The sequence below is a fragment of the Amblyomma mixtum genome, chromosome 2 (assembly GCF_055824585.1).
Source record: "Amblyomma mixtum isolate Tamu chromosome 2, ASM5582458v1, whole genome shotgun sequence".
NCBI classification, from domain to species: domain Eukaryota; kingdom Metazoa; phylum Arthropoda; class Arachnida; order Ixodida; family Ixodidae; genus Amblyomma; species Amblyomma mixtum.
In genome coordinates this window covers 34,267,045-34,391,193 of record NC_143013.1, presented here as the reverse complement: position 1 = coordinate 34,391,193, position 124,149 = coordinate 34,267,045, and the positions used below count along the sequence as shown (strand labels likewise).

At 48.5% G+C, this 124,149-nt stretch overlaps 4 protein-coding genes and 2 long non-coding RNA genes across 8 annotated transcripts in view; 3 read left to right on the top strand and 3 right to left on the bottom strand.

Annotated features, from left to right (window-relative positions):
* The first annotated feature begins 23,536 nt into the window (after nucleotides 1–23,536).
* MED24 (mediator complex subunit 24) lies at nucleotides 23,537–26,847 on the top strand. Its single transcript, XM_089571105.1, has one exon. The coding sequence runs from the start codon at nucleotides 23,786–23,788 to the stop codon at nucleotides 26,792–26,794; it is 3,009 nt and encodes a 1,002-aa protein (XP_089427231.1). The 5' UTR covers nucleotides 23,537–23,785; the 3' UTR covers nucleotides 26,795–26,847.
* A 22-nt stretch (nucleotides 26,848–26,869) lies between these two features.
* LOC149358923 (uncharacterized) lies at nucleotides 26,870–29,041 on the top strand. Its single transcript, XR_016288742.1, has 2 exons — nucleotides 26,870–27,158; nucleotides 27,279–29,041. It is a non-coding gene; the product is annotated as an uncharacterized LOC149358923 (long non-coding RNA).
* A 7,448-nt stretch (nucleotides 29,042–36,489) lies between these two features.
* On the top strand, nucleotides 36,490–89,435 carry LOC149358920 (uncharacterized). Its single transcript, XR_016288741.1, has 2 exons — nucleotides 36,490–37,073; nucleotides 88,144–89,435. It is a non-coding gene; the product is annotated as an uncharacterized LOC149358920 (long non-coding RNA).
* Nucleotides 40,575–54,437, bottom strand: LOC149358922 (uncharacterized). Its single transcript, XM_089575279.1, has 3 exons — nucleotides 54,373–54,437; nucleotides 49,776–51,785; nucleotides 40,575–42,160 (listed from the first exon to the last, which is right to left on the bottom strand). Exons 1-3 carry the CDS (start codon nucleotides 54,435–54,437, stop codon nucleotides 41,974–41,976), a joined length of 2,262 nt encoding a protein of 753 aa, XP_089431405.1. The 3' UTR covers nucleotides 40,575–41,973.
* LOC149358921 (protein argonaute-2-like) lies at nucleotides 59,902–77,468 on the bottom strand. 3 transcript variants are annotated; one of them, XM_089571103.1, is made up of 4 exons: nucleotides 77,313–77,468; nucleotides 70,281–70,533; nucleotides 70,172–70,217; nucleotides 59,902–63,379 (listed from the first exon to the last, which is right to left on the bottom strand). In XM_089571103.1, exons 2-4 carry the CDS (start codon nucleotides 70,524–70,526, stop codon nucleotides 60,669–60,671), a joined length of 3,003 nt encoding a protein of 1,000 aa, XP_089427229.1. In that variant the 5' UTR covers nucleotides 70,527–70,533; nucleotides 77,313–77,468; the 3' UTR covers nucleotides 59,902–60,668. The 3 variants fall into 3 exon arrangements, with proteins under 3 accessions (XP_089427229.1, XP_089427227.1, XP_089427228.1); XM_089571101.1 differs by having other exon boundaries at nucleotides 70,172–70,533; XM_089571102.1 differs by lacking the exon at nucleotides 77,313–77,468 and adding an exon at nucleotides 77,160–77,247 and having other exon boundaries at nucleotides 70,172–70,533.
* Nucleotides 89,436–115,003: 25,568 nt separating the features above from the next.
* Nucleotides 115,004–124,149, bottom strand: part of LOC149358918 (suppressor of lurcher protein 1-like) — a 351,348-nt gene continuing 342,202 nt past the window's right edge. Inside the window, exons 11-14 of the mRNA XM_089571104.1 lie at nucleotides 121,969–122,137; nucleotides 119,447–119,646; nucleotides 118,388–118,435; nucleotides 115,004–117,385 (exon numbers count right to left, since the gene is read on the bottom strand). Of these exons, the coding sequence (XP_089427230.1) occupies nucleotides 117,315–117,385; nucleotides 118,388–118,435; nucleotides 119,447–119,646; nucleotides 121,969–122,137 (488 nt within the window). The 3' untranslated portion in view covers nucleotides 115,004–117,314. The remainder of the gene's footprint in view (nucleotides 117,386–118,387; nucleotides 118,436–119,446; nucleotides 119,647–121,968; nucleotides 122,138–124,149) is intronic.

Genomic DNA, 124,149 nt, shown 5'->3' with positions numbered 1-124,149 from the left:
CCGGCCGCGGCGGCTGGAATTTCTTTGGAGGAGAAATTCTAGAGGCCCGTGTACTGTGCGATGTCAGTGCACGTTAAAGAACCCCAGGTGGTCGAAATTTCCGGAGCCCTTCACTACGGCGTCTCTCATAGCCTCAGTCGCTTTGGGACGTTAAACCCCATAAACCAAACCAAACCATCTTTCGCGTTGAAAAATGACACCGAAGCGGGCGTATTGTTTCCTATATATATATATATATATATATATATATATATATATATATATATATATATATATATATATATATATATATATATATATATATATATATATATATATATATATATATATATATATATATATATATATATATATATATATATATATATATATATATTGCCTTCAATGTCAACGGTTAACATGTTCGATGGCTGTGCAGGAGGAATTGAGAGGGCGGCGTGTGGTGCAGTTTTACCTCCGGAAACTGCACAATTTAGTTTTCCGTGTGGCCAGTTGTCTGGGAGGATGGTGGACGTAGAGGCGACGACGAGCGGCGGAAAGGCGATGGGGAGCGGCGGCGCGACGGCCTGTCGGTCGAGGAGCGGTCCGGAGAGGTAGAGGGATAGGAGGGACGATAATTGGTATGGTCAGCAAACGGTGGGCGGTAAGCGTACGACGAGTGCGGAGCGTCTTGGGAGAAGTCCGCGTACGATGGGCGACGAGGAGTACTGGAGGCAAACGCCGGACGGTAAGCAGGCGACGAGTACGTAGCTCCGTTGCGAAAGTCTGGATACCACTCGCGCTCGTCGCGTTGACGCCGACGGCACACACGGGCAACATGCCCTCGAATTCCGCAGTAGTGACACACCGGCCGACGTGCAGGCGGACTCCAAACAGGACACATAGCGGGGCTCGGGGACACAGAGACCGGAGTTTGCTGGACGGGCTGTGGATGCGACGGGTAAACAGCAGCAGGAGGCGTCGCAGCAACCTGGGCATAGGTAGGCACAAAACGCGGTACAGGTGGTTCCGCAGCCAAGGGGCGAGTGACCGAAGCGAGCTCGTCTTTGATGAGATCACGCAAAGGCGAGGACGGCGGGGCTGGAGGCGGGTGGGAATCAACTGGCGGTAAGGTGGAGCCGTGCAGTTCCTCCCGGATAATGGAGCGAATCAGGGAGCGTAAGTCCACGTCGGGGGAAACTGGGGTGTCCCAGGTGTCTTTCAATCGAAGCGACTGAAGGTCGTCAAGACGATGGCAAGTTGTTCGGATGTCTTGGACTGACGTTGGATTCTGAGCAGCAAGCGTGTTGAAGGCAAATGACCCAAGCCCTTTCAGAAGATGACGTACCCGATCGTTCTCTGACATAGCGCTGTTGACACGTCGACACAGCGAAAGCACGTCTTCAATGTAGGATGTGTAGGACTCACCGGGTAGCTGAACGCGCGTATCTAGCTTTTTTTTGTAGACAGCGGGGCTTGCACCAGATGTGCCAAAGATTTGTCGTATCTGTGCCGAGAAGTGAGCCCAGTCCGGGATGGCATCTTTGTGGTTGACGAACCAAGTCTTGGCCACGGCAGTGAGGTAGAACGACACGTTTACAAGTTTCAGCGCTGAGTCCCAACGATTATAGGCACTGACCTGGTTATATTGGTCGAGCCAGTCCTCGACATCGTCCCCACGAAGACCAGCAAAAATGGGAGGCTCGCGCTGGAGTGTGGTGATGGTCCAAGTGGGGTGTCCAGAAGATTGGGAAGGACCGGGTTGGCTCATCATGGCTGGCTCCAGACGGTTCGAATCGAGAGGAAGAAGAACGGGGGGCCCATCGGGAGTACGAGTGGTGTTGTCGCTGGCAGTATCCATCGGTGCGGATGGTACGAGCAGGTGGCGACCGGAACGTAGCTGCAGTCTGGCGGCGGAGAGGACGCAGGGATCGAGAGCACACTCCACCACTTGTGAGACAGGAGACAGAGCGCAGGATGGAGCGAGCTTTAATGGCACCCGCAAGTATGGCGACCAACCCTTCGAAGAAGAAGATGATCGATGATGATGGATATGTACAGATGAAGACGAAGATCGCATGTTGTGCTGTGAGCGATGATGATGGATATGTACAGATGAAGACGAAGGTCGCATGTTGTGCTTACAATATATATATATATATATATATATATAGCGAAATATAGGCTTCGTTAAAGGAAACATATTTATTCAACTCGACGTTTTGATCGGAAGACCGATCTTCTTCAGGAAGAATATCGGTCTTCCGATCGAAACGTCGAGTTGAATAAATACTTTTCCTTTAACGAAGCGTATACTTCGCTATATATTCTTATAAGCAGTCTATTACCTCACGCTTTCGCAACCTATATATATATATATATATATATATATGTGTGTGTGTGTGTGTGTGTGTGTGTGTGTGTGTGTGTGTGTGTGTGTGTGTGTGTGTGTGTGTGTGTGTGTGTGTGCGTGTGTGTGTGTGTGTGTGTTTGCAAGCAGGAAGCGATATTTTACCATATATATATAGAACATCAACTGCATGCAGACAGAGCACACTTAACGCTGATATATTTGTCGATGCTAGAAGCGTGTCCCACCAGGCATCGGATCCAGGATCACCGCCGTAGTGCCGAAGGAGGAAGGAAACGTGGGCCGGAGACGGGGAGTAGGGGAAGTGAAGGAAAAACTGTATTCACATATTTACATTATTTACATAGAGCGGGACTGAGAATGGCTCTCAGTGGAAGGGGAACGTCTTCGTCAACCGTAGTCGACTGGAGCTAGCAGGCTTCTCTCGGCCACACTCACGGCCGAGTTAAATATCGTTCGGTTTCCCCAGATCCCTGGCTGGGGAATAATGGTCGACGAGCACTGTCCAATCGGATGGACCGAAGGGGACGTTCTTGTTACCGCCCACGGCTGGGCAGGTGCGGGTTTTTTCACTCTCTCGCAGCTGGTTGATGAGAGGAGGAGATACTGACCCATCCAGCGCTGCGGGATAGGAATCTCCCGAAGTCCTCCCGCAGGTGAATAAACTTGCTTCCCCGCCGATTGCCCAGAACGCGAGTCGGGGCCACGGAATTCTTCAATTATCCGCCAGCGTGACCGGCGCCGGCTCGTCGCCTTGGTGTAGTCGCTCGAACAATACCTCCTGCATTCCTGCTACACTAATCCGCTGAGGCTCGGAGGGGCATTCCAAGCATCCCACTTCCCACCGCCGTCGCGGGGTTGTCGGCCTCGATGAATGTTCACGGTAGCTGCATGATCGGGCCCACGTGGTCCGAGTGGACACAGGTGTGACGGGAACACACAAAGAGAGTTAAGGGGGGGGGGGGGTAGAAACACAACAGCACGTCCGCCGCCCGAAGAGGTCTCGTAGTGGTTGCAGCCAACGCTGCTGCGCGCAGAGACCTGGAGTTGTGTCCGTTCGGCTTTTGGTCACAGCTGGGCCCAAAGGTTCTTCTTGCTTCGTTGACAACTGTAACGGTCTCAACCAGCAAGGTACACAGCCCAACAAGCAGAAAGCGCCAAACCGACTTCAAGAACTGCCAAGCTGTGTTCGGTCGACAAAGTCTGTTTACAGAAAAAAAAGATGTCGCGTGAAATTTACGTCCTCCTCCGAAAGTTGACATGTTTGACCAAACCAGAATACACAGAGCTTGTTTAGCCAAAAGGGAGGAAAATTTCCTAAAATTTTGGGGGGTGCCGTAGCACGGTGTATGTTACAGAAAGCCACCGCCCGTGAGAGCACAAAGGGAAGGTGGAGCTGCTGAACACACAAAACAGACAAAAATGATTCCCGCTAAAGCAAAAAACAAAATACAAATTTGCATAGCGGAATAACGTCTGGGGAGTCAGGAAAGGGCATTACACGGGAAAGCTTCGGCTGAGGCCATCAGCGTTTCCATTACCTCGCACTTTACTGCAACGCATGTAAACTGAGTCCGGCAATGCCAATCTCCAAATTTTCGCTCTCATTTCGCATAGGAGAGTGATATGAACAAAAGACAAAAAACAAGCATTAAACTCAATATGAGATTATGCGTCATATCTGCCCCTTGCGCGGCCGCGGTCCGACAGCTGCTTTAGCAGATGAGACATTGCATAACGCTAGGAATTTCAGCTTGCATTTCTGTACAGGAGAGTTAAATGAACAAAAAGAAACAAGCATTCAACTCAAGAACGGATTATTCCTCGAATCTGCCCGCAAACAGCGGTGCGACTCAGGGAATTTACTGGTTCCTATTTTTCAGCCGCCCCCTGCGCGGCCGCGGTCCGATAGCTGCTCTAGCAGGTGCAACAGGACACAAGGTTAGGAATTTCAGCTTGGGACCCTTAACTGTTCCTCGTCCAAGTCTCGCGGTTCTGAAGTTTGGCTGACGCTCAGAAAGCAGAATGCGAGAAGGGAACGGACGAGTGCGAATGCCGTGCCAGCGTATCCGTCTCTCTCGGATCGGGTTCGCGCGTTGCGTTCCCTTGGCTTGTGTTCCCACGGGGCGGGTGCGAACTCTTGAGCACCGAGGTGCCAAATTGGGGCGGCTACGCGGTTCGGATTTCAGTCGAGTAGTCAACAAGAGCCGCACTTTCCCTTTAATTACCTCTTCCCGTTTGGCCACCTGTATACGCTTCCGCTCCGTGGAAACCCTCGCTGTTGGTTTGCGGGGCGCGTCACTAGCCATCGCGGAACCGTCACAGGTTAAGTCGTCGGCGTTCGCCTCATTGTCAGTTTGTGATCCAGCCTGCTCTGGCTCACTACCGTGAGAGTTTATCACGCTTACTGGGTCATGTTTGCCCTCGTTAACCACGTGCTCTGCTGGCGCTGCGAATTCTGGAGCCTTCGAAATGGTAAGGACCTGCGCAGCATTATCTCCAAAACAAAGGCCTTTTTCTTTGGGCAGCATATCCAAGCGATTTGAGAAAATCGAGGGATACTGCAAAGGCAGGTTTTGGGAGACGGCTGCCTTGGTCAGACGCAGCTCGAGCGGGCTCTCGATCGCGACGCGGGCAGTAAGTTGGTCGTGTTGGATACCTTTCCTATCCTTATACTGGCGGTACAGCAGGCCAGAACGGAGCTGGAAAGGTATGTTCTTCCGTGACACACCTATGTCACTTTGGTGACTCAAGTTTCGTAGAGTCTGGTCTTTCTCTTGCTCAGCGGTGAACGTTTCTCTGTCCACACGAAGGAGTTCGAGAAAGCCATCCGAGTGGGGTAACACAAGATTGGAATTGAATTCCTCACCTAGCTCCAGGTCATCACTTGCGCCTGATTCGGAAGACTCACTATAGCTTGCACTACTTTCGGTGCTCTTAACCCCTGTGCTAGAAGTGAGTAAGTCCTGGGCTGGCTCGCCGTTAGGTAACGCGGAGCCGTCACAGTTTAAGTCGCCGGCGTCCGTTTCATCGCCAGTCTTTACTAGAGCCGGCTCTGGCTCACCACTGTGTGAATTTATAGGCTTCGGGCTTACAGGTTCAGGTTTGCCCTCTTCAACCACGTGCTCTGCTGGCGCCGCGACCTCACGAGCCTTCGAAATGGTAAGGACCTTCGCAGCGTTATCTCCAAAACAAAGGCCTTTTTCTTGGGGCAGCATATCCAAGCGATTAGGGAAAATCGAGGGATGCTGCTTAGGCAGGTTTTGGGAGACGGCTGCCTCGGTCAGACGCACCTCGAGCGGGCTCTCGATCGCGACGCGGGCAATGGACAAAGACACGCTCGTTTCAGTGGAGCATGACTCATTTTCGGGTGTTTGGTCGCGAGCGGCTGTCGTTCCCTCATCGTTGAACTGAGCGTTGTTTCGAGGCAGCGCTGAGGCGCATTCCTGGCTTACAATAGAACTTGCAGTTGCCTCCTTCAGCGCGCGACTGCTTTCTGGAGGATGACATTTTTGCGCTGCGCCTAAGTCTTTCTGGGTTGAAAGGGAAATCTGCGCGGCATCGCGCTTTTCAGCTAACGCCGCGCTCTGGCTTGGAGCGCCATAGTCGCTGTCAGGTGACTGACAACGACGCTCCGTGCCGCAGATTATCACATCAGCTTCCCGACTGCCACTGTTCTTCTGAGCAACTACCATGTGCGTAGCTGACCAAGCGGGGCTCTTGGGCTGGTCGCTGACGCACTGATGTGAACGCTGCCCGCTGCTATCACTTCGGCTTTTAGATTCGGTCTGTACGCGAATTCCGAAGTATCGGAAGAGGGCACTTTTGGCTTTGTCGTAGTTTCTGGCATCCTCATCGGACAGTCGCGCTAATACGGCGCTGACATCGCAAGGAAGGATGGCCAGCAACATCATTGACCATTCGCCCTGATCTAGTTCCTCCTCCGCACATACCTGTTCAAAATTCGCGAGGAACGTTCTGAAGCTCTCGCCTCTCTGAAAAGTCCGCAACCGATCTCGGGCCCTTCGCTGTCTGAGAAACTTAGTAGTACGTATGAGCTCCTGCTGTTCTCGTTTTCGTAGTTCCTCGAGCTCAGCGAGTCTCTTACGGCATTGCTCCTGCCATTCTTTTTCAACCCTGTCGGCCTTCTCCTTGCGTTCCTTTTCAACCCTGTCGGCCTCCTTTTTAGCGGCTTCCTTGCGGTAAAGGCGTTCTTTTTCAACCCTGACGGCCTCCTCCTTGCGTTCTTTTTCAATCCTGTCAGCCTCCTTCTTAGCGGCTTCCTTGCGGTAAAGGCGTTCTTTTTCAATCCTGTCGGCCTCCTCCTTGCGTTCCTTTTCAACCCTGTCGGCCTCCTCCTTAGCGTTCCTGATTCCCTCCTGAATGACTTCCCAGGTCTCCCAAATTTTGTCACCCTCCTCCTTAGCACCACATTCCTTAATAGCCTCAATCAGCTGCGGCTTTCTGTGACTCTTCCTGGCCTCAATACCCAGCTTTTCACACAGCAACATCAACTCTGGCTTCTTTAGCTTGCTCAAATCCATGGCAATTCCCGAACGAGGACTTTCAAAAATAAGCTGCTACGTGAAATGCTTAAGCGAGCACGTGCAGAAAAACAATCTACAGGTAGTGATAAATTTCCAGAGTTATCAAGCCTGGCAGATTCTTAAAGAAAGTCAAGCGCTCACCACTGCTGAAGCCAGGACCAAGCGTGGACGATCCCGCCGCTGCCAACCAGTTGATATATTTGTCGATGCTAGAAGCGTGTCCCACCAGGCATCGGATCCAGGATCACCGCCGTAGTGCCGAAGGAGGAAGGAAACGTGGGCCGGAGACGGGGAGTAGGGGAAGTGAAGGAAAAACTGTATTCACATATTTACATTATTTACATAGAGCGGGACTGAGAATGGCTCTCAGTGGAAGGGGAACGTCTTCGTCAACCGTAGTCGACTGGAGCTAGCAGGCTTCTCTCGGCCACACTCACGGCCGAGTTAAATATCGTTCGGTTTCCCCAGATCCCTGGCTGGGGAATAATGGTCGACGAGCACTGTCCAATCGGATGGACCGAAGGGGACGTTCTTGTTACCGCCCACGGCTGGGCAGGTGCGGGTTTTTTCACTCTCTCGCAGCTGGTTGATGAGAGGAGGAGATACTGACCCATCCAGCGCTGCGGGATAGGAATCTCCCGAAGTCCTCCCGCAGGTGAATAAACTTGCTTCCCCGCCGATTGCCCAGAACGCGAGTCGGGGCCACGGAATTCTTCAATTATCCGCCAGCGTGACCGGCGCCGGCTCGTCGCCTTGGTGTAGTCGCTCGAACAATACCTCCTGCATTCCTGCTACACTAATCCGCTGAGGCTCGGAGGGGCATTCCAAGCATCCCACTTCCCACCGCCGTCGCGGGGTTGTCGGCCTCGATGAATGTTCACGGTAGCTGCATGATCGGGCCCACGTGGTCCGAGTGGACACAGGTGTGACGGGAACACACAAAGAGAGTTAAGGGGGGGGGGGGGTAGAAACACAACAACGCGGATAAAAGTTAAAAATGGACTGCAACATGCCGCTGCTTTCATCTGTTTGCAAGAATATGGATGTGTATAGTGGACGCTCGTTAGTTTTAACACGCTTAATTGGAACATCCGGTTAATTTGAACTGTCGATTTGACCAATTCAATGTCAGTTGACTCTGCTTAATTCAAAGTCTGCACAATGCAAACAAAATCTCAGTCGCCTTCAAGTTGGAATCATTCAAAGTCGACTGCATAACACTGCAGGGAGGTATGGCCGGTTGGCATGTGGTCTTAACCTATAGCGGAAGACTTAGATTTTTTTTCCCTGCAAATACATAGAAATGTAAGTGTTTCGACATGGTAATAGTATTCAGGATTGAGTAAACAGCACTGATTGGCAGTTTCTGCCTTACACTCCTTATCTATGCTTTCACACTCAGTAATTGAATAATTCTGAAACACAGTGTGCTGTCACGTCAAGATAAATGCGTGAATTCTGCCACGTTGCAGTTAGGGTCCCCATATTGTGCAGTAAAGACAGAGCAGTCATCGCGGGTAACTAGCGCATGCCGTGTTGACAGATGCGGGTTGACAAACATTTTAGTCTAGCCTGTATTTATGACCACCAGCATCTATTCGTCTCATAATCAACTAGAGCCACCACGGTGGCTCAGTGGTTATGGTGCTCGGCTGCTGACCCGAAAGACGCGGGTTCGATCTCGGCCGCGGCGGTGGCATTCCGATGGAGGCGGAATGCTAAAGGCCCGTGCGATGTCGGTGCACGCTAAAGAACCCCAGGCGGTTGAAATTATCTGCAGCCCTCCACTAAGGCGTCCCTCATAGCCTGAGTCGCTTTGAGGCAAACTCCATAAAACAAAACCTGTCACAATAGACTTTGCAATGTTTGTAACGCTGTGGTGAGGAAGTCATTGAGATAACACCAACTGACGTAATTATATCATTAAAGGCGTTCCACACTAATGGCCCATATGTGGGAATGTGCCGTGAATTGAGCACAGATGTTCCTAGCCGGTACCTAATTTAATATCGGACACATCTACAATTAATGCAGAATCAAATATATCGATAATGGCAAAACGCTGCATTCAAACAAGACATTTACACGCGAGGAAAATTTGCATCCCATATGAAAGCTAGGAATTGTTTTTGTGCCATTTCCAGCTCTCGGGAAAATTTCATAGGTGTAAGCTCTTAAGTACAAATAATAACGGAACGAAGTAGATAAAAAAAGCTATGATTTCTCCCTGAACTACAGCCTGAGAGACCGTGTAAAATTCTCTGGCACTCAAATTCTTTGATTTATTTATTTTGTTTGGTTTATTGGGGTTTAACGTCCCCACTTTATCGCTTTATCGTTTCGAGCAACGAAGAGCATTCGCAAGGCGTGTTATTCAGTTCTATGTCACCAGACAACAGCAAAAGGGCGCGCATGGAACAAGCACAGCAAACAACAAGCAGGAATTTTACAAAGGATTTGCGCGCAATGTCGCCTGTGTCAAAGGGGCATGGCACCGCGAACAAGCAGCGGTTTGAACATTTACAGCAAAAGTAATTGTTCAAGTAACCCGCCCGGGTTAAAAGTAGCGATGAGTGCGGTGTCGAGCCCCAATCTGACGGTCTTCGATAAGCGTTTAAATATAGTCGTCCGTCAGCGTTCCTTGTTGTCTCGATGTCGTGTCCAGATGCAGCGCAGACAGGCGAAAAAGCCACGCATTTTCCACTGACTTGCTATCGTTGACGGGTTCCGTGGTCAAAGGGACTGTGATGGCATCGTTGCGTCCCGTTCCGCCAGGATACGGGCAGAGCGTCCATGCAGAAGTGCGCCTTAGTTAAAAATAACGATGAGTGCATTGTCGGTGCGGTGTCGAGCCCCAGTCGAGAATATGTAACCCAGAGAGCTAAGAACTTCATGGGTTCATCTGACCTCATGCACATGTGAACGACCGGGTGCCTCCTAATAGCTGTGCAAACAACCGCGCCTGTGGTCAGGCGCGCACTTGTGAATGTTTGCTGGGTGTGGAAGATAAGCAGCTTTTAGTGCCCTTCCGGGGTGCGGCCAAAGATAAAACTGCTGTGTGTACACACACACACGTGTCCGATACGGTACTCTGAAGCGTGCCGACAAACAGGTCCTATACCGTGTACACAGTCCTATGCCCAGATTCGATATCGGCTAACTCGATCGTTTAATCGCTTAGTTTGACGGTGTTCAAAAATCTCGACTAGCGCTCATGTTGTTGTTTTTTCCTGCAGAGAAGAAAAACTTATTTCGTACTGCAGGCAATTGCAAAGCGGCAACTTCAAGGTAGCGGTAGCGCTGAAAGCGCTGTAGCAGATCAAGTTTTCGCATAGAAGCTGCGAGGTCTGTTTCCGTTTCTTGGGTGCGCTCCAAGCACGCCGGCTTGTGCCACTTATAGGGCCCTTAAAGCAAGTCTTCTCTATCTCCTGTTACCCGCAGACACTTACCACCAACGATGACAAAGAAAAAAGCGTGAAAACATTAAAAATATATATACAGACTGTTGACTATGGGGGGGAGTTGGGGCTTCTATCCCACCGCTGCCACCAGTTGTTGACGCTGCCACCAGTTGTTGGCGAAGATGGGTCGGTTCGGCGTCGTTGCTAGCTCGCTGCTGCTGCTGCTCGCTTGACGGAACCGTGGTCAAGCTTCGACACCCGTTCCCACCACCACCAGGACAGGAGTGCCGCCATGTCAAAGAGTTAAGTGATGGGAGGAAGATTACAAGAGGGTTTATTTACATCTTTTTACAACATGGTTAGAGACTGAAGTGAGGCTCCAAAAGAGGGTTGAAGTGAGCTCAAAATGAGGCGAACTGAGCTGCTCTGCCGCATTCGTTCTCGACATTTATACTGTTCGCCTTCCCTAAATTCCCTAGGTTGAGGACGCCCACGCCGGGGTGGGAGGGGCCCAGATCACAAACAACACAAACTTGTGCGCACAAACACACCACTGCACTTAGGGCCACGCCCCCGTCACATGTGGAGTCTGAGGGAAAGAAGGTTGTCGAGGTAGCGCTGACTGCGGTAGGTGATGGCCTCCGGCCAGTCGAAGGTTTCTGCGGGTCACCGACATCTGCCGATAATCAGACACCCGCCGCTCGAGGCCGGACGCGAGGTCACGAAAACGCCGTAAGTGGTTCCTCGTGCTTGGGTCGGAGATGATGCCCGCCAGCTTGTCGCGGTGCTTGGCACACCAAAGAGCAACCGTAGACGAGGCCCTTTGTTCCCTGGCACGGTCACGGCAAATGGGGAAGATAACGTTCGTCTCCCCGAGGCGGCGGCGGCGTTCTACACTTGCAGGCACTTTGTGAAGGGGGTCTGGTTTTGATCCTGTACTCCAACCGGGCAAACTCCGTAATTGAAGTCAGCTGGCACCTGGCTCCTCTCCGTGCGTGCGGTCCAAGGCGGCAGGCCCGAAAGTAATCACGCTGAAGTTGCTCACAGCTATGCATAGCAGAAACAGGTGTGCTGGCGGCCACCCGGCGAGACTTGTTGACGTCGATCTTATAAGACGCTCAGATTGTCTGATGCACTGAACTGCGTAAGCAGAATGCGCTTTAAGGATGGTACTTTTCCATTTTGCCGCATCCCATTTCCTTAAAGTTGCGGAAATGAATTCCGCATAACTTTGGCTTCCTTCTGTGGCTCGTAAATGATTTTGTTTTACATTTGCTACATTTATACTCCGCTTCACTTTGACTGCGTTTATGGCTGACGGTTTATTTTTAATGTTTTTACAGCTGTTGCATTATACACATTTTGCCTTACTTTGAGCGCCGCGTTGTATAAGCCGGTGTCGCGCGCTCGCTTTCGGTCCTCTTTCCGTACTCGCCTTTTGTTTGGGGGCCTTCCAGCGTCCGCCTTTAACACCTTTCCGCCTCAGCCGATGTGGATTCATCCTTGCCTCTCGCCGGGTAGGGGGGCTCTCGCGCTTGGCTCGCCGCAGGCACTGGAGGCTTCACTTGGCGGCCGCGCAGAGACACACGCCGGCATTTTCGCCCAAGGGTACTCAAACTACTTACGCGGTAAAAGAAAAGGGGAAACAGAAAGTAATGGCTGCGCCATCGAGCTCACACATGAGAGGAGCTGCCGATAGCTGCCTGGCTATACAGTCAGGCCGGTGCATCCACCCTGATGCACTTACTATAGTTCTTTTGTGCAAGTAGCTTCCTGATCTCGGTTCCTGATCACCTGACGCAAGCACTGTATGCAATGGAGTATTGTTAATTCGAAGTTCTGGTTCATTCAAATTGGCGCTTTGGTCCCGTCAACGTGACATGAATCATATTAAGTAAACCTGGTCAGATTACCCTTAATCTGACCATAAGTCAAATAAATTTTTGATCCCTTTCCAGTTCTAACTATCGAGACTAAACTGCAAGTTCCGTTACCGTGATAAACTTTATTGAGACAACAGTGATTATGACTATGGCGACCAAATATGTCCAGGCTCGCGACCGACATGTTAGAGTGGAAGATGCGTTCTGATAGATGCAACGGTTCGCGTTCAGCGACAGTGCCGAACAGCAACAACAGCCGAGCCCACTTTTAGCGAGCCTGACAGTGCGCGGATTGCGTTCATTGTACCCGTAGTTCGTCGTAAATGGACTTGCTGTGTTACAACCAAACCAACAAAATCAGCCAAAAGTGCCGTTCATTTCTTTAAGAAGTCCGTTACGCGCATCTGCTTCTTGAAAGCAGACTCTATAACAGGGCTCAAGCTCTCCAGAATGGGGATGTGCTCCTCGCTGCCATGAATCATCTCTACGAACCCGACTGTTGTTGTAGTGTTCACGGCGTCTGATGGCAGTTCGGCTTCGTCATCGCCGTCATAAGATTCCTGACAGTTGGGAAATGATTGTGCTATTGTGGTAAAAAGTAACTGACCCCCCTCTAAGTTTTGAACCGCGCCATACTGCAATTCGGGCGCTACATGACGGTACACTCGTGTTGTCGAGAATGCCGCACTGCGCCGGTCTCTGCACCAAGAGTGCATAGTCACGAAGGCACCCACATGTCACGTTTCGCAACTTGGAGGGGGGTCTCTCACTTTTTACCCCGATAGCACTTTGCGCAGAATGGTCTTGTCAGTGCAAGACTCTTACATGTGAGCGTCATTATCCGCACCAACCGGAAACAAAAAAATCATCCCAGGTTACACTAGTAGGTCCGGTCCGGACAGCTGCGCCACAAATCCACACGCGTCAGATCACGTAAATGTTCGACAGCGTCGTCCGTCGTTCCTCGGCCCAAAAACCACTCCCCGCAGTGGCAATTCATGTTGTCTCCTCACTCAGTTGCATACACGTGATCTTAATGATATCCAACGATGGCGAATAATGAGATTCCAACCAGGACATTGTCTGTGAAATGCTGTCAGCATGCTCTGGATGACGCCGCGCCAACAGGACATCTTAAGCACATGAATGATGCCCATGTCCAGTTTATGAATCTTGCACGTAACATTCAGTGGTATGAAGAGTATGGCCACCACAGTCAGAACTGGCAGCACGTTGTCGAGGTCTGATGTGTTGCCTCTGGTTGCAATCACGACGCACATACACAGATGGAACAGACTCAAGGCAGCACCCGCGAACTCCACCTGCGGGGCTCCACTCTGCCTGCTCATAGCGACTCCCGCTCGCGCTTCATCATCCCTTCTCATCGTCTTCGAGGCTTCAGCAACAGTCGCCACTCAACTCATAGAACTGACCTCGAACAGCTGAGCAGTATAAAAGCACTGGCGGCTAAGAAATTAGTCGTGCTTGTAGTCAGATTTGTGCAGCTCACGCTGCGGGGCCTCTTCAAATTCGTGTCGAGGTGCTTTGCCGTTGTCGCTCATTTGTTTTCGGCACTGCCGGTTTAATAGATCACTGAGCAATAACTGCCACGCACCAAAGGAAGCAATCAACGTTGGTCGTCGGGCTTCCTGTCTTTGTTCTGCGCGATGACGCCGGCGGTGCTGATCGATATGTGAGCAATATCACAGTAAGCTGTGGTATGTGTCGGAGCCGGATCCCATCTATACCGACTACAACGAAGGTTGCAAGAGACAGGCACGGAGTGGTCACTCCATCTTTGTGTTATCTGCCCAATCGTTTTTGCTGACCATACTGACCTGCTCCCCACTCTCACCACACCTCTCCCAGCAATCAGAGCTCTCTTCCTCGCCATCCGATACATCTCATCCAATCTCCAGGATGAAGACGTGCAAATTTTGATTATCGTCACTGGCTCTCAAGCCGCTTGCCGAGTCTGCGCATCTGACCTGTTGTCTCTCAAAGCACAAAAGATTCTGTGCCAATGCCGAGACACGGCCAACGCACTCCCCCTTGTTCACATTCTCTGGGCCACGCCTTGCGTGTCTGTTTCTGGCAACGGGCGCGCACTCGCGCTCGCCCGTGAGGTAACCATCTGGGCACCAGGAGGAGATGAAGGCGCCACCACCAACGCATCACCGTCACCCTCCACAGAATCACTGACACAGATTCACCGTCGAGTAGTACAGGCAGCACGACCCAAACCACAAGGCTGCCCACCCGTTCCCCACATCACTTTCTCACTTTCTCCTCTTGGGAAGCTGCTCCGTCCAGTTCAGACATGCAAGACCAGCAATAGCTGCTGATCGAGAGGGCGGGGGGAGAGGGGGGGGGGGGGGGGGGGTCGCTGCGGCTGCCGCGACATCCTGGACTGAGGACACGTGCCCGAAGAGAAGCCGGCAGGCTCCTCACCATTTCCAAAATATTGGGTTTCAGTAAATGTTTTTGTCTTCATCTCCCTCCCTCCAACACTCTCATTTCCATTACCTCCTCCTCTGCTTACCTTCTCGTTCTCTTACGGTTAGTGTTGCTTAATGGCTGCTCTCAGAACGATGCGGCTTGCGGGACTTCCGATAAAGGGCAGCTTCCGGTCTCTGTCGTCCCATGCTGCTGCACAGGACGGTAACGCGGAGCTTGCTGTGCTTTCCAGCAGCGCAGGTGTCGCCTTTGAAAGCGGTCACTTTAGACGGCAGCGTCTGGTAAAACAGTGCCGTTTTATCTGAATTGTTTACGTCCCAGTTTTTATTCCTGTTTTTTTTTAAGTCGCCACGTTCTTCGCACGAAAAGGACGCGAGTTTTGCTACTGCGAGAAAGAGTTTACGGCGCCTCCTCGTTCGCTCTAACAGAGCGGTACGGCCACAATTTCTCTTATCTTAGACACAATTCCATTTCCCATTTAATAGATGTGTTGACGGTAGCACCGCTCTCGTTCGTAATAAGCGAGCGTTCGTTATTACTGGCCTTTAAATGTGGGCTCGACTATGGCGGGATCACAACTATATATATGTCTAGCTAGGCAGTGAAAGTTCACTATGGGCGCGAGTATGTACAGACTGTTATCGCAAATAAAAATTGAATTCGTTGCCACTATATCCGTGGCAACGAATTCCGATAAGTCTCTCTGTTTCACTCTCTCTCAGCGTCCACGTACGCACATGTATTTATTGAAGAAGCCAGCGCATCCATGTTCTTTCTTTCTTTCTTTCTTTCTTTCTTTCTTTCTTTCTTTCTTTCTTTCTTTCTTTCTTTCTTTCTTTCTTTCTTTCTTTCTTTCTTTCTTTCTTTCTTTCTTTCTTTCTTTCTTTCTTTCTTTCTTTCTTCCTTTCTTTCTCTCTTTCTTTCTTTCTTTCTTTCTTTCTTTCTTGCTTTCTTTATTTATTTAATTATTCCTTTCTTTCCTTCTTTCTTTATTTCTTTCTTTGCCAGGCTAGTGGCGGAGCTGCCTGTTGTGCGCTTCATATTCTATAACGAGCACAGGATCAACAAACGAATAAAATGTAATTGGTGTTCATTCGACACATTTATTTTTCGGCGAAGATAATATCAATGTTGCTTTCAAATAGCACCGCTCAAAACATGCGAAAACTTTCACCGGTACGTTCTGCCGGCCACCGCCCATGCGCGCAGCAATCCTCTCAGCCGTCACTGACGACTGGCAAACATTTTCGCTCTCAGGTCGCCTCAGCCCAGTTCAGGGCGACAGACGTTCAGTATAACTTGTCGCAGTGAAGCGCTCCTGGGCGTCACGCCAACGCGTCATGCCATTGGCTTTCCGCCACCAGAAACGGAGCTGTTTCATAAGTTGTTTTCGGGTGGATTGTTCAGTGTTCGTCCCTAGTGCAATCCTGTCGCTACTCTCACAGGCAAGTTCTCTGCCCACTGCTCTCTCCCTCCCCCCTTTCAAAAATAAAAGAAATGACAAGAGGGGAAACAGGACTGCTCGCATGAGCCGCGAAAGCAAAATGTTTCGATGTCTGGTCGCCTTTTACTGGGACCGCATATGCTGCCAGGGCAGCAGCTCATACCGTAGAAATATATTAGACTTGGTGAAGTATGGTCATTCACGCCCTTTTGGTATAAGGCTTTCGACACGATCAACCGTTACGAAATTACAGGTATTGAAAAGCAGCTGTTTTCGTCAGTGATTTTGCTGCAGACGGTTTCGGTCATCACATAATCTTAATTGCATTTTTTCTCCGGTTTACCACTCCCATTCTTTCAGAGAGCAGCTATTAGGCTTCCGTTCCTGCATTCCACATCGTTGACGGCGTCATTGTCGGCGTCGTCGGTGTAACCGATTGTCCAAGTATCAGTGCGAAACGCCACCTTGAAGGTGCCCGCACGAGAAAATCCTTGTGGCCAGCAGCGTAACACGCCATCCGCCAGCGATGGCAGGTGACGTGTGAAGAGTTGCGCTCAAATCTCGCATTACCGATCATTGTAATCGTCTGTCAGTTTTTCTTTCAATTCTTCACGGATTGGTTTGTACTTCATGCAGCATTTGCGCAAACCAGCCCACGTTCTAAGGGCGCTTTTTTTTCCGGCCAGCTAAAACGTTCTAGAAAAGCACGTTCAAAGTGCTACACCAGGTGTGCTCCAAAAATCCAAATTTGTTCTCTTATGCGGTAGCTCGCTGCTGTACACACCTGTGGAAGCCAGCATAACCGACAGCTCCAGAAACCTGACTTTTTTTTTCTGTTTTATGTTTATAATAATTCTTCGCGCGTTGTGCCCCTTGTACATTTTTACGTTTTTTGGGGTTTTTGCATTATGACAGCTTTTCGTTGATCAGCTTGTATTTGTATTTTTCCAGTGGCATACGTTTTATATATATTTACTTGTATTAGGTGATATATTCAACTGTCACTTTATAACTATCCCATTAGTTACTGTGGGTGTGTTTGCGGTTGTTACTTTTTGCTGTGCACCTTTCCTTGTGTATATAGTGCCCTCACCAAAGGGTCTTCGAGACATTTTGAATAAATTGAAATGGGGTATATTTGCACAACACTACAGAACGTCCATAACAGTCAGCGTTCGTCCAGCCAAACGGGAAGCGCGCGCACTCGGCTATGGCACTGCGTCTGACTCCCATATATACATACATCGACCCATCGTCGTCATTGGACCAAAAATAAACAAATTTAATAACGCTGGGCATATATTGCGGAAAATGATATATCGCGAATAAGCGACCAGAAATGACCTCAGATTATACGCATGCAGGTGCTTCCATTATCGACGTCTTGGGAAATGCTATGAGATGAAAAAATCTTCATGCGCTATTGTAGCCTTCTTGCACCTTGCCCGGATATGGCATGCACCGAACCGGGAATACTTTATAACGGAGCATTCAAATCTCTTCCATTCCCATTTCTAGAAACCGGCTATACGGACAGGGAGCTGCTTGAAAAGGCTTTTAAAGTGGCTCGATTGGTTTCCGAGATACTGACAACGTCTGCCGCACGCAATCAAGGTGAGCGACCGCGCGCGCGTCAAGGTTCCGCGGCGGCGACGGCGGCTGAAGCTGATTGAAGCGGCACACGGTCCAAGAACCGTTTTTCCGTTGTTGATACGTCGGACGTACGCTCGCCGCCACCGCTGAATGGCGGCCGATGAATCATGCATGGAGAGATATGTAGAGGGAGGCTGCTGAGCCCTTTCTTGGCGCGGACGTTCTATGCAAAAGAAGCGTGGTCTTTCCTGCGCCCCTTTCTAATTTTGTGCACAGCTACAGAAGCGGAGAGCTTTTCCGAGACCCGCCTGACGATACCCGCGCGATAACGTTGTCTAGCACTGATGTTGCTTCGCACAAGCGAGGTGGCTTTCGTACAAATTCGGCTGTTAAATATAAATGAGACGATTAAAGACGCGGTAAAATCATCCGGACGCCACACAGAACAGCGGTACGCCCTTGGTATCAGACGAGGCGCACGTGTGCAGCATTCGTAACGGTGCACCTAACTAGAAGCGCAAGACGACCTGCGCGCCCTCTCTCGGAAGCAGCAGCAGCAACGGCGGATCGTGTAGAATCTCTTGCTTGCTCTCGCTGCTTTGGATAGCGCGGCGCAGGCGCGGCTGCCCACGCTCTAGCGTCGAGATTCGAGACGGCTTCACGGTCGGACGCCGGTTGACCGAGTGGAGTGGTAGTGGCGGTTCCGCCGCCGAGTCGTGGCCGCAGGATCCCCCTCCCTTTTGCTCTCTCGTAGGCGGCGTGCAGCGTTATCGAGAAAGAAGAAGAGGCCCCTGCCCCGGTTGTTGACTTCTTTGCCGGCGGCGGCGCGGTCACCCGGCCCGCGACGGCGGTCCTGCCGGCGCACCGTCGCCGTCTCGCTGAGATGCGCGGGGCCGCTTCGGAGGGTTGCTGCTGTTGCTGCAGGCGGTGCCGAGGCCGTTCGTCCGCTTAGCAGTTCAACTGCCCCGTTCCATTCACCCCCTCCTCCGCCTCTGTGAACTGCATGCCCTTCTTAATGCGCGAACTCCTCCGGTAATGAAAGGACGCGCATGCTCTACGTGCGCCTCTGAGCTACGCGATTACGGATAAAGGTGTAGTGCGTACGTGAACTGCACGTACACGCACGGCTTCCTTTTTTTTATTTCTTGCCTCTGTATACACTTGGGCGGCCCCGTTGCTTCTTTCTAGTTTATTTTCCCTTTTTTTTATTATTCGGCCGAACCGCACGACCTCGTGTGCGCAGTCTTCATACACGGGCCGCGAGGTTCCTCCACCTTAATCCCTGTTCAGCGTTAACACCACCAAGACAGCTGAAAATGAAGAAGCGTCTGACTTCAGAAAAGGGCACTGGTCAGAGGTACCCACTCCAGCTGCAAAAGCACTTTCTCAGTTGCATTTCCAGCAGCTGCACTCCCACTCGAAGTGGAAGAGATTCCAGCTGTAGCTGAGGTGGAAACTTTCCAGCTGGCAGTAAGAACCGTTCCAGCGGGACACGATTTCCTGTTAATGATCAAGCTGGAAAGGACATTTTCTAGCTGGAGACAGACGTTATTCATCCAGCTAGGATTTAATGGCTTCCAGCTGGCAAGGCATGGTTTCCAGTTCAATAATCCAGCTGAAAATGGGAGCGTTTTTCATTGTGACGTTCCAGCCGTCTTGGCTTATGAAAACTGTAGCAATGGTTAAGTGGCTGCATGTTGCGTTCCGCTGCAGCTCCCAAGCCCCATGGTCTTAGGATCGAATCCCTAGACCACGGCGGCCGTTTTTCAATTGGGCTGAAATGTGGAACCGTCCGTGTACCGTGCAGTATGCGAGCCCGGGCGGCCGGTATCAATTCCATGTCTCTCTATGGCCCACATATACTGTTGCTGAACATTAAACCGGTCATATATACCATACCTTTCTGGCCAAAGAACAGCGACATTGCTATAGTTAGTAGGCGACCTCCATGCTTTACGTTTACAAAGAGAGAATAAAATTTATTGAACTTTTAGCCCCACGTCCATGGCTTTTCAGTACAGTGGTCGTCTACCAGTCCTCGCCAAGCACGTTACGGATGGGCTGGACAAGAACCTGAATAATGGGGATATAGGGTTTAGTTTGGGGAGTGAGTCAGGCACTGAGGAATGTAGCATGAAGGGCTGGATGTATTGCGCTGAGCGTATTTGTACGGGACTCCAATTACGCTGTGGGGCATTCCCACATATGTATGTGAAAGATGAGAACTCCCGCTGTGGGAAGAGGTATAGGAGGTCTGGAGTCACTAAAGTGGTAAATTTTCAGTAGGGTTACAAGGGAATGGGTCTATGCTTGCCTAGTATACAGGATTCTTCGCTAATCATGTCCCATGAGGGTGGCGGTAGTGCTGTTTTGTTGCCTGCGAATTTTGTAGCATAGCGTGTCTTTCCTCAGCACATGTGCCCTTCGTGCCGTCCTCGTATCATGGGAGTCCGGTCATATGCATGAAGGACCCGGATAATTGCAGTCGCGGGTGAGACTGTGGGCTGTATACAGTTCTCCGGTACGCCTTCGGGGCCAGAAATCCACTGAATGAGGATTTGAAAATGTTGGTTCTGTTGTATATGTTGATGGAGAATGTCGATCGTATGAAGAGGTATACATGTGCCCTTGCTAGAAGTGCATGCGTCATGACAGTCTGTCCGTACTGGAAGTTGCCATGTTGGTGTAATGGGAATATAATGTCTTCCATGAAGGTTTGTATTAGAGGAAACGTCCAGATGTAGACTCGTGTTGTGCCAGTGCGTTTCGAGGGTGTCCGGAAAAAGCGGACGTGCGCCAAGCAAGGCGTCGACTTTCCGGACCCAGTCGAGTGACAGTTATGCACACACCGAGTTCGTATACACAGCGGGGGCAGGCAAACAAAGCGAAAGCGTCATGCAAGTAAATAACGGAACATGTTCGACGGGGACTTTGCACTCACTTTTGTCTCTTGTTGTCAACGTTTGTTCAGCGGAAAACGCACTGCGACAGAATGATATAGTCTGGGTAAGATGGTTGTTCATTTTTAAATGATGTAAAAGCAACGCTATAATAAGGACGGTCACGAAGACATATCCAAATAAGGCCTCAGCACCGGCGGCGTCTTCTATTCTTACGTTTCTCCATGTTTTGATCGTGTTTATTTGTGCTGCTTTTTACGCAGGAGCGAATTTTAACGAAAGCGGAGGGGAGATGAAAGCGGGTGGCGGTGGACAGTCGACCGCCTATCTACGAAGTTCCGCCCCCAGGAGAGAATTTTTTGCGGAAGTCGCATCGGGTCCATTTTTTTTACTAGAATAAAAAAAGCGCGTTGTGTAACAATAAGACTCCTTCTTTCCCTCAACCACCATCTTAAAGAGTTGCCTCTGAATTCGTCCTGCATGCTTTTACTTCTCCCTGCTCTGCTCCACATTCTGTGGCATTGCCTTCTTTGTGACGTGACGCGAACGGTTTCAATTCTTGCCCAAACAAAAGGCTCATGGGACTTTCGGAAAGTGGTTTAGGCCCATAAGCGCCATGTTTATTAGCGATCACATCATTTCGCCGAAACAAATTAAGGAATACGAGTTTACCTTCACCTCCACCATTATGGTCGCGATAAGGCTGCTAGTAACAGAGCCAACGGCTTCGTTTGCTGCTCACGCGTCCTAGAGACTTTTGTTCCCGACTGTACGCATTCCATGCAGCCCCGTCAGTACTCAAGTTTCCAACACCAACCGGCCGACATACTTGCGCAAATGCGCAGAGAGGCACTGGCGTGGCCACCCGCGTTGGTCGTGCTGCGGTTCGGAACCGTGATGAGCGTCAACGACGCGCGGCTTGCCTAAACGCGTTTCCTAAGCAAGTCGCCTAGACAATTTGGTACGCGAAGAGTGGCGACACGGGTTGAATTGACACATGCGCCGCCTGGCTCTTTCTTTTACTCGCCAGCAGGACTGGTCGCGCGACTGTTCTAGTTTTCGTTTTTCTCCGACGGCTCCTAGCGCGACGAAGATCGAGCAGGTCGCGCGCGTCTGAAGCACCGTTCTGTACGAGGCCGTGTGCTGTGCTTTGTAAAGATTATTTTCCCGACTTCAACATGGGGTTTTTTCCGAAGGGCTTGCCAAGCCGTCGCGGTGGCTCAGTGGTTATGGTGCTCGGCTGCTGACCCAAAAGACGCGGACTCGATCCCGGCCGACATTTTCGATCCTGCTCGGTCGACAAACGACATTTTACAGGACAACATTATGAAAACGCATCAAAGAAAACAACACCACAGGAAAGGCACAGTAGAGAAAGGAAAATAAATCAGGAAGCGCGTCTGGCGATATGAAGTTGACGTGATAGACCAAGTAAGAAGGAGGATATATGATGTTTTTGGCCAAACATATAAAATATTCAAAATGAACGTAATACAATCCACTTGCACATTACTACATGACATATGCGCTGCAATATACCGGGTGTCCCAGATAAATGTAACCTTGGAAGTTTTTTTTTTTTTTTTTAAAGGCAGAGTGTCTATAGGAGAGTGAAACCAAGAAAGTCCTGTGGCCTAGTCTGCACCATATTTTTCATTGCAAAAAAAAAAAAAACTGTCTTTTTAGAAGCTGTGGATCGTCTTGAATAACAGCACAATGAAGTCGACGATATGCTTACAACAAGATACAATTTACATATATTTTTCACCGGCCTAAAAAGGAAGCCAGCCAACGGGTTTGCAGTATAGTTGACGCATATCTTGCGGCCACTGCAAATGAGAAGACGCGTCTGGGACAGCGCTCCGGCGATGAACGGACTTTGTTTCAGACAGCGCGTCTTGGGGCTCTAGAGCATAAACGCCATCACGTGGAAGTTTTTGTATTCCTCGGAATTTCATTCTGGGCCGGTAAAAAGAGCTACGCAAATAGTACCTTGTTGCAAATATTTTGGTTTGTTGCTTTTCTGTACGACCTAGAACTTCCGAATATTTTTGTTTTTTTTTTTGCTCGGAGCCAATATTTGAAAATTTAGCTAATTAGTTTTTACTGAATAACTCACTTTGCAGAACACACAGAAATGCTGCAGACTAGGCCGACTGGGCCACACGGCTCTCATCTGTACTCACTTCATCTTTTTAAAAACTTCTTTACATTTAACTCAATATCATACACATTTCTTTGGAGGAGAAATTCTAGAGGCCCGAAATTTCCGGAGCCCTCCATTACGGCGTCTCTCATAGCCTGAGTCGCTTGGGGACGTTAAACCCCATAAACCAAACCAAACCAAACCAAACACAAATCGCAATTAACTGCTTTGAATTTGAACCAAATCATAAGGCAGCAAGTACCAATCTTTCATTGTCCATAGGAAGAACGAGTACTCAGTTATATTTTACTCGTAAGAGATATTAACATTTGCTAATGTATGTCTTATTATTAATAACTTGATGAAAGAATTCAGCGTTATGCGTTCTCATGACTCACAGAGGCTCCCATCTCAGCACGAATGGGTCGTAGTTATCTGCTCTCGTTGTTCGTTGATTTTAGAAAAAAGTGCACTGCATTTCGACGTCGCGCTCACTGTGAAGAAGCATTTTGACTCTTTTAGCAGCTTATGATGTCTTATTCCTTTTAATTGTCTAAAAAAGTTGCTGTAAACGCGATTCGAGTTACTGGAACTTTTTGTCGATTCTAAACTGCCGCCGCCGTCTATCACCATCATTGATCTCAGTAAACCAAAAAGAATGTTTGCCTTATGCAGCAAAATTTCGTCTAAAACAAAACCTAACAAATTTAAAAGCTTAGTAAATGGCACTATAGCAAGTTATTGGCACTATTGTTCAGCGAGATATTAAAGCACTTGCTACTTGGCAAATGGCTCAGACTCCGGTACGTCTTGCAACAAGGCGCATGGCGGCGCACGTTGCTCTGCTTTTCTGCTTTGGTCGCTTTGGTTTTGTTGCTGGCTTGCAGTGCTGTGAAACATTGGTGCTGTACCTCGAAAGCCTCGCGCACAGCAAAATTGTGTAAATGGTGTTGAATATAGCAAGTGTAACTTTATCTCATGCGGTCATATTTACTTACTGAAACCCCTTTTCGGCGGGAACGGTAGCGTGTGTGTTATAGGTGGTGATACCGGCATTATCCGTCATGGACACTAGCAAGACGAGCAGCATCAAGTCGCTTCTCCTTCAAGCCTGGAGGGAAAGGTGGACTGATGTTAGATGGGGCATCAACATCAAGAACGTTCTCCCCCGCGGTGTAAGCGGCGACGTGTACGACCTCGCCGACTGCATTTTGCAGGAAGCATTAGTTGGACCTGGACCTAACAACCTCTTTCTGTCCTACCTGACGCACTGCTTAAGCGCGCAGGTGGTTTCCTACGGAGCGGTGCTGTCGAGTATCGGCCGATTTCAGTCGTTCTTCAAGCCACCGTGTATACTGAGCTTGCTGCAGTTGCTGTACAGTATACAAGCCAAAATCACTTGCCATGGCAACGAAGAAGAGTGCATAGCTCTCTGTAAGGCTATTGTGGGCGTCACTCACTGGTTGTATCTGTGCATGTGCCACTCCATCAGCAAGATCGAGCTCAAGCAGAACACGGAACACGGGCTCATTTTGGAGAAGGCCTGTGAGTCGCTCTCTTTCTTCAGTGAATCAACGTTCCTCAAGTCGCTCCTCTACATAGGCAAGCACGAAGAGCCCGCCGTCTACTCTCAGCTCATTCAAAAGCAGCAGGAGCTAGAAACCAAGCTGAGCCAGTCGCAAGGCTTCAGCATTCCCAAGGACACCCTGGAAGGAGCCCTGAACTTGGTCCGTCTCGTAGATGACATGCCCAAGATATCGTTGGCCTCTTGCGTCAGCGGCCGTGTGCCCAAGCAGCCTCTCGTGTGCAGCCTCAACGCCAACGTAGCGATCGAGGCGGTGCTAAACCCAGCGAGTGATATTCAAGGCACCGTAGACCACCTGTTGCTCATGAAAAAGCTCCTGAATCTCTCCTCGGCTGAGCTCTACTGTGAGATAATCAGAGCCTGCTTCATGGGCCTGGCTAATGGAAGCAATGAGGACCTCAAATGGGCTGCTTTCACCTTCCTCAAGGTTCCACAGTTGCTGCTGAAAATACACAGTGCTCGGAAGGACGATCGGCAGTGGGAAGAGGAGCTAGAAGCTGGATTAGTGCAGTTGCTTAATTACACTCCATTGCTCGATCTTACTGACTCCAAATGTCACTGCGATTGCCTCCAGTATCTCTTGAATGAGCTGCAAAAGGTTGAGCTGTTGTCTGAGACACAGGCAAAGGCACTGATGCATCGTAGACAGTCCAACACACAGAAACAGAACCTACCGCGGCCAGATCAGCAGACATCGCAAGCAGGGGCCACGCTTATTCTTCGAGCTGAGCCTACTGTCACAAGCATCCTGAAGACGCTAGACTCTGATTATTCAAAGAACCAAGACGGTCTCTTGGGGATCCTGTGTCACATCATAACCGGAAAGAGCTTTGAGCTCATCCTGTCTGCTGCTGCAGCTACTGGCAAGCTGAACAGCTTTGTGAAGAAGCTCATCAAGTTTAATGAATATAATAAGCAGATTAGCGGGGAAGCTACCAAGAATGCGCAGACGAGAGCACTTTTGTTCGACATCACTTTCTTGATGCTGTGTCATATTGCACAGCACTATGGGATACATTCCATGATCTTCAATGAGGAAACAAAGGACTCCTTCTTTGCTGCTTGGGTGCCAGAATGCCTTGCTGAAGGTGGGAGGTACAACTGTCCAGAAAAGATGCTCTCTGGTTGCGATCCGGCCAAAGTTGACCTGCTGCTGGAGCAGTTCATGAGCAACAGCCCAGATTTCAAAAGCAACCAAGCCAAGTGGCACGAAGTGTGTGTGAATGTGCCTATGGCGATCAAAGAGATTTTAATAGCATGGGAGCATGGTGCGATCTCCACAGACACTGTCAAGATGGTCTTAGACAATGTCAAAAGCCGCATGTGCTGCCTTCCTGTATGCATATCTGCCTGGTTGTGCAGCTACATTAATGTCTTGCATCATGAGGAACGGCTGAAGCCGATGAACATGCTTCAACAGTTCATGACTCCACTCACTACTGATACTGTGGTGAGCACAGAAGCAGGCGGCGACCGTCCGAATGCTCAAGAGCAAAACCCTTCATATAAGGAGCGCTCCACACTAATGGCAAACATCATTAAAAAGATGATGTACGACCTGCACCCACCACAACACATTCAAGTGATATCTCACGGACTGACAGCAAAGACTCCCCTGTGGGAAGCCATGGATAAGGTTTTCAGTGTCGCCCATTCAAGGGGCTGGATTGATTTGCGTGCGATCCAGAGCTTGGACACGCTCATGTGTGTTGGTGGCCCCCAGTGGTTCAGTGACACACTAGTAAGGCAGGCTTTAAAGCACGACCATCTTGAAGACCTTCATAGGGCCGTTGACCTTTCTTTTGGCCTTTTCCACATTGACATTGAACAGTGTGCACTCGCCCTGCTGACTCAGGTTCTCCCAAACTACCTCCTGTGGGAGACTCGACAGGACTTTCTCACCGAGCCTCGCGGTTCCGCTCTGGCAAGGCTTGTGGTTCTCAGCACGTTTGCTGCACTGCAGGTGCGGACAAACTCGCCCACCCTGGGCATGCAGAGAGGAGGCCGCAAGCGGCCGTACTGGGACATGGAGCTTGAAGAAGCCATGGACGAGTCCAAACGAATGCGGCCCAGCAAAATACGGCGAGGCCTTAATGACTCGGAGCTGTTGGATGACACACCCTTTGCGCTGCAGTGCCACTCGGAGGAGAACTACCGGTCCCTGGATCCCCTGAGCAAGGCAGTAGCAGACACAATGAGGCTGCTCATGGCCATTGCCTCGGACTCGGTGATCAGCCAGCGGTCGGTGTTCCCGCTTCTGTTGTTTGAGCAGATTGTGCTCTGTGCGGGCGAGGAGGCACACCGTGTTCTCCAGTTTGCACCGCTGGGTCTAGTGCCGCAGCTGGTGCGTAGCATGCCCCTCCTGATGTCCCACCAGCTGATTCTGGCCCTGAGCAGCCTGCAGACATCCAGGGCACGCAAGGTGACTGCCAGGGCCACCTGCCAGTTGCAGATCGCACGCTCGCTGAGCAGCACTCACCTCACATAGTGAGAAGTCAGACCTGCTGAACTGTGCTCTCTCTCTACATATTGGAGGGGGGGGGGGGGGGGGGGGGGAGGAACTGAAGAACAGCTTGTGTGCTACCTCTTTTCCCTCCTGGTTAACGTAAGCATGAATTGTCGCACTTTCTAAAAAAGCCCAGTTAAACAGTGCTGGTAAATAAGAGTCTTCAGCTATCCCATGAGAGTGTGAATTTTTTTTTCTGATATTTGGCTCCATGCAAGTAATGGCAGTGGTTGTACCATATGCATCATGTGCAGCCTTTGTCAAAGATACGTGGACAAAGGGATTTGCTTCTGAGGTGTATAGTGGGCCTTGTGTTGCACCTATGAAGGTCCTAAGCATGGGACTGGTGAGGACGAGAATTCCTCTTGCGCTTAAAAGATTTGAAATGCTGGTGGCACGTGAGCCACGCTGTATGGCCCAGAAGCAAACCCAGTGGGCTGTATAATTTTGTATAGCTATACATGAGGTTTTCATGCAAATGTAAGAAAAAGCAAACTGTGTTATGATTTGGGCTGTATGATTGGCTGCGGTGCAGTAGTATATACTTAGTGTCCTTCCTTTTCGGGTAAACCCGTTGTTTCCTGATTCTTGCACCTTGAACACATTTCTTAAATATCGTATAAAACCAAATTTCTTCACAGAAATGAGCCTTCTTGGTAATGTTAATTTTCGAGTTTACAAAGCTGAAGACATTTGTGCATATCTAGTGCTTATTTCAGAGGGGTGTCCTCGGTCAATTAGGTATCTTATACCTCTTTTAACACACGTTTCTAGACGTGGATGAATTTGAGGATAAGTTCAAAAAGGCGGTTTAGAACCGAGAGGCCAAAACATGCCTACTGACAAGACGTCTTATCGGAGTCACTGTGTGAAACGCTAATTACCTGATCTGAGGACCTTGAGCATTTAAAATCGTCGCTGTGATGTTGAATGTTTTCTCACCATACAAAAAAGGCAGGCCACTCTTGCTCAGACGCATGAGTGCTGTGTAGGAGATTGGTAATGTACATGATTAAATATTTGTTATATATTAGAAAAAAATTCTTAATTGTTGAACAGTTTTTTAGTGTAGCCAGCGATTTCCATGTTTTTACCGAAAAAAATGATCGAACTGTAGGGCATTTTTTGTATAGCAGAAAAGTGAACTGTTATGGTAAACTGTATTGTGCTGAAAAAAATTACTCAGAAAAACCGAAAGTCCTGAAATATTTTCTAAATAACGAGTTTTCACTGAGTTCGAAAAATATTTCCTGCTTTTTACCATTCGAACTGTGCAAAAATAAAGCATGAAAACAAAGAGCCCTATACATACTGAAGTTACATTTGCGTGGGGTGAACCAGGACTCGTATATTGATTCAAGGAGGCAAGTTTTTATACACGTATGCCAGTCTGCTATACTCATAGTGCCAGCTCTGTGGACTTCATGAAGATGTCTGCTGGTTGTGATAATCGCCCCTAACAAGCAGGGATATGTTTGCCACCTCAGCTATTGCTGTCCTCTCCCAGGGGATGGTCATCCGACATTACCACATTGGCTCACAAAAAGGAGATGCTGTAAATGTGTCATGCACACTGCCCATGTTTAAGTTCACAGTTTCTTCCTCATCTGAAAGCCATTGATTACATGTTTGCACTTTTTCATTTGTATATAGAAAATATCATTGACATGAGGCTCTGGCTGTTTCATTCTTATCTGCTCGTAATGAATTTGCACACTTTATTCCTGTGATCATGAAAATGGAAGGTCAACTTGCCCCTTGTTCCCCCGATTCCTGCAGTGAAATTCCAGTGCAAAAAAAGATAATAAAGTAATGACATTCACGAAAGTTGGAATTACACACTCTTGTTTGCTTCATTTTTGCATAAAGTGTAAGAGCCTGGAGGAAAGCATGAAGACGAGCACAGGCTCTTTGGTATGTTGGAAATTAGTTTTTGATGATGTTTGATGGGTAATGTGAAAAGAGCTGTATTTTTATTCTTCAGCCATATATTTATGTACTAGAGCACAGGTGTCTTGCCCCTATGCGAGGAATTGCAATGGCCACAGCAAGGTGTCTCTTGTAGGGCTGTACGAATATTTGAATTCCTGACTACAAGTTGAATACAGATGGTATGCATTGTAAAGCAAGTCAAATATTCGAAAGCATAATATTTCTAAGCAAATGCTTTGTTATCTTCACTTGTCATGCTTGTTGTGATAAGAATTAAAAGCATGGAGTAAGACATGTCACAAGAGTCCAGATGTTTTCAGGAACAAGAACCAAGTGTTCCTCATGGTTCAGAATGACATGCAACGTCTGAGCAGAAAAAACTTAAGCTTAGAAACTCTCCATTGGTTTCGCTTGTAGTGGCAAGTATCAACAGCTGTTTTTGAGGACAAGTTTTCAGACCACGATTCCAAAAGCAAACCTTAGCGGGCAAACCTTAAAGGTGCAGTAAAGAGGAATCTGAACTCGTCTTTTTGCCACGGGAACTCAACATTCCGAGCATTCTTAGAAACTTCGATTTATTGCCCTGTGTGGCCGATTTCCCTAATTAAATCGAATTAACGTCCGGCTCCCGCCTTTTTTTAAAATTCTCCCCGTACAGTGGGCAGAGTCGACCAACGTGTGGAGTGCCTTTCACCCAGTCCCGTGGCGGCTTGCCGCTCTGCCATCGGAGGAGTAATACGTAGCAATCCAAGAAGCAAATAGTCCGCGCATATTGTTATTTCTGCGGGCTTATTTTGCGGCTATATTTTCTGCGAATGAAACTACTTATTCACGGAAACCTAAAAAAACAAAATAAAGCGAAAGCAAAGCCTCCACGGATCTGGCTGAAAAGCACTCCACATGTTGGTCGACTCTGCCCACCGTACGGGGAGAATTAAAAAAATAAAGGCGGGAGTCGGACGTTAATTGGATTTAATTAGGGAAATCGGCTACACAGGGCAATAAGTCGAGGTTTCTAAGAATGCTAGGAACGCGTAGATCGAGTTCCCGCGGCAAAAAGACGAGTTCAGAGTCCTCTTCAGTGCATCTTTAACACCACCTTCAGTGAGGCCACCTCTGGATATCTGGATATTTTAGTGCGTTTGCACAATAGTCGGATACAACTCAAGAACGAAGCGCTTTTCCCTCTCAAAGAGCTCCCTTCCAGCCAATGGCATCGGCCAATTCTCATGAGCCTGCTAGCATGACAACGCAGGGAGTGGTAGATGAAAGGGGATAGTGCCCTCCCCGCATTGTTACGCTAGTAGGTACATGAAAATTGTCCGATGCCATTGGCTGGAAGGGAGCTCGTTGAGAGGGAAAAGCCGCTTCCTTCTTGAGTTGTATCGTACTATAGATGTTCCATTCCTTAGCCGTTTTCTGTGAGGTCCCTTTGCCCATTGGTTTGTGGGCAGCCTGCCCTAGTTGGCAGGGGGGCCACCCAGGTCACGTGACCTTGTGACTTAATCACAACCTACGCACCAGATTGTGAGCAAACTGCCCACCGTGGCAGGTGGCAATTCATTTCACGATCAGTCGCGAGAGGTTGCTCGGGAAGACCAACCTGTGTCTCGTATGCCCCACCCATGGCAGCACCTGCCATCACGGGGCAGTGACGCATCGCTTGACCACTGTACTACTGTGCCAGGAGCGGTATGAGGACTCCCAGCGATCTATGAATGTTAAGTAGAGAATGACTAATTCCGCACATATGGACATTAATCAATTGACATTTCCTACTTCACTGATCTATTTCTGAAGCCTGCTTGACCTTAAAAGCCGAGCCTCAAACCGAAACCAAAGGTCTAGCGCACCTGATTTGCATTCGGCCTAACCATGCTACACCATATTCCATTTTTTAATTCTTGTTGCATTTTTTAATTGATGCATTTCCTGAACACATTTTACCTAGTCATTGAATTCTCCAGCACCGTCTAGGTTCGCGATAACATCAGCAGCATGAAAGAATGCTTTCTGTGCTCCCACAAATACGTAAGCATCTTTGCATTCTCATGCACAAGGCCCATCGAAACTGCAATCTCAGATGGGAAATTCTGTAGACAAAGCTCCACCGTGAATTTGACCATGAGAAGGCATCAGCTGTAGTCTACTGCCCTTTGCCATGTCCAGCTATGAGCCTGTTTTGTTTGTTCTTATTTTTCTCACATATTCCTTCAACTTCTCTGTGCTGATGAGCTGTCCTTGGAATCTTTAGATGTATATCTTGCATTCTGGGCCAGGCAGTCAGTGAATGGTATTAAAAATGGACATGCAAAAAAGCAGCCTTTTATTGCTGACCGAAGTCCTTATGATTGAGGCATAATCATACTTTTACACCCAGCGTGCTGTCTGCATCTTGCAGTTTGTCTGCAGTTAGTCTGCAGACTAAAGGTAATACTAATTGCCAGCTTCACTCACAGGAATGCAATTTCTGCATGCTTTACGTTTTCAGTGGATACTGGCCTCTTTCTTCCACACGCTCTGTCATGCTTGGCAACATGAATGAGGGAAATGCGAAAGGATGTGCCTTCTGATTGTATGTTTCATGGGAAAAACAGTATCAACACAGCACGAATATTCAGGGTTATAAATTCCGTTCAGTAAATTGGTAGTATTCTTAGATATTTCCAATGTTTAGTGACGTTTAGTCCGGAAGGCCCACTCTAGGATATGTTAACATAACTCGGGGCCCATACCAAAAACACATGATATGTTGAGTTCAGCAACAAGTAGCACATTGAATATTGTATAAGTGAAGCTGGTTCAATATGAGCAATATCAGGTTCAATATCAGGTTCAATATCAGGGCCTGCTTTCAATCACTAGCTCATAACTAAATTATATCCTGTTTTCTTTGCCACACCCATTTCAAACTGTCTGTTTCCTCAAACCTTGGGAAATTAACATTAAAGTGATGGGACAAGACAGCAGCACAAATATATACACTAGTACTTCTTTTCGGCCCACAGGCAGCTGAAAATCTCGGGAAGTAGCAAATTGTACTCTGGTCAAATTTTCTCATGGATCTGTGTCCAAGTGCTGATTTCCTTAGCTTTGCACGACGAATAGTGGCACCTTTTCTTGTAGCTTTCTCTATGCATATTGTGTTGTGCCCATTGAAATTAGACATTTGCACTATCTCTTCTCATGGGTACCACCAGAGCATAGAGTTCATGAACTATGTATTATAATGAGAATGATGCGGGCAGGTTATGCCACTGCTTTAGTCTTGTATATCATGAATCATTATCCTTAATTAATGCACAGCAACATGGGGTGCATTTTGGATTGTGATGCTCAGTTCTATGTGAATGAATCATGGTTGAGCTTTCATTCCATTGTCTGTACTTAATAAATGCACGTTCATACACATAATCATACTATATGGGTATATGGGAAATGAAATTGTTTGCTGTTTCAAGTTAATGTACGAATGTATAGCATTCCTTTTATCCATATATTTTCTTGCTGTGTTGGCGTTCCTTTTTTATTTATTTTTTTAGAAGAACAAAGAACCCTTGACCACTTTTTGAAGTAAATGAAGTGATTGTCAGGCGGTAGCATGCAGAGATTCGTTGCAAGTGAATAAGCTAACTTCTGCAACCGCAGCATGCGCTATTACATCAGCAAGTGGCAATTTTGTTTCTTTGCAAATCGTTTATTTTTTACGTAGAATTTTGAATCAGTATCATGTTCTGTGGTCTCCCTGGGATTGTAGTGCACCTTCAGTTCGTTCATGGAGGAAGGAAATAACTGTATTCGTACTTCTGGTTCTGTAGAAATCTGGAATCGCCGTCGTCTGCTAGCTCCACCCTCAAAAGAGCGCGACGTTGAGCAGTGTCGCCATCTGCCGAGCACAGACAAGACCTGTAGCTAGAAGAAAAGCGACACTGTCTTGAACAACGTTACTAGTAACGTTGGTCTTGAAGACAAGTGGTACGTTCAAAGCACGACCTGGTTCAAAGTAGTCAAAGGCAACTAAAGTTTAATCGGAGAAGTACTGAATCGCCCATCAGTGCTACCCACTTATGAATCACGAAATCCTCCTGGCTGGGTTTTTGAAACAAAAATTGAGAAATACTGGCTCCAATCAATATTTTTCTTTACAGCCCAACGTTCGGGACGAACCCGGTCCCTTCTTCAGGGGTGACTGAAATGCGAGCCAGCAGCAGCAGGGAGCGGCCTTCGCTTTCCCTTTGTTGACACGTGGCGAAGTCCATTAACGTACGTGGTGGGTAGCGTTCCCAGAATCCTATTCACCATCGCCTTTTGAGCCGGATGTGCCATGACTCAACGTGGCGTCTCTTGAACGGATCAGACTCCACGGCCAAGGTGCCCAACACTTCGAAGGAAACTAGCCCGCCAGAAGAAACTTTTGACTTCGAAGGCGATTCTGTGGACGGCGCGTCCATAGTGCTCGGTGAGGGGGTTGCCTGCCGAATTGATTGACTGGAAGTGGTTCTTGTGTTGCCCGATTCGCTGATCTAGGTTTCTTGTTTCGCCGATGTATGAGGCCGGGCACTTGGAGCATGGGATTTTGTAAATGACACCTGATTGTTCTCTGAGGTCGCGGTCTTTGGGTCGTGGTAGAAAGCGGCTGATCGTTGAAACGGGTGGCATGCAGATGTGTTTTCGTAGAATGCGTGCCAGCGCCTCGCTGGCGTCACTCATGTATGGAAGCACAATGCGAGCGCGTTTCTTTGTTTCCGTGTTGGCTTCCCTGTCCTCTGAGCCGTGGAGTCTGATCCGTTCAAGAGGCGCCACGTTGAGTCATGGCACATCCGGCTCACAAAGGTGACATTGAATAGGACTCCGGGAACGCTCCCCTCCGTGTATGGACTTCGCCACGTACGTGTTAACAAAGGGAAAGCGAAGGCCGCTCCCTGCTGCTGCTGGCTCGCATTTCAGTCACCCCTGAAGAGAGGACCGAGTTGGTCCGGAAAATTGGGTTGAAGAGAAAAATATTGATTGGTGTCAGTATTTCTCAACTTTTTTTTTAAAAAGCCCAACCAGGCGGACTTCGTCGAAGACGTTCTCGTTCAAATCAGTTCGTATGTCCTCACGTGTTTCGTCGCCCTCTCCTGGACGCCGAGCGACCGGCGAGACGCTGACGAGACGCCGAAGTAACGTTGCCTTGTGGTTAACGAAGCTGGCCGGTCAAAACCACAGAATTTCTAGCAGAGTTTTGGCGTGAACCTACCAGGGGAAAGTGGTTTTTGTAAACACGGGCACCCGTGTCCTCTTCTCGCTGCGCCGACTGGTCTTCTTGCCTGGAAACCTCCTCACCCAGTGGGCCATTCATCGTCGCTGCTCCCAAGGTCACAAGTTCCTACTTCCCTCCCACGTACACGCCGGTCCCTTCCCATCACTAACCCCCACACCTTCCCAGCGCGGCGCTGCGACCATCACCACCTCATCCACGGCCGGTCTCCACCAACTCTCGACGCGCGCTCTCTCTCGGCCTTTCCTTCAAACAGTGATTACTGCCAGGTGGCTCTAACCACCTAACCCGCACCGCGTCCTCCCTTCCCCTCCATCGTCACCAAGAACCTCGTTTCCAACTCCCTACTTCGCGCAGGGCCGGCGAAGGGCCCCGCGAGTTCCTGGAAACGCGCGTTGCACCGAGTTCTTTCACTCCGCAACCTGCGGGCTCCGTCCCAGCTTCGCTGGCATCGTCTCCTGGCCAACTGTCCGGCACTCATTTCGCTTGCTCCCGGGATCAACGCAATTTCACGCTCGACGAGAGATCCCCAACCCTACCCGGGAGGACTGGGAGGCGGCCCTGCGCGGCTGCTCTGACCTGGCAAGCAAAAAGGCCCTGGTCGGGCGCGCCCGAGCAGCAGCCAATGGGCTCCTGTAATGAGTAGCCCACCTAGCGTTTTTTTTTTTCAATATAAAGTTTTTCAATCAGTGTGCTACGGACAGCACGAAACAGGAACGGAGCGTCTATGACAGCTAGGTGGTGGTGAAAAACTTTAATATGAAAAGAGAGTTTGAGGGTCAAAAAACCCTGCTACATGGTCGGTATCCTTAGTCCGGGACACCGTACGACGAGGCCCCGTCTCGCGTCCGCTTTACTAGAGCCCTTTGAGACTCCAGTGTGGAGCAGTTGAGGAGGGCAGTCTCCCATGCCTCTCGGGTGGGGGTGGGGGAAGGGGGAAGGTGAGGATTCTGAGTACATGCCCACACCATGTGAAAGATATCGCAGATCTCTCCACAGTGCGGGCAGCGCCCGTGCCTCGGTGGACGCTGGCACCGAGACGACGCAGGGGCGATGGGGCACTCTCGGAGGCGGCGGTTTGGTTGCGAGGACAGCACGCGGTTGTCCTATGTCGAATTTCTCGCTTGGGTCCTCCCTCCGCTAGGCTCCGTTAGAGTCACTGTATATGCTACCAAACCTTTGGTAGCAAATACAGTAACTCTAGGCTCTGTAGGCTGGTATGGTGACGTCAGCAGCGACCTTATTACCAGCGCCGCCACACCAGTGCGTTCGCGGCAGCATAGCAGACGCGCGCTGGCAGCGTTGCCAGAATGGCAGCGTGGGCGTCTCGAAGGCTGTTTTTCTGCGGATTTCAACGCATTAGAACCCTTGACGCTACCGCTGCTACATTCAGTTTCAAATGATTTCAGGTTGGGTTGATCATCGAATCCGAGCAGCCATGATTGTGTTGCAGTCCCAACGGCATTGTAACATGTGGCAGCGCAGTTCAAGCTATTAAATTCCTTTACAGTTTGGGAAAGAAGTGTAAAAAATTGCTGAGGCTCAGCTTGGCTAAGCCTGGGGAATGCGAAGCATATTAGTGGCTAGGCTTGGTAATGGCTACAGCGGAACGGCATGGCTACAGCGGAACGCCGACTAACCCCGAGACGCGCGTTGGGTGAGCGCCTGGATTGCCACGGAAGCCGCGTCTGCCTGCCCGGTGGAGCGAGCGTTTCACCTACACCGAGTGTGAACGCGCGTTCGAAATGCGCGGGAATGCGCGGGTGTGACGGCTAGGGCAGAGGGCTAGGGGTCCCACGGCGACGGCGCGAGGTGGAGGCCGGCTCTCTCATCCGATGTCACGTGGTGTGACGTCACGGTGTCACGTGGGGGTCCCACGGCGACGGCGTGAGTGGTAGCTCTAGCAATATGCTTCGCATAAAAAAATTCACGTAACGGAAGGCCAGATTCGAATAGAATTTTGTTGATCAAAGTAGACCAGTATGAGAAGGCACTGCAGAGGAAAGGACGAGACAGTGAAAATAATTTTATTTTTCAGCAATAAATATATGTGGGACTAAATAATAGTAGTATAATCATTTCTCTCTACACATCGAAAAAATCACGAGCCTACAAAAAGATGGTACCCTCGATTATTTGAAAACACGTAAAAGCAAACAAAGGTACAAAAGCGCTCAAGAAATGTAAACCGGATAAATATTTTAGAAAACCTAGGCCGGTGAAGACGCACTACCGAGTGTCAAGTGATCCGTGGCATCATTATCGCACAGCAGACGCAGTTAGTGAAAAAAACTTCTCGGAGCTCTCACTGTAATTGACAATAAAATAGATAGCTCCTAAAATTCTTGCAGCGAATCAGCGACTAACTGACAACTCACACTCTTCGCTTGTTACCTCCCTGTGATGTGCACAACAAACCATCGAGGGATTTTTGGAACGCGGCGTGTCGGCAATGGTGCGTCGGACAGCGGAGCGCCGTGCGTGCGAATGGTGTGCGCGAGGCAGACGCGAGGAGCGGAGGGCTGACGTGTCAGCAAACCGAGGTGTAGAGGAAGACACCGCACCACAAGTCCGGTCATTCAAGAGTGGAAGTGGCAGCTGTCGGACGTTGGGTCCGTGCTGCCGGTGACTTCCCTTGGATCATCGACGCAAGACCATTGAGTCCCATTCAAGCGTGGAGGTGGCAGCCGTCAGACCTCGGGTCTGTGCTGCCGTGGACTTCCCTTGAATCTACGACGCAGGCCTACTGCGTCCCTTTCGAGGTCGGAAGAGGCAGCAGATGGATTAAGGATCCGTGCTGTCAAGGCTTCCTTCGATAGGCTGCATAAGCCTACGGTGTTTTGGAACGCCGTCGACCGGACCTGGCTACGGTTTTCCTGCTGCAGCTGCCCAGTTCTTGGGGGCGGCTGACAGGAGTTCAGCGTCTCCCGTGTCCATCTCCGTTCCTCATCTCCTGGCTCTCTACCACCGCCTCCCTGGACGCAACTCCAGTGACGCATTGCAGCTCGCCAACCCGGGTCTGTGCTACCTGCAAGGCATTCCCGCTCCACCTGGGACGCTTTGTATCCGGTGAACTCTCTCCTTTTTATCTTTAGTGTTTTACGCGTGCCTAGTGTGTGTTTTCCTCGGTGTTTTCGTTTCTTTTATTGGCTCCTTTCCTTTAAAGTATAAACACGGCTTCGTTTTGTTTTGTTTGATTCGTTTCTTCTCTTCTTCGAAACTGCACGCGAAAGCGTTCCCCTCCAACCGTCGGGGACGCGTCACCCAAATTCGCGACACTCCCATGGCTGCCTGCTGGCATCCGTCGTGGAGATTTTTCCTTCTTCATGACCACATCAGTGCCTTCGTTTAAAATTTTGAAAGTTTCTCTTCTGATTTCGTACAAATTCTCGGCTTTCGTCAAGCGGCAACACTTGCTGAAAGAAAGCCACGTTGAGCTGAAGCCCGTGGGCTGCGACGGAGCTGTTTCGTTTCTTTTTATTCCGGATATATACAACGCCGCACAGTGGCGATAACGACGCCAGCAGATATAGTTCCGGCCGCTTGGCTAGCCGCTCTTTCCTTCGAGGTCGGGTACGCTGTAGATGTGTGAGGAAAGCTGCTACTCCGCATCGTAATTTCCTCGATAGATCACCACGGAGCCAGGCAAGCAGAATGTGAAGACTATTATATCCTTCATCGTCTAAACAGGTACGTCTATATAGCTAAATACTCTGTTTGAATGCGACCTCGCCGCGCGTCTGTATGAGGGATGTACTTTCGGTGCTGTGTACTGCCGACGTCGAGTGAAGCGCCAACGCCAGCTGAATGAGATCTTCCAGCGGTGAATATTCGCATTTTTATGTTCGCGTTATGTTTCGTTCGTGTTTCATTCGACCTAAGTAAGCTGTTACGGCTGACGATAGGCAGACCGACTACTCTACTCTGTATTACATGGTCAAGGGCGTCCGCAGAATTTTTTGCAGGGGGGGGGGGCCCATTGGTTGTTGGCGCCGGAGGGGGGGGGGGGGGGGGGCATGTTCGTAGCAAAAAGGCACTATTTGCGGTATGAATTTATTTATTTATATATAAATAAAAAATAAGTGAAATACACACATGAAATAAAAATTACAAACAGCAAATTAAAGTGTGGCTAGGAGAGATACATTGCAGTTTATCAACGAAGAAACAATTAAAATTAATAAAAAATCCAAAAATATACTGTCACTTCGTGGAGAAGAGTGCTCAGTATTGCTGCATACGGGTTCTCGACTCACCCGGATTGATGACCAGCACACAGCACAATATGGTCACAAACATGCAACTACAGTCACTCAGTCAGTCTTCCTTGAACAGCAACTGTAGACTCCACGGATTTTTCTGGGCGAATTGCGTGATTACACGGGTGATAAATTCATTTCTGTGCTTCATTACACGCTCTCGGTGCACACTCGTCACACACATTGATTGGGAAAACGGTTGAACGCGCACGTTGAAAACAAAAGATGTCTATACATACAACGAAAACTTATTTACAAGATAAATGCACGCTCGCAGCTTCATACACCTCGCTCCATCTTGCTCGCGCATCCGCACAGTCGAGCAACCGCACGCACACTGCTCGCCGCTCGTAGTTTTCTCGTCCACTGTCTTGGTTGTTCTCAGCTTCGTTGACAAACGGCCACTAAAAACACCGAAGCACAAATACAGAGGCGCGCACACGTGCAAGGGCTTACTTCCGTGCGACTTCCAAGGGGAAGGGACACTCGCCACTCCGGTAGGAAAATTTTTGTGTGTTTTTATGGGGTTCAGAGCCCCAAAACGACTCAGGTTATGAGGAACGGAGTAGTACAGAGCTCCGGATAATGTCGACCACCTGGGTCTCTTTACTGGGCACTGACCTCGCACAGTACACGGGCGCTGTTGTCATTTGAGGCCCAGCCAGAGGTGACAGGCGAGCCAGGCAGGCGCCATCGGGCTGCGTTGACCAAAGGCGCTGGTTTTCGGAGAAGACGCAAGGGACGCTGGTGTGGGGGCGCCTCTGGAGACTGCGTCGCCGTGAACAAAAGATGCTAATCTCCTTTGCCGAAGATTCTGATAGCGGCGCTTCTACCGCACTGCGCTCTCCCGTGGATCGGAGGCACAGCGAGCGGCGGCGGCGCCAACTGATCGCCCGCTTGCCCATGAGCAGCCCGACAAAGCGGGGGTGGACACGGCTGATTTGTCGTTCCCTCCTGAAGAATTCATCGGTGGCCGGCATAACGAAGGCGAAAACAAGATGCACTGTGCACTGTCTGCCTCCGTGTCGCTATCTGTCTAGAGATCAAAGAAACAGGCACCCATTTCAAGACGGCTTGAAACACATGCTCGCCGGTGCCGCTGTATGTCTGCAACAGGTCGGCCTTCAACAGAGCTAACGATGGCGTGGTTTGAAAACGGCATAAAGACGCGTGCCCGGACGCGGCATTTCGCAGATGTGACCCAAAGCGTGGAAGCGGAGCTGCTTTTACCCTTTTGGCTGAGCCCACCACGGCCCCTGGCGTGCGGCCATCACTCACGGTTCGAGGGAGTGATTTTCCAGGGGGGTGCAGCCGCCCCCCCTTGCCCCCCCCCTCCGGACGCCCATGTACATGGTGTGTGACCCAATACAGAGCGAGATGCGCATATCGGGATTGGTCCGATGCTTACCATCTATGCTGATATGTTCCGTTTTGAAAGCTGCAGGCCTATTTCGGTAAGGGTGGTCCCCAGACTTGCATGCTTTCTTTATTAGTGTGTCTTCCTCCAGATGCTGACGTCATCAGCATAGATCGTGAATCGACCCGCCGTGTCACGTTGAAGGTTCCCTGCTACTCTGCACATGGCCATGTTAAACAGCATGGGCCCCAAGATGGAACCCTGGGGAACTCCCCTACCAAGTAATAGGTGCTTGAGGTACAGTCTTTGTCAAAAGTAACCAGGCTGCATAGTTTGCTTCTAGCTCGTACTGTGTAGCCTTTACAGGTTCCCTGAAGATGAAATGGTCGTTAAAGGTAAGGTACGGGGGTCTTCTTAATTTCCAACAACTTTTGGTCTTTAGGAAAGTCACAAGGGCTTCACTATGCACGCTAGAAGCAAAACCATGCAGCCTGGTTACTTTTGACAAAGACGGTACATCCAGGCGCCATGCCATGTAAACGAACTGGTCGCGCTACGCGACGATGACGCAGTGCTTTAAAGCAATAGCCAGCGAAGCTGATCTGTTCCGGCCTGGGTTCGAAACCCACTTCGGAAGAAAGTTATATTTTTTTAGTGCGAGAGCACTGTTAGTCCCCTGCCCCACAAGATCAAATGGTGGGCGTGCAGCCTCTGAGATAGTCACGAAAGGAAAGGAAAGGCGCATAACTGACTCCCTAGGTCAGTGGGCACCTGATTGTCGTCATCCCGGCCGCGGCGGTTGAATTTGTTTGGAGGAGAAATTCTAGAGGCCCGTGTACTGTGCGATGTCAGTGCACGTTAAAGAACCCCAGGGGGTCGAAATTTCCGGAGCCCTCCACTACGGCGTCTCTCATAGCCTTAGTCGCTTTGGGACGTTAAACCACATAAACCATTATTATCATCAAAAACTTTATTAACCAACTGAGCAGTCTAGAGAAGGTAGGCTTACGGGCCCCCGCACGGCCCCACTGCACTCAAGCGTTTATGTTCCTGCGGTCCATAACGCTGGCAGCCCGGTCAGTAGCGATGGTCTGCAAAAAATCGTGCTTTCGCGCAATATTTCGTGCTTAGCAATGCTAAATCGCCAGCCATTTTTTTTCTACCTTTCCTGATGATGCAGGCACTGCCGATGATGTCATGATGTCACGTGGGGGTGTCAGTCCGTTAGTCGTGGACGGTCGGTCATATAATGCCTTCGCATTAAAATGCACATAACTGTAGCCCATGCACACGGACATACGTACTGGAGCCCCTGCGGTAATCAATTACAATACACAACGGGAAGATAATCTAAAAGGCAGTTCAACCACGTTCTGTTACGTTGCAATACACTGGTGGCCTGTGGGCCCACGAGCTCCTGGAACTGTCTGTGCCGCGAGTCCTAAGGGTACCTGCCTCATCGCAGAAACGGTGCTAAATACCACGAAACGCGTCGCCGAGATGCTGTAAACATCTTCACGAACGTATGATACACGGACGCGGCCGACCATGCCATGGTTCTGGCAGTGACCATATGGTCGTCACGAACGCCCAGTGGGCCCTTCTCAGCGGCTGGATCATCACTGTCAGTACTGAAGATACTGAAGAGAGGGCCATAGCCCTAGCCTTCACCCTATCCAAAGCTACCAATCATTTCGGACTCCAAGCGCGCAGTTCAAAATTACGCCTGGGGCCGCATGTCGAGGTATGCGGCCAGGATCCTCCGAGACCTCACCCCCTTCTCACACAGTCAGCATTGATTGAGCGCCCGATCACTCGTCTCTCCCATACAACGACTGCGCCCATAAGACCGCCTGAGAATTAGCTTACCGGGCAGCGGGAGATAGGGAAAGCGATTTACCTTTCACAGGTATGTATAGACCGTGTATAAAGAAATTACGCAAGCATACCGCCTCGCTCCCAAACTACAGCCCCAAATCCCTAACCATGCAAGGCCCAGGAATATGCCTGGCGCAGGTTGCAGACAAACGCATACCCTCACTCCACAATATGTTCGCATATTTGTCCAGATAGATACAATGACACATGCAAATTCTGTCCTCAGCCAGCCAACCTCACCCAGGTGGCGTTGAGTTGCTCAAATCTCTCAAAAAAGACAGCAATATTGAATACTTTTGGATGCCAAGTCCAAGCTTAGTCGTCCAAGCAGCGGCTTGGAGGGCCCAAGGGGCCCCGTCTGCCTGACCCCATCACCCTTCACCTCTGAATTTATGAATAAAATTTTCAACAACTCCGAATATAGCTACAGGAAACCGTGTATGTTCATCTTCTGTGGTGCCACACGGTCTCGTCATCAATCCTTGTAATCCTTGTGGTTGTAGTCCCAGATGTGTTTTCCGTAGCCTCCTTTACGGTCGGCCCAGACGACAACGGCTTTGACGTGAGGCCCGTCGGCCAGCTCCAGTCTTCCGGTGAAGTGTTGATCGTTGCCTTTCCTGTAGCCGAAGCGGTGGTGTCCAGGTGCGGGAACTTCCGCGAAGCTGCAAGAGCAGTATTAAAACAAAAATGGCTTCCCTCCGTATTGAGATATGTTTCCATGCCACACTTCGACACACATAAAGAAAAACGAAGAAAACATGCGTTTGCAAGCTTGCGATATCCCGAGTTCATGCCTTGATGTCTGTTCTATGCGTGCAGACCGGCGACAGTGGGTCGTTCAAGTTTTAGATATTGCCTTGACGGCCTGTAAACTTTGAACACTGAAGGAATGGCGAAAATACTCGTTTGCCGATGGCTCGCTTGCAAACGGCTTCAATGTAAGCCATCTTGCGGATGCGCTCTTATGCGCTCTTATATAGCGCGTCAGCTGTCGCTTGCATCGTGCCACTGTCACACGCTCCCTGTTAGCGAGAAAGAAGCTTGCTGACACGGAAGAAAAGTAGCGACAAAACACAACAAAAAATGCATAAGCAGACAAAACTAACAAAACAGTAAAAAAGGGGTGATGGATGGGGGGGGGGGGGGGGGGGGGACGAAGGTCATCGGCACGAGGCCAGCCAACCCACGGCTTATGCCGGCTTGCCTGAAAGCGGGGCCGATGGCGCCGCTCGTGGCACCGCGTGTAAAGAAAGCGTTTCTTCGAAAGTATCCAGGCAACGACTGCGACCGCTTGGAAGAGGCCAGATAAGTACCAGCAGGTGGGCACCCTAATCAAAACAGACGACGCTAAACAGTCGTCGCACTGGCGGCCGCGTGGAAGGGCTCTTAGAAGAACGTGGAAAGGAACAAAAAAAAATAAAAATCGGGGGAAAAGGCTATGAGATAAAGGGAGGAAGGGGTGAAGGTCGGCGGGGGTGTGGGGGATTCTTTTTTTTTTTTAAGTTGTAGGATCCGAAGCGGGGAGGGGTGGGGGCTAGTACAACGGACAAAGGCAGGTTTAGAGCAGAAAAGGCAGGGAAAGAAAAAAGAAGTGAGCAGATGGAGAGTGAGTGAGTAGAGTGAGTAGAAACTTTATTGATTTATAAGATTTAGCCTGCGGTGGAGGTCTTCTTCAAGTCTTCTCTTCAAGTCTTGAGGTTGCCTCCTTAGCCTTGGGTGGTCCCCTAGTCCAGGGCTCCACTGAGTCTGGCCACCTCGCTTGCGTGTGCTATGAGTGCCCTTTGGGCCTCTAGCTCGCAGCTGGTGAGCCGGCTCTCCCATTGCTCCGCACTTGGTGTGTCGTGTTTGTGGAACGATATGTTTCTGTCGCATTCCCATGTTATGTGGTATAGTGTTGGCCTCGCTTCGCACCAAGGGCATGTGGCGCGGTATTGTGTCGGGAACATCTTGCTTAGTATATATAAGTTGGGGAAGGAGCCTGTCTGTAGCTTCCGCCATTTTGCGGCTTCTTCCTTGCTTAGCTCTTTGTGTGGTGGGGGGTATTTGTATCTTAGCCCCCTGTATAAACTTAGTGTTTCAGAGTACCCAGCCCCTAGGCTAGTCCAGAGCTCCTCCGGGGCTTGTGACCCCCCAGCTCGGATAGTAAGCCCTCGAGCTAGTTCGTCCGCCCTTTCGTTGCCCCAGACCCCCGCGTGGCCTGGTATCCAAATTATGTTATGTTTCTCTCTCCTCCCCGAGGGTGTCCCCTCGCTGAGGATCCTGAGTGTCGTTTTGCCTACCCTTCCTTTTGTGTAGTTTCGACACGCTTCTTGTGAGTCTGTTAAAATATTCAAGGGTCTCCCCTTTCTATCCCCCTCCCTCATTGCTAGGGCTATCGCTATCTCCTCCGCCTCTGCTACATTTGATGCCCTGACCGTGAGGCTCGTTATGTGTTCTCCCTGGTGGTTGACGACTACCGCCACCATTTTATGTCCTCGTTCACCATAGTACGGGGAAGCGTCGGTGTATACCGTGCTGTCCCTGTGCCCTATTGTTTTTTCATAGTATTCTGCTCTGGCTCTCCTCCTGCTGGCATGGAGGTTTGGGTCCATGTTGCGGGGGATGGGTTGTACGCTTATGTTTCTTCTTAGTGCGTCTGGTATGTTTGCCCTGTTGTTGTGATGGTTCTCCGTCTCCCGACCCAACCTAGTCAGAAGTGCTCGTCCGGTTCTTGTGTCGCTGAGTCTTTGAAGTTGTGCCTTTATTTGGCATTCACTCAGCTCTTCAAAAGTGTTGTTTAGCCCTAGTTGCATTAGCTTCTCGTTGGACGTGTTCCTTGGTAGATGTAAGGCTATCTTGTACGCTTTGCGAAGGATAGCTTCTGCTTGCTCTCTTTCAGCTTTGATGGTTACGTGGTATGGTAGTGAGTATGTTATTCGACTGACTATCAGGCTGTTCACCAGTCTGATTGTGTCTTCTTCCTTCATGCCATGCCTTTTGCTGGCGACTCTATTTATCATTCGGCCTACTTGCTCCGCCTCTTTGCGTAGCAGGCTGAGTGTGTGGCTGCATTTCCTGCTACCTTGCAGCCACATACCGAGTATTCTTATCATTCTTTGTTCCGGTATGTTCTGCCCTTCTAGTTTCACCTCGAGGTTAGCCTCTGTAGGGTGCCTTCCTACTCTGAGAAGTTCGGACTTTTCGGTGGAACACCTTAGTCCCCTCTTCTTCATGTATCCTTCAATGCAGGTGGCTGCCGCTTGTAGACTTTCTTCTTTGCTTCCTAGCGAGCCTTCGCTGGTCCATATGGTGATGTCATCCGCATAAATTGCGTGTCTGATTCCTTGTATCTGGCTGAGCTCTTTGGCTAGGATGATCATTGATATGTTGAAGAGCACTGGTGATATCACTGAGCCCTGTGGAGTTCCCCTGCATGGTGTTTGAAAGACCTCGCTTCGTAGGTCTCCCAAACCCACGGTTGCAGTTCTGTTTGTGAGGAAGCTTCTCACGTAGTCGTGTGTTTTCTTTCCGCAGTTGGTGGCGTTGATGCCTTCCATGATTGCTGCGTGGGATACGTTGTCGAAGGCCCCTTTGATGTCCACGGCCATGACTACGTTTTCCCCTTTGCTTGGCATTGTTTCTAGTACTTCTTCTTTGAGCTGAAGCAGCACGTCTTGGGTCGATAGATGTTCCCTGAAGCCGAACATGGTGTTGGGGTACCATCCTCCGTCTTCTAGGTGTCTTTGTATTCTTTTAGTGATGATTCTTTCGAAAAGCTTGCCCAGACACGATGTTAGCGAGATAGGTCTGAGATTTTCTATCTGCAGTTTTTTGCCTGGTTTGGGTATCATAACGACTTCCGCGTGTTTCCACTCTTTCGGAACCGTTCCCTCTTCCCAGAGTTTGTTTAAGTATTTTGTGAGCTGTTCTACCGCTTCATCGCTGAGATTTCTTGTCAACGAGTTCTGGATCTTGTCCGCCCCCGCTGCCGTGTTCTTTGTCGTTGCCCTTATGGCTTGAATAACTTCTTCTCTTGTTATCGGTTTGTCCATGTCCTGGTTTTCTTTCCCTTGGTATTCTCCTTGGTAGGCTTTCACCTGTTCTTTTCCGTAGCATTTCTCTTTTACTGCTTGGATTAGCTGCTCCTCCGTCCCTTCGTATTGGTGGATCAGTCTTTGTATCGATTTGTTACTTTCTGCTTTGTTCTTCGATGGGTCCATGAGCTTCCTTAGTATTTGCCACGTTCTGGCCGTGCCTAGGGTGCCATTCAGTGTTGTGCTGAATTGTTGCCATCCCTGTCTAGCCAGTTGTGTTGCGTATTCTTCCGCTCGCTGGGTGATTTCTGCTATCTTCTTTTTTAGTTTCCTGTTAAGCTTCTGTTTCTTCCAGCGTTTGGTCAGGCTTTTCCTTGCCTCCCATAGGCCGAGGAGTCGTTTGTCTATCTCTGGTGCCTGTTCTGTGCGGTTAATTTCTTTGGTATATGTATCTCTTATTTGTTTAAGTTGTTGGCTCCATTCTTCTAAAGACGTGATGTCGCCTTTGATGCTTTTGCAGTGGGTGCGGAAAGCGTCCCAGTCTGTCAGTCTTGTCTTGCCTATTTTCCTTCTGATGCTTTCGGCTTCAATGGCCACTCTGATTATAAAGTGGTCGCTGCCTAGGTTCTCCTGTGTGTTTTCCCACTCTGCTTGTTTAGCTCCTCTGACAAAGGTTAGGTCGGGACACGTGTCTACGCTTACGCTGTTGCCTTGCCTTGTGGGTTGGCTCTCATCCGTAAGTAGCTCGCAGCCTGTGTTTTCTGCTGCTGTACATATGCTCCGCCCTTTTATGTCCTCTTTTTTGCTGCCCCATTGCGGGCTTTTCGCGTTGAAGTCTCCTGCTATAACTAGGGTGTTCTGCCCTGCAAGTTTCTTTGCCTCCGCGAAAAGCTTGATGAAGTCTCCCCTGTTTTTTGGTGGGCTATATATGTTTATAACAAAGGTGCTTTTTGCTTTCCTTTTCCTTTTGGGAATTATTTCAGTTATCACGTGTTCTAGCTGTGTGTCTGCTATTTCCCCGTGATTTATTGCTGTTATTTTGTCGCTAATGAGTGTTGCTGTTTTCCCTTTTTCCTGGCATGAGTAGCCTCTTAGGGTTGGGGTACAGTTTGTTTCTTGTAATAAGATTAGGTCTGGTGGGGTTCCCCTAGTGCTAATGAATTGCTGCAGGAGCCCCTGCTTGCGCCTGTAGCCCCTGCAGTTCCATTGCCAAATCTCTAGTTGTTGTCCTCCTGCCATGTTGCTGTGTTGCAGCTACTATTGTTCCCTTGGGTTTCTGTACCGAACCTCCGCTCATTAAAGAGGCGGTCTCTGGCGTCGTTTACTGTTCTCTGTGTTGTTTGATTTTTAACGTAATTACGGAAGCTCTGGTCTTGCAAAGCTATCTTCTGGCTTAGTTGTTGCATTTGTTGTTGCATTTGCAGCATGAGTGTTTTTAGGTCTTCCCCTGCCGTGTTTGTCTCCCCCATGTTTTGTAGGTTCTCTATAGTTTGTGGTGGTGGTGTTGGCGTTCTCACTGGTGAGAAACCTGTTCTCCGTATCTCCTGTAGTTCTGCGATTAAGTCGCTGATCTGCTTTCTTAGCTGCCTATTCTCCTTTCTTATGTTGTTGATTTCTGCTCTTAGGCTTTCGTTTTCTGCCTTTGTGTCTGTTGTGTTGTTTTCCTCGTGCGGAGCAAAAAGTATTTTGGGAGAGCCGCCTCCCCAGCTTACCTTAACTCCGCCGCTTTTCTTCTGCTGCGTTTGCTGCTGGCTGGCCGTGGTCTGGCTCGCCTCGCCTCGTCCCCGGCTCTGGCTCCGGTCCCGGCTGCGGCTGTTGCTGCGTCCCCTGGACTCGCTTCCGTAGTCAGGTTGTTTCTCCTGGTCCTTGTTCCGGAACCAGCGTGGTCGTCGTCCTCCATTTCTGCCTTGGCTGCGGCCGCGTTGCTGCTGACCCCAGGCTCGTAGCTCTCCGAATGATTTTAGTCGCTGTGTGCATTCCCTTGCTCCTGTGACGTGGGAGCCCTTGCACACGAGGCACTTCGGTACGCATTGGTGTTGCGTCTCCGGATTTGCTTGGCCGCATTGCCTGCACGCCTTGCTTTCCGGGTTTGGGCATACATCTGCTCGATGCCCTTGCTGGTAGCAGTTGTAGCATATCTGCCTCGTTGGTCTATATGGGTGGCACCACATCTCTCCCCCGTAGAGCAGGACTTGCTTGGGAAGGATTGGGCCGCTGAAGGTAATGACTGCTGTGCTGGATCTCCCTAGCATTCGTGCCGCCAAAATCTTCACTCCGTGCGTTCTTGTCCTTAGGTTGGCCTTTAATTCTTCTTCTGGGGTTCCCGGGTCTACCCCGTGGATGACTCCCCGTAGCGTTCCCTCCGGCGCCGCCACGTGTGCCGTGACTTGGTAGCTTCTTCCACCGAAGTTGAGCTGCGCTATGTTTCTGACTTGTTTGGCTGTCTCTTCCTTATTCGTGCTGACGATTATGATGTTTGAGCCGTTGCGCAGCCGGATTATAAGGTCTTCTGCCTTGCATCCATGCCCGGTGGCTGCAACCACCGCTCGCGCCACTTGGTGTGTTTGCAGCTCTCGCACTGCTAGTCCCTTTGGCCTCAGGATCACCTTTAAATCTTCTTTCGGTAGGGGAGGGAGTCTCCTCTTCGGCGCTCCTTCCCTCTCGCCTTGCTTGATTGTGCTTTGTTTGTCGTCTATACTTTTCCCTCCGCTTGAGGGGCTCGGATCCCCCGTCACGTGGCCTGCCGTCGCTTCCTGGCTCTTCCGTATTTTCTTGTGCCGCCGTTGCGACATGGCTACTGTCCAGTCTGAGTCCGAATCGTATTTGCGACTCGCCTGCGCTGTTTTTGTTAGGGTGCTGCCTCCCGGGATTTGGGTGTTCACCGTCGGGCCCTGTACGTGGGATCCCCCGGCGGTGGCGTCTCGTTGGTCTTCCTCCATTCTTTCTTGGGTCTCCATAATTCGGTTTGCCAAAAATTCATGTCTGGCATGGATGTCTTGCGTCTGGGCCATCTTTCCGCTGCCTCCGTCGCCTGCCGAGGTCGAGGAGTCCGCGGAAGTTCCCGCCCGTGAAGCCTAGTCGCTAGGCCTAGCGTTGGCTTAGCTCATTCGTCCACGTGGTTGATCTTCAAGACCGGATAAATCCAAAAATATTGGGCCCACCGGTTTGAAAATGGTGTCCTCGTGGTCCGCTTCTCTTCCTGCGTCGCCTCCCACCAAAATTTTGGCAGTTCCGCTGAGTTGACCGGGCCAAAAAGCCCAAAAACTGCGGAGCGCATGTGGCGTACGTCCGCTCGTAGTGAAAGAGTTTCTGCCGATGCTCTCCGAATTTCAGCGTTTGGGAAACAGCTTGGCTTCCCTGAAGGAACCAAGCCGACGTCCGAAACGCTGGGTTTCTCCTCGTGAGGCTTTGGTCGAGCTATCGTTCATTTCTGTCTAGTTTGCTACCCAACTAGGCAGATTTCTGTTAAAATGATCACACTCAAATCTCCGCATTTCATATTTTTCTCGCGTGTTCACGAAGCCGGTCGTTCACACACATGATGGTTAAGAGTTAACCAATATTAATAATTGCGAAGTAACTGACTTCTCGTTGTACACCTCAACCGCGCCGAGGGAAATGGAATGGAGGGGGAATTGAAAAAAGGAAGAAACGTACGCTGTAGTTGAAGGCTGCGGATTAATTTCGACCACGTGGGGTTTTTTAACGTACACTGACATCGCACAAGAAGATTTTGCGCAACTTGAAGGCATATCGTAAATTGCCGTATCGTAAAAGCCTTGTCCGTCGCTTTCATTTAGCGCGCCAATCGTCACTTGGCGATGAATGGTTTATTCGGGTTTAACGTCCCAAAGCAACTCAGGCTATGAGGGACGCCGTAGTGAAGGGCTCCGGATATTTCGACCACCTGGCGTTCTTTAACGTGCACTGACATCGCACAGTACACGGGCCTCTAGAATTTCGCCTCCATCGAAATTCGGCCGCCGCGGCCAGGATCGAACCCGCGTCTTTCGGGTGAGCAGCCGAGCGCCGTAGCCACTAAGCCACCACGGCGGGGCACTTGGCGATGAATACAGCATAGTTTCCCATGCGGTACTCGCTGAGCGGACGCTGTCTTGCTTCGAATGTACCCCGCCGAATTCATACTCTGAGCAAGTGCTGCGCGCTCCTGTATCATGGGCTTCATTACAAAACAGTAAAATACAAACTTCCCGCAGCATTTACTCGGCTCTTTGTGCGCAAACTTTAGGTGAACATGCATTACCTGAAAAATCCGCTGGTTATCCTGCCACCCTTGTCTCGCCGATCACTCGAAGCCTCTTGGACTTCATCAAGGACACTGTCGCTGGCGCGAATCACTTGGACTTCCGGAGACATTGCGGCTAGCTCTGACGCAGCTTCCGGTGTTGGGTCAGTAGGCGGCGACTGTATTTCTCGAGGGCTGCGGTCCGGTTTTTCTTCTGCGGCTGTCGAGTTCGTTGCATTTTGAGTCGGGTCGGTGGTCGAAAGGCTGGTGTCATCATGAATCAAGAGCTTGAAGCCTTCCTCCGAGTCACTCAGCAAATGGGAACGCGTTGCACTTGGGGCGCCCGAGTCTTCTACACCCGGATTGTCGTTAGCGGAAGTAGTGTTAAGACGTACGGCTTCGCCAATAGATTTCTGAGCTTCCATATCGCTTTTCGCTTCTTCTCGAGTGGTGTTGGCATCCGTCTTAGGCAGTCTTTGTCTTTCTGAAGACACGTCTGGTCCTACGGCATCACGATGGTCACGACCCGTTTCACGCGATACCTCGTCGCTGAAGTCTTCTAGGGACTCACCCGAGTAGTAATCATCGTGGTATTCCGGTGAGTAGTCGTAGTAGTCTTCGCGTGATTCGCGGCTCGCCGGGTACGGACGGTGGAGATGGCGGCTACTTCTGGTGGTCGGCTGGCTGAAATGCGAACCCCGCTCATCGCTCCCGGTGCCGGGGTTTAACCCGTAAATTCTCGGCCGAACCACGGATGACTCAGTCATGTGGTCTTCCTGCCGCTGTCGCTGTGAAGGCCGCTCAACGTTGACCGTGGCATTTTCGCACCTCCCACTGAAGCGCCAAACTTCGGCGGAACGGCACTTGCCTGGAGCGCTAGTCCAGTTTTGGACGCTGGCTGGCTGGCGACTTTTCGGTTGGAACAGGTTTAGTTTGGGCCGTTTTTTGCGGCGCCTGAGTCTCTTAGGCTTGGAGCTGTTGGATGATGCCTGTGGCGTCAATGCGGCGTCGTTCTTTGCGTTGTTGACCCGGTCAAGCGAGTGCGTGTTCGTGGGCTCAGTGCTAACTGCTCTTGACCTGAGAAGGTCGACAGGCTGCGGCTGTGTGGGTGGTTTAGTGGTCCTCAGCCTAACGCGGAGACGTCTTCGCTTCTTCGGGGGTGTCACAGCGGGATTTGGTGAAGTGTGCGTGTTCTCTATAACCCTTACGCTGGGCTTTACGGGTGCGGCTTGAGAGCCGTGTGTCTTTGATTGGTTTAGATGTGACGGGCTCGTGAACAGGTTCACAGCACTTTCATTCAAGGTTGACTGACTAGTTAGACCTGAATTGATATCCACGGACGCAGAGCTAGAAGTTGTAAGGCCAGTGTCGTTCGTGAGCACAGCGGCATCTCCTGATTTCCTAATTTTGGATAGTCCACTGCCGACTGGCGGATATGTTCCTTTTTCGCACGACGGCTTGGCTGTAGACGTGGGCTGACGCTCGTGAGGGAAGGAACTGACAGAAGGAGGGCTTGTCGTGCCCTTGCTCTTGCCGAATTTAAGAGTCGTGTCAGGCTTGCGAGGTTTCGTTTTAAGCGCAGCTCTACCTGTGGCATTCGTGGGCTTTAGTTGTTTGTTCAAAGCGTCGACAAACCGATCAGCTTCCGCGAGTAGCGTCTTCCAGGTCGCACTGTCATGGTGCGGAGGTTTGCCGGGCGTAGCCGCCTTACTGCTGCCATGCCATCTCTGTAACGTGGAGCGGTCACCATCATAATTTTCTACACTTTTAGGTTTGTGTCTGACCTTATCGCCAAGGGGCTGCACGTGTAGGTTCCAACCCAGTTTGCTGCTGACGTCGGCCGCTGCAGTTTTTCTAGCTCTTTCAGCGTATTCGTTAACGGACGCCGCTTGCCACTCTTCGAGGGGAAACGACTGTATCGCAGTCAGCACCGTGCAGATCGCAGACAACTGTAAACGATGAACGTGCAGTAAACATAGTGTCACTGGCGAAATTTGTAGTCGTGAGCGATATGGGAGGGAACGAACTCTGCACAAGTTACGAATTTATTGGTTACTCCTCCACTAAATTTCAGACTGAATTTTCTGGATATTACATGCCAAGCGAAAAACTAGTTATAAGACAGATCAAATGGTGCTTGTCACTCATAATTAAGGAGGGAGTCATCAATAAATTAATGCTCAAACATGGTCCCCTCTCATACTACTTGCGGCTCTACAGCTGGTTACAAAAATTTGCCCGGCTCAGTAGCTGCGAAAAAAAATTAATTAATTGGGGAGAGGGGGGAGGGGGTACACCACTTTGCTATGTGAACATGAGAGGAATATGTAGCCCTCTGCAAGTGTAATTGCATGTCCGACAAATATGCATGTTACGTTTTCTTGAACGCCATTCTTGCTTCGCAAGGAGCTGATGGCATATTCCAAGTATGATGTCGCCGTGACGTCATTGCTTATCTCTCATCTAAAATAAAATTATCAGTAGAAAGACGTCGGTGCTATCAGTGCTCACTATAGCAGCTTTAAGAAGTGACAGATGATTACGGTAGTCGGTAATGTGAAATGGAGCACAGCTCTCCACACGCCACCTGCCACCGCTGGCAAGCCTCGAGAAAGCCAGTTAGTTTTGCAATAAGAAACACCAACTGTTATTTTCTACGGACATGGACAGAATTCTCTAGAAAGCGCCACGTTGAGTGAAAATTGCAGCATCGAAATACCAGGATTTGTCATGTAAGCATTCGGGGAATCGGGAATCACATTTCTTTTTTTCATAACATGCGCATGACGATAGTAACACAGAACAAGATATTAGTATTACAGTGAAAAAAAAAAAAAACCTGTCACATGTCCAACGATCTTGGACAAAAATTTTGAATATTGGAAAGCTGCAAGGTACTGGTATAGAAATACTGAAAGTAATGGTCCATTCTTCCGATATGTAGCAAAATCTTTCTTTTATAGCGTTTCGATCGCTCGCATCGAGCAGTTAAGACTGCGATAGAAAACTAACGGGGAACTATTTTGACGATAGCAAACGTTAATAGCAAAAAAATTCAATCCTGCCGACGGCAGATCTGCAGATATATTGATTGTTATAGCGAAATCTTATAATATATGAAAAAATTGCGCTCATAAGCTTTGTCACGTTCAAAATTGCTTTTGTCCAGAATTGTTGGGCATAGACTATGCCGAAGAACATGCTGATAAGTTCAGAGTCATGAGGAATATGATTGCATTCACTAGATGAAAAAAAAAAAAACAATTTGCGATATGAAGTGCCGACTATGTTTGAAACAAAAAAAAACTAAAAAAAACCCACTGAACGTCACACGTATGGAAGATTCTTAGAAGCAGCTGCGAGTTACAAATGCATGCACATAGAGAAAGCGAGCATATGAACTACTAGGCATTTCCAACATACGAACCTTAATGAAGTTTTTTGTTTATTCAATCCGCAAAGTGTAAGAGAGAGAGACATGAATAGCACGTGCTTATAGCGAAGAGGCTGATACCTATAAGCCGCAGTGCGGCTCCCACGTGGCATGGCTTGCACTGTCTTGTTCTATCCAGAGTTCGCCTCGACCCAAAGCATAGCAAGCTGTTGTCTCAGTCACTGAGGCGACTGAGCCGCGCCCGTGCAAAGTAGGCTACAGAGTCTCTGGAAACCCTTTTCAGTGACTCTGGTGAGTGATTCTGTTCCAAATGGTCCCTGACTGCACACGAAGAGAAGGCTATAGAGGCCTCGTAGTCCCGTGGCCTGCAGATAAGTATCAAATGACCCTATCCGTAGCGAAGAATTTGCCACGACCTCTTTTCACTGCTTAAAAGCGGTGAATCCGATCTATAAGGCTAGCTAGAGCTACGAGCTTGCAACGTCTTCCACACTCCATACGTGTGTGGCCACGGCTCGCTAGCGCGTGAGAGCATCACGATAGCTGTGGAATCAATCACGCCGCGTTCGCTACTACTCCAATGCAAGCAGTGATGGACTGTCGAACCTGGCGACTATCACCACGAGATTAAAAAAAAAACAGGAACGTCGTGCGTGTACATACCAGCATGGCGAACACTTGCGGTACCGCGTGACCTGTCCCAGCTATGCACCGACGTGTCCTGTGGTACGGGAGACAGCCTCAGCGTGTCGGCGTCCCCACAGCACGTCTCGGCTGGCCCGTTTCCTCGTCCGACTTGCCAGGAAGCCCAGTGCGCCCGACACACGCTGGCTGGCGTCACCGTTCGCGCCTCTTTTGTCGTGGAGAAGGCGACGCCACCGGTACGTGACGGAGGGATTACTACTGGCCGAGCTGTGTTGGGCTTCGGCCGGTTCTTGGCCTGCCCACCGGTGACAATAGAAATCGGCGGACGGCGGCCACTGACACGTACGCCACTCGAAGAAAAGAGAAACAAGAGGGGCTAGCGGTCATTCTCTGACGCTGTGTGCAGCATGTCCGCGCGACGAACGTAGGGAAACGCTGCGCGGTGTTGTCACCGTTTCCCTCGTTGAGCGGAACTAATTAAAGGCCTGGAAAGTTGCTCCCCTTTTTTTATTGATGCCGAAATGCATTCAAGGGCTCGCACTCCAGATTATCGTGGACCCGGTTTGCATTTCGCACTCGAGCTCATCTGGATTGCGGTCCAGGTTCAAGTTCCTGTGGAATAAGTAAAGTACCAGCCACATCTTTATCACTGTGTACTCATGGCCCCATAGGCAGGAAGATAGGTTACAGATAGATGTCCCATTGGTGAAAACTACAAATAATAATAAAAAATACATCCCCTATGCTCCTTGGTTTCTGTGACTGTTGGCTTCCGTCATGTATCCCATAACGAGCACCTTTTTCCATTCCCCTGCCTGCTGAATAGTTTATGGACAGGTTATGAATACGTTATACACGAGCTTCTTGGGCGTTCAGTTGCGCCCAGTGTTTAGCATTAAAAAAAATATATATTTTGTGCGGAGAGTATTGAACGACGCCACTTTCCGAGCTTGTCTCGCCATCGTGGATAGTGTAATCCTGCCTTTTGATGGGCAGGCGAGCACTGTGGAATCATAGCAACTTTGCTCAATGTATACTGTGTCTTCCACGTTACTGAGGACTGCGCACGCGCACTCCGCGTCAACTGACACTGTGTTGGGAAGTCTGTGACCAAGTTTTCCAAAACGTAGCAATGGCAGACAAAAAAAAAAAACTGCTATACTATATCTATGGAATGTAGGTATGGATCAATAATGTTCCAACTGTTCATACCTTTCATGTTTATTAAACTTCTCGCCAAGGTTACAAAACTGTATTTTTTGTGCAGACTCTGCCTTGGATTTAAAAACACGCTTCGATTCCCTCAACCGAACATGGGTGAACTGATGTCTTTAAACTTGCTCGCAACACATGCAGCTGCTTGCGAACCAGTGCACGAAGATCATAATTGAACCATGGCTTGCCATGAGTTCATCATGACCTTGTAGTATGTATGATTTCGTCAAATTGGCAAAGCACGTACGTTAAGTGTGTATGAAAAAAAAATACTGTTAGGCGAGCCTTGATGGATAGTTTTAATCTGTTAGCAGCCAAACGTTCCTTATATCCGTGGTTGACTCACTAAAGTTCGTTGCAGCCGACGTGTTAGTGGTACACTTAGAATCGTTATATCCGAGGTCAACAACTGCTTGTTATACGAGGTCCAGACGCGAAAGTTTGTTATATCCTAGATGGCATACTTAGGTTCTTTGTGTCCGAGGTAATACACGAAAGCTCGTTATATTCGAGGTGGCATAATGAGTTTCTTTATACCCGAGGTTAACACACGAAATGTGTCCGAGGTGGCATACTAATTAAGGCTCGTTGTATATCCAAGTTAGTTTGTATAGGTCACACACCTTATGTAACGCACATTAGTTCTTAGCGGCCGCCTTTCGATGCCGGCGAAACACAAAATGCACCCGTGTGCTAGCTGATGATTTGTGTTGAATTTCGATATGTTTTAGCTGCCGCTAAGCTAATCGGTAAAGTGGCGATAGATACCTTTGACTAGCTGTTCGAGACACTGATTGAACCGCAAGTCATGCGCTCCGTGTTGGCATTTCTTTTCATCGCGAGAGCAGCTTCACAGTCACCTAATTGATACTCTTATTTCCGTTCTCGGTGTACGCCGTATCGTTATTTTAGCGTGTGCTTTACAAACGGGCTATACTACGCAAGGATAATTTCGTGACACATATACCGGGTTTCAGCGAATTTTAAAAATTCGCGAAAATATTGGGTTCAATATAGCAAAAAATACGTACATTACCACACACTCTGCCCCGGCGGACACAATATGCTGCAAAACCCCTCTAATTATCCAGGTAATTAACAAAAACACACTAATTAACTTTTTAATTATCGTAGCTGGGTGGTAGTCCCAATTGGGAGTTTGATGCCATGAACAAGACAATGTTATATAAGTTTTTGAAACGAAGAAAAACTCAATTTCTAGAGCCCTGCAGCGCGAAGAAATACGACGCTTTTTCCCGCACGCGACCGAAACTGAGCGCACGAGGAGCGCCGGAAGTATGGCGTAAGCGAAGCGTCTGCCGGTGACGTGTCGTAATGAATGCAGCAGCCAATACGAAACGCGTGTGCTAACCTTCCTCGCTAGAGAACCTCGGCGCTCAGCTTGGACCGCGGCCGGCGTTATCTCCGAGCGACGAAACAGTCGGTAACGCCGATTTGGGACATCCGGGTGCATTTAAAAGTGCCTTGTCATTGAACTCGGCGTAGGACAATTTTATATCGTATGCTCGGGCGAGTACTTCGCGCAGACATGGTCACTCGGTTGCAATATCCTGTCTGCTTTGGGGATTGAGGGGGCCAAAGTTCTAGGCGAGCTGGCTCCGAGGCAGTTTTAAAACGTGACACTTGGTCCGGACAACTCTGGTAGCTCGATCTGCAGTTGGGTACGAAGCATAAACGGCTTCTGGACCCCGCTGGACCCCTCAGGAGTGACACAGCAACAACCAACACATCACAGCCAGGGTTGCCGTTGGTGGCTACTTTGCGCCAAACTGGCTACTTTTCGACCCCGTCTGGCGATGAAAATTTGGCTCCTTGGCTACTTTCTGGCTACTTTGAACTTCTATTTTGGCGCATTTACTAGCCATTTTTTTTTTGCAATTGCATATACAATAGCAAGCAAGAACAGAAAAGAATTATTTCCAAGCTTTGCTGTCCTCATCGCTGTCCTGGTCGCCTTGATGCGCGCGCGCGTCCTCGACGCATATATTCCTCCAACGAACTGGAGTCTGAAATACGCCAGCAGCAGAGAATTAGCGGTGCACTTGATCGCGCATCATGTTTGACTTTCCGGCACGCAGCGGCATCGTACAAGGACACTTGCGGTGAATGCCCTTTTCAACACCTGGCGCAAGGAGCACTGAAAATTTTGACCCTTCCAATTTCTAATGCTGATGCAGAGCGCGTGTTCTCTTGCGTGAACTTGACGAAAACAGAGATCCGTAACAAGATGTAGCTGGATTTGCTTATGGCAATTCTGCGAATCAAATTCGGGCTACGACTCCAAGAAAAAGCAGCATCATCGTTTAACGTTCCTGCTGAGTTGTTGAATAGAATGTGGCAAAATTACTCCGGCAAGAACACTATCTACTCTAGATAAACTACGCGGACTGAACTTTTATTTATTTGCAACGTACCTGATACTTGAAGGCCGAGCAAGAGGCCCAAAATTCCGTGCTCTTTATTTACTCCGTGTTTTTGTGTTGATTCAAAATGATATTATTTATTGTTCATTAATAAAAGTGGCTTATAATAATGGTTCTTTTCTACTTGGCTACAAATTTGGCGCCAAGATCAGGTGGCGTGGCTACTTTTGGCTACTTTTAGCTTCAGTTCTGGCTCTTTTTGAAAAATTCCCAACGGCAACCCTGATCACAGCCACTATGTACGTAGGCCACGACGGCTGTCCACGGTAGGGTGCCTTGATAGCCAGCGCGGACATCGTGGCACCCTAGTCCAGGGCATCGGCCGCCATGTACGTTTGCACCACGATCACTGCGGCTGGTCCCAAACAGCGACACAAAAAGCTAGTTCTAGCAAACTTTGTTCGTACACGGTGCCTGACCCAACAAGGAAAACGAGAACCTAGCGTCCCTTGTGATGCGCTCTGGCGGCGCAAAACACCGACAAACACAGCCTGAAACGGCACCTAAAGACGTGCAAACCGCCCAGCCGCGTCCGCCGCTGCGCAAGCGATCGAATGAACACTACTCTGCGGTCGGCGCATGTACTAGAGGGCGAACATGTCCTATGCGCGCTCTCCGCCACGGCGGGTCGTCAGTGTCAACACCTAAAATATGCTTACATCGCGGCCAGCACCAAGGCGCAGTCTGTGAGCGCCGATAGCGCTTCCGCGGTGCGGCATAAGTGAGCATTACACTAAAGTAGTAATAGTAGATTGTTGTAGCAGTCGTCGGTGTAACCTGTGGGTGCGTTACTACGGGAACCGTCCAGAAGGTGGTTACCGTGGAAGGAGCTCGGATGATGTGGCAAGAGCGGAGAAATCGCCAACCAGAGGGTATGAAGGAGGGTATGGCGACAACATTGGAAAGCTTGGCGCAAGGTGGTTGCCGCGGGAACCACCCGGCAAGTAGTTACGCTGGGAGGAGGAGGGCTAGCGTAGAATTCGTAACCAAAATTGCCGTGCGAAGTGAATGTTTTCCTTTCTCTCCATGGGAAGTTTCGCGACTACTAAAGAGTTCTGCTTTTCAGTCATTCAAGCCGGAGCACAACATTCTGTTTCGGTTCGTTCAGCCATCTTTGGAAGCTGACATCGCGCAAAGGCGCAGAAAAAACTGGATTTTGTAGCAGCATGTCGCAGCATTTGTCATTTGGCGCAGCAGTTCCACCACTGCCTTATCCGTCCATCCATGCTAGGCTTTGTATAAAGAAGCCAACAAACCTATCTCGAGAGTTACCACAGACCACACGCTACTATGGAGCTGGCTAGCCACCTGACGCTAGGAGTATTGTTTGGCTCAGTTCATCGATTACGCAGCGACAGAAGAAAGGCACTGTTCTATGCGCATATCAGCCTCCCCCCCACTGCCATTACGATACAAACACAGCTGGCAAGCTCAAGGCACCCGTGCATCAGCCTTTTTTTTTTTGACACAGGACTGCTCATTCTTCAATCGCATGTCGAAGGCACGGAATGTATGCCGGGTACAGCGTGGCCACAATTCAGCATTAAATCTTTCACTTCTTCGGAATGCTGGCGTTCAAGATTGAGTACTGCATTGTTTTTTTCAGGTACAGTCTTCGCCAAAAGTAACCGGGCTGCATGGTTTGCTTCTCATTCGTTTAGTACAGCCCTTACGGCTTCCCTTAAGATCAAAAAGCGAAAAGTTCTTTGAAGGCGAGGAGAGGAGTTCTTACAATACAAAGCTTGAGGGCCAGCAAAGACTGTACATTCGCTTTACTATTTCAACAGCAAAAAAAAAACTTTTGGCCCAGACGAACGTGCACCGCTTAATGTATTTCAACATTTCTTGTGTCCGAAAACCATTGAAGAAGCTCATTGCACCGCTGCTTATGCACTGAAACGGATTTTTTTGCTTGCAGTGCGCTCAACTGAAGATTTTTTTAATGTATGTTTTTTTGAAGTGCCAGCAGGTGTGCGATATGTGCATTGTCCTGGCACAAAACTTGAACGTAACCTAAAATGCCACTGTACGATAGTCTTCAACTGCCTTATACGCAGCGCAAAAATACAGTAATCTGAAAGCGCATGGCGATCCCGTACGTTACATGAAGCACATAAGGAATGAAAGCTTGACCTAGCTTACAGTATTGCAGTAGAATATGCCATCAAAATCATTTCGGGGCCCTTCAAGAAAAATTAGTAGTGCCCTTTCACACGTACTGATAAGTGTGCAGACATTGAAGCAGCCCAGCCTAATTGTGATGATGTAATACAGATGGCTTCATCAGTTTCAGCTGAAAGCACTAAACTGGTGGGCAGCCAAATAACTGTAGCCTGTGCTGCTCTCGTGGCATTAAATCTGCTCTTCATTTTGTTTGCAAAGCTTTACAGAACATCTACCATGCATAAGTTTTCTTCCCCAATCGGAATGCAGCTTAAACAGCCAGCAATTTTTCGGAAAAATTTTATTGTGTACATTTGTTGAGATTACCCATTGTAACAACAGCACAGCAAGTATAGAAGCACTTCGTGCATCAAAATAGGAACATTGCACACTAACAAAGCGCACCAGAAAATACAATTAGCAATCGCAGATTAAGAGCTATACAGCAAAAACATGGCCTGAACCATGGAAATGGGCACTGAACACAATGAATTAAAGCTTAAAATGAATGAGACACTACATGTGCACAGTTAAAAAAAAGACTACAGCTAATGTGGAAGCTGAAAATGGCGTTTCAGCTTGAGTGGCACCAGGGTAAGCACTTTTAACAAAAAAGAATGTCCACAATTGATTGTACCCGTGCTTTCACAAAAACAAGCAATATAAAGCCAACAATGTCTGAACATAAGCTGTCAGTATGACAACAGACCAATGTTCAGTCACTCTCGCATCGCGGCATGTGCTTTCATGTTCTTTAAAGCCAGTTCATACTGCGCAATGGCCTGTCTCCTAAAACAGTTAAAATTTCATTACTACATAGCATTCTATGCAGTGGAACAATGATCAGCCAGAAAAAAAAAAGCCATTTAACTGCACACATGAGAATGCTAAAACAAATAAAAGGATTGAAAGGGGGAAGGGGAAGATGCAATAAGCTGCACCATAGGTGGTGACAAACTACAGATATCACAAACCACAGCGGCCACTCCTACCCTGCTAATGTACCAAATGGCCAAGCGCACATGTTGGGTTGCAATGCAACAAGAGAGCTCAAATAAAGAACATTTTCTCCTCCATCACCTGTGCTACCTTCACAGCATCATCAAGGAGGTACGTTGGCAGCATCGAGTTGTTAGAGCTGCTTCCTGAATCTGAGGAATCTGTGCGAGCATCCACATAGCACTTTGCTCGTTTGGTTGCATGGTGGGCATAGTACACTGGCGTAGGGATGGACACTGAACGGGAACACCGTGCATATGTGTGGCAAAGGCCATACGTCAGCCTCTGCAGAGTGTCCGCCTTGAAGTCATTGTCGTCCCAGAGCACATAGTAGTGGGCAGGGCGGCTGGTGCCCTGGATGCCAAAGTGCGAGCAGAGGAAAAAGTCAAAGTCAACAGGATGCGTGACAGTGGTGTCCACGACGGTGCCTGGAGGCACATTTCCTGCCTTGCCACAACCGTCTCTGCTATTCTGTGGCATAAAACGAGTCTGATGCCTCTTCTGCACAGTGAGGAATGTGATGCCAGGTTCATAACCAGACTCCAGCTCACGGCATGCTGCTCGCAAGGCTCCTAGTTCAAACTGCTGCACTTGGCTGAACTGTCCCTCACTAACTCCATCCCGATAGAAGATTATCTTTTCCGGCTTGACGCCGTTATTGGCTCTGAAGAAACCAAGGAGCAGTTGCTTTGCAATAGCCTTCATGTCCTCAATGATTTCAATGCGTGCTCTTGCAACGGTGTTCTGCTTTTGTATGCGAAAAGCTGCAATGTAGCGGAATGCACAGCGGTCCACACTTGCGACAACAGCTGCAATCGAAGGTTTGTTCATCTCTGTCGGAGCTGGGTGGGTGACGTCGGCACCCATTACCATGACAGGTCTCTGGAAAACGATGGTCTTGACACTTTGTGGAAGAGTGTTGTTGATGCCACCCAGTTTTGCATTCACCTTCTGCAGTATGTTGACAATTGTTGCTGGGTTGCAGCGTTTGGTGATGCTCTGGTCTGTTACGCACTGTGTCACAATGCCAAGATCAGTTTCGGCAGCGTTCTTGAGCGGGCTGTAGAAAGGGGAGTTTTTGCCACTGCCTCCAAGGACAACAAACACCATCTGAAGGTCTTTTAACGCTCGTCTCTCCTCAGTGAGCAGTCTTTTGGGATCATCAGTATGCCTGCAGTTCCTTATGTTTGCTGGCTCTTCCACAATCATGCCCAGCTGTTTTCCGAACTGCCTCAGCATAGCCACGAAGTTCTTGATGGCAGGTTCGCCGCAGAAGCGAGGGTTGCAAGTGTTCAGAATGGTCCAGCAATTTAAATTTGCAGCTTTGTAGAACTTCTTGTTTTGAAGCTCCCAGGCACCATTTCTGGGAATAGCCGTCTGGTCATTCTGGTAGATAACTTCAGGAGCAGGCAGCACTCTAGCCGACAGCCCAACTGGTTTGTCGCTAATACGGATGCCAAAGTGATCCAGATACGGCTTGTTCGAAGCGATGCAACCTCTCACATCATTTTCAATCTTTTTGAACCTGACCTCTGGGGTTACAGCAGCGTGCTTTATGACACAACTTGTCTGGTTCTCATCCAGCTTGCGTTTGCAGTGCTGGCCTGCAATGACTTCGCAGACCTCTACAGGAATGTAGTTTCTCTTAGTGCCCACCTCAATGCAAGGGAGGTTTGGATACCGTAGTGGCTTGTATGTGGTGGCAAAGTATTGGGCAACTGATCGGGGAGGATCTCCAAATTTTAGCTCTGATGCAGACGCTAGAGTCACCTTCTCAATGGTTACTTTGCGGCGGTATGGCATATGAGTCACATGCACCTTCAATTTTTTTAGCTTCTTGTTAAGCTTGACAATCTGCAACTTATCCAGTGCTGGCACTTTAGAAATGTCCAAGTTGCCTCTACGGTCGCCAAGAATTTTGCTTATAAGACCTATCAGTGGTCCAGGCTCAAAAAAGGCAGTCACCATTGTGTTCACATTGACAAACGGCTTCCATTGCCCAGGTCGCAAACTGGTCTGGAAACCATGCCACAGCTCAAGACCACCTCCTAGGGGAAAAGCACCACCTTCTGGTGGCTTAAAAAGTGACCTGCCCACAACTGCAAGATGTGCCGATGGACCATAACGCAGAACAATTTCCAGAGCTTGCACCACTGCTTTAGGAACTTCTGGATTTTTCACTTGGCGGTTGTAAAGCTGTCTCATTAGGCTTAAGTCCAGCTCAGCAGCAAACTGTATAGCCACCTGAAATTGATCAGGCTCTCTACCGTCTTCTCTCAAAGAGACACGGAAGGACTGCTTTTGGAAGCCAAGAGGATACTTTGTGTACATGTTTTTCTGGCCATCGAACACTGGCAAGTTTCCATTGAGTTGCAGGCGATGCTCCTCCACAAGCAGCCTAAAGACTCTACGTTTGCAGTCCTTTGATATCACAGGCTGCACACCTCCTTGTCTGCGGATGCTGCCTATTTCTACATCATAGTGGTACATCTTGCCGTCAGGCAGCTCCACTGCAAAGTGATTAGCGACCACTTGAATGGGTTTCCCATCTCTCCCATAGTCAGGGCGACGAGGGAATGCTGCATTCTGGACAGTCTGTTCAAGGCGCAGGCCAGAAAGTGCCAGCACATCTGCACCAACACTGGTGTGATCACCCCCATCGAGAGACTCTTTTACATGGAAGGCGGTCATCGCAGCAGTGCCACCAGCAGTCTGCGCCACGTTCGGTGGGGTAGGAGGAGGTGTGTCCAGTGCTGAACATCCTGAAAAGAAGATCAAAACGAGGAAAGCCTAAGAAGCATGAAGCACACCAACGGCTGTCGCATCCATACCACATGACGTCCACTTCGTAGAACATGCTTCAAAGAACAATGAAATGGCAAGGTAGATGACACAACACAGGTTCACCCGAAACGAACAGTACAGTAAAACCTCTATAACAATTTTTATAAAAATGTAAAAAAAAAACTGCCGCGTCCGAGAAATTGCATGATCCAAACTGCAGTAATATCAGAAATGAATCTGAATTTGGTACGAAATTTTATTGATAATTTCACTTCAGCGGCATGTCAGTTTATGTCATGTGCCCCCATGTTTGGCCCACTTGTACAGTCAGGGACAAGTCTCCGGACCACGTGTTCCTCTAACGAAGCCGATAGCTCTGCTATTAGTTGGCGGCTGGAGACCGCACTTGTGGAGGTAAAAGTTAAATTTTTGTTCTTTCATCTCCACAAGTGCAGTCTCCAGCCGCAGTCTGATAGTAGAGTTATAAGCTTCGTTTGAGGAACACGTGATCCGGAGACTTTTGTTCCCGACTGTACGTTTGCACAGTTATCCGAGAACATAATAACCAGGAGAAATATAGTTAAACTCTGGGTCATTTTTAATGCCCGGAGAAAGTTTCAATGAGGCTGCACTGTATCTATAAAAAAACTACTTTTCCTCATCAACTGACATACAGCGAGGCACAGTGAAAAGTTTTTACAAGCTCGGAGTGGCAGCAAAAATTACGGAGCACAGGAAGTCACTGGCAGTGCACCTGGCTATAATATGCTTGCAGCACCTGTGAAGCCGCTGTATGCCCACCCATTGCCACCAAGAAAACTAGCGAAAAGTAAGCAGCAACAGTGGAATCCAACATGCTTTCGGAACTCTACTGTGAATTAGACTTCCACAGATGCCCAAGTGCAGTTGAGCCCCATTGTAAGAGACATAGCCATAACGGACAACCTAGGATAAGAAACTTTTAGCACACTTGGTTGGCCACCCCATCTTTTGACTTACACTGGGCAATAGACATTATCCTTGAAATCTGGTCAACCTCACTTCTAAGAGACGTACCGTATTTACTCGCGTATAACCCGCACCAAAATTTGGAAAAACGCGTTTAAAAAGTGGGGGTGTGGGTTATCTGCGAATTTTTTCTTTTGAGGGGGGGTATGAGAAGGTCGGCTTCACGGCACAACTGGATTCATTCCAAGGACACTGCACTGATGCGGTGAAGGCTCACATCGCTGAGACCAGCCGGTGCCAGTCTCAGCGAGCTTTTAACGGCTGAACAAGCCGTTCAAGGCATACGTGAACCGGCTATATGCCCAGTGGATGGCCGACGGCCTTTACGCCCTCACACCGATGGGACGTGTTGAAGGCCTGATATTCCACTGGTGGACGTGTGGAAAGCGATACCGGCCGACTTGGTGCATAAAAGCTTAAAAAAATGTGCCATTAGCAACAGCTTGGATGGTTCCAAAGATGACTAAGTCTTTGAGAGTGGAGATGAGGCCTCTGAAGGCAGCAGCGAGAGCGGCGACGACTGGGAAACATGACCAGTGACGTTGTGGTGCTGGTGTTCGTTTAAGGGGAGACACTGGTCTTAAAATGAAAATTTTTATTATTAGAGATATTGTAATGAAATTAGGTGTGCATATGTATTTCTTCCTCCTGTTTTCAAAAATGTAATTAGTTTCTGCCTATCTCAATTAGTTCTCAACTTATGGGAAAATAACTGAAGCCTAATTAGGTAATTTCTTACGGGTCATTAAGATACTTTCCCTCAATATTTTTTGGTTCTGATTGAAATGTAGCTGTAGCCAAAGATCTGCCATGTGGAGCTATGCTATTTATATTGTTATAAAGGTACATCATCATATAAAAATATTCAATTATGTCGATGCATCACAATTCTGGAATATAATTAGCTGGTATTATTGTCTGCAAAATTTGATATGTTCGACTTAGAAACATAGAAATAGCATAGCTCCACAGTTCAATTCTTTCTGAATTCAACGGTGTAAAATTTATTAAAATTGGACCACAAAAACATAATGAAAAGTTCCGTAAGGCTAGTGACATTGGCAAAAAACGTGAAGCTGAGAAAATCGCATTTGAAGTTTTGACACTGACTACAGAAAATTTTGTGAGGAATCTTCAACAACGGATTTTATTTAGATGTTCCCTATCTATTTCTCTACAAAGCAAAACAAAAAGCGTCTTATTCCATCCAAGGAAACATTAATAAAAAAAATGTCAAAGGTGTAAGCGTGATGAAGTTGTAAAAAAAATTTCTCATGAAGTTATCGGTAGATTTTTTTTAGAGACAATGGAGTGTAGGGCTGCGGTGTTGAGCTCTAAAGACAATATTTTGAACCCTGAAAACTGTTTTTTGAGAGACCCAGCAGTCCGGAGCCAAGGAGATCCGAGCCCCCACCATGGCAAGCAGTTGGGTGGTCCTGAGAAGGACCGTTGGGTGCGACGTTCAGCACGTCTGCTCTGTCTTCGAGAAGAACCACCTGGATGTTAGGCAGCACGCTGTCCTGTGCCTCTGCAGAACGTCTCTATAGCAGTCCAGGACTATAATCTTTAGTTGCTCCTGTTTTGTGCCGCCTTGTCAGAGTCTCTTTCACATCAGTGCTCTTTTGATGAGACCCATTGGCCTTGCGCAAACGCAGGGCGTCTTTCTCTAGGCTTCGCCGAACAAGGCAGCCACCAGCAGTGTAGCCCAGACTTGCAGTGATGGACTGATTGGTTGCCCTCCTTCCTTGGTTATAGATGGCAACAGCCTCAGCAGCGGCCCGCTTCACACTTTTCAATGAAGCATTCCCATTCTTGGAAGCTTGTGTCCAAATGAGAGAGTGTAGGCTTTCACTCGCATTCTGCGTCCTTCCCTCACTGCAGCGTGCCAACAAGTTCTCATCGCTGAGCCTTGCAAACACTGGCTCCAGAGCAGCCCCAACACAAGCCGGGAGGGCACTCTTGTGTGGAGGTGGAAGCTCACCATTGGCCAAGGCTCTATTAAACTTGCACCAAGAGTCAGCACCCTCAGGGCACTTGGAATGGTTTGGGACATCATCTGTAGACATCATGTGTAGGAGTATAGCGTCCACTGCCTTCTTCATGCCTGGAACATCATTGCTGTTGCTCCTCAGGGCATAGCCGTAGTAGTTTGTGATCTTCTTGATCTTGTCCTGTGTCAGCCGGCCTCTTCCACCAAGAGACTCACCTTGAGCCTTCTTTTTGTCAACCAGGTTCCGCAGAGCAGTCCCCATTCGCTTATGGACGTGGTTGATACAATCTTTCTTTTCAACCTTTATGAAGCCATACACTTCTGCTTCTGATAAAGCATGAAAAGTCCGGCTGTCTCCATCAGAGAGGACGGTCGTGTAGCGCAGACCATGCTTAGCCAGAGACCTCTGAAACATGGTCAGCGCAGCCTCCACTTCCATGCGGCCAGAGTTGCAGTCAATGTTTCGCTGGCACTCGTGGGTGGCGAGCCAGTCACAGTACCCATCATCTTGTGGCTGTGGTCCCACGGCACATCCGAGACAAAAGTTTGAATAAACAACGTGGTCGATCACCAGACCAGTGTAGAGCTCAACAATGCAGCCCACACTTATGTGGGAGCTACGACCTCGGGTCATCCAAGAGCCATCAAAAATAACGTCAATATTCCCAACTGGGTTCAAGAAATCTCTATATAGATCCTTGATGACTGCCACACTGGCAGCTTCGCTTGCAGTCGCTGTGCTCTCGCAGGCTTTCACGAAAGTTTTTAGGTGTCCCTGAAAGGTCTTGTGGTGCAGACCTCGGTGCGACAGGTTCATACAGGCGCAAAAGTCGGCAAGGGCAGTCACGCCTTTGCCTATCGTCTGTATGCCCTTCATGGCCCTCATGTTTACTTCGAAGGGAGTAATGTTGGCAGTTCCACTTACTCGTGGGGAAGAAAACTGCTTCTTCTCGAAGTTGCAACTGCCGCAGACGAGCTGGAGCTTTACAGCTAAGCCGTACTCCTTGTCTGATGCCTTGCTCAAAGTCAGACTTGCAGTGCCGCAGGTTCCGCACTTCGATTGCGCGAAAAAGTTGTTCAAAACTTTCATATCCACAATCACAAACTCAGTACCAGCATCACCGGTCTGGCACTCCGCGCTGACACCAAGAAGTTCGAACTTGCGCTGGGTCGCTGACTTTTCCGACAGCGCGGACTTCGCGTGCGCCGATCGCTCAGCAAGCTGCGCCTGCTCCGTCGCTGAGTAGTACGCGGCATCAACACGAACTGTACCGTGATCCGGGATGCAGTTCGTGGTGGAACTTGGTCCCGCGGTGTCATCAGCGAGCAGCGTGGCTGACGTTCCCGGCAGATCGAGCGAGTCCGGCACCGGCTCCAACGCAGGTCCCGACGGCGCACATGTGGCCGACGCCTTCGGCTTTTTGTTCCACGCTCGCTTCTTACGGCTTCCAAAAGCTCGTTGCGTGCACGGTTTAAGTCGGCTGTCTCCCGTCATCTCGCTCGCATGGAAAAACTCCAGGCACAAAGCAGAAATGCGGCGCGAAGAGAAAAAACAAGCGCAAAGGCAGACGCGCACGAAGCGGCAGCCACGGCAGCGAACGCAAAAGAGAAAGAAAAAAAAAATGACGCGCCGGTCACGCCAGCCAATGGCAGGCGCGGAACGGCGCGCTTGAAAAGCGCGCCGTGCGCGAGCCAATCAGCGACCCGGAAACGGCCTTCGGAAAACCGGCCAGGGCAGCCGTTTGGCTTGAGCGACGCCATTTTGAGAAGTCGCGAATCGCGCACAAAGAAAACAGCTTCAAATCAAGCCCAAGATGGCGGCGATCGGCTGGCTGCTGCGTCCGTGGCGCGCGCGGGAAGTTCGAACAAATTTCGCCCTTTTGAGGGCATTTCGTGGCTGCCTTGGTATATTGAAAGCAGATTTTATCGCATTTCCCGGCCGAATTTAGCGTTAATAATTTGAGAATAGGTGCTCGAAAGGTTAAACTTTCCGAAAATGAGTTTTGCTCAAAATCGATTTTTTGACCATTTTTGACTGTTCTAAGACCCGCGTCTCCCCTTAAATAAACGTTGTGAAAACGAAATGATCACCAAGTGTGCAGTTATATCTTTCTAGTGCTCCTTTTTTTTCTTTTCAGGTAAATGTGCGGATTATACGCGAGGATTTTTTTTCCGCGGAGTTTAAAGTTAGGGGTGCAGGTTATATGCAGGGGCGGGTTATAAGCGAGTAAATACGGTACATAACTTTAACTAAGACTTCTCTCGAACTCAGTAATGCAGTAGTAACCCCTGCACTTTAAGAGCACAGTACTCTCCAGAATTTTTTTTTTCTGTGAAAGGCACAATTAAATATCTGTTCTGCACAAGTGTCTTGCCTACATTCACGAGAGGGATAACTAAGTAATAGAAATGCATACAAGAGCCTTTTGTGTCAGCAGCTTGCATTATTGCAGCACCGGCGCTACTTCTCTGCCCCCCAATTTGCTGCTGCGCTTTAAGACGTAGCCCTCTGTCCCTACATAAAAATTCCTCCGAAGCTTCGTGACCAGCACAAAAGGTTTTAAAGGGTACCTCTTTTAATCGGTTCAATCTTATGAATTCTTCCAACCATTCAACGTGCAATCAAAAGATCACCTCAATGAACATAGTGTAAAGAACTTAATCTTTGCGAGGACTAAACCTGTATATGATGGTCACTGCCAGGCAGAATTAACACCTACGCAGGCATCTATTCAACAATGCCTGGCATACCATATCCTTTTTGCACTCAGTCTGTATGCCCTTCCTCACGTTTGCTCCCATGTCCAACTTCAAGTCTACTCCAGTTTGTGCTTGCACCAGTGGCTTCTGTATAAATGCAGCACAACATTGTGAAACTCTCGTGGAGGAGGGAAGGAACAAGGGGCCTCCCATTTCTGCTTTAAGAAATCCAGTGTCTGAAATCTTCAACTGCGACTTTGGCTGCATTCACAAAAATTTGAGCCAGTAAAAAAGCCTTTTACAGTGTGCCCTGATGTGGTGCTACGAAACAACAAAACATTTTAACGCAATTTTTTTATATGGAAACACTCCTGTATATCTCTTTTTTTTTAAGGGGGGCGGCCTCATCAAACCATAGCAAGGAAGACAGGATTGTCATTGCCTGGCAATAATGCAACCAGTGCAATATGAAAGAAGTAGCCAACCAGAAGCCCTAGCATCCAGCAACATTGTTTCCAAGGGGCAACACCAATGGCAGTGCTGTTATCAGCATAGAGACAGAATCAGTGTTATGCGACCTCATTTTAACTTAAAAGATGAACAGAACAGCATTACACTTAGTAAGAAGCTGTAATTAATTGAAAGAGTAAAAAGTAAGCGCCTTACAGTTCATTTTACTTTTTTAAAAACTACGGCACCTGGTCATACTGACGAGGTATAGTACAGTGAACAGAGTAAGTCATAAGTCTATTCTGGCTTCACTTTCTCTGCCAGCTAGAAACATTCCAAATGAAACAGTCAGTTCTGCACTCACTTCTAACACCATAGTGCAACAGTAAAGAAGCTGTATGCACAGATTACTGAATCGCAATACCCTGTTTCATGCAACATTACACAGAGCTACTCTTAACCTGCTTTACACAAAAATCCCAGCAGCCAGTTATTAGAACAAACTGGAATCTTACATAATAGTGCCACCCACTTTGCTTCAGTGCCCTTTTAAAAAGACTACTTGCAAACCTTTCCAACTTTACAAAGCAGTCAAGAAATGAATGCATTCAAAGGCACTTACGTCCATGAGGGGGTGTACGCTCAATTTTGGGCATATGCTGCTGCCCCTGGCGCTGTTGCTGTGGTTGCTGCGGCCCCTGGCGCTGCTGCTGCTGTGGTTGCTGCTGCACCTGGCGCTGCTGCTGCTGTGGTTGCTGCTGCACCTGGCGCTGCTGCTGCTGTGGTTGCTGCTGCACCTGGCGCTGCTGCTGCTGTGGTTGCTGCTGCACTTGGCGCTGCTGCTGCTGTGGTTGCTGCTGCACCTGGCTCTGTTGCGGCCTATTTGCTTGAGGATGTGGTTCGCCTTTCCATTGGTTATTGCCATCTCTGCCTCTTCTTCGGCCCCTACCTTTTCCTGCAGGGCCGGGTGCTTGCATTTTTCAGCTGTAAAAGCACAACGAACACAAACACAGAATGTGTGTTAGAGTTGTAAACTGCCAAGCAGACTACAGCAGCACTGTCACACAAAATGAGTCTTCATTAAATGCATCACTTTCACCTTTTGAGTACTGAGAATTTTCAGAAATGAGAATTTGGCAGCAGACTTCACTGCAGGCAAAGAGCCAATCTGAAATGTTTCCACTGTGTATAGCAGAAGTCATGTGCTGAAAAATAATGCAAAAGTAGGAGCGGAACCCAGTGAGCCTCAACTACAGCAGAAAAATATGTTCCCACCCATTACTCGCAGGAGTTCTTGGCAGCTATTTTCTGGATCTATTATTCCTCTTCACCTTCCTGATATTTCAAGCTTCCGTGGATAACCGATCTCACATACACTTACATACGTGGCCATGAGTGAAGTGGAATTACATGCAGCCATACTTACAGTTCACAGAGCTTTTTGACTTCTGCTACTCCGCTTACCATTACTGCAAAAGCAATGTTACTTCCCCCCCCCCCCCAAATCTGGTGGCTGCCTGCTGCCCAAGCGAGCAGCATTTACCCTCCAGACCCACTGTGACCCTTGATGGAAAAGACAATGAAAAAGGAGAGAAGTGCAATCCCCAGTACGTGGCTGCGCCCAACATTTCTGTGGCATGTTTGGCGATGTGTCTCTCTCTAGAAGACACCGAAGATTTGTCCAAAATGCAGCTCGAGGCAGTAGCCGAAAAGGGCAATGAAACTGTGAGGCTCATAAAGAACAGGACAGACTGGAGCAAGCAGCCAGGGAAAAAGCACAGCAACAATAGCAAAAAGCTGGAAAAATGGACAAACGCACAAAAAGGCTTAAAAATCCAAGAGTGAAGCTTGAAAGCACAGTGAATGGGACAGGATGGCACAGAAGAAACAAGACTCATGCACAACACAAAGCAGTTATCAAAGGAAGCTGGCCGCGGCTGTGCTTGGTTTAATGGTGCATAGGCAACTCGGGCCATCATGCGCCAAACTCAAGGTATAGGAAAAGTTTTCTGCAGCTTTTAATAAAAATGTGTAAAGTGATCAGTGGTATAGTAGGCTTTAAAAAGTTTAAACTACCTCGTAATATTAGAGGAAAAGAAATTTAGGAATGTGTGAAGGTAAAAGCTTTAAAGAAGGTCGGGAAACCTCAGCAGTGATCCTTGGCTAGGCAAGCCTCCCGACCAGTAAAACAAAACCTCAGCCTCCTTCTCAGGAATGAGAAGGTGGCTAAGGTGTATTATCAAAGGAAGTGGGAGCAGAAATTGTTTGGGGAGTGTGGCATATGCAGCAAGAACAAGAAAGCTTTTGAATTATGCCCCTTTGGGATACAACCAGCCAGGTTCCTCAACCTTTTCTTTCTTGCTTGTGCATTTATCAAAGCTGACTCTGGGTAATATTTGCTGCAGTAATGGGCACACCACAAGGCAAGGTCCCGCACACAGCATCACTCACTAACATACGTTAGATAGGGCTACAAAAAAAAGAATGAAGAAGTGCCCTGCCTACACATCACTCACTAACAAAGAGCAGAATGGGTAAGAAAAAGACCTGGAAAGGAAAGTGCCTGGCTCTCAATCACTAACACCAGGCAGAAAAAGGCGCAATAGTGGAATGGGACTGAATTGTGCTTACAAACCCTTTGATCCTTTTTATAACTGATTTTATGGCAAGCCACACACTGCATCAGTAGACAAACCCCAGCCACTGGCCAAGACTTCTACTCCTGTTGGTCGTTGGGACTGCATTTGGACAACGTTAAATCAATCTCGAAGACGACTTATCGGTAACAACACAAAGAACGTTCTGTTTAGCATTTCCTTTCCCTTGGCCCCACATTTGGTCACAAATTGGCATAAGCAATATGCTTGTAAGTCTAACTTTCGTCTGTCTAAGGGCCTGAAAGTTGCTGCATGAGCTGAGTAAGTCATGAAGCAGGCCAGTAAAATTTGTCTACAAAATAACCGGTACAAATAGGCACTAAACTAAAGAAGCAATCACATTTCAATGAGCAAACTTACAACAACACACCACGTTAGCATTTATACAGTAACTGTCGGGCACAAATGCATATGCTAGGGGGTGCAGAAGTACACTTTAGCCCACTTATAACGGCTGCAGTTATAACTCTCTTATTATGAATGAGGAAGGTGCTACCGTCAAAACATGCGCTAGGGCAATGGAACACAATATCAGATTCCACGAACTCTGTTAGCAGCGTAACTGTTAAAACGAAGGTGCTGTAAACTTGGCCCCACAGTCCAAAACCTCCAGTTTCCGGTATGTGTGGAGATGAAAGACTGCCTTTGGGCAGTCCCTGACACCCTCTTCTGAAAAGAATAAATGTGGAGACCCAAAAATGCAAATAAAAAAAGGACAAACATTGCTGGCGAAACAGCAGTTTTACCAAATGCTGCCAGAAACGCATGCCCTAAAAGACACCTGCACTGGTGAAAGACGGCAGTGACCTGCAGTGGATCTTTCTCATCAGCATGACTCATACTGCAATGCTTTGGAAGCTACGTTTTCATACTCTACAGGCCAAACACAAAGTCCTGGATAACAAGTGGCTTTTTGTTTTCATGTGACAAGGGTGCAACCAGGCATATGTTCCAACCATAAGTTCCAAGGCATAAGATATGATATGGCAAAAGATAAGAGCCCCAACTGCCTTCTCTGGGTGTGGTGACATAGCTCCTCTCGACACCAAATGCCAAGTGCAAGATCCAGGCACCAGACATGGGTGTCATTCACGTGCAAGATGCCCTCCTATTGGTGCATCATCCAGCTCAAGCTAATACCAATCCATACATCAGATGGCGATGTTCCAGTTCTTTTTTCTTTGTTTGCTGCTGCGGAAATTATTAAGGCCATGGGAATGGGATTGACTGCAGAGTGCATCAGGAACTGCTTCCATATAAAGCATGCTTGGAGCATACTTTTCAGCAGTAAAAGTGCCTTGCGGCACAGAAAAAAAGAGCACTAGGTGCAGATATACATCATATTTTCCAGCGTATAAGGCGCGTTTTTGGGTGCAACCAGGCATATGTTCCAACCATAAGTTCCAAGGCATAAGATATGATATGGCAAAAGACCATGATATGGCAAAAGATAAGAGCCCCAACTGCCTTCTCTGGGTGTGGTGACATAGCTCCTCTCGCCACCAAATGCCAAGTGCAAGATCCAGGCACCAGACATGGGTGTCATTCACGTGCAAGATGCCCTCCTATTGGTGCATCATCCAGCTCAAGCTAATACCAATCCATACATCAGATGGCGATGTTCCAGTTCTTTTTTCTTTGTTTGCTGCTGCGGAAATTATTAAGGCCATGGGAATGGGATTGACTGCAGAGTGCATCAGGAACTGCTTCCATATAAAGCATGCTTGGAGCATACTTTTCAGCAGTAAAAGTGCCTTGTGGCACAGAAAAAAAGAGCACTAGGTGCAGATATACATCATATTTTCCAGCGTATAAGGCGCGTTTTTATTTTTTAGATTTTTCGACGGTGCAGCTTATATAGGGCGAAAAATGACGCCACCACACACCATCGTTTGCAGTTTTTATAAACTATATTTGAAAAGAAAATCTATGAGTAAAGTAGAAGAATCGAGTTAGTTCCAGCGCAATCGCGATCCGCTTCCACGGGACCCAACTACGCCTGAGCAGCGGCAGCTAGGTGTGCGCTCCTGAGGGCCGTCTGAGCAATGCGCTCACCGCAGATGCGGTTCACGTTACGACAATACTATTTTTAGAATGCTATCCTACGGCTATAATCGGCACGAACTGCGCGCCGCCGCATCCAGTCCAGTCATTCTCGAAAGTTTCCTTGTAGCTTCGCGCGCGTCGTGCGTTCTTGCCCAAAACAACGCCTCCTGCGAGGCGAAGTAGCTACTATGCAAAACTGAAGTTGCCTGCCGTTGAATATGCGCTGGGGAATGTGAACCACGCAGCAGGGAGACAGTTTGGCGTCTTTTTTTTTTGATAGGACAACGAAACGAACCACAAAATCGACGCCCGCCGAGATCTTCGCGGTAGCATGCGGTTTCTCCACTTCGGCCGAGTAAGGACTCGGAAGTCAACATAGGCGCAGTTTGTAAATGCTTGTACCATGCGCATTTCCGACGTGCCGCACGAATGCACGGTACCCTTCAATTGCGATAAACCGGATTCCTGTTCGAAAAGGAGCCCCAAGAAAATGTAGCTCGCCTGCGCGAAACGCTTATTACACTGAGCGGAAAATGGCGAACACCCGGAAGCCATTCCACGACCTCGTTTTCATTTGTTACTTGAATCCTTTAAATGCGCAGCATGGGTTCCCCACAGGATATGTTCTAGACGTGCCCGTTGGAATGCAGCTGCCGGAAGGCAGGCAGGTACTGACAATTTCCGTATTATTGGAGTGATTGCATAAGCGCAAGGCGGCTTTCACCCAACGTCAGAGAAGCTGTCATGTTCGCGAACCAGGAGCACTCCGCGAGAAGGTGCGAGTTTATTCACAGTCCGGTTATCGAAACCTGTTCTGGCCTGCACTGCCGAAGCAATGAGTGGTTCGCAATCATGGTGCACTTGCATGGTGCATCATGGTACTAACGACGCCTTCAAACTACGGTGAACCTCAAATCATCGCCGTAATGCTGATTTTGGCAGAGTATGCTCAAACTCGGCCATGGAAATAGAGCAAGACACTTCCTGCTCTTCGCATTGTATTTCACAAAGGTTTCGAAAGGGAGAGAGGGAGTTGCCCATTAATCTATAAGTAAAGGGCAGTTGGATGGATGGATGATAATGGCTTTACCCTTTGTACCGGGCGGTAGCTTTCGCCACCTAGCCTATACTTCCCCCATTGTTGATTTATAGGGTACAAAGTTGCCTTGCCCTCAGCGCTATCTGTCTCCCGTTCTTACTGCCATGAATACAAATGTGGAGAGGGCCTTTCCTAAAAATCGCGGCTAAGCTACAGACCAGCGTTGGTGAGGGATTCAGTGGAACTTTTGGATTCACTGGAAAGCGTTTTCAGCGACCATATTGTGTTCTTCCGCACATTTTCCTCCCAGGCAGACTGAGGGGCACTTCTCCCTTTTCGCAAAAAAAAAAAAAAAAATGCTTTTCCTTTTCTAAAAAAAAAAAACAAAAATGCGAGAATGACCGCCGGTGAACCCAAACGTTTGGTTGGAAAACATTCTTGCCCAGAAGCTGATTCCCAGAATTTTGCAGTGGCCCATTGTGATGAATGAACACTGCCATTGCGGCGTCTGCCAACAATTCGCACACCCACAGGCGCCTGCGTATCCCCTTTGTGCTCTTTCAACCATGACCATGAACCAACATCCTGTTCCCCGCACCCCTCTTCCCGAGTACTCCTCGCGGCGGGAGCGGGAGCGGCTTCCTCCCTCCCGCCCGATCCGGTGGGCAAGTTTTTTCAGCGCATCGGCCGGCCATTACAGCGTGTCTCATAGCTAGAACACGCGTAACTGCAGTATGCTAAACCCCAAATATCCACACTGCGCATACCTCGCCGATTTCGCTACCGTAATGGAAATTTTTCAAAAATGTTTTTTATGGCCTCGCTCGCCAAAGGAAACCCCGAGTTATGGAACGCTTTCTTGAAAATGCCGACCTGTACCTTCTCTTGAACCCAAAAACTAGCGCCCACTCAGTCCATTTTTTACCCGTCGCCATTAGGCAAAAAAAAAAAAAAAGGGGGGGGGGGAATAAAGGGCACTGCGCAAGCGCAACAATTGTTTTTTTACACGTTTTTTTGCACGATGCGACTCGGTGGATTGATTGGAACGGATCCATATTAGAGACGTAACATTGCATGTGTGCCGCAGGCAACCCAAACATGGCAATAACTGTGGCTGGCCCAAGGCTAGACTACACAATATATTCTCAAATATACCTCGGCTGACCGGACAAGCAAATGCCAAGCCGTCAGTAAAAGTATTTCGTAAACAATCACGCTAAACAGATAACATGAAACGGTAGCCACAGTGAGCCACACCCGCGCACATTAAAAAAATATATTTACAGCTAAATTCTAGCCCTGTAATTATGGCTTTGCAAGGATTCGGTGCAGTACGCAGCAGGCATGACGCACACGGCGTTCCTGCCAGCTGAGTTGCATAGTTCCGGAATGCCATTGACATTCTCGTATTGCACTCGCTGCAGCGGGGACCTGCGCAGCTGCTTGTACAAAGCCGACAAAACGCACAATACGCTCCCAGTGGGTACAAACCGCCGGAGTCCAATGATGCCAAGCTGAATGTTTACTCGCTGATACCAAAACTGACGTTTACATGCAAAGATATGACGCCTACATAAACAATTCGTTGGCACAGACAATCGAAAGTAGTCGTTCAAACAGATGCCACTCGGTCGAAACGCACACACGACATGCAGCCATGGCGAGCACCACAAAACGCTTTGTCAAACGTCAACACTTAACTGACCTATGCCTAACTTTCTCCCACCTCAAACCATGGCTGGCTCCGAAAATAAGCTCGGCTGCATCGGCCGCAAAGCTACTATTGTGTTTCCGGTAACTCCGGCCGCACTAAACGATTGCCTGCCTGCACAAAATGAAAATGTGAATGACATGCGCCTATAACTTACCACTGCGAACTCGGCGGATGCCTCAAAACGTTCTGTACACGGGAATTTTCGTCTCCGAATGTCGCAAGCCGCTACCGACTTTCCGGTCACTCCGGACACACTGAGCGATTGCACGCATGCAAAAAAAGTGAATGGCATGCGCCTATAACTTACCACTGCGAACTCGGCGGATGCCTCTAAAAGCTCAGCTCACGGGAATCCCCGTCTCCGGATGACGGCCACCGTTGACAATCCGTTTGCAGCTCTGGACTGCAGCAAACGTTGACTGCAGCTGCTTCTGCCTGGTGGAGAGAAGTGCCGCCAGGCCGCTCGCACAACATAGCACAACAGCGCCGCTAGCGCCGCCTGTGTTTTGGTTTCGTTTTTCTTTTTAGCAACATCAGCAGTTGATTTTTTAATCCTCTGCTAGGTAGTTTTCATTGACTAAACGCGTGATTATAGTGAACTATACGCGTGGTGGAGCCTGCAGTGGCCGAGAAATAGCTCTATGGGCCGAGCCAGCTGCTTCATGTTTGTTACGTTGGTCTTGTTGTCTTGTTCGACTCGAACCTCTCCTGGGGACCTGGGGCATAATATGACTGCATCTTTTTTAAAATAAAAAATAAATAATGCATTTTCAGAACTGTTAGAAAATATTTTCCTCGGCTTCTCTACTCGCTTCAAGTCAAAGTCCTTCTCTGGCTTCTTGGTGTCGCCATCTGTGAGGCTCACGTCAAACCAATTCGAATGAGTGGCGCGAGATTCAAGTTCTAAAGCAAGGGATCCGCGCTAAATTATCCTGTTAGTCCTGTACAGTGGAAAGTTAAACAAAAGTTTCTTCTCTGTTCGCTAGCGGAAAACTTCGTGTGAACGTAGCAGCTAAGTCTGAATAGGCAAGACTAAAGAAGCGGACAGACAGGACTCAAGAAGCAGACACAGCACATGTGTCTGTCCGTTTCTTTAGTCCTGCCTATTTTGCGCTGTACCTTTTCCTGCGAAATGTACCGACTAGCCCTGACAAGTACCCTTTTGTAGATATTGGTGGACACCAGCAAGGATGAAGCCTTTCTTGAAGCGTTCCACTCGGCCATATCTTATCTGTGTCCTAACCTGAAGCTACGCAGACGTGGGACATCAGTTGGTTTCGTACATTTGCACGGGTATGTGAATTCATGGTATCAGCACAGGCGACAGCTTGATCTCCCGCGGTCACTCAGGCTTGGGCAGTATCGAAGATATTATCTTTCGACACATCTTGTGTATAGGACTTAGGTATACCTTGAAGAAATGAAAGAGAGGAGTACCGTACCCAAAATACAATTTTACTGTTTTGGGCCGGCGGGGATATCTCAGCCGATAGAAGGGAAGAATTAGGATGAGACGATGTCAATGCCATTGGCCGGGACAGTCGCCTTTCTTCCTGCGTTTGCTGTTTGGTTGCGCTTATGTACACTCGGTGGCAAAAGGGACGAGACAGGCTCATCGTTGTGGTCGAAACAACACTCCTTCACGGCCATTTCAAGTTGCGGTCGTTGCCAACGTAAATGGAAGACTTTCGCATTCATTCACAGCAGCTTACAGAACATTTGTTGTTTACTTTGTAAGCAGGATAAAGGGGGTTCGAGTACCGGCTCGACCGTTTTTCTTTTCAGTGGAAGGTCACGTGACCATGTGTTTTCCTTTTCAAGCCGTATCATACAAGCAGGAAAGAACACGAATGGAGACGACAGGACGAAGAGCCTCCTTCGTGTTCCGTCCTGCTTGATCGGCGCGTTTAAAATAAAAAAATGAATCAAAGACAACTAGCCCAGCAGCAAGTTCTTTTAATCTGTTCTTTTGTTTGTGGGTTTCTTCATCGTTTTCATTTTTCCGCGCTGCATTAAATATATTGCAGAATCAAGAGGTTCGCATTGGAAAGCGTTTGACCAAGACTACGGAGATTCGTAGTGCGCATTTCTGCCGTGAGAAGTGATTTAGGCTGGCGTAAATTGTGAACCACCTTTGTGGGGAGCATTGCTGGGCAGCGACCACTTGACTGTAGAGGTGCATTTATTGAAATCAGAAACAGCTGTTTCCTGCGCGATGTAGCGCGTATATGCAACGCTTGCAATCAGTATAGTGGCCGGATGCAGGCTAAACTCGGAGTGTGTGCTGAACTTCACGGAGACGTTCTGGAGCTACATTCGCAGCCGGGGCCGGCATCAATCACGATTTGTGGCGCCGAAAAACGACTATCTACGGCTTCTTTTAAAAGCCAGAGCTCCCTCGCTTATCAAGCGACCGCTGCTTAAAAGGCTTGTTCAGGGTTTGTTCACGATTGATGTCAGTTAGAATCGTTGCGTATCGTTTGCGCTCCAAAAGAACCAGCGGGATTGAAACGCGCACTGCAATCCGTTATTGCAATTTGTATTTTTGCTTTGTCATTGCGCCCAGACGCGTTAGTCAGGTGTGATCGGGTATGTGGAAAACGAGCCCACACATCTATGCAAGCTTAGCACATTGCTACTACGCCTGAATGCATACTGCGACATCTTGAAATTTTGTAGTCCGCGAGTACCAGTGAATCGGACACTATTTGAAAATTTTCTCGGTATGCGTGTTTTATCTCCGCTTATGCGTTGAGAGTTCCCCCGCCGTCCTTTGAAGCGCGATTAGAGCCGCCTCGGTATACGTGTCGCGCCGTCACCAGTCGAATGTTTTGCATACCAGACCATCCACGCCTGTGTCATATGGTTTCTACCGCACCCGCGATACCGGCTCCGCCAGACAACTCAACATGGCCTACTTTGAGAGTTACTTCGTCTAAGGCAACACATTCACACGAATAGATTCGCCTGGCTCTTTCCTAGCGTTCGCCCTTTACATAGAGCAGTGGCGGATCCGGGGGGAATGGCCACTAACGACGCCCCCCCCCCCCCCCCCCCCCCCCCCTCCTTTGAGAGGGCTTTTTCGGTCCGTGGAATTTCTGCTGCGCGACCGACACTGTCAGCGGCGAGAAAAGCATCTCCCCCACTTCTACCTTTTTGTTAGGCGCCGAAACTGGCTGCTAAAGCGACCACCGCCTTCGTGGAAGAGAGCTAACCGCTTCTTCCCAAACCCCATTTTGCCTCTTCAGGGACCAAAAGTTCGCCAATATGAGTGTCGCGTTCGTTAAAAATAGACAACTTCGTTCAGCGGGTGCACACGACATCCGTTTATTCCAGGTTACATGACACGACTGCCGCCCCAAGGGGCGCTCCTTTGTTTCCCTTTCCCAGCTTGCTTGGCTTGTCTTGCCTTCCGACTTGGGACGGTCTTGTTTCGGTTTCGGTTTCGCAACACATTCCCCCCCAAAAATGACTTCAGTCATTTTTTCCTTTTACGTTAACTCAAGAGGATACACGAGTTGGATTGGTCTCTTGAGGGTTGATCCTCCAGGTAGTCTCAGAAGGCACGATCGCACCTTCCCGTCTCTTCCAGGAAACAGTTTATCAATCCTTGCGGTTTTCCACTGCTGCCGTGGTTGAAGACTGTCACGAAGAAGAATCAAGTCACCTTCCTTGATCGCTTTTCCTTGACGTTCGTTCTGACTCTGCACATTTCGCAGTTCCTCAAGATACTCTCTGGTCCACCTACGCCAGAAAGCTTCTGTGGTCTGCTGGCGTCGGGTCCACAGTCTCTGAAGAGATATGTTGATCTGGTCATCTTCGTTTTTTCCAACGCTAGGCAGCGACGTGAGGCGTCTTCCTGTCAAGAAGAAGGAAGGGCAAAGAGGTTCCGGTTCTTCCGGTCCGTCGTATACGTGAGTTAGTGGTCTTGAGTTCAAGACAGCTTCAATTTCGGCCAAGGTCGTTGCTAGCTCGTCGAAGGACAGAAACTTGGCAGCGATAACTTTCTTGAGCGCAAGTTTGGTTGATCCGACGAGTCGCTCATAAAAGCCACCCCACCAAGGGGCGCGCTCTACTATGAACTTCCATTCGATTCGTGTCTTTGCAAAGTAGTCAAGAACCTCCGGTTTCCGGATAGAGTTCCAGAGGTATGAAAGATCTCGGTTGGCTTTCTTGAAGGAAAGCGCGTTGTCAGTGTAGATGACTCTGGGTACACCTCTTCTTGAGATGAAACGTTTGAAGGTCATCAAGAACGACTCCGCTGTCATGTCCCTCGCAAGCTCTAAGTGAACTGCCCGTGTCACGGCACAGGTGAACAGCGTGATATAGGACTTGTACAGCGAGTTTTCTCCTTTTACTAGAAGTGGCCCTGCAAAGTCCACCCCTGTGACCTCAAAGTGTTGAGCCTGGGTCACTCGATCATGTGGAAGCGGTGCGGTCACTTCCGATGCTGGACGTGCATTGTAACGTTGACAGGTTATGCACCCTTTGATGATTCTTTTTACCAACTGGCGGGCTCGTACAACATGGTACTTCTCTCTCAACTGTACCAAAGTATCCCGTGCTCCCCCGTGAAGTACTTGGAGATGAGCTTGACGCATGAGCAATTCGGCTAGGTGATGTCGCCTCGACAGTACAATTGGATGGCGTTCGTTGTACGGCTTGCCACTCTGTTGAAGTCTGCCGCTTATACGTAGAATACCGTCGTTGTCAACAAACACTGGAGTGTCCCTCAAGGGCGAGTCCGCTGGAAAGCGATCTCCTTTTTTCGCGCACTCAATTTCCCTCTTCAGGTCTTCTCGCCGAGCTTGTCGTATCCAGTATTTCTCGGCATCATCCAGTTCAACTGCCGTCAGTGATCCTTTGTTAGTGCTCAGATGTCGCAGCTTGTTGACATATCGTAATATCCAAGCTGTCACTCGGAAGAGTTTTGTTGCATTGCTGTATCGATCTGGGTCTAACAGCTTCGGAACTTCAGTGGAGCTTGTTGTATGAAGGACTTCCACAATTCGCTTTTCTTCGTCCACTGTCGGAATGTTCCTTGGTTGAGAGAAGCGTGGCCAATTGTTTTCAGTCGCCTTCATCCAGGGCGTTCCTTCCCACCAGGTGGAACTCTCAACAAGCTGATCTGCTGTCACTCCCCTGGTCATGAGATCCGCCGGATTCTCGGATCCGGGACAATGTCTCCATGCTGAGGTGTCGGTAAGACGCTGAATTTCTGTTACGCGATTCCTCACGAACTGTTTCCATTGCGAGGGCTCTCCCGTGATCCAATGCAATGCGATTGCCGAGTCGGTCCAGAAATGTGTCACTTGTGGTGGTTCCTTTAGGCCTTTCAGGATGTATCGACTCAGTCTGGCCGCTAAGAGACACGCCATCAATTCGAGTCTCGGAAGAGTGAGTTGCTTGATCGGGGCGACCCTCGACTTGCTAATGAGGATGCTCGAAGTTGCGATGCCATCCGCATCGGTTACGCAGATGTAGGCCACCGCCCCGTATGCCACTGGGCTGGCGTCAGCAAATACGTGGAGGACTGTTTTGATGGCAGGTTCGACTGTGCCTGCTTTGTAGCAGCGTTGCACTTGAACTCTTTTCAATTCGGTTAGTTCCTCGCACCACCGCATCCATTTTGCGTCCAGATCCTCTGGTAGGATGTCATCCCATTCCACGTTTCTTTGCCACAGCTCTTGGAATAAAGCCTTTGCCCGGACTGTGAATGGAGCTAGCCATCCAAGTGGGTCATACAGTCTTGCTGTTGTCTTCAGAACAGACCTTTTAGTACTTGTTCCTGGCTCAGGCAGCTCGATAGACTGTGGGGTGAAGGTGAGGTTATCTGTGCTGGGATTCCACGTCAGTCCTAACACCTTAAGGACCCCTGGGAGGTATCCTAAGTGTCTTGCTTGACAATCATCCGTCGCAAACCGGTCGTTCAATGCCTGGTTGTTGGACGCCCACTTGTGGAGTGTCATAGAGGCCGCGCTGAAGATGGTCCTAGCTTCTTCGTAGATCTTCAGGGCTCCCTCTTTGTTTTCTGCTCCCGTTAAGAGGTCATCCACATACAAGGAATGCGCCAGCAGTGATGCTGTGTCCGGATACTCTTCTTCCATATTCTTCAAGTGATGCTGAAGAGTTGCTGTCAACAAGAAAGGACTCGCTGTGGTTCCGAAAGGAACTCGCTTCATTCGCAAAGTCTGCACCTCGCCTGCTGGTCCACTCGTACCTGGCTTCGTATGGTACCACAGAAAGCGCAATGCATCTCTGTCGTTCTCTCTTATCTCTATTTGTAAGAATGCCTTCTCGATATCCGCGACCAAGGCTATTCTGTTGCTCCTGAAATTCAGTAGCAGTGCGACAAGGTCAGCTGTCAAATTCGGACCACTCTCGAGGTTTTGATTCAATGACTAACTTCTGTCCATGCGAAGAAGCATCGAAAACCACTCGCAGTCTTGTGGTATTGCTCGTTTCTCGGAACACCGGCTGATGAGGCATGTAGTAGATCAGTTTTCCTTGTTCTTCTTTTTCTACTACTGGTTCAGCTATGTCTTCCATGCAATACTGTCTGATGACTGCGTCGTAGGCTTCCAGTAATTCGGGATTTCTTCGAAGGCGGTTTGTCAGTTGGGACAGGCGTTTTTCCGCAGTCCCCTTGTTGTCACTTAGATCTATGTTTTGCTTCCAGGGAAGGGCTACCTCGTATCGAGATCCACTACGCCTGATAATGTCTTCGAAAGATTCGAGTAGCTGTCGCCCAATACAGTCGTCGTTATCCGTGACTCCGATAGACTCCAGGGTCCAGAAACGTTCCAAGCAGTTCATAGTCTCACTCTCGGCCAGTGATATGCGGAGGGCGATGGTTTGCATGCTCTGTGAATCAACCATGTTTGCTCCTACAGGTCCTTGAATGCACCACCCAAAGGCAGTCTCGACTGCTCGGAGTTTTCCGTCTAGCTGCTTGCTTCTTCCAGTTACAAATTCCCAGTAATGCTCTGCTCCGATGAGGAGTTCGATGTCACCTCTTTCGTTATCGCAGGTCCTGTCGGCCACAGCCAAAGGTCCAAGTAGTTTCTTGACCCTGTGTTCAGGAACCGGGATTCTTTGTTCGCATATGAGGTCCGTCTCAAGAACTTCGATCTGTTGAATCTTCCTGTTTTGTGCGGTTAGCGACACCAGCACTCTGTTAAAGTCTCGTTCCGACTGGTGTCCACCGAACACGCCAACTTTCAGTTTTTCTGTTCCGAGAACTTGACACCCGAGTTTTTCTGAGGCTCGCTTCGTGATGAATGAACGTTGGCTTCCGCCGTCAAAGAGCGCTCGTAAGTATACCGCTTTCGTTTCACCGGCACACAACGCCGTTGCCGTTTGTAGCAGTACTTCTCGTTTGCGAGTTTCTTTTACTGTAGATTGCAAATTCACTGGGACTGTTGTCACATCGGTTGCATTTGCCTTGACTTTCGGATGAGTAAATTCTGGGTCGCACATTGTTGTCGCATGCCGCCCTGCACAGTCACCGCATTTAATGCTGCTTCTGCACTCGTTAGAACGGTGATTTGGTTTCATGCAGCGGAAGCAGCGTCTTCCCAAACGTAGCATTTTCTTCTTTTCTTCTAACGAAATGCCAGCACGGCAGGCAGCGGTTTCGTGATTATTCTCTTTGCAAAGAAAACAATGATCTGCTCTTGCTGACTGCTGCAGTACAGCAGCTGATGATTTAAATTTCGTTCCAACGCTCTTCTTGTAACTCCCAGTTGGATTTAACGTCTTCAGCATTGACACCTGGTGCTTCTTGCCAGTATCTTGCTGAGCAACCAGATTCTCGAGGCTTTGCACTTCAATCCTCAAAAAGTCAAGTAACTTCGTGAATTAAGACGGAGTACCTTTTGTAGCTGTTTCTTTTGGCTGCCCCGGTGCGCCGTCGCTCCGCAGCGCAGATCCAGTTCGTTCCGTGTTCTGTGTTGACGTTTCGGAGGGTTCCTCCCTCGCCACGGCTCGGTGAAACTCGAGCAATATTTCTTTCGGCAGGGCGCGCTGTACCACGGGGTAGAGGAGCGTGCCGTAGGTCTCCTGTTTCTGGCCGAGCGCTTCCAGCCCGCGGAGGTGAGAGACGAGGGCATCGTACAACCGTCGGAGGGACAGTATGTCTTCGGCGTTTCGCACAGGCTCAAGGTCCAAGAGCTTTCGCATGTGCGCTTGCACGATGGCGTCCTCACCGCCGAAGCGTCTTTTCAGCAGCAAGATGGCGTCGTCATAGCACTGCGATGTGGGGGGAAGGCCCTTGATCGTTCTTGCTGCTTCGCCAGTCACAACCGATTTTAGGTACCCGAACTTGTCCAAGGTCGTCAGCCGATCGTTCTTGTGAATCATTTGCTCGTACTGTTCCCAAAATTCTTGCCAGGACACATCTTTGCCGTCAAATTTTACGAGCTCTAATTTTGGAAGCTTCACCTGGCAGGTCGTGGTTGCCGCGCCTGCGTCGTTGCTTGGTGATGGCTTTTCTTTCGGCTGCCTCTTTCCTTGGATTTCTTGAATCTCCGCTTGGAGCTTCGCAACGTATGTAACGATCTTGTCGTCATACTCGATGGTTTCGATATAGTCCTGCTCCGCTTCTTCCGCTGGCAATAGCGCCTCGACAGCGGAGTTAGCTTCGTTTATACGGGCCTGTAGAGAGCTCATTCTTGCCAAAAAGACACTGAGTTCCTTTTCGTTGCCCGTGCGGCTTTTCATGCAGGAGTCAATTTCCGTAATGAGTCTAGTCACCTGTGATTGGACAGCTGATCTCTTCGCTTTGTGTCTGTCCATGTCGCTGCACTCGGTAGCACTGGGCGGCGGCTTTGGAGTAGAAATGGGCTTTTTCTTCGTTATTCGTTGCCGTCGCATCCAGGTAGTTGTCTTCGTTAGGTCTCGGGGTATATCCCGGGTTTCGGCACCAGCTTATATTATGTCGCGTTCGTTAAAAATAGACAACTTCGTTCAGCGGGTGCACACGACATCCGTTTATTCCAGGTTACATGACACGACTGCCGCCCCAAGGGGCGCTCCTTTGTTTCCCTTTCCCAGCTTGCTTGGCTTGTCTTGCCTTCCGACTTGGGACGGTCTTGTTTCGGTTTCGGTTTTGCAACAATGAGCGGAGCCGTCAACGCTAGGCAGGAAAGGGTAGGAGACAGGTTTCTGTTCCCGTGTCATGAAGAGTGGATTGTTCGTTTCCGGGCTAGGGGTGCGGGATGGTGAAGGGGAGAGATTGGAGCGACAGGTCACCAAAACCAGAGGACTCTGTTAAAAAGACGCATTAGAGACTTTTAGAACAGGGTGACGCATCGGTTGGGGGCATCGATTAGGGGGACAATAACCGGAGGGAGGGACGTTACTGTCCCGCGCCTGCGCACTGGTCCCACGCTATTCCTCTACGCCGTAACCGATAGCGTCATCCTATTATAAAGGTCCCTATTGTATACTGAAGACCATCTGCGGTGGCTAACTTAAAGGCCTCTAAACAAGATGGGTTGAGAGACACGAAAACGCGATCCGATTTTCAAGATTCACTTGGAAATGAGGCGAAAACTCCGGATAACATTGCTAACTGGACAGATATGCGCATCTCTGCGAAAGTCAACACACTCCGTGCAGCTATCAGTGATGGCGAATTCCTGGTGGCAATCATTTGCTTAGCAGACATTCTGACGTATACGCTTCCACTTAGTTGCCTATTCCGAAAAGTGTGCGTGGACATCCGAATCTCTAAGAACGCGTTGACAGAAACGATGACTGTATTTGGCAGCGAAGAGTGCACTCTGCGAAAGCATTTTCGCAGGTCTACAAAGACGCCGTCGCTTTGGCGGATGATCTGGAAACGAAGACAGACATACAGATTCAGCACGCCAACGCTTGATGCAGAGAGCTACTACAGAACAGTTGTGTCCGCTCCTGGACAATACGCTGAAAGATTTCAAAAGCGAGATTCGCATTTGAGGCGGAAAGTGCCTGTTCCAGTTTGTGCCTTCGGAGATATGCGCTGCAAAAGAAGACGACACAAAATCTCTGGCGAGCATTGCTCAGCGATATTCCGCTTTTCTGGGAACAAAAAAAAAAAGCCCCTACAGCAGCAAAAATATGTCAAGCTGAGCTAAGTTTATGGAGGCAGAGATGAAAGCCTGAGCCCGAATACGGAGCGGAAGTTCCTACTACTGCTGTTGGAGCGATGGGCGTGCGCGGTCGGGTAATCTTGCCGTTAATACATACTATAATCCTGCAGATACTAGTCACCATACCTGTGAGTGTCGCCAGTGCCGGAAGGTCTTTCTCTGCTCAACGCCGTTTGGAGACTTGGATGCGTTCCTAAATGAGCGAAGGGCGCTTAACCGGACTGTCATTGTTACACTCATAGGCCCATTGTTCTCATCAGGAGAAAAAGTATTGAGCGGTTCGCAAGCAAAACCGGAAGATGGGCATCTTTGGCCTCGTGTAAATGCATTCTTTTTGTTGTATTGCTTTTCAATTCTTGCGTCTTCGTAGGTTAAGACGTCCGCTTATTCCGATATAGTTTTGTAATTTTGTATGTAACTTTGTATCTTGTATGTATACGTCATTGTAGTTGTTTTGATTCCTTCTACATTTTACATTTATTCTTCCAGAGTTTACTTTTTGTCCATAGCTCACGAGTGTAACCCTCTTTCCCTGTGCAAAGCTGAGTAGGGCATTAAAGGTAAATGCAAAAGTCAGCGCGGGCTGGTTAATGCTGCGGCTATAATTTTACTATAATTCCCTCTTGTGTTCATGCTTGTCCCCATTACTGTCCAGATTACCTGCGAAAAAGGCACTAATGGTTGCGACTGAGGACAAAACGGCCATTTGGTTGCAGACGCGTGTTAAGTTGTGCAGTGCTCTTTGAACTCAAAAAGCCTAGTTTTAGAAACCAATTGTGTGTGTTCTCTTCTGTTCAGTTTTTTTTCCGCTGTGTTCCTTCATAGTACTTAGTATGATGTTTGGATACCTTCCGGTTTTCAAGAGGAAATAATTCCTCATAGTACTATGCTGGAAAGGTTCAACGGTTTGCAGTACAGATCCACTGCATTGCCTGTTTTACCGTATAGATTTCTAGGAGGAATTTCTCTAATGCTCCCTCTTTCGTGTTGCTTATTTTACAGGCACGACAGGAGGACCACCGTCGTGCATCACGACTGCAAGTCAGAGCGCAAGAAGCACACGCGCACGGCGTGACAGTCATGTGGTTTCCTTCGAACCAGCGAAGTGCAGCGCTTTTCATCGAAATTAAGACAAACAACGTAGAATCCCGAATGGACCTGAATCTCTAGTAGCTTAAAGACGCACAAGGAATCCTGGACATGAGCAGAGGGGTAGTAAACTTTATTCACGAGTTACAGCCCTCGCTGGTTGTCATACAAACTGCACGCAACAAAGATAAAAGTGGTTGTATAAACACTGCGGCATTGTTGCTAAAACAAGAGTTCTCAGCGAGTTGTTTCAATACAAAAACGGCGCGTACGGGCGTTAACATGTATATAAAAACGTTCAGACATATATAAAAAAAGTCGACATGACGTCATAGGTGCACCTAATCGGAAGGCTGAATTCCGCGTCTAGGAACATTGTTCGAGCCGTGCTTTTTTCGAACTACTGTACCCTATAGATATATATACTATTCCGAGCAGGTGGCAGCTGCGCATACGACGAGCATGAGCGACCGGCGAAGACAGATGAAAAACATTTCTTCCTGGATGACTTCACTTATCTGAACGGTATTCTCCCCAACCTGGGGCCGGCACCCGCGTTCTTGGCCCTGAACTTGAATGAAGCGCAAGTCTAATGTGAGCGAGTGGTGTGCGTAGTACGCGGGCGTGGGGATGGAGACTGCCGATGTTCACGGCGCGTACACATGGCGCAAGCCGTATACTTGAGCTGCGATTGCTGTACTTGCGAGAACTGGCCTTCGCTCACTCCGTCACGGTAGATGAGACCTCGTTTGCCATCTTGTAGGCTTGGAGATCTCTGGCGACATTCTTCATGTCTTCGATAATCTCGACCGGCTTTGTGACGGTAGGATTCTGTGCCTGTACATCCATGGAATATGGAGACGTAGCGAGAGGCTCTCTTATCAATGCTGGCTACGATGGCAGCCACGGTCGATGTGTCCGTCTCTTGCGGGCCGTGATGCCTGACATCCACGCGAACAATAATGACGCCGACGAGATTGGAAGTGTCGACTTTCTCCGGCATTACTCTCGGCGCCATCCATCTTCGCATTCACCTTGCGCGTCACTCTTGAAGATATGCCTCGCAGCTGGCCCAGATTGAAGAGGCTTTTTGTCGTAAGGATTTGTGTTATCGGACCAAACTGTCTCCGCGTATTCTAACTGATGACGTTTTAGAGAGGAGAGTTATTGTATGAAATTATAAATAAAGCCTGGAGATTTGGAAAGATTGTGGTCCTTTCGAGCATACCCGAGAATCTTCATGACAGTCTCGGATGACGGGCTACGTCCTTTCGTGTACATGTGCAATTTTGTCCGAATCTTGCATTTTCTTCCATGACGCTGGAGGAAATGTTTGGAGTAGACAATGACCGAGTGGTCGATTCTTATATGAAGCTTAGAATCCTCTTCGGTTTTAAACGATTCCAACTGTGTCCAGCCGAGTATCTCGCAGGATGCTGAGGTACTTGCGGAAGGAAGCTTATTACATACTAGTGAAATTGTCCGCGTGGATCGCCACGCCTCGTAGTATAGTGTTGAGGATGCTGACATGCGATTTGCAGACCAGCTGATTCAGATCCACCTTAGCTATCTAGATGGGTTCGGTTGTCGGTCCTGCAGTGAATAAAAGAGGGGATGAGTGAAAGAGAAGAAGAGTGAAAGAGGAGAAGAGTGAAAGAGGAGAAGAGTGAAAGAGGAGAAGAGTGAAAGAGGAGAAGAGTGAAAGAGGAGAAGAGTGAAAGAGGAGAAGAGTGAAAGAGGAGAAGAGTGAAAGAGGAGAAGAGTGAAAGAGGAGAAGAGTGAAAGAGGAGAAGAGTGAAAGAGGAGAAGAGTGAAAGAGGAGAAGAGTGAAAGAGGAGAAGAGTGAAAGAGGAGAAGAGTGAAAGAGGAGAAGAGTGAAAGAGGAGAAGAGTGAAAGAGGAGAAGAGTGAAAGAGGAGAAGAGTGAAAGAGGAGAAGAGTGAAAGAGGAGAAGAGTGAAAGAGGAGAAGAGTGAAAGAGGAGAAGAGTGAAAGAGGAGAAGAGTGAAAGAGGAGAAGAGTGAAAGAGGAGAAGAGTGAAAGAGGAGAAGAGTGAAAGAGGAGAAGAGTAAAAGAGGAGAAGAGTAAAAGAGGAGAAGAGTAAAAGAGGAGAAGAGTAAAAGAGGAGAAGAGTAAAAGAGGAGAAGGGTAAAAGAGGAGAAGGGTAAAAGAGGAGAAGAGTAAAAGAGGAGAAGGGTAAAAGAGGAGAAGGGTAAAAGAGGAGAAGGGTAAAAGAGGAGAAGGGTAAAAGAGGAGAAGGGTAAAAGAGGAGAAGGGTAAAAGAGGAGAAGGGTAAAAGAGGAGAAGGGTAAAAGAGGAGAAGGGTAAAAGAGGGGAAGGGTAAAAGAGGGGAAGGGTAAAAGAGGGGAAGGGTAAAAGAGGGGAAGGGTAAAAGAGGGGAAGGGTAAAAGAGGGGAAGGGTAAAAGAGGGGAAGGGTAAAAGAGGGGAAGGGTAAAAGAGGGGAAGGGTGAAAGAGGGGAAGGGTGAAAGAGGGGAAGGGTGAAAGAGGGGAAGGGCGAAAGAGGGGACGGGCGAAAGAGGGGAAGGGCGAAAGAGGGGAAGGGCGAAAGAGGGGACGGGCGAAAGAGGGGACGGGCGAAAGAGGGGACGGGCGAAAGAGGGGACGGGCGAAAGAGGGGACGGGCAAAAGAGGGGACGGGCAAAAGAGGGGACGGGCAAAAGAGGGGACGGGCAAAAGAGGGGACGGGCAAAAGAGGGGACGGGCGAAAGAGGGGACGGGCGAAAGAGGGGACGGGCAAAAGAGGGGACGGGCAAAAGAGGGGACGGGCAAAAGAGGGGACGGGCGAAAGAGGGGACGGGTAAAAGAGGGGACGGGTAAAAGAGGGGACGGGTAAAAGAGGGGACGGGTAAAAGAGGGGACGGGTAAAAGAGGGGACGGGTAAAAGAGGGGACGGGTAAAAGAGGGGACGGGTAAAAGAGGGGACGGGTAAAAGAGGGGACGGGTAAAAGAGGGGACGGGTAAAAGAGGGGACGGGTGAAAGAGGGGACGGGTGAAAGAGGGGACGGGTAAAAGAGGGGACGGGTGAAAGAGGGGACGGGTGAAAGAGGGGACGGGTGAAAGAGGGGACGGGTGAAAGAGGGGACGGGTGAAAGAGGGGACGGGTGAAAGAGGGGACGGGTGAAAGAGGGGACGGGTGAAAGAGGGGACGGGTGAAAGAGGGGACGGGTGAAAGAGGGGACGGGTGAAAGAGGGGACGGGTGAAAGAGGGGACGGGTGAAAGAGGGGACGGGTGAAAGAGGGGACGGGTGAAAGAGGGGACGGGTGAAAGAGGGGACGGGTGAAAGAGGGGACGGGTGAAAGAGGGGACGGGTGAAAGAGGGGACGGGTGAAAGAGGGGACGGGTGAAAGAGGGGACGGGTGAAAGAGGGGACGGGTGAAAGAGGGGACGGGTGAAAGAGGGGACGGGTGAAAGAGGGGACGGGTGAAAGAGGGGACGGGTGAAAGAGGGGACGGGTGAAAGAGGGGACGGGTGAAAGAGGGGACGGGTGAAAGAGGGGACGGGTGAAAGAGGGGACGGGTGAAAGAGGGGACGGGTGAAAGAGGGGACGGGTGAAAGAGGGGACGGGTGAAAGAGGGGACGGGTGAAAGAGGGGACGGGTGAAAGAGGGGACGGGTGAAAGAGGAGAAGAGTGTCTCCACGCAGGCTATAGCTAATTATGGTTGGTCAACTACAGGAAGCAGCAACTCGCGCTAATGATCAAAATTTCAGAATTCCACTCATGTGAAATAACCTGGGCAACTGGCGCCGTTCCTCCTGTACATCACTGTCATTAACTATTACTACCGTTAACTACCTTATGATTTACTCACACATCATGGGGTTTTGGTAACGTCATGGGGGCTTTTGGGACCCCTTTTTCTGGGGCGCCGACTCCTGGTTTCGTCGCTAAGGGGCCGTATAATGCTTTAGCATTAAAAATACGAACTTTAACATTGTCACTGTTGGTTACCATCGGACGATATTGACGTCTCTGCAATCGCATGCGGAATCGGATACACTATACGCATGCACGGTAGCTCAGCATTCTCGTTATTTAAGGATTCTCACATAGCTTACCTTAATGCTAGCTGTCGTTTGAACCAAAGGCGCTGCCGTGGCCCCGTGGCCTAAATGTTGGTGCTTCTGGGTTGAGCTGTGACGAGAGCACAGTGCTGGAGCTTCTGCCGGCCTCTGCTGGAAGAGTGGGGAGGGAACCTTCTCAATAGCCACTCGCAAGGAAGGGAATTGGGTATTATTGTGTGTTCTGTGCGCACCGTAAGCCCTGATCAGATTACTGCAGGCATGCAAACAAGCCGGTGTGCATGAGAAGGCTATTTGAACTCTCGTAGCACTACACAACAGCGAAGCCATACAAAATTCCCAAGCAAGAACGTTGCGCACACCGCTTTCTACAAAGCACGTTGGGGTGACAACAGGTGTGGGTGCCCTTCTCGCCCGCACTGCCGAGCCGAACTGCTGCCCCACTCGCCCATAAATCATGGTCCTGCACCACATGTTTCTACCCCAGTAAAACAAGTCCCCGCATCGGCACAGTACAAGCGGTCGCTGTGAAATAAGATTTTCTTTCCTTGTACCTCTCCTTGTAGTTCGATTTCTTGTACGTATTTTCTGCCTACCACCTCGCTGCTCTTATCAGTTGAAGATGTACCGCAAGATTGGAGATGACACTTAAGCTGCGCCTTAAGGGTATGAAGCTATAGCGTTACTGGGTCATAGGTGAAACTGGTCGTTCTCAACATTAATAGATCACTGGGAGCCCTCGTACCCCTCCTGGCGCAGTGATGCAGCTGTTAAGCGATGGGCCACTGCCCTGCGATGACAGGTGCTGCCCCCGGTGGGGCTTGTGCGACCCAGGTTGCTTTTCTCGAGCAACAGCTGGCGAAGAACCTTTAACTGCACCTGCCACGGTGGGCAGTTCGCTGAAATCTGGTGGGCAGGTTGTGATGACGCACAAACGTCACGTGACCTAGGTGGGCCACCTAGGTTGGTTTTCTGGAGGTTTTTTTCGTTTATTTTTTTGCTCATGGTCAACGCTGCCGACGCTGACTTTTCTACGACAGGGGCTGCTTAACGACATAGCTTTGCAAGGGCATCAGAACGTGCACGATAAGGATGCAGGCTACAGAGCGAGCACATTAATAGGCGAAACTCACGTTGCCGACCGCGCAAAGCTCGTCCTCGATGGATAGCGGGCCGCTGTTGACCGCCACGTCTCTCGTCTGGATGTTGCCCAGTGGGCTGCGGTCCTGAAAGGGGGCTTTTGGACGCAGGCTGTTGCTCGCGACATCGCGGTGTTCCTGCCCGCCGTTGAGGACGCTGCCCAGGAAGCGAGCGCTGGTTCTCTAGCCTTTGCTGACCATCGGACCGTCCTGTTTGATCAAACATGCGATAAGGCCTGACGTCCATGTCCAAGCCAGTGTTCCGAGTGGGAATACTCGGGTGCGCGACGTCGCGCTGTTGCCCCAAGGCCACTGGGGCAATATTCGGCGCAATGGCCAGTAGAGGTATGTAGGGGTAGCCCACACCTGGAGTCGATTGTGGCCCCAAAACAGCAGGATCAGCGCACCTATAGGATGTCAAGTGCTGCTGCCAGGGGATATGGCCCGCTTGTAAACTCGCATAGTAGTTAGGGCCATGAACTCCAACGCCGTGTGCGCCCGTTGCATCCACGGTTAGGGGAAACAACCATGGTGGGTGGGTGTCGAAATTCATGTTGGTTGGGCTACGATTGAGGCCTGTGCGACGTGATGGCCCGCTAGCTCGCGTCCTGCTGTCCGGAATCGTGGTGTTCCTTGTACTGAAGTCCCGCTTAGGAGCCCCTGTCTGGGGCGGTCGCCTTGGTTCCGCCGTGCTGAACCTGAAAGTAACAGCACGATCCTGGCTTTAGCCTTGTTGTCCGGCGCCTGCCAATTTTCGGCTTACATTCACACAGCGCAAATACGAACCCGGACAAAAGGGGAGAGCGATTTTAAGAAATTTTCGGCGCGCTAGAGCATTTGCGCAGGCGTTTCATTCTTCGTGCACGCAAATGGAAATGAAAACATGCAGTTTGGTAGCGGGCGGATCTTTTGGCATGGCTAAGTATATACTAACAGACGTGAAGTCATCCTAAAATTCGCTAGAAAGGCATTTAATAGGGCGATGCATGAAATAGGGACGATTAGCAGGGGTCGATTCTTCTGCTTTTATGAATTTACACTGGACAGAAGAAAAATAAACACTTGGGTATTGAGGAACGTTTGTGAAAGAGAACGCGCCCCATTCGGAAAGTCGGATGTTGCGACTCTCTCTTCTCCTCGCCCAGTAATCGCACTCGTATTCCACACCTATGTGCTTTCAGCTAAGCCATTAGCCCGCTCGCGATAAAATTTCCCGTAATGACACTCGTCTTAGCATTGGGTCTTGTAGAATTGTGTGTTCTTACGCGGCACTGGACAGTTTTGCACGAAATAAATCCAAGCCTGTGTCATCCACCCCGATGCAGTTCCAAAAATCAGCAATACAGTCGTGCCCGGATGTATCAACCTCGAAGGGGATCGCGAAAAAAATGGGTAGATATCAATAATCCAACATATAAGACATTGCAAAAGATAAGCTTAGCTAATCTAGGAGCTGTAATCCGCGTTTTTTGCAGCGACGTGCATCTTATGAAAGTAATTGCGAAGACAATTATCTTTGCTGCGAAATTACTCAGAAGTAGTTCATTGCATTACAAATTCCCGAGGAAGGCAAATTACTGCAACTTTATCACAGTATTTTAATTATTGCCAAGTCTGGCAGCGATGAACGCTGACAGATGGCCGCCGCTGAAGACTGGCTTCTCTGCATGACAGAAATGCAGCGCGAAAAAGTAGGCCAAGAACCTAATGACGCGCTCAGTTACACCCCAGGTTCGCATCGTTGCACGGGTTCACAGCGCGAGCAGAAGAGGGCCCACTAGGAGAAGCCCCACTTGCAGGGGCTGGACCAACATTGCTATACTTTTTCACGGGATTTTCAAAGGGCTGTTCTGACTGTTCGATATATCTGGGCTCGACAGTACTTCAGTGTCCACACCTTCTTTCAGGCCGTTTCAGCGTAGCGTGAGATTGCACTACCGTTGCTCTTGCTGCCAAAATCGCCGTATTATTTGGCACTGTGGCGAGCACGCACATTTGCGCTAGTTTTTCCCGTATCAGGTCAGTATTGCTTCAAGAGGAGTCATTATAACAAAACTCGCCAGAAAGCGCCACCTCTGTGCGAAGTTCGAAAGAACAGTAACCGGAAGAGCTGAGAGAATACTTTCAGTTGCCTTTCTAGCTGTCACCTTACGTTCAAGAGCAACATCAACGGCACAGCCACACCGATGCGACTATTCCAGCGACAGTGCACACAGGCTATCATTCCATTGCCAGCACATCGCTAGCTCCTCACCGGGTCCGCTTTGGACTCCTCTATTCGCTTACTGGTCACGATGTGACGCCACTAATTGGAAGCGAGCACATCCCCAGAAATTAGGAGCGAGGGCTTACGTCTTAGTGCAACCTGCTGGTTGGCGTGAGTGGCGAATGGTGTTCGTTCATTGCCCGTAGTATGCCACTAGCAGTGGGATACGCTCCCTTCCACTGCAAGTTCGGAACAGGCAGGAAGCCTATAGCGAATAGGAGAGCGTCAGAAGAGGAGAATACTTGACCTTACAACACCGGCTGGGGCTGACATTAAAGAAAAAATCCAGGGGGGGGGCACTTTGTTGGCCTAAAGTGCGGTGAGGCGAAAGCCTTTAGCGCGGTGTTGCTGCTTGTGTCATTGATGTGTGGTTAAGGTGTTAATTAGGTACACAATTGTTTGTGAATCTTAAATGCTGGAGTCACTGGAGGGGGAGGAATCCGTCTGGTTCGACGCCTTTCTGCATAGACTCTCCAGCGTCCAAGATCAGAAGAACTACATATGGGTTGGCCGGAAGTAGCGTAGCCATTAGCACGCTCGGCTGCGGAACGTAAGGATGGTGGTTCGAATACCATCGTTTCTGGTATCAACCTTCTGCTCTCAACCTTCTGTCGACAACGATGAGGCATTAAAGGCTTTCGTCTTAAAAAGTCTCCGCATGCCTGAGTGAGAGGCATGGACAGATTGGCAAGGGGTGCGCACGAGCGGTTTCCAGCTGCTAGAAACGGTTTTCCTTCGTGTTCTGAAGCTCAGTTATACCAATTATACGGGCCGAAGACGAGAACAGAACAATGATTTCCATAACCGGTGGATCCACGGTGGGTGGATCAAGACTTTAAGCTCAGTACAGTCGGCACCACATCTGTGCTCCTCGAAAGGACAGCTTTTGGCTGCACGCCGTGACGACACTTACCGATAACACCTGGTTTGAGATAGCTTGCACTGAGCATGCGCCGTCACACTGATAACACTGCCATCTGCTTTATCGCAGCGCCGGTCCGTAGCCGCGATCGCGAACAATCGCCGCTGAAGACTATAATACGAGATTATAGTATTCTAAAACTATACCGAGATAACACGTATTGGAAAATTTTTGCTGCAGCGCGTGCCGAGACGTGTTGTTTCGGATTTGGTTCCGCGGCCTGGAGCCTTCACAGGCGATCGTTTGCAATGCAATGCGCCGTGGTTGTTACTTTACAGGGTTTTATTTGATGCTTAATTTCTCCGGGAAAGGCGGGAAATGCAAACATTGTCAAAAACAAATTTTGGCGCAGAAAGCTTGTGAGCGCGCATGAGAGAGCTTGTGGAGTTGCGTTGCGGGGACCGAATGAGAAGGTCCGATCATGACTTGGAGGCTGACGGAGATCCTGCTTTGTGCGGAATCCGGTCTTTCGAGAGCGGGAGGCAGATACTTCGCTCGGCGGCGGGTTCTGGCCTGATTTCGCAGTGTAAAACTCCCAGGGAGTTTGTGTGTAGACTACTGGATAGTCGGAGGCTGACTGGGACCTCGCTTAGTGCGGACTCCGGCCTACTTAATAGTGTGTTGGTAGCGCTCACTGGTCGCACCTGACGACCGCGTTGTAATATAATCGTAAGTAAACGTGTACAGTCGAAGAAAAGTCCTCTCCGCTCGTCACAACGCGTCGCCGGGTCAACGAATCAACTAGGAACAATACTACAAATAAGAAGAAAACAAAACTCATGCCCCCAAAAAAGCGTTAAGTATGAATACCTAAATGTCTTTAGTAATCGAGCCCACGACTCTTGTTGTGTCCTTCGAGCGCTCGTGTTGTGTTTTCTCTCCTACTTTGGTCCTTGTTTTTGGCGCTAACTTCATCATGAATAAGATTCAACTCGCCCAACTTTCCACCTTACCACGACTCTATGCTGAACTGAATTTGATGGTCACGGGACCACGCTAGGCATAAGACAGCTCAGCAGCGGCATCAAGCTGAGCTAACGGAACAAGTAAATTCACCGTACAAAACGAACCAGCTTTTCACGTAACACCATAAAACGGAAATGCAGAGACTCAGGCGAGAACAAAGATCCACCGGAAGCGGAAGGCTCAACTTACGTGCAAAGGCTGCGGTCCCTAGACGCCAAAGAGGAAGCAGTTGCGACCGCCCTCCGAGCTGTTAGAACAACTCAGTGAAGAAACGCCCTGTTATGCTCTGCATTGCACTCGGTTCCCGCGTAACGTGACCATTCACATATTTCTCGTGCACACGTAGCCAGCGAAGAAACAGGTAAGAAAAAAAAAAAACGAGCGTCATCGGGGTGCCCCTTAGGCGCATACACGTGCTGCTGTCGCTTTGTTTAATCGCTATTGCCCATGTCGCCAGGTAGACCTCCCGAGTGCGGACTGGGCATGCGCATCGTGTTATTCTTATCCAGGTAAGTAGGAGAACGCGCGGTCACAGGATTGACGAGGCTCATGCTATACTCAGACGCATGCTTTTTTTCGCTGCGGTCAAGTTTAGTTCGCCAAAAAAAGGAAGTTGTCACAGTCTAATGATCGAGCATTCATTGTGATATTTGCTCATTTAGCACTGATAACTAGCTGTGCGCAAGTATAAAAATTTTCGAATACGAATCGATTGTGAGGAGACGGCGTAGAATATCGAACGAAACGTCGCAGCTGATGCTCCCCTCCCCTCTGAAGTCATGGTTCCGAAATATCACAGGTAGGTTGAAACTCTGTAAACTCTGTTTTGGTTTGGTTTTGATTTTATGGGGTTTAACGTCCCAAAACAACTCAGGCTATGAGGGACGCCGTAGTTGAGAGCTACGGATAATTTCGACCACCTGAGGTTTTTTAGCGTGTACTGACATCGCACAATCGACGGGTCTCAAGCGTTTCGCCTCCATCGACCGCCGCGGCCGGGATTGAACCCGTGTCTTTCAGGCCAGCAGCCGAGCACCATAACTGAGCCGCCGCGGCAGCAATGAAACCCTGTTGAAACAGAGACCAGCGCAAAACAGTTTTACAAGTCTGTGTAATGAACGCCTCAGGTCATGCTCACGTAACTTTCGCCAGCATTCTATGTTCATGCATGCTGCTAAACTGCTTAAACTGCATAAGTTTGAGAATTCGACGGGCTGAAAAAGATAGAATGCGTGAAACAAGGCATGCGAAGTCCGTTTGGGCTAGCGTAAAGATGGTGACGTAATCACCGATTACAATCGCTACGACTTTCAAGCTTCTCTGCAGCGCACAGCACCAAGTGCGGGGCGCATGATGACACACCGGTACATTACCAACGCAGTGCCACTGAAGGCAAATCCCGCAAAGCGTTGTTTGGCAGCATCCGACGACGCACAGCAGGGTGTAGTTGACGGCAGAGGAAATTTAAAATCTTACCGTCCGTGACGTCACACCGTGTTCTCCGCACTCCTCCGGTGCTGTGAGGAGAAGTGTGAAATTTAATCGTCGATCATGTCCCCATTTTAAATGTGAGCTCAAAAATAATAAAAGAAAGCTCGGCATGGTTTGCGTAGATTTGAATCCTTGAGTATCGCAGAATTCTGAATACGTGACGAAATTGCCTGTTAATCCCTATTTCAACTCCTTTCGTGTATCCCCGTACTTGGGCTACGCAAGCATTCGAGCTAGTGTGGAGGTAGATGACGGCCGAAAGCAAAATCTTCTGCGAAAAGGTCCCTAAAACGTCAGTCAAAACGCCGGGTGCAGTGTTACAGCAGCCATCGTTGTTTTTTTTCTGCATGTGGAAAAAACAAGCAGTCGCCAAGAGCTTCGAAAAAAAAAGAAAAGCTAAAAGCATTGACGCTTCGGCACAGCTACAGTTATCTTGTTCACACTGATACAAAAATGAGTGAGCATACATGTAGTTAGCTATGAAGGAAACAATCCTAAGGACGATTTCTCTAATGCGAAACTAGAGCGCAGCTCTGCAGGCTGATTGCTTTGATTTTCTGGGTCGTCAGCATGTCTGGCGACGATATTAGTTCGATAGTAGTATTATATTATTAGTTGATGAAGACGACGATGTTCAACGCACAACGAGCGAAAGTACTTACGTGTATTAGTTCGATAGCAGTATCAGCAGAAAACGGCTATGTGCAATGCACAGCGCGAGTGTGTGCTGCTGATCGGCTGCGTCGATTGCGTACGCCTCTCGTGCAGTGGCCAGCGAAGCTGATCTGTTCGCGGAGCCCCGGGTTCGAATCTCAGTCGCGGCGATGTTTAGTCTTATTCATTTCTTTCTTTATGGTTTGGCTTGGTTACACAGACGGCGGCGGCGCTGCTGAACCCACGAAAGGGCGCTTAAGAGCTGTACTCTAAAAGATCTCGGGCAGATTGCCCCGGGTCTGATTCATCGCTTTGGCCTTCGCTTTTAACAGAAGGGATTTTTATCAAAGGCGTAGATAAAAATTTTTCGTTTTCAAGTGTACGCCCGGAATCCCAGTCAATGGTATGGCCTGCGTTTTGTTGGCGCTCTGATAAAGCGTTTGAAGTCGCATTTCCATTCCAGGTTTGTATTTCTCGAAACGTTTCTTGAAATTTCCCGTTTCGCCTTCGTATGCTGCGTTACAGTCTTTGCAGACAATTTTGTAGACGACGGCATTGTACAGGTGTCCACAAAAGTTTTCGGAACTCTGAGAGCGCAAAAAAAAAAAAAAAATCCCTGTGTGGCCAGTGCCGCAGTCAGACATCGGTTGCTGCATTGTGCAGGTTGCTCAAAGAAGTTCAAAGCGCATTCAGTTTATGGCTACATGTCCAGAAAATAAGCTTTGTTGTGCTCTTGCCAAAACTTTTGTGGGTACCTATACGAGGTCTGTTAGAAAAGTATCCGACTTTTTTTTTTTTTTTTTACGAACACCTGATGGATTTGAAACAAGCACGCTTGCACCAGGCTACCTTGAGCCTTCGTGCGAATGCACAAATTTTTTCTCGCCTGCCGATAGCGTCAGTCACTGGCACGCAGCATTTGAGTGAGGCAGTGCGCAGTGCTCTCGTCGGTTTTTTATTGCCGCAATGGCGGAGCGACAGGAGCAGCGCTACTGCATCAAATTTTGCCAGAAACTAGGCGACAGCCAAGTGGAAACCATTCGAAATATTCAGGCGGCTTTCGGTGACAATGCTATGAGCAGGACACAGATTAAGCAGTGGTACAAATGGTTTAAAGACGGCCGCACATCCGTGCACAGAGAGCCACGCTCCGGTCGGCCATCAACATGCCGAAATGACCAGGTCATTGCCGAAGTGAACGCTGTGGTGACGCGGGACCATCGTGTGACTATCCGAGAAATTGTGGAAGAGGTGGACATCACCAATTTTTCTGAACATTCCATTATCACCGAAAATTTGGCCGTGGAGAAAGATGCGGCGAAATTCGCGCCGAAGCTGCTCACTGTGGAGCAAAAGCAGCTTCGTGTTGAAGTCTCACAGGATATGCTGGATTCCACAAACAGTGACCCCGACTTCATCAACACCCTAATCGCTGGTGACGAGTCTTGGGTGTACAGGTGCGACCCGGAAACCAAATCCCAGTCGTCACAATGGCAGAATTCCACGTTACCAAGACCAAGGAAGGCCCGCCAAGTGCGCAGCAATGTCAGAGTGATGCTGACTGCTTTCTTTGACTCCCTCTGTGTGGCACACCACGCGTACGCATCCCACAAAGTAAACATTGACTAAAAGAATACTACATGGATGTCCTCCGTCGCCTGCGTGGTGCTGTGCGGCGCAAGAGGCCGAAGTTGGGGTCAACAGGAAATTGGCGCATCCATCACGACAATGCTACTGCACATTCCTCGCACTAAATTCACACTTTTTTCGCGAAAAACCAGACTGCTGTAGTTCAACAGACTCCTTACTCTCCTGATATGGCCCCCTGCGACTTCTGGCTGTTTCTCAAAATCAAGAGGCCATTGGGAGGAGCGCGATTTCAGACAAGAGAGGACATAATGGCTGCAACGACAGCTGAGCTAAACTCCATTCCGAAAAGGGCCTTTTCGGAATACTTCCAACAATGGAAGCACCACTGGAAGAACTATGTGGAGTCCCAAGGAGCCTACTTTGAAGATGATTAGGTTTCCAAAGCTCCAGTTATGCCAGTTTTTTTTCTTCGGCAAAAGGTCGGATACTTTTCTAACAGACCTCGTATTTTGTCTGCTCTAGCGGTCCTTTACACGTACAAGGGGATCTTTTAGCTTGCTAGAAAAACGTGAACTACTTGGACGTCGTAGTCGGCTAATATTCTAGCCAACGTTTCTCTGACATCGCGAGCATAGGGGGAGCAGCTCTTTTAATCTTTTTTTTTTGTTGTGGCTCCGGCTAGAGGGGATGCTGCCCATCCTTCTTGCTATCAGAGCATCTGGTGTGTGTGTCCGTTTCCTGTAAGCCCCTCGTTTTATAAGGCTAATTTCCTGCTCCCGTTTCCTTTGGCTGGAACGTAGTATCAAAGCCCGGTTGAATAGCGCCAAGGCAACTGATCGCTGTGTTTTAACTGCCTCGTCATCTTTTTTTAAGGCGCAAGCCTTTAATGGCTCATACTGTCGTCCGTTAACAAAGCGTGTCACACGCGTTTAGCTCGGGAACTAAAAAAGATGGAAGAAAATCAATGGCTGCTTCGATAGAGGCGGAAAAAATGAACCTAGAAGGCAGGTTTGATGAGTGTAGACTAATTAGTTAATTAATTATGTGCAAAGTGTCGGAATTGCGTCGAAATAGCGTGGACATCGATATAGCCACGGGAACGGTGTGAAGCACATCCGCCGGAAGTCGTCACGGCATGGTGAAAACTGTCACAGAATTGTCGGAAAAACGTCGGATCTGTGTCAAATTGGATGGAAAAACGTGTAATTAAGGGTACTTAACACTTAAGATCCCAGAAAGATGTATAATTTGGGTATCGATATAGCCACGAGAATGGTGTGACGTCACATCTACCGGACGTCGTCACGGCATAGTGTCCTCGGCTTTCGCCTCTCAACACTTTAGTTGCAAAAGTGTCCTCGCAATTTTATCATCTTAGAGCTAGAGCTCTATTCCTCGGGATACAACTTCCAATTTCGATATGGATGAGACAATAGAGAGTTTTAGAATAGCGTTAGCGTGATAGCGCACCTAAGGGAAATTGCGTTAGCGTGCCGCAAGCAACTTATCCCCAAAGACAGTTTTAGTATGCGTTATAATCTGCTTTACATGGCGGCGAAAGGTCCTTCTAAAATGGTCGCCACTGCCGCTAACTTGCCAAAATATCATATTTCAGAGTCTTTTATTTATTTATTTATTTACAATACTGCCAGTCTCAGTAAGAGACCATAGCAGGTGGGCATCAGTACAATATAGAGTACAATACAGATAAATTACAAGCAGATCAACAAAAATGAGAACTCTTACATAAGTGTTATATAACTGCTAGTAGGCAGGTTAGCAAACAATAACTTGAAAATTCAGAACTGAAACAAAACGAAATCAAGTACAGCAGGAGTCGTTCATTCCAGCAAGCATGCCAGTATTTGAAGTATTTTACAATATAAACTAGAAGAAAGCGAAAAAGAAGGTAACGGGTGGCAATAGGCATGCAATCATCCTTAAATATAACATGTCAAGAAATGTCAATAAGTAGCTGTTCGGCAGTATCTTGTAAAATGTAGGACTATTGATATTTTACTGATTCTTGTTACATTCTACTAATCTTGAGGTGAAGGAAGATAGTGAGTCCGACATGGTAATCGATGGATCGAGCTGATTCCATTCGCTGATGGCTAAAGGAAAGAAAGAATGCTTGAGTGTGTTCGTTCGGCATGAGTATTCAGTCAGCGTGTGCGCATGCTTGTGCCGGGATTGCCGTGACTGTGAGAAGGATGCATATTTAGACATGTCTATACTGTAGGTGTTATGTAATAATTGATATAAAAACTTCAAGCGGGATTCTTTTGCCCTAGATAATAGTGATGGAAGGCCAGATGATGCTGCAAGATCGGTAGGGGAGTCAGAGGGTTTGTATTTGTTATGAATGAACCTTAAAGCTTTTCGTTGCACTCTCTCAAGCCGAGTGATGTTAGTGATAGAATGCGGGAACCAAACAGTGCTTGCGTATTCCAAGATTGGCCTTACGAGGGTAGTGTAGGCAAAAAGCTTGGTACTTTGAGGGGCCAAACGTAAGCATCTTCTAAGGAAGAACAGCTTTCGCAAGGCAGCAGATGTAACATTGGCGATATGCGCGTCCCATCTTAGGTCAGAAGTTAAAGTTAACCCTAGGTATTTATGTTCAGAGACCCTTGAAAGCGTTGAATCATTGATACTGTAGTCATAGTTATATGGCTGTTTTTTTCTAGTGACTGTCATGCAAACGGATTTTTCATTGTTTAACGTCATCTGCCAGGTGTTACACCATTCAACAATTTTGTGAAGAGAGCTGCTTAGCATGAGGTAGTCTTCAGAATTTTTTATCGTTTTGTACAGAATGCAATCATCAGCGAAAAGTTTTATGTTACAGTCAATATTGTTGGTAATATCATTGATGAAAACTAAAAACAACACTGGTCCTAGAACAGATCCCTGCGGGACTCCTGATGTAACGGGAACTGGTCTTGATTGAACGTGTTCGAAAGTTACAAATTGTGAGCGGTTCGTCAAAAAATCTGTGATCCAGTGTAACACTTGGCCATCTCCAATTATGATGCGTAGTTTAGATATTAGTTTGTTGTGGCTGACACTGTCAAATGCTTTAGAGAAGTCTAGTAGTATTATATCTGTTTGACTGCAGTCGTCAATATTAAGAGCTAGGTCATGCACAACCTGTTAGTTGGGTGACAGTTGATAAGCCACGACGAAAGCCATGTTGATGGGGTGATAATAAGTTTTCGGTCTCCAGAAAGTGCTTTAAGTGTTTTGCTACAATGTGCTCCATGATTTTGCACGACGTACTGGTAAGTGAAATCGGTCGATAGTTGGAGGGTGAGTTTGTATCTCCGGATTTATGAATGGGTAGAACCTTTGCTTTTTTCCAGTCGTCGGGTAGCTTCGAAGTTGATAAAGACTTACGAAAAATGATACCGAGATATTTACTGCACCATTCTGCATATCGTTTAAGGAACTGATTTGGGATGTCGTCTGGACCACTTGTTTTCTTTATGTCTAGGTTTAGCAGCAGGTTAAGAACACCATCATCTTTTATGTGGAGAGGACCGATACATGGCGTAGATGTGCAGAAGCTGTTAGGGAGAATGCCGTTATCTTTTGTAAAAACAGATTTAAAGAAATCGTTGTGCATGTTAGCTTTCGTCTGTTTTTCCTCCATGGACAGGTTGGATGTGGCTGTATTGTCTTTACGAAAATATTTCCAGAATCTATGGGGATTATTCCTAAGAAGTGTAGGGAAGGTCACGTTAAAGTACTGTTCCTTTGCATGCTTTGATATTTCTTTTAGCCTTGCGACTGCACTGGTTAGTTTTAATGATTTGGTAGCATTTCGCCCCTTTTTTTTAATTGATCTACGGAGCAGCTTGACTTGCCGTTGTGCGTGAATTACGTCCCTTGTGATCCACGGGTTGTTTTTCTTAGGCAGTTTTATTTTGCTTGGAACGAATGCACCTACACAATAAGTTACCGTATTTCTAAACTGTTCCCACAAGGTGTTCACATCAGTGGTCTCACGTGAAGCAATGTCGAAAAATGATTCGAATTCGTGCGCAAGATGTGTTACAATGCTAGTGTCGTCTGCTTTAGCAAAATTGGCTACGATCTGCATGCTTTTCTGATATACTATACTGCTCTGTAATGGTAATCGGCAGGTAGGTATACTGTGGTCCGAGATGCCTTCTATGACGTCAACCTGAGCACGGTTTTCAGGAAAGTGATCACTGATTAGTATCAAATCTAGGATATTACCAATTGTTCCGTGGGTACGTGTGGGTGTTGAAACGATTTGATGAAGATTAAAATTGAACATTAAATCGATGAGGGCCTCTGAAGCTCTCGATGTATAATGCATTGTTGTCCAGTTTATGTAGGGGAGGTTGAAATCACCCATGATAATAATCCGTGAATTTCGGGCATGGTTCTGAAGGAAATCCTGAATTGTAGTGATGGCTTCATGTCCGGTAGAAGGACTTCTGTAAATGCAGCCGGTAACTATGTCTGTATCTTTACAAATTATCTTGCAGAAAACAGCTTCCGCGCAAGGAACTTCAGGGAGAATAACGAAAGGTAGCTGCTTCTTAATCAGTATTGCCCCCCCCCCCCCCCCCCTCGTGGACCACGGTCTTTTCTGATGACGGAATAGTTCGGTGGAGTGATTTCGTGATTTGAAATTTCAGGTGAAAGCCATGTTTCGGTGATTCCAATTACGTCTGGTTCATGACAAAGTAAGAGGCTTTCAAGTGACTGTGTTTTGTTCACTATGCTTCTTGCATTTATATTTATGATGTGCAAGTCTTTGACTGAGTTTTCTGACGAGTCACTCGAGGGCTGAATTCTGCGTCCTTTTTTTTGCATAGGAACTCTGCTATTTTTTTCTTCGTCCCAAACATAAACGCGTTTATTTATGATCAACTTGTCAAAGGCTAGCGCAACCTTTTCTTTACTTTCTCGTTCTTGTTTGGCGCTCGCCCACAGTTTCCTTCTAACATCTCGAACTCTGGCAGAAAAATCTTCACCGATAGCGTATTCTGTGTCTTTTAGTTTGAAGCCGTTTTTCAATATTAGTGTTTTTTGTCTCGAATCTAGCAACTTCATAATAACTGGCCTAGTCTTGTTTTTTTCTTGTCTACCTAGCCTGTGAATTCGATCGATGGCGACAGCTTCTAGTTCGAGGGTGTCTTGCACGATTGTTTTGTTCACTCTTTCCTCAAGACCTTCATTAGTTTCTTCCTCCTCCTCCGGCAGTCCGTATATAATTAAGTTGGATCGTCTGCTGCGATTTTCCAGCTCATCGATTTTCTTTTCCATTGTTTCAATTACGCGATCCATGCGTGAAATTTCGTTCTGGCAGGTGGCGAGTTTCTTTTCAAGCTGTGATAAGGCATCAACCTTCTTGTCTATATCAACGAGGCGTACTTCCTTTATGTCTTTTATGTCGCTAGCGATATCTTTGAGTTGTTTGGCAATTTGGGCTAGATCCGGGCCTGGGTTAGTTTCAACATCTCCGCTTAATATTACAATTATTATTACAGCAGCGCTTATTTCCGCCAGAAAAATGACACAAAAATTGAAATAAAATGAAATAAGAATGTATAGCAGTGGCGCCATCTACAAAAGGAAATGTTAACTACAGGCCGATCGAGCAAAAATATTTTCCATCACATAGCCTCTAATGTTCAAAACACTTTTGTGAATTTATTATAACTTGTTGTGTTACATCATATAAGTATATAAAACACCACGACAAATCTCTAAATGTATTTTTGTTTCGTTCCGGAAGTTTGTGTTACGTTCCGGGCCGTTGCAGACGGTAGCAGTGCAGGCTGTGCAGCTCGAGGTCTCATTAAGCTTTCGCTCTCCAGAATCGAGAGCGTATCTCAAAAACTCGGCTGAACTGCAGCTTAAACTTTATTGTCGAAGCAAGGTAAGCCATAGCGAAAAGCAAAAACAGCAGCAGCTGCTGGTAAAGATGCCGACCGGAATCGCAAGGACTGCTGAATCGGCTGAAGCGGGCGGCTCTCGCTTGGAAGGACACCGCCATGTTTCCACGCTAAAGGCGCAAAAGCCGCAACGCTAACTTTTGAAAATTGCGTGCGTACGCTAACGCTATTTCTCCGTTAGCGTTCTGCGCATGCTCACTCTGGACCCGCTATTCCGCTATGCGCGCAAGCAGGCAAAACCCGCAATACTAAAACTCTCTAATGACCTTCAATGCCTCACGAGGTCAAACCAAACTTAACTGCGTGGTGATATGGCACAAGCTATGGTAGCATGACCGCGTGATGATATGGCTATGACCACTGGGTACCCGACATTGACCTTCAACCTTTACATTTGATTTGAGATAGTGCGCACCACATCGACAATGACCTTCAATGCCTCACAAGGTCAAATCGAATTAACTATGTGGTGGTATGGCCCAAGTTATGGTAGTATGACCACGTGATCATATGACTACGACTATTGGGTACCTCACCTTCACCACTGACCTTGACTTTGAACCTTGACATTCGATTTGAGACAGTGCAGACTATGCTTAACAGAGCTTTCGCTCGTATAACTAGGTTAAAGTCGCTTTGAACCCGAGCCATTTTTTCACAGGAACTGCGTAATGAAGCCCGCGCACTGCACCATTGACGCCTTAGGTCGTCGGCGTCAATGGTGCAATACTTTCTTTTTACTTTCTTTTTATTTTTTTCAGGCTGTACGTATCTCTCCGCTTCGCCCAAACGGTTCTGCGCAGCCGCCGTTGTCCTCCCTGACTCAAGTAAGCTGGGAACTACGAAGCTGAAAGTCTTAGCCACGGTCCACACACGACAAAACAGATTAATCGCTGCCGCTTAGCAAAGAGTAATGGCGCACATTGTGCACCTTCACTGCCTCGCTTTCTCTGTGTATAGGGTGTAGATTTTAAGCTGTACAAATTTTTCTTTAAAAATTAGGGCAATATATGACAATGCGGTTTGTGCCTCGCGGATAGCGCCAGGTATTAAATCCGGGATAGTTAATTATTGTTATTAATTAACCTTTTATTTCTCGTTTTAGGGCAGAATGTATGGCGGAATCGGAGGCTTTAACGTCGTCGGCACCGTGGTTCGATATTATCGAACGTGATATTGAGTTGTGTAATCTTTAATAACTGGAGCTTGCTGCACGGGAGACTGAGAGTAGGGAGAGGAAGATGCTACCTCACGTGCAAACTCCCAGGCAGAGCACAGACTGGGTCGGGCACAGGCGCCGTGGTTTGCCCGATGTAGTCCAAGCACTGAATGTGGTAATAAGTTTTTCGAGGTGCTTTCTCCTGATGTCCTGGTAGCCAAGGCAGTCCCACAACATATGCTGCTGCGTCGGGAGGGCGTCCATGTCGAACTTATTGCACGTCATTCTGGCCACGTGTTCGTCGGTACATTCTTCCGCACCTTCAGCGTTGCTCGGCCGGTCGTCTGTCTCTGCCGCGGGGAAACTCGCGATTCCTGGCTTCCGTGCGGGCCTGGGCACAGTGGGGAAGCCAAGGAGGCAGGGGGTGTCATGGCAATTCGGTGCGGGCCAGACCGAGTGTGTCGAGACGGAGCAGTTATCGCTCACGATCTCGCTCGCAAACGCGTGCGCGGCCTCGTTGACGCCACCCACTTGTCCCGGTACCGAGTCCACTCTCAACTCCAAGGCATTGTCTCGGGAGAGTACGTGGCTCCATGTTTTGATGCTGTCCAAGATTGTGCCGATTATAGGAATGTCTCCAAAGCAAGCTGTTGTGTGAGTTGGTGACGATCTTCCATAGTTAGAGCGCGAAAGACAGGACAAGAGAGGACGACAGAACTCAGCGCTGTGTTCAGTCGTCCTGTCTTGTCCTGTCTTTCGCGCTTTAACTATGATAGGTCTACAAAGCGTTTGAAGGCTTCTCGGCAGTCGGTCTCCCTCCGGGTTCTTGCAGCCGGACGAGTGCCTCCTCTCCTATTTTGTGGAATTCGGCCAATACAGCTCAAAGCTCAGTTTGAGTGGAGTTGGGTGCATGGCCGCACTGATGCGTGACCTTGCGGTTACCTCGAAGAGACACCTCAGAGAGCGCTGCGCGGTTTGTCCAAGAGTACCAGGCCCCATCTCTAAACACTGTGTTTCCTCTGTGGAAACAATGTTGGGAAGCCAAAGAAACGCTGCTGTGTTTCGTCAATAAATTTCGCAAAAAACACTGCGTCCAGCGTGGCAGCGAAAGGGCGGAAAAAGCATCGACGTGGCCGACTGTATCAAGCAAAAAGCGAGACTGGCAGCCGTATCCCCCCCCCCCCCCCCCCCCCCCCCTTGCTACGCTTTCACCTCTTTCTGGTTGCGAGCCCTGGCCGCTCGTCTGCGCTCCGAGTCCTTCCCCCAGTCTTCTGTACTGCGTTGTTCCTCACAGAACACTGCACGGGTGTCTTACTGACGTCTGAGCCCGACCCATATCCGCGGCTTCAAACCAGGGCCTGCTAAATAATCGCTCTACTAGTTTAGCACGGCTCAGTCCGCCAAGCTTAGTGTGAGGTCCGGCCCGTGCTAGGTCGCCCGTTTGGCGGATGCAGCCGGTGCAGCCAGCGACGGTAGCGCCACTAAGCGGCGTGTCGCAGCCACCTCGATACTGCGCCTGTAGTGACAAACTTAAAAACAACGGTTTGGCATTGGCGCTCTGAAGAAGTGAATTAGAGCTGCGTTTTAGGCGTGGAGGATGACAGTTGGAGTCCGCATTTTTTTGTATTTTTTTCTTTTTAAGCTCATAACTACCCCTGGGTGTTTTTTGTTTATTTTTTGTTACATCGACAGCGCTCTTCTTTTTCATAAGGGGGGAATAATGCCACCTAGCATTGCCAGGTGGCGCATAGCAACTGACGACGACGAAGCAGGGCTCGCGCAGTGTGGAATCTGTCGCCTTTGCTGCCCCAGCTTGCGTGGCCTTGTCTGTCTGGTATTAAAGCCCCCTTCGTCAATAAATACGTTACAATATTCTGTATTCCCGATATCTGTGAAAAGCTCTTGAGTGTAGCTAATTCCTTATTGTCTAAACGTAGTGCATGGCCTGAACAAAACTGTTTGTTAGTTACCCAGTCCAAAACAAAAACGATGACCTTTCATTCTAAAGGAAAGCACATTACACCGTCTCCGCACTTACCCCAATCAACATAAAAATCGCCACAGAATTTAGAGCTTTACGAGTTATATTTTCAGAAAATGTGTCCTCGCACAAGCATGTAGATTATATATCTACATATATAATTCCCCCCCCCCCCTTCCCCCTCCTACTTGGCCTCTGTCTCGGCACGCTTGCGCAGCAGACAATGTAGCAGAAGATGCCGCTGCGCCCAGCGTTACCATTGGCTGTGTCGTCTAACAAAGACTCCCAGCAGTCCTTGCGAAAGCACGCGACTTACGGCACACTTTATGCCGTGCAGCTCGGATAGCGAGGGAGCGAGGGTCTCTCTCGAGCTTTCCTCATGTATGCTCCATGACCGATACATCCTATTTCTTCCCTTCTATTTTGCTGCGAGCGCCGCTTCTCGGCGATCGGCAAAAGTAGGCGTGCGGCGATGAATGAGGCGCTCGCCACTATGAGGAGCTCGCATCGTAGAATGCCTAAAACCATGATGTTAGGCGCTCGCCACTATGAGGAGCTCGCATCGTAGAATGCCTAAAACCATGATGCCTAAAACCTCGTTCATCGCCTGGTCCAGTTTTGCCGGTAGGCCTGATGAGGCACTGACGGCAGAGAGAAGCGCGCGCGAACCAGCAGCACGCACCCATTGGCACGTAGTGAAACCCTCTCCTGACGTTCTCACACTTCGCCCGCAAGGAACGCTGATAGCCTTGACTGTGCTCCGGACGCGTAATTCGGAGGTCGTGGGTTCGGATCCCACCGGCGGCAGGTGGTTGTTTTTTCTTCTGCTTTTCTAATCAGTTATCTTTAAACGATAACATATTCAGTAATATTCTAAACTGATCAACACCACAAAATAAATAACTTAAAAAAAAATCCCCTGTGCCCCTTGGTTTCTGTGGCTGTTGGCTTCTGTCTCATGGAGGAAAGGAAGAACTATGGTTGTGCTTGAACGGTCACTTTTGAGCCGATAGTCGAGGCTATGGCTTTCTTTTTTCCGAAGCGGTTGTTCTCCTTTAGCGCCAGATAGCGCCACATTTCTTTCTTTCGGAAATTTGCGTTCGGTCAAGCATTTTTGCAGGCAATGTGGAATTGCGTGAGCTTCGCTCTAAACGATCAAGTACAGCTTCAAAACTAGTAAGACAAAACCCGTCACCTGATGCGACCTGCGCGCGAAGCTTCAAAGAAAAAGTCGCCGATAGTTAACCGACAATGATATGGAATTGAGGGGCTCGTGACAGCAGATAAGAAATGGTTTATGGGGTTTAACGTCCCAAAACGACTCGGGCTATGAGAGATGCCGTAGTGAAGGGCTCCGGATAATTTCCACCACCTGGGCTTCTTCAACGTGCCCTGACATCACACAGTATACTGGTACACACAAGAAAGCGAGCAGTCACTGAAACCAAGGAAAGCGTAGTTGTGTGCATATTTGTGTTGTTTATCAATTTGAAATGAATAGCGCAGCCATATTTTAAATGAAAGATAATAGATTATGAACAACGAGAAATAACCAGATTCCGGTGGTGGGTTGCGAACCCACGACTTCCTCATGTCGTGTGCGGTGCTCTACTAACCAAGGCATGACGGCGGCTGCGCGATTTATTTTCGAGGGTATTTATACCGCTTGTACCCAAACCTTAAGAGTTAACCGACACCAACCTCGACCATAGTGGCGGACACAGGAACATCCTGTTATAAGTGCCACGTAGAACATGATGAACTGTGCGATGTCAATGCACGTTCACAGGTGGTGGAAATTTCCGGACTCCTTCACTACGGCGTCCCTCATAGTCCGAGTCGCTTTGGGACGTTAAACCCCCATACACCAAACCTAAATTAAACCCACATCTGGCCTCTAGCATGCGTTATATTCTTGCAGTATAAATCATGGGCTTCTGTAGAAACCCTGCCGCAAACATTTTAGTACGTTCACTGGGGCACAGTTACGTGAGTCGTACCCGCCGTCTGCTATGCCAGTGTTGGCGTACTATAGCGTTGCCAGACTGCGCGACTCCCAGTGTTTCCAGGCTGTAGACCCAAAAGGGAGTAAAAAATGGTGGCGGCCACCCTTTTTACTCCATTTGTGAAAACATTTACTCCATGAGCGGGGAGTAAAAAGGTGGACTGTCCTCCATTTTACTCCCAGGAGGGAATAAGAGAGTAAAAATGAGGATCTACCAGCATTTACTCCTGTCTAGAAAGGGAGTTAATTGTGCTAAATACTCCATCAGTGCCGAAATGCAGTAAAAAAACACAATTTTTTGCAATCCGCCCCGCCGCCTAGCGTCTCGTCTGCTTCTGGTCAGTTGTCGGATAATGGCGGTGAGTGACGACCGCTTGGTTACCATCGTCGCTGGATCTCTGCTGACTTCTGCTCCTTCACGGGCGCCTGCCGCGGTACAAGATATCGACTTGTCGCCGTTTTCCGCTACAGTACATTACATAATTGAATTGCTCCTGTGAAGCCTCCAGCGCTCTAACGATACCTGTCTTTCCTTTGTTTGTGTCGCTACCCCGCTACAGCCCCCGCTTAGGCCTAATTCTCACAGGCTTTTTACAGTGTGGTTGTCGCAATCTGTTGCAGCAGATTATGTGTTGCATAAACATGGAACTGTGATAGAATATAGCGTCAACGCTGAGCTCTTGATTGAGCTCATGAGGCCACCTTTTTCCTCAATCATGTTTAAAATCCAAGCATTAATGAAGTGAATATGAAAGCAAACACTGCCATTCCAAACTACCATCACGTGTATTTTCATCTTTTCTGCTCCGGTTTTGGGTCGAATATAGCGTGGTGCATGACCGTGAAGACTACCCAGCGTCTCCTTTTCAGTTTTGAACTACTGATTATAATGTTACATCCCTTTATCTACGAACATGGCCAACCAAACGAGCTCGTACAGCAAAAGGAGACGACAAGCAGACGACTCCTGCCGCGTACGCCGCTGGCGGGCTAGCAGAAGGCGGAAAGAATGCGTGACGCGGGGTCACATTAGGGCAGCGTAGTTTCCCAAGTTGGGTTGCCGGCGACCGCAGAGCTACTGCCCGTTTCCGCCGCTGTCACTGCTGTAAGAATTAGCCTGAATGAGAATAAATAAACATGGCGCCATTTTGGGCTCCATCTCTGTGGGTAGTAAAAAATTTACTCCCTTTTCACTCCAAAATAACTCCATTTACACTCCAAAATAACTCCCTTATATAAGGGAGTAAATAAAAAACACCATACATATGGAGTAAAAAAAACCTCCTTTTGGGTGTGCGTTAGAGGACAAGCCATTTCTCCCTTTTGGGTGTTTTTTTGCTAACAGTGTACTGGCGAAAGCGCCGCCTCGCGAAGAAAAATTTGTTCCGCCATTTTTGTACCACGTCGCAATACTGCCCTCTCCTTCGACATCACGTCCGGCACAGGCAAGACGTCTAGCGAATGAGAACTCAAGGAAGGGCAAGAGGAGAGAGCTTGACGCGTCGACACCGGCTGATCCGATTAGAGCGTTTCGCTGCTGTGCGAGCACTCGTGAAGCTGAGGCGTCCGGAATCCTGACGCAGTGGGCTGCACAGAATCACAAGGGGCGTTAAGTGCCGATATTTCGCGGATATAAAAGGCGATTTTTGCGTATTCCGAAGCTCAGCTATGATGTGCGAAGGGCGCCGAGGCCGAAAACCGTGCTACAACTTCTATCTGATTCTTCAAGGACACTGATCTCCGCTCCCAAACATTTGTGCGTTCCGCCGCTATGAAAAGAATAGCGCTATGGCCAAGCATCGCATGTATGGACCGCACTGACTACAGGCACTAAGTTAACAAGTACTAAAGGATACCGCGCCCCAGAAAGAAGTAAATAGACATAACACCTAAATCTGCAATACTGCGAACCCACGAGCACGTGCTTAAGAGCAAAATGCCATAGCCATTCAGAAAACGCACCAGCATTTCACCTAACGCTGCAAGAGCGGGAACGCAGAGACTCAGGCGAGAACAATGTTCCACTGGTAGCGAAACGCTGAACTTAGATGCAAAGAAAGCGGGCCCCAGACAATATAGACGATGTAGGTGCCGCTGCCCGCCAAGCAGCTGCAGATCGTAGTGAAAAAACTAGAGGTACGCTTCGCATTTCACCTAGGTTCCCGCATCACGTGACCGTTGGTATCCTTGCGCGCACGCAGCCAGCGACAAGACAGGTAAGAAGAGTAGCGCCATTGGGGCGTTTCTTAGGCTCATGTGCCGCTATCGCCGCGTCGCGACTTAATGACATGTGCGCATGTCCGCATGCCGCCAGGCAGACCTCACGACGAACGCGCTTCGTGTGATTCTTATTCACATAAGAAGAGCGAGGGAGCGGAGGTTTTGGCTCCACGGAAACATCCTGCAAAGAGAGAAAAACGTGAAAACAACTCACCTTTTATTTTCTGGTCCATCCTGTGACGCGAACACCTCTAGTTGGTTAAAACACGGCATGCGATCAAAAGCCGCAGTGTGGAACTGATCTTCCAGCTGTTTCCATAGTTGCAGAGCGGATATCCAGCTGCCGCTGTACACGTCATTGGGCACGTTGGCACTCGTTGATGGGCAACAAGACAAGTAAACGTGTAAAGGTAGTTAGTTTTTATTGTTCGTAGACGAAATTAGATGAAACAAAAATAATAACTTCACGATGTCAACAACTTCCTGTGCTGACATTGTCTTGTTTTTGTTCTTAGCTGTGCACCCCAGCTTCAGTAGTATTAGAAACCAAGAATAACACGCATTACGTTTAAGAAACACGAGCACAATGGTCACCTTAACAGGACAGGAGCTTGATACATGTACCAAGACTAACAAGATATAACAAGAATACGTACACTAAATCAAAACAAAATAAACACGAACGAAGCTTCGTTTGACATAATGAACTTGAATAGCTGAAGAATACGCAGTGCTTTTTTTTCAGCAGAGTGCCGCGCGAACCGATATCGAAAACAAGAAACCTGAAAACACATCTCTTTATTCCATGATTGTTTTACTTCTTAAAAGGTCTAGAAGGAATCAAGAGTTCTACGGATTTAGGCATTACATTCCGAGGACTGAAGCAACGGATGAGTTTAGCTACTGTCGAAAGTGGTTTCACCCCAGATGTTGGAGGAAAGAAAACAATTACCCTCTTCAGCAGTTAAACTTTTCAAGCAGGGACACAATTTGAGCTTGAACTTCAAAACAAGGAGTTGTACTGTCTGCAAAACCGAAGAGGTATAGCCTTTGTCAAAAGTCTAGAGCCCAGGGGGTTTTGCTTGAAAGCTGTGTAGTAGGGCGTTTGTAGCATTCGTAAGAGTTCTAACCTTTGAAGGGATGAGAACAAACATTCTTAACACCTTCTAGAGATTTGTAACGCTGGGGATGAAAATTACTCGGGCCAAATTTGACGCTCGCCATCGTGTCGGGCAAGCTCAGTTATGGGTGGATATCGATTTTGGTCCAAATTGTCCAAGGTCAAACTTCGGGGGTCACCCGGTCCAAATTTTTATTCTCGTTACGACGTACTACACCGCCATTAACTTACACCTCACTGGCACAATTACTCTCTGTTTACGAGGTCACGTGACATGGTACCACTTCCGGTGGACACGTTTTTCGGAGACGATCTGCGGACAACTTCCGGTGAAAGGTATTGCGTCTCGTAAGCCATACAATGCCTTCGAATTAAAACGACCCACACTGCGTGGCTCAGAAGCAAGCCCCCAGGGCTCTAAACATTTGACAAAGGCTGCATGAGCATGTGCCAGCGAAGCGGGCAGTATACCTTCGGATATCTACCGGAATGTGGACAGCCGATTTAATCCCTTACCTCAGCTACTTCGCCCAAAACAGCCTCGCGCCTTCTCTTCCGATCGCCTCTTCATATAGACTCAACAAAGACAAATAACGGCAACGGTTTGAGAGGCCAACCATTTTAAAGGTGTTGTTTTGTTTCTCCTTTTCACGAACGGCGTGACAACGCTCGCGCGTTTGCATTACGCGAATAATGTCAGGATTAAAAAAAGAAAAGCAGGGAAGGGCACTCTCACGACAGACAATGTGAGATGGGCGACGATTGCAGGGAGAGTCCTGAGTCCGAGAGGTGGCAGCGCCGTAAATATACTCTTTCGTCGTCGTCATCAATAGAGTGAATGAGAGAGAGAGAGCACTGGATGATCCGTCGCTGCCATCACAAGTGTCTTTGCAATATGTGTATACATTTTCTTGTCTTCTTTATCGTCCTCCGAAGCCAACACGCGTAGAAGAGTGACACACGTCTTCGAGGTTCCTGGATACACCATAGTGTCCTTCGCTGGGGCGGCTGACAGTGTTGCGCACTTAAACCCACGCGCACATGAGACACGCACACACATACATACTGCAGTCCCGATTCGGAGCAACCTTCGCATATGTCACCACAGGCGATCCGGTGACGCAGCGAAGAAGACTGAAAAGAGTGACGTCACAGCAACGTGGATCGGGGTGGTGGTGGTTGTTCGAGGTTGGGGTTCAATGAAGACGGCGTGAAGAATATTTAACAACAGTCTGTGCGTTGGATATCATGTGTATATAATCTTTGTTTTTTTTTCCTGTCGCCTTCGCTGTGCGGGGCCATGCAGACAGCAGCTCCGCGGTCGGTCTCTGGAACACATGACACGAGCTCCGTGAAGGTCTGAAGAAGACGCGGTAGAGCTCTCGAGCAGCTGCGAGAAACGCCCTGCGCCTGGGGGCTGGGATACTGTGCTGACGACGTCTTTGTGCTTTTCGTTTTTTTTTCTTTTGCAGTTGTTTCTCGCTTTCGCGGTGACAACGAGACATCGATAGAGACAGACAGATGACGAAGGGGTTACTTCCAAGTCAACGGGTGGCCGCGGGTGTGAGGTGGAGGGACTGTGTCCCAGCTGTCCCCTCAGTGGTCGGCAACCAGAAGCCACAGCAGGACGAGTGACAGCATGGCGGTAACAGGCGAAGACCTGTGCGCTGCAGTGAGGAGAAATACGCAGGGTTTGTAAGACAAACTTTCTTAATGTGACGTATTAAGAACCTCCAAAGCGAAGCTTGGGCATAATCTGCGGCCAATATTTCGTGGTTAGTTATTGGCGCAGTGTATTAGTTGGGAAGCCAGCTAGTAGCGGTGACATGCGACTTTCTTTACGCATGATCACGGTAATTAGTGCAATGCAAATGAGTTCGATCTGAATGCCAAAGGTGGCGCGACAGTTTCATCAAAGAGCCCTCTTCTTAGATGAATGAAAATTGTGAGGTATAGATGACTGGTATCGGGACAGAAATTACGAAAGGGAAAGCTTAATTACTTCTAACCTATACTAACCCAACCTAGTTTAGCATAGACTTACCTAACCTAACTATGAAATATTTGCGAAACCTTAACCTTCTCTGGCCGGAACTTTTCATGTTGGCGGTGCTGAAAATCTTCGCAGAAACAAGGTCTTAATCTAAATGCCCTTAAAAGTTATCTGAATTTATGCCACCAACATTGATGTACAAACTCGATGTCACAAATACATTGCTGCTCTTAAAACTTCATAATATCCTGTCCCCGTACACTAACGAACGGCTCTCTGCTCGCTTCTGCCTTTGCATGCCTGTATGCAAGTGTTGTATACAGAAGAGTGAGTAAATCAAGCCACTATATTTGACTTACCGCTTTGTTTTGTCGCCTGTATCATTGCAAGGTTTTCTGAGTATATATATCGGCACTTTTTCAGTACACAATAACCAACGTAATAACTTTTATTCAACGCAAAAACAGCAAAAAAAAAACAAACAAACTCTCAGTGACGCAACTGTGACTACCTACTTATCATTCTTCTTTGTTTTTTTATTAACTCTTCGTATATGCTAGGTTCAGTTATCACGCGGCATAAAATTTTCCGGCCTTTTTATTAATTGTACCGATTGATCCTTTAAACCCAGAACAAACTGTGGATGCAAAGTTTAGCAGGCTTCCCTGCCACTCACCATTCTGCTTGTTCTGCACAGCGGAGACTTGCCGAACTGTGAATGGATCTGCAATATTAACAAGTAAAAACGCAATTAAAGACCTCGTTTTCTGAATCATGAGAGGGGGATGCATAACTGGAACAGTTTTGAGAATTTCGTCAGATACTGCGGACTGCGGCAGTGAAACGAGCGCAGTACGTATACGCACAGAACTTGAGAATATTTGGCACGCAATTCAAGGCGTAGTACTGCATGTTCTTAACACAAGCAAGTGGAACAACTGCCAGTTCGTGTTTGTTACTCCAGTGTAAATATGGTTTTCATCATGCACATCCGGAAAACTTCCGTAGCGAACGAAGAGGCGGCCGTCTGTTTCGAGTGCCAAGCAGCATTATAACTATATATCTTGGCATAAAATTCAGGAACGAAGCTCCAAATGCCCCTCAAATATCTCCTCCAGCCAATGGCGTGGGCCGATTATCCTGGCGTTGAGGTTAATCTGTGGTTAATTGCCTGTAACGCAAGAGTGACATTAACCACGGATTAACTGATTAACTGCGACGTCATAAAATTCTGTCGATGCTACTGAGTGCATGACCTCTTTTTAGAGGCAGTTAACGTTTTGTTCTTGAGTTGTACCCGACTGCATATAGGTGATACACAACAGTAGATGGAACTAAGTTCAGGGCTGCAGTTATCAGGATACAAGCGAAGTTATTTTCAGCAGGGACAATACCCAAACGGCGTTGTGACTGCGCACTTTTTTGGAGTCCTTTTGATTTTATAAATTACCTACGATACACACTGTAAATCAGATATACACCCCCAAAGGAGGATTATTACACTGAAGTTTCGTTGACAGTGCAGTGCAGTGCAGTTCCTTTGTTGCCGACAGTATAGAATTAGCAGTGTTGTGTTCTTTTACAGTATGCAACACAACACACAGACATGGCCTTGTTTTTGTGTACTATCTTTCTGTCTTTGCAACGCTTATAGTTTAGCAATGAGACCTGCCAACTTTAGCCGATGTCAGTGTGCGCCGCAGTGGGAGTTGTCTGTGCGCTTACTCATACGCACCGGGGTTGTTTCTGAACTGGTAGAAGGCCTCGAAGCCGGTGCCGTCGAACTTGTCGTTGGACTTGAACGAGACGCGAAAGAAGTCGGCGTCGGACTCGATCTTTGTCGGTCGCAGGTTGCCGCAGTGGCGCGGGATCTTGCGGTCCACCGTGCGGAAGTTGGAGAACTCCACGTAGTCGCTGGCCGTGTCCGAGAGGCACCTGCGTCACACACGAAGCTACACTTGAAAAACCAAACCAAACAAAACACAGCCGTCGCCTCGAGCTATTCGCTATGATCAGTGATGGTTTACGGGGTTTGAGGGACGCCGTAGTGGAAGGCTCCGGGTAATTTCAACCATCCGGGACCTGACCCGCGTGTTACAGGTCAACAGCTAAGCACCATGACTATTGAGGCACCACGGCAGCTGTTGTGATCAAAGACTTCACCAGTTCTTGTCATTTTCTGTGCAGAGAATTGCATTGTGCGCCAAGTGCTTCAGCACGGTTTACCGAACACTACTCTCCAGGGCTCTACCCACGGCGGTCTGTTCTTGTAAGATATTACATTGGAGCTGCTTGTGTTGTTTATTAGCGAGGGCACCTAAACTGTCGAGTGACAGATTAGCAACAACTAAATAATTTTTTGCAAGCTATCTTGACTCCTTTGTCTCTGCATGGATCATGCGCCTTACTTGACTTTTGTGCTATGGTTATTTCGGCTCATTTAGGCTGACGCAGATGACACCGGCTGGCCGGAAAGAAGAGACAGGAAAGGAACGGGATGACATCTATAGTTGCGCCCGTCAGGCAAAACCACGCCGGCGGCTGCGAAGTCCCTCGCAGGAAATTTGAACGTACTGTTAGCTTTACATTTAGAACCATTGCACGAAAGGGACACCATACATATTAATGCGTATTATTTTACAAAGAAGTACAGTAGCTGTATTTAGTGAGGAAGTTTTGTGACGCCTCTTAACTGGAGGGCTCCCTCTGAGTGTTCAAATACTATTGTTGCGAATGTTCGCCTTTACATTCAATTATCAGGGCAAGGAGAGAACACGAGTAGCTTTAAGAGATCAATCTGCGAGAACGGTGCAATAAAGATAGTTATAATGCCTATATTTCTCACCGAACCAATTACGGTCAAATACGATGCGGGAGGGCGATCTGGAAAAGCACAAACGAGACACGGATATCCGCAAGCACACAGTGCCGTGAAGGCATTTTACGAATATATAAGAAAAAGGCATGGTTGTGTTATAAACAAAATCATACCGTCGGCTACATATTCAGTAAATCTAAAACAGATTGCAGCACACAACAGCTGCGGCCAGATTATAAATGTATGCAGTGATAAAAAAGTGGATGTCTAAACTTTACTACGGCTCAGAAAGAACATTTGGCGAGAGCCGTGTGTCCCTCCACTTTATGCTCCTTATCCTCTTCATCTTTTTTTCTTTCTCCTCCTTCTCTTCTTTCTCGTCTCCTTTGTCTTAGCTTAACTTCTGTCTTCTTCCTTCTTCTTCATTCCCTTTTTCTGCTCTTTCTTCTCTCTATTAACTTAACTATTGATTATCTTTCTTTACGGCTCATTTTATCATCACTTCTAGATCCTTTATTTTCTTTTTCGTCTTTCCGTCGTCTCTCTCTTAGCTTGGCTCTTCGTCCCTTGGCTTGCCATCGATTCGCTTAGGCGCCAAGCCAAGGGAAGCCAAACCCAACCTAGCCTTGCAGAACCAAACCAAGCTGAGTTAACTGTCTTCGTCCCTTTCCTGGCTTAATTTTTGGCCTGCCTTGCATTTCGGATTTCTACAACAGCTGCATACAAACGGCTTCAGTCACACGCTCAGAAAACGGGTGAGGAGGCTCATAAACAGCTTTCGCCATGAGAAATACCTGTCGTGCCGACAAGAGTGCGTATTTAGGCAATATAGAGATAAAAAATACTTTACTCTATTTATTTAAAACATGTAATTCTTTCATAAATGAACTTATATTTCACAGTGCGAAAGCCTTGCTGATTTATAGCGCAGCGCGGTTACCACGCCTGAGGCGGGAAGCGTCTCTGCTAGACCAGAAATATGGCAAAAAAAAGAGGCTAACGTCGGTAACATGCAGAAACATTGATGCGATACCTGTAGAATATGTACGAATGCATCGGAATAAAACCTAATTTGAACACGTATGTTTTTATCAGAACAAAGAAATTGATTCTGATCTATTGTCCATAGCCACCTCTGTGTTATACTCTTGAGGCTATCTTCTCATTCGTCCTCTATTTCTTCTTATTCCTCCAAGCTCATTTCTATAAGCAGAATAACCTCCCCTCCCACCTTACGGGGTCATGAATACGGCGTACGCTTACACTGAGAAAGGTGGCCTTCACAGCTATCCAGGTCATCGCAGACCCGGAGGCAACAGTAGGTCTACGAAAGCACTTATGTCTTGCAGGCCCTTACAGATTGCACTTGTGCATTACGAAGAGAGAGAGAGAGAGAGAGAGAGAGAGAGAGAGGGAGAGAGAGAGCTGCATATACGTACGGGGGCACGCCTTCGACGTCGAAGTAGGCGAACTCGATGTAGATCTTTTCGTTGCTCTTGCCGTAGAAGAGGTAGTGGCACTCGGTGTCCCGCGGGTACACGCCCGGGTAGTTGGGCGTCGAGAATGTGCCGTTGGACACCTCCGAGCTGTTGTAGATGAACGTGCACACTGCGGGAAAGGGATTAAGAGGTGAGCATTGAAAGCTGCCAAAGAGAATGAGTTTCTGCTCCTAGCATTCAACTTGAAGCCGTGGAACTGAAAGACGTTGCATTCAAATGGGAGGATGGAATGTCCGCTATCTACGGAGAACGTAACTTTTTGAGGAAGTCTTCGCGTGGCATTGCGTGATATAATGAAGGGTAAAAAAGAATAAGGGTGAGTGGTATCAACAGAAAGGTTATCCAAAGCAGCTTGGTCGACGAGGTGGTTTCACATCATTGTAAGCAGAAATTGAAAACACTGAGCGGTGGCAACAAGGCGAACACAGCGCTGAATTGACAGCTCATTTTAATTTGCGCCACTTTCGGGAATATGTACATTACAGACAACTACATTCAACAGCCATTCAAGATTACATTTCAGAGAGATACGTCAGATTCATGTGACTAGAGTGACAGTTGATTGTGACTGTCGGCACCGCATACATGCAATAAAATTTAGCTGTCAGTTCACAACCCTGCTTGGGCGTTCCTTTTTCCCGTTTGTATTTTACAGCGCTGCTTTTAATTAGAATGATAGTATTTTCTTTGTAAAGACAGACATAAACAGTATATGTGCCATTGTCCTTACTTTATGTCATGTCGAGTTTTTACTGTGTTGTAATTCCAACTCCTGATTGTGTTACATGACCCATTGCTGAAAATTTTTTGATGCCTGCTTGCTGCAAATACTTAGGGGCGGCGAGGCCCGTCAAGCAGTGGTGCAACATTGCTTTTTCTTTACCATCCTCATTTTTTTTGTATTGCTCGGAAAACTGAAATAAAGAAATGAAATAAAAAATTATCACACCTCTGGAGGCTTTCAAGATTCAGAGCTGGGTTTAGCTGTCCGCGTTATCGCACACAGACCGTTACAAAATTTATGACGTTCCCAACGTCACCGATATGTTAACCACGGGCATGCAAGGCAAGAATTGACCGCAGTTCCTCACCGGAGCTAGCGCCTAACCAGTACGCTAGTCTCCTCCTATATAACTCCTCTGCAGGCACATATAGCACAAATCAAAAATCGACCCACACTAGACCATGCCGTCGTCGCGCAGCAGCTACAAACCAGTACATAAAATTATTTGAGCATCCTGTACACAAACTACGTCCTTCACTTCACCCCACCTTATGGCCGCATAATAACGAATGTCCTTCCCTCTACCACACCATCTAGGCGTGCCAACTTAACGCGGGAGTCCCCCTGTTCCCAATCTCAAACCACACCCAATGTGAAGCCATACTGTCTAGCTCGGACTTGGACGACCAGCCAAGCTGGTAGACCTGGCCAGGCTGGCATCAGCCGCTGCAGGAGTCCTAGGCTGAGGGCTCCTCCCGGGGTGGGGTAAACTTCTTATTGAACAAAATAAATGCTTTTCATCGTCATCATCATCAAACAACAGGTGCTGCTCTCACTGCTAACGAACTGTTAGACTCGCAACAAGGCACTTAGTTGACTGCCTACGTATCCGGAACAAAATTAAGTACTGCTGGTTCAAAAGTACCTGCGACCAGGTGATGCATTATTGCCTTACCCTTCTCACGCGGCGCTTTCATATACGCTAGCAAACCTGTCTTCACATGGGTTCGATCTCGGCTGCGACGGTCGCATTTCAATGGAGGCGATATGCTAGAGACCTGTGCTCTGTGTGATGTCCGTGCACGGTGAAGAAATTACCCGCAGCCCTCCACTACGGCGGCCCTCATCGCTTCGGGACGTTAAACCTCACAAACCAATTAAACCAATCTTTTACCCACTCTTCGTGCCCTTAAGCTAGCGCAACGGTTACTCGGCAATAGGATATAAGCCAACGTAATTTTAATGCAGAACTTAATTATGAGCTGACTCCCCATACTCCCGCTGCTTTCTTGTCTGCAGGTTTCTAGCGAAAATCCTAGCAATCAAAAATTTACTTAGAGGGGCGAAATTTGGGTCTCCAGAAAGTTGTTACCACGATCTTGAGGTTTTATTTTGTA

Excerpts from the sequence above, each read along its gene's own strand:
- LOC149358922 (XM_089575279.1), bottom strand. The coding sequence starts at position 54,437 with ATGTGGCTGGTACTTTACTTATTCCACAGGAACTTGAACCTGGACCGC. Across the intron at positions 51,786-54,372 it reads CGCAATCCAGATGAGCTCGA|AGTTCGTTCCCTCCCATATC; the intron begins GTGCGAAATGCA and ends TAACTTGTGCAG. Across the intron at positions 42,161-49,775 it reads ATAACCAGCGGATTTTTCAG|CTTCGCGGAAGTTCCCGCAC; the intron begins GTAATGCATGTT and ends CTGCTCTTGCAG.
- MED24 (XM_089571105.1), top strand. The coding sequence starts at position 23,786 with ATGGACACTAGCAAGACGAGCAGCATCAAGTCGCTTCTCCTTCAAGCC.
- LOC149358921 (XM_089571101.1), bottom strand. The coding sequence starts at position 70,526 with ATGCAAGCACCCGGCCCTGCAGGAAAAGGTAGGGGCCGAAGAAGAGGC. Across the intron at positions 63,380-70,171 it reads GCGTACACCCCCTCATGGAC|GATGTTCAGCACTGGACACA; the intron begins GTAAGTGCCTTT and ends TCTTCTTTTCAG.